This window comes from Somniosus microcephalus, chromosome 11 (assembly GCF_052327205.1).
Source record: "Somniosus microcephalus isolate GS21.2 chromosome 11, FLI_Smic_1.0, whole genome shotgun sequence".
NCBI lineage: Eukaryota > Metazoa > Chordata > Chondrichthyes > Squaliformes > Somniosidae > Somniosus > Somniosus microcephalus.
In genome coordinates, this window is record NC_140997.1 from 148,648,447 (window position 1) to 148,758,541 (window position 110,095).

The 110,095-nt window shown below is 45.8% G+C and overlaps 1 protein-coding gene across 2 annotated transcripts; it reads left to right on the forward strand.

The window, feature by feature from the left end:
- The first annotated feature begins 39,768 nt into the window (after window positions 1-39,768).
- arl8bb (ADP-ribosylation factor-like 8Bb) lies at window positions 39,769-102,515 on the forward strand. Of its 2 annotated transcripts, XM_086001370.1 has the most exons (8): window positions 39,769-40,162; window positions 73,923-74,003; window positions 85,143-85,216; window positions 88,851-88,944; window positions 92,213-92,280; window positions 94,157-94,227; window positions 97,506-97,579; window positions 101,684-102,515. In XM_086001370.1, exons 1-7 carry the CDS (start codon window positions 40,040-40,042, stop codon window positions 97,532-97,534), a joined length of 540 nt encoding a protein of 179 aa, XP_085857496.1. In that variant the 5' UTR covers window positions 39,769-40,039; the 3' UTR covers window positions 97,535-97,579; window positions 101,684-102,515. The 2 variants fall into 2 exon arrangements, with proteins under 2 accessions (XP_085857496.1, XP_085857495.1); XM_086001369.1 differs by lacking the exon at window positions 97,506-97,579 and having other exon boundaries at window positions 39,779-40,162.
- The last annotated feature ends 7,580 nt before the right edge of the window (window positions 102,516-110,095 follow it).

Sequence of the window (110,095 nt, forward strand, 5' to 3'; positions counted from 1 at the left end):
GTCTCGGTCTTTCAGAGGGAGATGGACCACATGGTCGATGACCACCACTTGCAGGCAACCTTCCCCTATCTCGACAACGTCACCATCTGCGGCCACAACCAACAGGACCACGACTCAAACCTCGCGAGGTTTTTGAAAACTGCACAAAAACTCAACCTCACTTACAACGAGGACAAGTGCGTTTTCAACACCACGCGCCTCTGCATACTAGGCAGCGTGGTGGAGAATGGGGAAATCGGACCAGACCCCGACCGATTGCGCCCCCTACGGGAGCTGCCCCTGCCCAACACTCCCAAAGCCCTGAAAAGGTGCCTGGGGTTATTCTCGGATTATGCCCAATGGGTCCCTAACTATTCCGATAAAGCCCGCCCCCTCTTGAAAGCATCCTCTTTCCCGCTCTCTGCTGAGGCCCATGCTGCCTTCAAAAGCATTAAGCAGGATATTGAACGGGCCACGCTACAGGCAGTGGACGAGAACACTCCCTTTCAAGTGGAAAGTGATGCGTCTGACTTTGCCTTGGCGGCCACCCTCAACCAGGCGGGGCGGCCCGTAGCTTTCTTCTCGAGGACCCTCCAGGGGCCCGAGATCAGACACTCCTCTGTGGAAAAGGAGGCCCAAGCCATCGTGGAGGCAGTGCGCCACTGGCGGCACTACCTAGCCGGCAAACGCTTCACCCTACTTACCGACCAGCGGTCGGTAGCGTTTATGTTCAATAATAAACAGAGGGGGAAGATTAAAAATGATAAGATTCTTAGGTGGCGGATCGAGCTCTCCACCTTCGAGTACAACATCATATACCAGCCGGGGGCCCTTAACGAATCCCCTGACGCCCTCTCACGAGGGATGTGTGCCAACGCCACCGGGGATCGGCTACAGACCCTCCACAACGACCTCTGCCACCCAGGGGTCACACGGCTGTTCCACTTCATAAAGTCCCGCAACTTACCCTACTCGATTGAGGAAGTTCGGTCTCTGACCAGGAACTGCCGCACTTGCGCTGAGTGCAAGCCTCGGTTCTACCGCCCTGATAGAGCCCACCTAATCAAAGCTACACGGCCCTTTGAGCGGCTTAGCTTAGATTTCAAGGGCCCCCTCCCGTCCGTCGACCGCAATGTTTACTTCCTGAACATTGTGGACGAATACTCCCGTTTCCCATTCGCCTTCCCCTGCCCAGACATGACCAGCGCCATGGTCATTAAATGCCTCAACAGCCTGTTCTGCCTGTTCGGTATGCCAAGCTATATCCACACGGATAGGGGGGCGTCCTTCATGAGTGAAGAGCTACGCCAGTACATGCTGTCCAAGGGGATTGCCACGAGCCGTACCACCAGCTACAACCCCCGGGGTAACGGTCAGGTGGAGCGAGAGAATGGGACAGTATGGAGGGCAGTCACTCTAACTCTAAGGACCAAGGGCCTCCCTATCTCCCGCTGGCAGGAAGTCCTCCCAGATGTGCTCCGCTCAATACGGTCACTATTGTGTACCGCCACTAATGCCACGCCTCATGAGCTAATGTTTGTGTTTCCCCGGAAATCCACCTCAGGCGTATCGATACCATCATGGCTCTCCACCCCAGGTCCGGTACTTTTGCGGAAGCATGTGAGGGGCCACAAGACGGACCCTCTCGTGGAGCCAGTGCACCTGCTCCACGCCAACCCACAATATGCGTATGTCCGGCATGCCGACGGACGGGAGGACACTGTGTCCATAAAAGACCTCGCCCCAGCCAGTAACAACAGCAACAACAACAATGACTACAACAACAACAGCAACAACGACAACAACCACAACAACTATTACCCACCCACTCCACCCACTATTCTTTCATCACCCCCGGAAGAACACCAGCCAACGGTACCCCCACCACCTACTCCTTCAACAACCCCGGTGGCGCCCCCGGCAGAGACCCAGGAGGTCACCTGGGACACCCAGCCGGCACCCGCGGCACCGCAACCGTTACGTCGGTCACAGAGGACTATCACACCCCCGGACAGACTAAATCTGTAGAAGGGGTGAATGTGATGAAATATGTCATTCATCAGACTCTGTATTTAACTACATATATTGTATTGCCTGCTCCTGTGTTTGTATTGCCTGCTTCTGTGTTTTACCTTGTATTGTATATAGTGCACTGCCCCCTTTCTCCCCATTGGGTGTGTCGGCTCCGCCCATACCTGGCCCTACTTAAGACAAGCCCAGGCTTGTCTTGCAGCAGAACAGCAGAATGCTAGGTGAAGCTAGGTGAAGACACAGGCATCTTTCTTTGCTAATAAAAGCCTTGTTTTATCCAGTTAACTTTGAGCCTTGAAGTTATTGAGGCGCATCACCTCCCTCCCTCCCCTCTCCCTCCCTAGCGCTTCAGGCCCGGACACTGAGCCGAGCCCCAGGACCGGGCCGAGGGGGGGAAAGGCCGATTCCCCAGCTGCAAACGGTGCCGAGCCCCGGGACCAGGCCGAGGGGGGGACAGGCCGAGTCCCCGACCCGCGGCCGCAAACGGAGCCAAGCCCCGGGACCGGGCCGAGGGGGGGAAAGGCCGAGTCCCCAGCCCGCGGGCGCAAACAGAGCCGAGCCCCGGGACCGGGCTGAGGGGGGGAAAGGCCGAGTCCCCGGCCCGCGGGTGCAAATGGAGCAGAGCCCCGGGACCGGGCCGAGGGGGGGAAAGCCCGAGTCCCCGGCCGCAAACGGAGCTGAGCCCCGGGACCGGGCTGAGGGGGGGAAAGCCCGAGTCCCCGGCCGCAAACGGAGCCGAGGACCGGGCCATGGGGGGGAAAGCCCGAGTCCCCAGCTGGGGCCTCCAGCTCCACAAGGTGGGGAGACCTTCCCTGGAAGACAGCTGAGTTCCTTCACACTTGAAATGGATCACTTCATTTCTAACTGTTCCTAAAGATTATTTAAAACTGAATTAATTTGTTCTTTTCCTTAGTTCCCTGTATTAAAGTTCAGGTTTTTAAGCACCCCATAGCTAAGAAGACAACTGCACATCATGATCTGGCATTAAGCCATGTAGAACAGGAAGGTGGCAGCTGTTAAAATGTGAATAAAAGTAAAAGCTGAGGTAAAGATGGCCGAATTAACGGCAGTTTGAAAGATTAGGCCCCGCCCACACACGCCATGAAATGCCCCCCGTGACGCAGCGCACTCCCCCCGTAGGATTGGTCAACCTTCACGTCACTCAATGCTAATGAGCGGATTTCCCCCGTATGATTGGCCAACCGCTAATGAGCGGAATTTTGAAAGTTTTTTGTCTACTGTCCGAACAATTTTTGTCTGACCAAAAAGTAAATACGCCTAGGACACCCTCCTAATCATAACCTTTCTTTTGACATAACATATGTGTAGGTACGTTCTATAACTTTTGAGTGATGCCCGGACATTCCTTACAGATGCCTGAGGGCCAATGATAATTCAATATGCAAATGTTACATTGTAGGAATTAACGAATTCCAACGAATAATGGAGATCGACACAAGAGAACAACTAAACAGGTCTTTACTCAACGGAGATGCCACGAGGACTGCCTGGGCAGCCCCATGGTTTGCGACATGACGTCATCGCGTTTGCCCGCGTTTTCCCGCGCTCTTAAAGGGGCCACGCCCCGTACATGCAAACTCTATATACAAAACACAGTAATGCCTAACACAATGGTACAGGTTTAGGCTGGTGTTAGAACATCGTTAAAGAGAATTATATACAGTTAGCCAGAGTCATTCAGTGGTTCTGCCACAACATTCCCTTTCTTTTAAAAGAAAAATGTTATGCATGACTTTTAAACCTTTCTTCTACATAATGTTCTCGGTATCATAAACATATAAGTAAACTTAGCATTTAACTAGGAATGAAAGCATCTCAACGTTTCAATAACGATGTACAGTATTTTTTAGGGCAGTGATCCGCCTACACCCTTTGACAGTTCACACGTCAAGGATAACTCTAGGCTTGACCTCTCGTCCCGACCTTGTGTGGTATGAAACTGAGCATGCTCCTGAATCGGTCAACAATTCAGGTTCAGGTTCAGGTAAGCATGATGTGTTTTGTGTATTGCTCTGTTCATCACACTCTGTTGAACTGATCTTCTCGTCGGAATGACGGTGTTGTTCCTTGGTGTTCAGGAGGTGCCTGCGATTGCGGCGGTACACCTGTCCTTCTGGGGTGCAGATGTGATACGATCGCTCAGTGTCAGCTGGCTGGATGACGACTGCTGGCTTCCAGTAGTCATGCTCCTGGATTCTGATGGATTCTCCATTGTGCAGCGGCGGCAGTAGTCTAGCTGACCTGTCATAGTATCTCTCTTGGTGTTGTTGTCTCTGTACATGTTTTGTATGCACTTGCTTGCAGCTGACGACCTCTGGCTGCAGCTGCTGGTTGGTGCTTGGAAGGATTGAGTGAAGTCTGCGGCTCATCAACAGCTGTGCTGGTGACTTGAAGTTGTCAACCGGAGTGTTGCGGTACTCAAGGAGACTGATGTACGGGTCTCTTTTGTCCGCTTTGGCTTTGTCCATGAGTGTTTTTGCAATCTGGACAGTTTTTTCAGTAAGGCCATTACTTTGAGGGTAATGTGGGCTTGATGTGACATGTGTGAAATCCCATGCCTTGGCAAACAACTCAAACTCTTTTGATTGGTATTGGGGGCCATTGTCTGAGACTAAAGTCTCTACCATGCCATGCCTGGCAAAGGCTGCCTTTAGCTTGTGGATCACAGCTGCAGATGTGGTGCTGTGAAGCTTGTCCAGTTCAAAAAATCTGCTGTAGTAATCAACAGTCACTATGTAGTCCTCGTTGTTCCATGTGAACAGATCCGTTGCCGCGACCTGCCAGGGCCTGTCTGGGATACGGTGAGGTATCATGGGCTCTTTGACATTTGATGGGCGGAGTTCTAGGCAAATGGAACATTTTCCGACAATGTCCTCAATGTGTTTGCACATTCCGGGCCAAAACATAATGTCACGTGCTCTTTGTTTGCATTTTTCCATGCCCATATGTCCAGCATGAATTTTTGTCAACATCTCTTCTCTGAGACTGGTAGGAATGATGATTTTCTCCCCTTTGAAGATGATTCTGTTGATTTGTGACAGTTCGTCTCTGTGGTTCCAGAATTCAGATATGCTCTGAGGGCATTTCCTCCTTTCCTCAGGCCATTCTTCATGTATGACTTTGCTCAGCAGTGTGAGTTGTGCATCTTTCTCTGTTCCTGCTCGGATCTCCTTCAGTTTTGAGTCACTCACAGGTAAGCTGTTGTACACCATGTGCACCTGCACATCCATGCCTTCACTGAGGCTGCTGTCCTGGTAGCTAAGAGACTTTCTGGAGAGCGTGTCTGCGACAGGAATGTCTTTGCCTGGACGGTGAATGATTGTGAAGTCATACTTCTGTAGCTGAAGGATCATTCTCTGTAGCCTTGGTGGGGCTGTGGCTAGTGGTTTCCTCATGTTTGACTCGAGGGGCTTGTGGTCGGATTCCACAATGACTTGTCGGCCATAGACGTACTGGTGGAAACGCTTACATCCAAACAGAATTGCATATAGCTCTTTCTCGATTTGAGCATAGTTGATTTCACTGTCACAGAATCACAGAATCACAGAAACCCCACAGTGCAGATAGAGGCCATTTCGGCCCATCAAGCCTGCACCGACACATATCCCACCCGATCCCCATAACCCCTACACCAACACATATCCCACCCTATCCCCGTAACCCCACGTATTTAATCCCCCTAACACTAAGGGTCAATTTATCATAGCCAATCAACCTAACCTGCACATCTTTGGACTGTGGGAGGAAACCGGAGCACCCGGAGTAAACCCACGCAAACACAGGGAGAATGTGCAAACTCCACACAGACAGTCGCCCGAGGCCGGATTCGAACCCGGGTCCCTGGCGCTATGAGGCAACAGTGCTAACCACTATGCCACCGTGTCTGTGAGAGATCTGGAAGCGTAGCCAATGGGCTTTCCTTCTTGCAGTAATACTGCGCCTAGTCCATACTTTGACGCGTCCACTTGTAGTCTGAGCTATTTGTTGGGGTCGAAGTAGGCAAGAACTGGTCCTGGTTCTCTGGTGATTAGGTCTTTCATTTTCTGAAATGCTGTGTCATGTTGTTTGTCCCACAGGAACTCGTTGGATTGTTTGAGCAACTGACGCATGGGTGCGTTGATTTCGGAGAGGCTCGGGGCAAACTTGGTTAAGTAGTTAACCATGCCTAGTACTGTCTCTAGCTCTGCGCGGTTCTTCGACAGTTCCATCTTCTTGATGGCGGAGATTTTCTTTGGATCCGGCTTAATGCCATCAGTTGAGAGGCGATGCCCGAAATAACTGATCTCGGTGCATACGATTATGCTTTTCTCGGGGTTGAGCCGGATACCTTTCTCCCGTGGTCTTTGTAGCATCGCACGGAGGTTCCTGTCATGTTCCTCTCTATTCTTGCCATAGATGAGGATGTCATCTATGATTGCGACTACTCCATCGAGGCCTTCATAGGTTTCATCGATCTTCCGCTGGAATTCATCCTGAGCTGAGATAAGACCAAATGGTAAACGCAGAAATCGGTAGCATCCAAATGGTGTGTTGAACGTTGTTAGCTGTAAGATTCGCAAAAGTTGTGCATTTCCCCGAAGGTTATTATCGATAAAAGGGACCCTGTGTGGACATTTCTTTGAAATTAAAAAGGGTGCCCAAAATGGCATCCGTGCCTCGTGGCAGAAAGCCTGCGGGTCTCCAAAATGGATTCTGCAACTCAGGCTGTTTGAGGTAAATCGAAACTAAGGCTGCAGGTTTCCTGTGAACAACACTTTGTGATTTGGGACCCAGACAAACTGTGAATTATGTATTAGGCCGAATCAGAGGCAGATCTGAATTCAATGAGGCCTACCGTTAAAGCCATCAAACAGTCTGCATACATAATCGGAAACAGATTAAACACATCCATCGAGGCTGGGGGCGGAGACTCTCAGCTCGCAGCAGCAGGCTGCGAAAAGTTACCTACCCCCAGCCCAGGTTCGGGAGGGGTCAAGCCTGGGGGATCAGCGGTTCGGGTAAAAGGCCCAGCGGCCAAGAAAGCCCCACCCGCCAAAGCCCCCAGAAAGTCCCCGCGGATGCCCCAGCCGAGAAATTCATGGTCACCAGCCCTCCAGTTCCCAAGGGCTGCCCCTCGAGCCAGGGAGAGGTCCAAGGACAGAGGTCCTCAGCCAGCAGCCTCGGCCTGCGAGGAACCAACCGTGACGGACGGTGCGGTCACGCCGGGGGTAGCGGCGAGCCGCAGTCCGACCAGGGATTAGCCTGGCCGCCCGGAGACGGGCGGCGGATGTATATAGTATAGTTTAAGTTTGAGTTTAAGTTGGTGTAATTATTTAGCTTAAGTTTGGGTGCTTAGCTTAGGTTAAATAAGGTGATGGGTAGTTTGAATAAGAAATCTGCCAAGAATGTATATATTTGGGTCGAGGTCGCGGGACCCGACCATGCCTTACCAAGCCAGAGAATCTCTTTGGGACCTGGCTGCATGTTTTTACATCTTTTTGCAGAAAGATGTTCGGGATGGACTGGATCGTGGTCCTATTCGCCCTGATCGGGATGAGCGAGGAGAGGAGGGTAGACGTCCAAGACTTCCACATCTATGGGTGATCGGGAGACAAGGCGCCCCTGGCGATTGATGGGAGTGGCGAACGGGATGCGGAGGAGACCGCTGTCTACTTCCACGAGGGAAGGTGGCCAGGATGGCTGGGGTCCAATTCGTCTCAGTACTCCAGCCAAACCGGATTCACGTACGGGGAAGCCTCCCTCCTGTGCCCCCGAGTGCGAGTTGTTTCCACGAGGGTCAGCATCACCGTTGGAAAGCGAATATGTTTAACATGCAAAGGACACATTCCACTGGACCGATGGTGGTGGCTCCGTAAGTTGAGCAAGGACATGAGGAACCCCAAAGTCGAATGGGAGCGCCTGGGGAATAACACCCATCGGACAATTACCGGGACTCATGGGGGACTGAGTGTGTGCTGGGACAAGTGGTGGGAACCGGACCAAGGGATTTACATCTGTATGTGGGGGTCAGAGAAGGTCTGCCCCACAGGCATATCCATTATGTTCCACCGGCAGTGGCATGACACCGGGGAGGGGATAAGGTGGAATGCCAGCCTGAAGATGTGTGTGGTCCCATACACCCAGATCCCAGTCAACGCCACTGAACTTGTGCCCCGCCCACGGCGCAGGCAGCGAGGTTATCCAGGGAAGATTGCCCCACCACCACCAAGGGACCAGGGAATGGATTGGTACTAGTCCCCACCGATCAGATGCTGTACCAGGGGGTACACTACGCGGTAGCCTCCGTGATTTTAAATCTCACGGAGGTACATTTACCGGAGCGGTGCCCCAAAGAAACAGAGCAGTTATACCAGGCCCTATTAAAGGACATGTTCAAGAAATTTTACGAGTTCGATTTTGCCCACGTGGACAAGACCGAACTCTACACCACACGCCGGGAATTTTTGGGTAACCCAGGGAGACAAAGAAGGGGAGTATGGAATGATGTTTTTACTGCATTTAATACTGGGTCCTCTGTCATCAACAGCTTGGATGACATAGAGCTGCAGACCAAGATAAACGGTTTAAAAACACGGTTAAAAAGGATATTACTGGATGAGAATAAGGTAGTGGGCTCGGAGTTGCACGAGGACCAGGCCATGACGGTCCATTTAAAAGAGATCATAGCCGAGTTGGAAAAGCACGCAAAGACGGTAAATGCTCTCATAAGGGAGGACAGAAATGCTTCTGACCAAGCTGCGCAGAATGAGGTGTGTGTGTTATACGGGGCGTGGTTACTGGGCGAGGGTCGCAGTAACCTGGAGGATTTAAAACAAGGTTTGGTCCCCTCCTGGATTAGCAACAAGCACCTCGCAGCCCTCCACCCTTATGAGAACACATTGAGCCCGTGCCAACTCCGGCTAGCCTCCGAAGCCTATCCAGTCCCCGTGGATTGTGGGCGGTCCAACCACACAATCATGGGAATAGTAGTTAGGATGCCAGTCCTGGGTAGGACAGCCCAACCCGCCCTGGTATACAGGGTAGAGAACATTGGAGTCATTCAGGGGGGTGCACACATTTGGTTCACAGCGGTCCCGCCTTACGTCATTAAGTGGGAGCACGCTATGACAGGTACTGACCTCTCAGGGTGCCGGAGCCGGGGGTCACACATAATCCTGTGTCCCCAGCACTTGAATGCCTTCTCAAGACCGTAGTGTGGGTTCAGAGCTGCTGATGTGAAGCCTATAAATTGCACCATGGAGGCAATGGCACAAGGCCATGTTCCCCCGCAGGTAGCATATATAGGGGGTGGGACATACTGTGTCACCACCGGCGCATCCCACTACCAGCACGGACAGCACAGCTGGTGCCCGGTTAGTGACAGCAGTTTCTGTTTTAAACCCGAGGCAGAAGTTCGAGTGGCCCAGGAGCGAATTGTCACCATCCCTGAACCCTCCACTGTTCACCTCACTGTGAAGGAGAATTTTACAAACTTGCAGAAGTACGTAGCGCACTTTGGCCACGAAATTCCCCCTCTCCCTGAACATTTGACCAAAATTCTAAAAGCTGTTATAGTTTCACAGAAACATTTTTACACTCTCGAGCAGAAAACAGTAGAGATAGGGACTAAGATATTGGATATTGTGACTCCGCCCTGGTGGAACCTCTTCAATAATATAGAGTCCCTTTGTGGATCAGGCTGGCCTCCCACATTCTCGTGGTTTGCCAGTTAGGAATAGTGCTGTATTTAGTTTGCATCCAGTGTAAGGGAAAAGGTCGGTGGTCAGAATTCCGAAACCAGAGCTTTTGGAAAGAGCATTATGTAAAGGTGGAGGAAGGTGTGCCGGTTTAAGTTTTTCCCTGTATTTCGACTAAAGAATTGTGGTTTCTTTGTGCTTGTTATTTTCAATTCAAGGTTTTTCTTTTGTTGTTTTCTTTTGCGACGCGGTTTAATAAGATATGTGTACCAAGTGGTGCAGGGGTGTAGGACCCCCTCCATGCTTGGATGTGTGTGTAAAGCCTATAATTTTACTCTTTGTATGCTGATGTACACTACATTTTTGCGGAATGGGAAGTGCATGTGTCGTGGGTATATTAGATAAATAATTACAGGTGAAGGCTGTCTATGGAGGGTCAGAAAAATTTTGCTCACTTTGGAAAAATATGATACTTCAAGCAAGTTTTAGTATCACAGGGGGAGTGTAAGATTTGCAAACTTTGTGCATTTCCCCGAAGGTTATTATCGATAAAAGGGACCCTGTGTGGACATTTCTTTGAAATTAAAAAGGGTGCCCAAAATGGCACCCGTGCCTCGTGGCAGAAAGCCTGCGGGTCTCCAAAATGGATTCTGCAACCCAGGCTGTTTGAGGTAAATCGAAACTAAGGTTGCAGGTTTCCTGTGAACAACACTTTGTGATTTGGGACCCAGACAAACTGTGAATTATGTATTAGGCCGAATCAGAGGCAGATCTGAATTCAATGAGCCCTACAGTTAAAGCCATCAAGCAGTCTGCATACATAATCAGAAACAGATTAAACACATCCATCGAGGCTGGACAAGCCCATCAAGGACTTTCAGGACAATACGAGTCCATTATCGGGCCGGTAGAAGCAATTACCGGCCATCTAAAAACCCGTCAGTATAGATTGCTACCATTATTTTAACTAGCCCGCCAAAAATAAAACAAAGAACTAACCTGATTTGGCGGGCAGATAAGGTTTTTCGACAAAGGTATAATTGAAGGCCCCCAGGTAGCAAGTGGGGGTAGTCATTGGACGAAGAAGAAGAAGACTGCTGCTCGACTGCTGTCGGTATCACCGCTCCCCGGTCCTTTGGCCCCTCGCCCTCGTGGCTGCCACCCTTTCCCCCATCCCGTGCTCACCCCCTGGCCTTTGCCCGTGCCCTCTCCAACTCCATCTAGACTCACCCCGACACCGGGTTGGGCGAAAATGGGCAATTCAGGCCAGGCGAAGCGGGACGCGACGAGGGGAGGAGGAGATCACCCGGGAAAGGCCAACTGATGGTAGGCTTCGAATTATCGGGCCTTCAGCCTCAGCCGACCTGCGAGTATCTTCATGCAAACTCAAGCTGTCGGTGAAGAATCATCCCTGCAAAGTAAAGTACCCAAGCAGAGACTGTAACTTTGGGGTACTCGAACCTGGACAATGCCCTTGCAGCACCCGGAGCCCACGTGATGATGGCAGGCTCCAGAGAGCACCAAGAGCGAATCCCGAACCCAACCGCTGTTTTGAGTCTAGCAAACCCTTTTATTGGTGAGCCTGAATTCTGACCCCTCATAGATTAACCTAGTTAGGTATAGGGGGTGGGATAAGGATAAGGGGATTGTTAAGATAGTTGTTTTCCCTCGATGTGCTGTGTGTTCCCCATTCCCTGTATAAGTATAGTATTATTATGACTCTCTTGTAATTTTTGCCTGTAGAAGTGTACACCAATAATTTTCCATAAGATTGTATCAAGTTTTCCTCTTCAATAAAATCTTGGTTTTGTTTGCATCCAACCACCTGTCTACTCGAGTCTTCTCTGTATCGCTGCCTGTATCTAAGTCTGGTGTCTAGAACCCAGGGGGCGAGTGATTCGAACCACTCAAGGAAGGTAGTCAGAGGCAAAGCTGACTGACCCGAACACGCCTGTGCAAAACCCCCTACATAGCTTAGATGACTCTTCCGTGAGCTTGATAGTCCAGTATCCTGATCATGCGTCCATTACACTGAAGTAACGTGTTCCCACTAGCTTGGGTGTGATGTCATCTAGCGTTGGTAGAGGGTAGTGAGGGCGTTTGATAGCCTTGTTCAAATCTCTGGGGTCGAGACAGACTCTGAGCTTGCCTGTACGTGGTTTCTCAACCACTACTAACACGTTGACCCACTCTGTCGGTTCTGTTTCCTGGACGATGATTTCTGTATTCTCCATGCTCTGTAGCTCCTCCTTCAGGTGACTACATAGAGCAAGGGGTATCCTTCTCGGTGGGCAAACCACAGGGGTTGCTGCTGGGTCAAGGTGAATAGTGCATTCACCTGGGAATAGTCCGATTCCTTTGAAAACGTCAGCAAACTCCTCCATGACTGTCTGCTTCTCAACTGGTGCTGTCAATGGTAGCACTAGCTTGACGAGGTCCATGTCTATACATGCCTTTAGACCTAGCACTGGAGGTGCTTGAGTGTCATCAATGTAAAAGTCCAACATCATGTCGCTTTCTTTGTACTTGCATTTCATCACGCATGTGCCTTTTACAATGAGCTGCTCACCCCCATAGCTGGTCAGTCTGCATGAGGTGGGCTGTAGCTCACACTCATCCTTCAAGCTGTGATACTCACTCAGAGGAATTACATTAACCTGAGCTCCAGTGTCTAGTTTAAACTTAAGCTCTGTGCCCTGTTTTCCTATCTCAATATCTGTAAAGGCTTGCTCAGTCTCTGAAATCTGTTTTTTCTGTGACACAGAATCAATAAACAGTTCCTCTGCATTTGGCTCTCTATCTGGCATTTGTCTGTCACTCACTGTGTGTACTGTTATTCCAAAAACAGTCTTGCAAACTTTAGCAAAGTGGTTCCATTTACCACATTTAGCACATTGCCTTCCTTTGGCAGTGGTGTGGAGATGCCGGAGTTGTGCAGGGCAGTGCTCCTTTTCCCCATGCACCTTGTTTCCACAATATCCACAGTTTTTGAAGCATTTTATGCCTGTGTCGCTCATTTTTAGAACTCTCTCTGTTCTTTCTGTTCTGAAACACGCTCTCTGGGCGGTGTTCTTTGGTGTGTGCCTATTAACTGCGTGCACTGTCTGTTCACGCGAGCTGCTCGTAGCGCCGGTTATGGTTTTCAACTGTGCTTGGGCTATCTCGTGCTATCTAGCTATGTCCATAGCTTTGTCCAGCGTTAGCCCGGACCCAACATTCAAAAGTTTCTCTCTCACTTTAGCTGAATGTATTCCAAACACGATGCGGTCTCAGACCATCTCATCTTTATCTGCATATTCACAGTCTTTTACCAGCAGTTTTAACTCAGTCATGAACTGCTCAAACGACTCACTAGCTCCTTGTACTTTTTCCTGAAACTTGTACCTAGCGAATATCGTATTTGTCTTGGGCATCACATATGATTCAAAACAGTCAAAATAACTTTTCAGTACCTTTGCTTCATCTGTGGTGAGAGACCATGTGTTAAAAATGTCTCTCCCTTTTTCTCCGATCCACAGGAGTAGGTAGCTGCACCTTTCTTCCTCCCCTTTGCTTTTCAGTGGACCCGAGAACATCAACTGCACGTGTTGCTTGAACTTGCGCCTTTCTCCAGGTAAGTTCAAAGATTCCCAATCCATTCGAGGCAAGGCAGCTCCAACGATGTCCATTTACAATCCCTATTCTGACACCATGTGTTGTTTTGCACACTTTGTATAAAAGTACTAAATTGCAGGACAACGGAGTATTACAGTTTAACTCTTTTATTAAGCATTAGGCCTGTGATCTTACTCATAGCAGCACCAGTGGTGAAAGCCTGGCATTAGGACCCCTAGCCTGGGTCTTCAAAACAATAGTAGTCCTTACAGATGCCTGCAGGCCAATGACAACTCAGCATGTGATCACATGTGAATATAATAGGTATTCCTTACAGATGCCTGCTGGCCAATGATAATTCAATATGCAAATGTTACAGAGGGGACCATTCGGTCCGACTGCCTGCCTCTCTTCCACAGCTATGTCCGCGCCTGGGTGTCCCTGGAGAGGGAGCACGGGTATGCTTTAGGTCTTCCGCGACCGGTGGGACTGGAGTGTATTGTCAACGTTGGCAACAATATTATGATTTAATTTGATAAGTTCCTTTGTTTTTAATTTATAATTTGGATTTTATTGTTTGTGCCTCTTTAACTAGGGGGCAATTTTTTAAGTTTGATTTTCATTGGGTGACATGTCACCCTCACCGGCCAATCAAAAGAGGAGAACGTAAAAATGTCTAGCTGATACAATCTGGTTGCTATGGTAACATTCCACTGTTGTCAGGCCTGGTTGCACAAACCATTTTATTAACTGATATGACAAATAGTTGCAATTTAAATCTTAAATGAAATAATTCCAGAATACAAGCTTTTTGAGATCTCAAGATCACAGGATAGTTACGGATGAGGAAGGACTTTCGGCCCACCTTGATGAACCCATCCAGAGAGATCCTAACATCGCCCAATTCTTTCTTAAATAGTAACAGGATTTTAACCTGCACTCGTCCATCTGGAAGTGTATTCCACGTGCTGATCACTCTCTGTGTGAAGAAGAATATCCTGATAAGGGCAGGAGGTACATGGCCAAATACTACTTGGGATACACATAACTCGCCAAGGCTTCTTCAGCAGCACCTCCCAAACCCGCGACCTCTACCACCTGGAAGGACAAGGGCAGCAGGCACATGGGAACACCACCACCTCCCAAGTTCCCCTCCAAGTCACCATCCTGACTTGGAAATATATCGCCGTTTCTTCATCATCGCTGGGTCAAAATCCTGGAACTCCCTCCCTAACAGCACTGTGGGAGTACCTTCACCATATGGACTGCAGTGGTTCAAGAAGGCGGCTGACCACCACCTTCTCAAGGGCAACTAGGGAAGGGCAATAAATGCTGGCCTTGCCAGCGATGCCCACATCCCGTGAATGAATAAAAAAATATATAAGATAGTCACTAATAAATCCAACAGGGAATTCAGGAGAAACTTCTGTACCCAGAGAATGGTTAGAATGTGGAACTCGCTGCCACAGGGAGTGATTGAGGTGAATAAATGCATTTAAAGGGAAGCTAGATAAGTGCATGAGGGAGAAAGGATTAGAAGGTTATGCTAATAGGGTTAGACGAAGTAGGGTGGAAAGAGGCTCATGTGGAGCATAAACACTAGCATGGACCAGTTGGGCCGAATGGCCTGTATCTGTGCAGTACATTCTATGCAATACTATGTGATAAAGTATATGAGTAATTTGAGACATGACATGTGGAAGTGCAGCGTGCATAATCCATTGAAGCACCTGGAAGAATAAGTTTCCATTTGAGCACCACTGCTGTTTGCCCCTCCCGCCCACAGTATCTCTGACCTCTTTTGCCTGGTGCTGCACCCCCCGCACCCCCCCCACCCCCACCCCACCCCCCCATGCTCTGTTGCTGTGCTGGAACCCCCTCCCTTGCACACCAGGAAAATGCTTGGTGGACAATGGGTAGTCAGCCCCTTACCAGTTGCTGATGCCCGAAAGTACAGCCTTGACGCTCCGAGCATGTCATGTGAGAGTCGTACACATTTATGCAAATGAGCTGAGCTTGCTTTAATCGGCGCCGCACAAAATTCATCCCTGATCTCCTTCGGGATCCTGGGATATCTGCCATCTGGCCCAGGCGATTTGTTAGTCAATCCCTACCCGCAACTTATCAGCCAGCTCTGCACACTGACTTCAAAAACCTGTAACATAGTAGGTGTACCGCACGCAATGGGGAGTAGGTCAGTATTGTCCTCTTTAGTGAATACTAGATTCCCATTTTAATTGACCAATAAGCAAGGTGTTTAGCTTACAATTCTGTTTGCGGCTTGACCTTTAAACTGTGAAAACGCAGTCTCACTCTCGTCGAACTTATCCGGTTGTGATTACAAAAACACCAGTGGATTTCGCCATGTCAAACTGGTGCCAGGTAAACACTACTGAGTAAAGGCCCAACTTTCAACTATGGCAAGAGTTTAAAGGTCTTGCATGAGTGCTGCGTAGTAGACGTTTTTTTGTAAAGAGCACATTGTAGTCCTTGGAAAGATGCCCAAGGCATATTCTTGGACGAATCACAATGAGGCAGCTGGAACTAGCTAGCCCACAAACTACTCCATATCTGTTTACAATACCACTCGATCGGGGAGCTGACACAGACCTCACTCTAATTCAACACATGCCAGAGTGAAAACTGCAGCAAAATAGACATTTTATAATATATTTTAATTGGGTTTAGTACATACACACAATTAAATCCACTAGAGGGGTTCAAGCGAAATATGGTACATTGGAGATTCCAGGGTTTCAATCTTTTATTGCTATATAAAACACTTGTGAATGACACATTTGTCATTTGGTCCCACCTTGGGCTTTTATTTCAAATTTGGTTCGAGTTCCTATGAGGTAGACTAACAGCGTGGTGTGTTACACTGCAATGTCTTGTTCATCTTCTGAAGTGAAAGAAAGACAGGTCCGGTTTAGACAGCAATCTAGATTTTCTTTAATCACTGTGGTATGAGGATCAAGTTTCCTTTCTACACAGTATCTGTTTGCTAAGAGCTGCAACCCCCATCATTCTTTAAAGACGCCTAGCCTGTGTCAGGTGTGGTAGCACTCTCGCCTAGGCAGTAGGCACCAGGCAAATTTCCTCACAAAGAAAAGGGCGCTATGCCACTCTTATGCTATAGTTACACTGGACTACAATTGGCAGACTTTTAAACAGCAATTCGAACTCTACATTGCAGCCATTGGATTCGGTACGAAGCCAGATGCAAGGAAGATAGCGTTGCTGCTTACGGTTGCAGGCCCACAGGTGATAGAGGTATTTAATACATTTGTATTTAATCCAGTGGAGAACAGAGAAAAATTAGAAGACGTGCTAAAAAAATTTGATGCACATTGCTCTCCCAAAAAGAATGAGACCTATGAAAGATACATCTTCTGTTCTCGGACACAGCAGCAAAATTAGACTTTTGATAGCTTTATAGCTGATCTGAAACTGAAAGCACAGACATGTAATTTCTCTGAGCTCAAAGCATCCATGATTCGTGGCCAGATTGTGTTTGGTATTCATGATAAAAAAGTCAGGGAACGTCTGTTGAGAGAAACCGAACTAAATTTGGAAAATGCGGTGAAAATATGCCAAGCCAGCGAGCTAGCTCGAAATCACGCGAAGACTTTCAGTGAAATCAATAATGATGCGAATGTAATGAGTGATAATGCTGCTGTCGGTGCTGTGTCCTACAAGGGGAAGAAACGTGGGCAGAACAGAAATGAAAAGCAATCGGAGGATGAAAATTTTAATTGTAAACGCTGTGGTTACAAACACCAGTTAAGACAATGCCCAGCGTTTGGAAAAATGTGCACAAAGTGTAATGGAAAGAATCACTTTGCCAAACAATGCTTTTCAAAAGTAAAAACGACGAAAGGGCAACGAGTTAATGTGATTGAGGACACTGATTTAAGTGAGACATTTTTTGTAGGAATGGTGTCATGTGACGATATCAAAAAAGATACAGAAAATGTGCAGCCCTCAGAAATAGACAATGCTGAACATAAAGTTAATGCAGTAAAAGAGGACAAATGGATGATCCCACTGCAGATAAATGGAGCATTAGTTACATTGAAACTGGACACTGGGGCAAAAGCAAACTTAATCAGTATGAGTGACATTAACAATATGAAAGAAAAGCCCAAAATACTGAAAAAGTCAGTACTACTGAAGAGCTATAATGGACAGAAAATAGATAGCTTAGGTGTATGCAGACTTAAAGTGACAGTCAAAGACAAAGTGCATCATCTCATGTTTTCTGTTGTGGCTGAAAGACTTGATTCGATACTAGGTGACAAAGCTTGTGAAGACTTAGAACTGGTCAAGAGAGTCTACCGTATAAACTGTGCCATAAGCAGACCAGATGACTCAGGTGATGAAGCAGAGAGCCCATCAAGGATGAAAAGGCCAAAGGGTATCCATGTCTTCAAAAAGCCTAGTTTCTCCAAGAAGAAAGAAAAAGACTTTAAGGTCAAAGAGAAGCCAAAGGAAGAAAAGCACAAAGAGGAAAAACACAAGGAGAAAAAGTCCAAAGATATAACCGCAGCAGATGTTGTTAAGCAGTGGAAAGAGAAAAAGAAAAAGAAGAAGCCTGCACCAGAGCAGGAAGCAGTTCCGGTGGATACTCCTTCTTCCCTCAGGCCAATCTTTGGTGTTCCATTAGCCGAGGCTGCTGAGAGGACTATGCTGTATGATGGGATCCAGCTGCCAGCAGTTTTTCGAGAGTGCATTGACTACATTGAGAGTTATGGCATGAAGAGTGAAGGAAACACTGAAACCCTCTCCAAGCAAAGATCGCAAGGAGACCTCGATCTATACAAGAGCAGATTGATGACAATGCCGCAACTGCATCTTGTCATTGACCGCCAGAACAATCTCATGAAGACACATCAGACTTACCCGTGTTGAGAAGATCCACACGTGAAGTAAAAGCGCCTGATAGACTTAATCTTTGAGTACAATGTAAAGCTTTGAAAATGTGTTGACTGTTTTGAAAATGTTTATGTTTATAGAGCACTAACAAAAGTGTTACTGATATTATCTTTATTGCTTTCTTGAAAGTTGATTGATATTGATTTTGTTAAACCTCCAAAGAAAGGGGGATGTAGTGATCAATAACATGTCATTCTGTGGTGGACACTAGGTGGAGCAGTAGAGCTGTATATAGCCGTATGTATAAAACTACACTACCCAGCTATATATATATTAAGACTACATTACCCATGAGGCTAGGCTACTGTAGGGGGTTTCTCTTGCTCGTTCTGGTCTCCTACCAGGCTTCGTGCAATAATTACCCTTGAGTGGTTCGACCCACTCTTCCCTACGGTTCTAGACCTTGGACTTAGGTGCAGGGAACTGTAGTGCAGAGAAAAACTCAATAGACCAGGTTGAGTAGCACGAAATGGAGGCTTTTATTATAAAACAGTTTGCAGCATTGTAAAATACATGTCATAAGCACAGATTAAAATAACTACAAGCATGCACATATCTATAAACTTAACTCTAGGAAATGGGGAACACACGGCACATCGTAAAAGGGGAAACACATTACGATTACCCTTAACCCCCTCCCCTAGACCTAAATGAAGTTTCGACTTGAGGAACTCGGGATCATGCTCACCACTTTCAGATTCGCAAAAAGGGGTTCGCAGCCTTTTGGCACAGCTTTCCGTCGTCACGTGGATTTGGAAACTTCTGGCGCAGTTTGTTTTTCTTACGCGATGGAGCAGCAGATACAGTCTTGATGAGCGCTCGTCATGGATGAATCCGTTACCGACGTGATTTTAAGAACTGGATGCCCATGGAAGACTCCACCACCGATGTGATGTTGTAGAATTGCACATGGGAGGTTCCTGGTCGAATGGGATGTTGAGGCACTGGAGTGCTAGGCCCGGAGTGTCCTTTTCTCCGGCCTGGATCGTCGTTTTCCCGAGGGTGTCTTCTCCTTCGGCCTGGGTCGTCGATGATCTCCCGACAAAAGTACCCGGGCCACCCTCGTCGTCTTCCCGTCGTGGCCGGGCCTTGCCTGGCCGAGCTGGCTTCCGAGCCGAAGTCTTCTCGTCGTCTTCCGTTCCGCACCGAAGTTACGAATCGTACTGAAGAAATGAATTGTGAATCGTAGCGGTCGAGGTGAAGCGAAGCGTAATCGTAGTCGTAATCGTCATCGTACTGATGGACTTTTCAAATCCATAGTTATACCCTTTTGGGACAGTCTTATCTCCCGCCAACTCATAGTCCTGTCTTTGTAATACTTTTGGCGGGCAGAAATCTCTGCAGGGGCGCTTTGTCTTGTAACGGGAGCCGGTGATAGCTTAACTGGCCTTCCTGGGCCGATAATGTCTTTTACTTTGTCACCGTAACTCGGTTCGTATATTGATCGGTCTGGAGATTGCCCTTGATGGCTGTCAAACGGTTTTCCTTTGTACAGTAAATGGGTTTAAGTGTTCATTCAATTGTCCGCCCATTTCTTGATGGGCCTCATCCTGTAACCCAAGACTGTCCTGTACTTAGAATCCAATTAATATGTATGCTCAGTTCCCTGAGTTTCGTTTTCCCGATACTGGCTTTCGCGGGCTTACTGTCCTCAATCCACAAGCCTGTCTGGCTTGCAGTAACAGAAATCAAATGGTCCCAGAAACTGATCATGAGGTCCGGCGGCCATTTTGTATGCCCCTTTTATCAAGGTTTTGCTGTACAAGCTTCTTTTGGTCAATAAAACTGTCTTATTAACCCTATTTTCTTGCGTGATTATTGCTGAAAATTTCGAATCTTACAGTCCTCCCTGTGATACTGATAGCTTGCTTAAAGTATCAATAATCCTTGGTGAGCAAATTTTCCCTGATTCCTCACATCCAAACATTCCTGGTAATTAACTATCTATGACCCTCACGACACATGCAGTTCCCATTTCAGAAAATTACCTTGTGTACAGTTGGACAATCATAGGCAGTATCATCTTACACCATAACACATTCATCTTTCAGATGTGAAGGGGCCAATGCCCCTTGCACCACCTGCATACACCTTTTATTAATCAAACAAAACAGAAAACTTATCAATCAGCTATAACACAACCGTATTCACACACTTAAATCATGCAGTGGCTAAAATCAAGAGTGGAGGGACGCTTTAACTTTTAATACTTAGCAGCTTAAACTGGGGTGTCCTCTTCCCCCACTCGTACATAGCGTTCTCTCCATTCTCCTGTGTTCTCATGCCTCTGGAGGCGTTTGCCTCTCTTGCAATGCACGAACAGTAGGAATATTACAATTAAAACCTGACACACTACTAGGATGTGGGATGCTATTCTAATCCAGGCCGGGATCTCTATATTAGTGAACAGGTCCCACCATGGTGGGGTGACTATGTCCAATATGTCTTTTCCTAGCTCTAATGTCTTCTGCTCCAGTGTGTAGAAATGCTTTTGTGAAACTATAACGGCTTTTAAAATCTTGGTGAGGTGTTCGGGGAGAGGGGGAATGACATAACCAAAATGCGCAACGAATCGCTGCAAGTCCGTGAAATTCTCTTTTACAGTTAGGTGAACGGTGGAAGGTGCAGGAATGGGGACAATCCGTTGTTGTGCCACTTGAACTTCAGCCCTGGGTTTGAAACAGAAACTGCTGTCACTGACCGGACACCACTCGTGCTGTCCGTGGCGGTAGTGAGGCGCTGCCGTGGTGACACAGTATGTCCCACCCCCGATATATGCCACCTGCAGGGGCACATGGTCCTTTGCCATTGCCTCCATGGTGCAATTTATCGGCTTCGCGCTAGCGGTTCTGAACCCGCACTGTGGTTTCAAAAAGGCATTCAAGTGCTGGGGACACAGGATGATGTGTGCTCCCCGGCTTCGACACCCCGAGAGGTCGGTGCCTGTCATCGTACGCTCCCATCTGATGACATAAGGTGGGACCACTGCGTAACGAATGTGTGCACCCCCCTGAATGACTCCAATGTTCTCCACCCTGTATACCGGGGCGGGCTTTGCTGCGGGACCCAACACCGGCATCCTTACCACTATTCCCATGATAGTGTGATTTGAGCGTCCGCAGTCCACTGGGACTGGGTACGCCTCTGCAGCTAGTCTGAGCTGGCACGGGCTTAATGCGTTCTCAAAAGGGTGGAGCGCTTGCAAGTGCTTGTTGCTGATCCAGGACGGGACCAAACCTTGTTTTAAATCCTCCAGATTACTGCGGCCCTCGCCCAGTAACCACGCCCCGTATAGCACACAGGCCTCGTTCTGCGCAGCCTGATCGGACGCATTCCGATCCTCCTTAATGAGTGCATTTACCGTTCTAGCGTGTTTCTCCAGCTCAGCAATTATTTCTTTTAAGTGTAGTGTCATGGCCTGGTCCTCATGTAGCTCAGAACCCACTACCTTATTTTCATCAGTCAGTATGTTCCTTAACTGTGTTTTTAAACCATTGATCTGTGTCTGCAGCTCCACGTTGTCTAGAGCATTGACAACAGACGTCCCGGTGTTAAAAGCGGTGAAGATGTCATTTACCGTACCCCTTCTTTGTCTCCCTACCCGATCCAAAACTTCCTGTGGTGTGGTGTATAATTTGGCCTTGTCGATATCGGCAAAGTCAAACTCGTAAAATTGTCTGAACATTCGGGTTAACAGTACCTGGTACAACTGCTCCGTCTCCTTGGGACACCACTCCGGCAATCGTACCTCAGTGAGGTTTAAAATCACTGAGGCCACCGCGTAGTGTACCCCTTGGTACAGCACCTGACCAGTGGGTACCAATACTAAATCGTTCCCGGGTCCCTTTGTGGTGGTGGGGCACCCTTCCTTCTGGGCTAGTGCTACCGGAATCGTGGGCAGGGGTTGCGTGGGCGGGTGATGAGTTCAGTGGCGTTTACCGGAATCGGGGAGAATGGGGCTCTGCACGCCTGAGTTCTGACATCCCACCTCATCCCTTTCCCTTCATCCTGCCACTGCCTCTGGAAAAAGATGGATACGCCCTTGGGACAAACGTGTTTTGAACCCCACATACAGACATATATCCCTTCATCTGGTTCCCACCATTTGTCCCAACACACATGTAATTGTCCGTGAGTCCCCATAATTGTCCGATGGGTATTGTTACCCAGTCGTTCCCACTCGATAGTAGAGTTCTTCATGTCCTTTCCCAGCTTTCGCAACCACCACCATCTACTTAGCGGTACGTTCCCATTACCACCAAACAGATCCTCTTTCCCACAGTAACGCTGACTCTGGGTGCAAGGATCCTCACCCGAGGGCATGATAACGAAGTCTCTTGGTAGGCGAAACCGAAATTGCTGGAGTATTCCGTAGAACTCGTCCCCAGCCATCCTGGCCATCTCCCTTGGTGGAAGTAGGTGGCGGTTTCCTCAACCCCTCGCTTCCCCGTCCCATCCGTCGCGATGGGGGCTGTGTCCCCGGAACATCCGAACACGATGACGTCCTTGGTGCGGCCCCGGTAGGCCAGCCCGCACCCGATCGCCGCGAGTACCACGAGAATCCTCTCCATTGTATCCCTGGTTTCTGTAACCGATAAGATGATGTAGCCAGGCTCCCAATAGGTGCTGGCTTAATTAAACGGACGCTGGGGTCCCCTGACCCCGCTTCCCAACACACACACATACTGGGGAGACTCCGAAAACTACCTTTTAAAACATCCCCATCTTCTTAAACTTTACATACCCTAAACTAACAAATTACCTAGCTTAACTTATCAGTACCTAAACCTATGTACAGCGCCGCCCTACTTCGGGCGGCCTACTTAATTCCTGTGAGGGCTGCAGCGTGCCGCTCCCTGTGGCGGGGCTGCACTGACCTTTGGCTTTGATCCCCCGCAGCCTGTCGCTGCTGAACGGGAACCGTGCCTTTCCTGGGCTGCTCTGGACCGAGGTTGGGGAAGATAAGGAGAATTTGGCCAATGCTTTCTGGGCTGAGGCGTTCGAGTCGACCTACGAGGGGATGCCTTGGGCGAGGCCCCCAGGGCTGACGGACCGGGGGTTGGGACTTTCACCGTCACAGCCTGTGGTTCCACCACAGCTGCCGGCTCCGGCTCCCTTCCTTCTGGCTCCGCCCCCCCGGGGCCGGGATTTGTGGCATCCGACTCCACCTCACCTGTCCCTACAGGTGGTGAGTCTCCGCCCCCAATCCCTACCTCCCCTAAGCTTGAGTCGAGGGCGGGATCTTCGTCCTCTGACTCTTCCTCCTCCGTGATCGGGTCAAGGGCGTGGTCGAGCTGTTCGGGCTCTTTCTCGTCCGAATCCCAAATTAGAGGGGAGACCTCCCACTCTATTGGGATGGCTCCTCCCTTCACACAGGCTACAGTTCCAGCCTGTGTGGTCTGTGACTCTGTCGCAGGCTGAGGATTTTTGTCCTCAGACTTGGCCACTGTTGTTGGCCCTTGTGCACCCGACTTAAACAGCTTACACCGCTTCATGCTAAACCACCTTTTTTGTCGGGACACCTCTACTGTACGAGTGTCGCAGACCGGTGGATTTTCCACCGATTCCGGCTCATCCTCCTGGTCTACTGTTCTCTCGCCAGCACACAGGGTTAGACCCAAGAATTTTACTTCTCGCCGGCCAACCTGCGCCTTCGTAGGGGTTTCCTTAACACTCTCCATCTCCCTCACACTCGTACCCTCTCCCCATAGACAATGATTTCTTAGGTCCACGTGGATCCCGTGGGCTACCAAGAAATCAGACCCCAGGACTCCCGTTCCACCTCCCTCTTCCCACTTCATCAGGATACGCTTCCACGTGGTGCGGAGTGGCCGTAAACGAAGGGAGAGGGGAAGGGAATGTGCGCCAGCCTGTTCTTCGCCCGTGAAGCCCAACAGACGATATGGGACCCCGGTGGACAGGGGCGAGGTGGTGGGGTTATCTGCGTGGATTATGGTGCATGATGCTCCCGTGTCCAACAGATAAGTTTCCTTCACCTCCTCTACCTCCATCTCTACGAGGGGTCATCTCCATGCATCGTAGCGGAGTGGACACAGGTAGACGGGCTGCGCTGACTCTAGTCACTTGGGTACAGTGATCGGAGTTTCGGGAGCGACAAGGCCGGTGGTGACAGCTATTTTCCCCTGCGAGGTCATCAGAGACCGCATTGTCTGTATGATTGACTCAATCGCAGCGGGATCCACAACTGCACCATCTCCTGGTGCTGGGGCAGCGGCTTGGGCTTGGGCTGCGGGAAATCTCCCTTTATTATCCTTCCACGGATTTTTACAGTCTCGGCGCCAATGACCTTCCTTCCCACACCCGTAACAACTGCTCTTGGCTTGGGGAGGGCGATTCCCCTCCTGATGCCATTCCTTTTTAGCAGGAGCTGCAGGCCTCGCCTCATGCACCTTTCCCTTTGGGGAAGGCACATCCCTACTCTTGTTGTTCCTGTAACTTATCGTTAGCTGATCAAGCACTACGTCCTCCGTGGAGCGGGGGTTGGTGGGGTCAAACCATGCTTTGGCCTGCTCCCTCACCGGTGGCAAGCAATTGGCGACCAGGCACCGGAGCCAATGAGCCCTTTGGTCATCATTCAGCCCGTTCCGGTCTGGCCCACCCGGGCAGCTGCGCCGATACACTGGCCACAACCTTCCGGCGAAAACCCGTGGGGGTTCTCCCTCTAGCTGTACCGTCCTTTCCAATCGGAGGAACGGAGTTCTGTCACTCTCCCCTATAATCTCCAGGATCTCGTCCCGTAACTCCTCATACTCCTTGTGCCCTCTCTTGCTCTCGTCAGGGAGACACTGGAGGAGCGAGCTGTCCAGGGAGAACAGCAGCATTTTGGACTGTTCAACCCCGTCGCAGTCATTAACTGCTGCGGTCTGCTCCACGTCCCTAAAATGCATGGAGGGATCTCCTGACTCGGAGAGTTTTGGGATGTGACTGATCATTTCTCTTAGTTGTCGTGCACTATGAGGCATTATGATCTGATTCATAAGGGGTCCGTCCTCGCCAGCATTGGCGCCTGGACTGAGCCTCCGGTGCCGCGTGGGACGCATCGGTGCCGGTCCCGACTCTGCTACCTGGTGTTGCTCTACCTCAAGAACCTCTGTGTCTGACTTTTCCGTTTCCTTCCCCGGAGTCCAAGACTCAGTATAGGCGGGAGGTGCCGAGGGCTCGGGGGTTGGTACCCCAACTGCCTCTTGTGGAATCGGTCTTTTGGATTCCTTGGCTAACAGTAACTGGCTCGCTGGTGGGTTGATGAGACACACCAAGCCGTTTGTCTTTGCTAGGGCCGCTCTCAGGTCCTCTAGCTCCTTGTGGCAAGCGCTATGGTTGGTGTTCTCAGAACTATCCTCCATTGCCATCTTATATGCTGCCCTAGCCCCCAAAATACTTTCCTCCTGTGTCGCTATCTGCTTAGCTAGGCGGAAACACCTGTCTCTCATTCTACCTTCACTGGCCTTGGCCTCAATGACTTGACACTCCAAGTAATCTATCCTGGTCTCATGTCGGTGAGTTACGGATTGGCGTTCCTGATTCAGCGCGTTAAGCGATTGAATCAGTTTTTGGCCTCCCGCAACCTTTTCCTCTACTTCTGTAAGTAGCCCTTTGATCTGGGCTGTCTGTGCTACAACGGCCTGGTCCAAAAGCTGGACTTGTTTCTTGTAGCACATCAGCCAAACCGCCTTTTCTACAGATTTCTTATGCTCTTTGCTTTCTGTCCACTTGATGGCTGCGTCTAGCGGGCGCCTATCCCTTAATAGGTCAGATATCCATTGTTTTGTAAGGTTTACCTTCCCAAAAACATAGTCCACTATTCTCTCATCCATCACATTTCGTTTATTCAGACCTTGATCTAACACACTACATTCCTGCTGCCAAGGTCCTGCCGCGGTCGCCATCTCTGTAGGGGGTTTCTCTTGCTCGTTCTGGTCTCCTACCAGGCTTCGTGCAATAATTACCCTTGAGTGGTTCGACCCACTCTTCCCTACGGTTCTAGACCTTGGACTTAGGTGCAGGGAACTGTAGTGCAGAGAAAAACTCACTGGACCAGGTTGAGTAGCATGAAATGGAGGCTTTTATTATAAAACAGTTTGCAGCATTGTAAAATACATGTCATAAGCGCAGATTAAATAACTACAAGCATGCACATATCTATAAACTTAACTCTATGGAAATGGGGAACACACGGCACATCGTAAAAGGGGAAACACATTACGATTACCCTTAACCCCCTCCCCTAGACCTAAACGAAGTTTTGACTTGAGGAACTTGGGATCATGCTCACCACTTTCAGATTCGCAAAAAGGGGTTCGCAGCCTTTGGCACAGCTTTCCGTCGTCACGTGGATTTGGAAACTTCTGGCGCAGTTTGTTTTTCTTACGCGATGGAGCAGCAGATACAGTCTTGATGAGCGCTCGTCATGGATGAATCCGTTACCGACGTGATTTTAAGAACTGGATGCCCATGGAAGACTCCACCACTGATGTGATGTTGTAGAATTGCACATGGGAGGTTCCTGGTCGAATGGGATGTTGAGGCACTGGAGTGCTAGGCCCGGAGTGTCCTTTTCTCTGGCCTGGATCGTCGTTTTCCTGAGGGTGTCTTCTCCTTCGGCCTGGGTCGTCGATGATCTCCCGACAAAAGTACCCGGGCCACCCTCGTCGTCTTCCCATCGTGGCCGGGCCTTGCCTGGCCGAGCTGGCTTCCGAGCCGAAGTCTTCTCGTCGTCTTCCGTTCCGCACCGAAGTTACGAATCGTACTGAAGAAATGAATTGTGAATCGTAGCGGTCGAGGTGAAGCGAAGCGTAATCGTAGTCGTAATCATCATCGTACTGATGGACTTTTCAAATCCATAGTTATACCCTTTTGGGACAGTCTTATCTCCCGCCAACTCATAGTCCTGTCTTTGTAATACTTTTGGCGGGCAGAAATCTCTGCAGGGGCGCTTTGTCTTGTAACGGGAGCCGGTGATAGCTTAACTGGCCTTCCTGGGCCGATAATGTCTTTTACTTTGTCACCGTAACTCAGTTCGTATATTGATCGGTCTGGAGATTGCCCTTGATGGCTGTCAAACGGTTTTCCTTTGTACAGTAAATGGGTTTAAGTGTTCATTCAATTGTCCGCCCATTTCTTGATGGGCCTCATCCTGTAACCCAAGACTGTCCTGTACTTAGAATCCAATTAATATGTATGCTCAGTTCCCTGAGTTTCGTTTTCCCGATACTGGCTTTCGCGGGCTTACTGTCCTCAATCCACAAGCCTGTCTGGCTTGCAGTAACAGAAATCAAATGGTCCCAGAAACTGATCACGAGGTCCGGCAGCCATTTTGTATGCCCCTTTTATCAAGGTTTTGCTGTACAAGCTTCTTTTGGTCAATAAAACTGTCTTAATAACCCTATTTTCTTGCGTGATTATTGCTGAAAATTTCGAATCTTACACTACCCACAAGGCAGCAGTCAAGATGGAAGCCTCTACAAGATGCTATACAAGTCCACATGTGCTCAATAAAAGTAGCTAGCAAAAGCTAGCTGTGTTCATAATAAGAATGTCTATTTATTAATGAACGTAACAGTAAGATTATTCTTGCAATGTGGACAGTAAGGCAGTAAGGATGCTGAAGGCTGGTGGCCGGACCTGAACACTTGGACAGTAGGGCAAGTCCCTAATAAAATCCTCTATTCTGAAATTTTTAGCTGGATGAGCTCTCCCGCCTGCAAGTGCGATTAGACACAATGGCAGTAACTACCAGTAGAACAGCACTGTAGATATTTTTGTTGACAGATGGAAGTTAGAATATCTTCTAGTCGAGTATCTTTATAACGCATGTACACATTTTATGCCATAAATAAAAGCAGAAGGTGTAAGCAGTGCTGGGCGCTGTTGCTAACAGTGGAGGTTCTGCTGTGCTATGAAGGAGTCGGGTGGCTATGTTCTGAGCAGAGGATGCATTGCTATGCTATGGTACCAGCCATGGAGAGTTGCTTGGTTACAATGCTGGGCTCTGTTGCCAGCAGTGCGGGTGCTGCTGGCCTATGCTGTAGCAGTGGCTGGGTTATGTTGCAATCACTGGGGGTGTAGCTGGGCTGTATTGCAAACAGTGGAAGTGCTACTGGGCTATGTTGCCAGCAGTAGGGGTGTTTCTAGTCTAAGTTGTAAGTCCTGGGAGCGCTGCTGGTCTATGTTGTTGTAAGCAGTAAGGATGTTGCTGAGCTACGATTAGTGCTGCTGGTCTATGTTGCGAGCAGTGGGGGTGCTACTGGTCAATACTTCTAGCAGTGGGAGTGCTGCTGGTCTATGTTGCGAGCAGTGGGGGTGCTACTGGTCAATACTTCTAGCAGTGGGAGTGCTGCTGGTCTATGTTTCGAGCAGTCGGGGTGCTACTGGTCAATTCTTCTAGCAGTGGGAGTGTTGCTGGTTTATGTTGCGAGCAGTAGGGGTGCTACTGGGATGTTTTGGCCCATGATAACAACAACAACAACTACAACATGTATTTATATAGCGCCTTTAACATAGTAAAACATCCCAAGGCGCTTCACAGGAGTATTATAAGACAAAAAAATTGACACCGAGCCACATAAGGAGAAATTAGGGCAGGTGACCAAAAGCTTGGTCAAAGAGGTAGGTTTTAAGGAGCGTCTTAAAGGAGGAAAGTGAGGTAGCGAGGCAGAGAGGTTTAGGCAGGGAATTCCAGAGCTTATGGGCGAGGCAACAGAAGGCACGGCCACCAATGGTTGAGCAATTATAATCAGGGATGCTCAAGAGAGCAGAATCAGAGGAGCGCAGATATCCTGGGGGGTGAGGGGCTGAAGGAGATTAGAGAGATAGGAAGGGGCGAGGCCATGGAGGGATTTGAAAACAAGGATGAGAATTTTGAAATTGAGGCGTTGCTTAACCGGGAGCCAATGTAGGTCAGTGAGCACAGGGGTGATGGGTGAACGGGACTTGGTGCGAGTTAGGACACGGACAGCCGAGTTTTGGATGACCTCAAGTTTACGTAGGGTAGAATGTGGGAGGCCAGCCAGGAGTACGTTGGAATAGTCAAGTCTAGAGGTAACAAAGGCATGGATGAGGGTTTCAGCAGCGGATGAGCTGAGGCAGGAGTGGAGACGGGCGATGTTACGAAGGTGGAAATAGGCGGTCTTAGTTATGCTGCGGATATGTGGTCGGAAGCTCATTTCAGGGTCAAATATGACACTGTAGGAGTCTACGTACTACTAGCAAAAAATACTGAACGCGGAGAGGTTCAACAGAAAAGGTTTAATTGTTGAGGCTGCATGCTGAACACAAAATGGAGTCAGAGACTACACAAAGTACAACTCTCTTTCGTCAGTGCACAGCTTCGACCGCTCCTCCCCTGCTCTGGGCTTAACTATGTTGCAGATCGAGTTTCTTAAAGGTGTGATCCTTCTTAAAGGCATGACGCCTGATTTATAGTCTACGGACCGGAAAGCGGATTGTGTCCGTTCTGTGATCGGTACGCCACACAGCTCCCCCCAGAATCCGCTAGTAGGGAGTGTACGAACCGGCGTGGCGGCTTGATGGCATGGCCGGAATGGCTCTTGGCGGTTGGTGTCGGGAGCGGGGCGGTCGGACGCGTCGGGCCCTTAGGCGGTCTGCCCCGCGGTGGGGGTTGGCCCACTTGAACGGGTTCGTCGGGCTCTAGGTGCGCCAGCTTGAGCCGGTCGACCGACACCTTGTCAGTTCTGCCGCCCACTTCGAGGAGGAAGAACTTGTTCCCCGTCTGGAGTACCTTGTAGGGTCCGTCGTATGGGGGCCGTAGAGGTCCTCGGTGGGCGTCATGGCGCACGAAAACAAATTTGGCCATGTGCAGGCTAGGTGGTACGCGGGTTGCTGGTTCGCCGTGCCGGCCGGTGGGTACCGGAGCGAACTGTTGTGCTCGGCTGGCGAAAGCGCGGCGTTGCTGGTCAGCCGACCAGGGGGTCGTGGCGGTGGGCAGGAACTCTCCGGGTAAGCGCAGCGGCTGGCCGTACACGAGTTCCACCGCCGAGGCTTGCAGGTCTTCCTTGACCGTGAAGCGTAGGCCGAGTAGCACCCACGGGAGGCGGTCGATCCAAGCCTCGTCCTCGAGGCTGGCGCAGAGGGATGCCTTCATGGACCTGTGGAATCGCTCGCACAGTCTGTTGGCTTGGGGGTGGTAAGCCATGGTGCAGTGAACGGCCACCCCGAGGTTTCGGGCGATGGCGGCCCACAGATCAGAGGTGAACTGCGGGCCTCTATGCGACGTCATGTCGGAGGGGACGCCGAACCGAGCGACCCAGGTACCGATGAACGCCCTCGTGATGTCGGCGGTGGTGGTGGACGTCAGTGGAATGGCCTCGGGCCAGCGGGTGGTACGGTCCACGATTGTCAGCAGGTGCGTGTGACCTTGTGATGGCAGCAGGGGGCCGACGAGGTCGATGTGGACGTGGTCGAACCTTCTTTCTGGCACGGTGAACTCCTCGAGTGGGGCTTTGACGTGTTGGTGGATTTTGGCACGCTGGCAAGCTATGCAGGATCTGGACCAGATGCGCACATCTTTGCGCAGGCCGCGCCAGACAAATCGGTTGGCCACCAGTCTAAAGGACGCGCGGGTGCTGGGGTGTGAGAGGCCGTGGACGATGTCGAACACCCGTTTTCGCCAGGACGCCGGGACTATGGGGCGGGGTTGTGCCAAGGAGGTGTCGCATTTGACTGTGACGGCAGACGGGCCGCAGCTGACGTCAGTCAGTCGCAGCCCTGGGAGGGTTGTGGGTGCGGAGAGCAGATCGGGGTCGGTGCGTTGCTCCGCTGCCAGTTGAGCATAGTCCACTGCCAGGTGGGCGCCGTGGACGGCGGGGCGGGATAGGCAGTCGGCCACCACGTTGTCTCGACCGGAGACGTGCCGGATGTCCGTGGTGAATTCGGACACCGCGGCGAGCTGGCGTTGTTCCCTGGCTGACCACGGGTCCGCAGATTTCGCCATCACGAATGTCAGGGGTTTGTAGTCAACAAACGCGGTGAAGGGGCGGCCCTCCAGAAGAAATCTAAAATGGCGGACTGCCAGGTACAGTGCGAGGAGCTTGCAGTCAAAGGCGCTGTATTTGGCCTCCGGGGGGCGCAGTTGGCGGCTGAAAAAGGCCAGCGGTTGCCAGGCCCCGTCGACCCACTGTTCGTACACGGCGCCGACCGCGTGGTCGGAGGCGTCCGTGGTGAGGGCCACCCTGGCGTTGGGCTGTGGGTGAGTGAGCACGGTGATGTCGGCGAGCGCCTTTTTGGTCGAGTCGAAAGCGGTCAACATGTCCGCCGACCACTCGATCGCCATTCTGTCTTCCTTACCCCGGAGGGCTTCGTATAGGGGCCGCATGAGGGAGGCCGCTCCGGGAATGAAGCGGTTGTAAAAGTTGATCATCCCCAAGAACTCCTGGAGGCCTTTGATGGTGGTAGGCCGGGGGAACTGCTGGACGGCTTGCACCTTGGCAGGCAGGGGAATGGCTCCGTCCTGCGTGATGTGGTGGCTGAGGAATTCGATCCTGCTGAGGCCGAATTGGCACTTGGCTGTGCTGATGATGAGCCCGTGCTCACTGAGCCGCTGGAACAGGGTGCGGATGTGCTCGATGTGTTCCTGCTTGGAGGAACTAGTTACCAGGATGTCATCCAGGTAGACAAAGAGGAACCTCAGGACCCGGAGGACCGAGTCCATGAGCTGCTGGAAGGCCTGGGCCGCGTTTTTGAGGCCGAAGGGCATTCGGAGGAACTCGAATAGCCCAAAAGGGGTGATTATGGCCGTCTTGGGAATGTCCGTGGGGTGGACTGGCACCTGATGGTAACCGCGCACCAGGTCGACTTTGGAGAAGACTGAGCGGCCGGCCAGTCTAGCCGAGAAGTCTTGAATGTGCGGTATGGGGTACCGATCCGGCGTGGTGGCGTTGTTTAGGCGCCGGTCGTCCCCGCAGGGGCGCCATCCCCCATCGGGTTTGGTGACGATGTGGAGTGGGGAGTCCCAGGGGCTGTTGGAGTGGCGGATGATGCCGAGCTGTTCCATTGTGGCGAACTCGGCCAGCGCGATCTCCAGATTGGCCGGGTCCAGCCTGCGGGCGTGGGCATACACCGGTGGGCCTGTGGTGGGGATGAAGTGTTCTACCCCGTGCTTAGCAACCTTCGCGGAGAAGGTCGGGTTGGTGAGGGCTGGGAACTCAGCCAGGAGTGCTGAGTAGTCGTCCGTTGAGCGGGCGCGGCACTGCCACGCCATTTCGGCGGGTTGGGGGGGGGCCCTGGCGCCCGGGACAGGTGACATGGTGTTCATGTCCACGAGGCGGCGCCGAGGCCTGTCGACCAACAGGCCGTGGGCGCACAGGAAATCCGCACCGAGGAGCGGGGAGAGCACCTTGGCGGTGATAAACTCCCAGTGGTAGCGGTGGCCTGCGAGGTCGATGGTGACGGTGCGGGTGCCGTACGTCCGGATGTCGGTGCCGTTGGCGGCAGCCAGCGCAGGGCCGCGGCCGCCTCGCTGGATCTCGAGGGCGGACGCGGGGATGATGCTGCGCTGCGCGCCCGTGTCGCATAGGAAACGGCGTCCGGAGGCGCTGTCCGTAACGTACAGCAGCGCGCCTGCTTGCCCCACGGCCATCGAGTAGGCCGGTGTGGGGGCGGTTGGAAACGTGCAGGGATGGCTGCAGCGGCGTGCCCGTGCGCCGAACCGGGTATGGAAGTAGCAGTAGTCCTGGGTCGGAGGGCTTGGGGGACGTGGGGGCCTGGGGGGCCTCGTGGCCGAGCTGTGTGGCCGCGCAATAGAGGGTGGAGCGCGCGCCGACGCTGCGGAGGCCAGGTCGGGGGTGACGGCGTGGTTGGAGCTGGCGGACAGAAACATATCGGCTTCGTCGGCCAGGGCCTCGAGGTCCGTGAGGCTGGACGCCACGATCGCCGGGCGGATGCTGGGAGGTAGTTGGCAGATAAAGAGCGTGCGGAAGAGGGAGCCGGGCGGTTTCTCGTCGGTCAGAGCAAGCATGTGTGAGAGCAAGTCTGACGGCGTGGAGTCACCGAGGCCCGGGAGGTCAAGGAGGTGGCAGTTGCGCACGATTTGGGAGGCTGTGAATTTTTTAATGAGCGCGGCCTTGAGATGTGCGTACTTGCCTTCCTCCGGAGGGTTTTGTAGTGTTGTCCAGACTTTCGTGATTGTGGAGCTGCCCAGGGAGGCGAGGAGGTAGTCGTACATCGTTGCGTCGGCGGTGATGCCGTGGAGTCGGAATTGCGATTCGGCTTGAAGGAACCAGGCGGTGGCCAGGTTCTCCCAGAACTCCGGCAGCTTCACAGAAACTGCGTTTGTGTCAGCCATGGTTACGCTTAGGAGTCGTCCTGAGCATCAGGGTCACCAATGTAGGAGTCTACGTACTCCTAGCAAAAAATACTGAACTCGGAGAGGTTCAACAGAAAAGGTTTAATTGTTGAGGCTGCATGCTGAACACAAAATGGAGTCAGAGACTACACAAAGTACAACTCTCTTTCATCAGTGCACAGCTTCGACCGCTCCTCCCCCGCTCTGGGCTTAACTATGTTGCAGATCGAGTTTCTTAAAGGTGTGATCCTTCTTAAAGGCATGACGCCTGATTTATAGTCTACGGACCGGAAAGTGGATTGTGTCCGTTCTGTGATCGGTACGCCACAACACCAAGGTTGTGAACAGTGTGGTTCAGCCTCAGACAGATGTTAGGGAGAGGGATGGAGTCAGTGACTAGGGAACGGAGTTTGTGGTGGGGACCGAAAACAGTGGCTTCGGGTTCCCAATATTTAATTGGAGAAAATTTCTGCTGATCCAGAGCTGGATGTCGGACAAGCAGTCTGACAATTTAGAGACTGTGGAGGTGTTGGGAGAAGAGGTAGTGAGGTAGAGCTGGGTGTTGTCATTGTACATGTGGAAACTGACGCTGTGTTTTCGGATGATGTCGCCAAGGGACAGCATGTAGATGAGAAATAGGAGGGGGCCAAGGATAGATCCTTAGGGGACACCAGAGGTAACAATGCGGGAGTGGGGAAAGAAGCCATTGCAGGTGATTCTCTGGCTACGATTAGATAGATAAGAATGGAACCAGGTGAGTGCAGTGCCACCCAGCTGGACGATGGTGGAGAGGCGTTGGAGAAGGATGGAGTGGTCAACGTGTCAAAGGCTACATACAAGTCAAGAAGGATGAGGGGGGATGGTTTACCTTTGTCACAGTCACAAAGGATGTCATTTGTGACTTTGATGAGAGCCGTTTCGGTACTGTGGCAGGGCCAGAAACCTGATTGGAGGGATTCAAACATGGAATTGCGGAAAAGATGGGCACGGATTTGGGATGCGACAACACATTCAAGGACTTTGGAGAGGAAAGGGAGGATGGAGATGCGGCGGTAGTTTGTAAGGACGGAGGGTTTTTTGAGGAGAGGGGTGATGACGACAGATTTGAGGGAGAGGGGGACAGTACCTGAGGAGAGAATCATTAACAATATCAGCTAACATGGGAGCCAGAAAAGGAAGTTGGGTGGTCAGCAGTTTGGTGGGAATAGGGTTGAGGGAGCAGGAAGTGGGTGTCATGGATAAGATGAGCGAAGAGAGCCCATGAGGGGAGATCGGAGAGAAACTGGAGAAAGATGTGTTGTGGAGTATGTTAAACCAATGCTCGGCACAAGGTTTCAGATCAATAGTCAAGTTGTCTTTATTGCACCGGTGGAGAAACAGTCTGCTCTGTCTTAGCCAGGCCTTTCCAAATTGGTACAGCAAACACTACATTTTTAAACATTACAACACACGTCAAAATTCATTCCTGCCACCTGATTGGACCTTGGCCCGTGTGCATCTTCACTGATTGGTTGCCTATGCCGCGTTACATTAAAGTACCGCCTTTATTATCGGCCGTTATCCCCCAAGCTTTTGTTGCACCTATGACCTTTGTTTATGCCAGATGGGGTCTCATCAACATTGTACTTCTGACTCATTGTCCTCCTTTCCTGCCTCTCTAGGCCTCTTTCATTGTTTTACTTTCCTGCCAGAACAGAACTTACATCCTCTTAGGTCTCTTATGGTTCCATGTCCAGCTATGTTATCTCCACTGTCAATTCAGCAACTTGGAAAAAAGCTTACTACTGCAAAAGGCCTATTAGATTATTGTCTTTATTATGTTACACCATTCAGTGAAACTGCCAGCGATGTCAGTTTAACTCTTTCCCCACTGCAGATGTGAGTTCAGGGCTAGGGCAGGGGGTAACCTTAGAGGAAGTTTGGCCCGGTGGGCTTGGGAAAGGAAGGGAAGTGGCAGAGGCAGCTGAATGGATGGTCTCAATCTTAGAGACAAAGAAGTCCATGAGCTACTCACACTTGTTGTTGGAGGTGAGGGTGGATGAGACAGGGGAGAGGTTTAAGAAGACGGTTAGCAGTGGAGAATAGAAGCCGGGGAGCAGGCAGGGAAATGGAGCTGAGCCCAAGATCAGATCAGCCATGATTTCATTAAATGGCGGAGCAGGTTTGATGGGCCAAATGGCCTGCTCCTGCTCCTATTTCTTATATGTTCTTATGTTTGCATTCCAGAGTGGTTCTGGAATAGTAAGCAGTTTTGGCAGATGAGAGCAGGACCCGATAATGTTTTATGTGGTCCAGCCAGATCATGGTGGTGAATGGCTAAACCAGTTGTCCGCCATATCCGTTCAAGTCTGCGTCCCTTGGACTTAAGGGAGCGAAGATGAGGGCCGTACAATGGGGAACGGCCAGGGTGAGAGAGCGTAATTGTTTTAATAGGGACTAGGGCATCAAAGGTGGTGGTGAGGGTGTGGTTGTGCAGATCGGTAGCTGCAGAAATGTCATGGTGAATGGCGGGCCAGAGGCTGGACAGTTGGGGTTTCATAAGCGCAGTTATAAGAGAGTTGGGAGAGAGTTTTTTCCAGGGGTGGACACAGAAGGAAGTAAGGTTGGTGGGTTGGTGGGGTGGTGGGGGGTGGAAGGGGGATGTGGATGGAGAGCGATACGAGGAAGTGGTCAGAGATAGCCTTATCTGCGATTGACACGATGAGAGTAGCGAGGCCACGAGAGATGGCAAGGTCGACGGGGTGGCTGTGAATATGGGTTGGGGAGTTTACATGGAGGGAGAGATTAAGAGAGGATAGGAGGCGAGTGAACTCAGAGGAGAGAGAGCATGATGAATTGAGATGGAGGTTGAAATCACCGGGGATGAGAAGTCGTTCGGTGCAGAGGCTGAGGGAGGAAAGCAGTGAAGATATCTCAGTAATAAAATGTTTATGGTACTTGTGTGGGCGGTAGAGAACGAGAATTTTAAATGAGAGGTAAGAGGGGTGGAATAAGGTGAGATGCTCCAAGGAGGAGAAAGTGCCAGAGGAGTCGGGGGAAAGGACCAGGTGTGATTGGGTGATGCTGGTCCATATTGTGACCATTGGGAGTGTTGCTGGTCAATGATGTGAGCAGTGGCAGTATTGCTGGTCTACATTGCCAGCAGTGCGGGTGCTGCTGGTCTATATTACAAGCAGTTTTTCGGATGAGAAAGAAAGACTTGCATTTATATCGCGCCCTTCATAGAAACATAGAAGATAGGAGCAGGAGTAGGCCATTCGGCCCCTCGAGCCTGCTCCGCCGTTCAATGAGATCATGGCTGATCATCCAAATTCAGTATGCCGTCCCTGCCTTCTCCCCATATCCCTTTAGCCTTAAGAAATATATCTAACTCCTTCTTGAATATATTTAATGAATTGGCCTCCACTGCCTTCTGTGGTAGAGAATTCCACAGGCTCACCACTCTCTGGGTGCAGAAATTCCTCCTCATCTCTGTCCTAAATGGCTTACCCCTTATCCTTAGACCCCTGGTTCTGGACTCCCCGGCCATCGGGAACATCCTTCCTGCATCTAGTCTGTCTAGTCCTGTTAGAATTTTATAAGTTTCAATGAGATCCCCTCTCATTCTTCTAAACTCCAGCGAGTATAAGCCCAATCGACCCAATCTCTCCTCATACGTCATCCCTGCCATCCCAGGTATCAGTCTGGTGAATCTTCGCTGCACTCCCTCCATGGCAAGAACATCCTTCCTCAGATAAGGTGGCCAAAACTGCACACAATACTCAAGGTGTGGTCTCACCAAGGCCCTGTATAACTGCAGCAAGACATCCTTGTTCCTGTACTCGAATCCTCTCGCTACGAAGGCCAACATACCATTTGCCTTCTTAACCGCCTGCTGCACCTGCATGCTTACCTTCAGTGACTGGTGCACAAGGACACCCAGGTCTTGTTGCACTTCCCCTTCTCATAATCTATTGCCATTCAGATAATAATCTGCCTTCCTGTTTTTGCCACCAAAGTGGATAACCTCGCATTTATCCACATTATACTGCATCTGCCATGCTTCTGCCCAATCACCCAACCTGTCCAAATCATACTGGAGTTTCTCGGCATCCTCCTCACAGCACACACGCCCACCCAGCTTTGTGTCGTCTGCAAACTTGGAGATATTACATCTAGTTCCCTCGTCCAGATCATTTATATATATTGTGAATAGCTGGGGTCCCAGGATTGATCCCTGTGGTACCCCACTAGTCACTGCCTGCCACTCGGAAAAAGAGCCGTTTTTCCCAAATCTTTGCTTCCTGTCTGCCAACCAGTTCTTTATCCAAGTCAGCACCTTGCCCCCAATCCCATGTGCCTTAAATTTACACGCTAATCTCTTATGCGGGACCTTATCGAAAGTCTTCTGAAAGTCCAAATACACCACATCTACTGGTTCTCCATTATCTATTCTACCAGTTACATCCTCAAAAAATTCCAGTAGATTAGTCAAGCACGATTTATCTTTTGTAAATCCATGTTGACTTTGTCCGATCCTGTCACTGTTTTCCAAGTGCTCTGCTATTACATCTTTTATAATGGACTAGCATTTTCCCCACTACCGATGTCAGGCTTACTGGTCCATAATTCCCCGTTTTCTCTCTACCACCTTTTTTGAATAGTGGGGTAACATTAGCTACCCTCCAATCCATGGGAACTGTTCCAGAGTCTATCGAATTTTGGAAGATGACCAGCAATGCAGCTACTATTTCTAGGGCCACTTCCTTAAGTACCCTAGGATGTAGATTATCAGGCCCTGGGGATTTATCGGCCTTCAATCTCGTCAAGTTCCCTAACACCATTGCCCTACAAATACTGATTTCTTTCAGTTCCTCCCTCTCATTAGACCCTATGTTCCCTGACATCTCTGGGAGGTTATTTGTGTCCTCCTTTGTGAAGGCAGAACCAAAGTATGTATTTAATTGGTCAGCCATTTCTTTGTTCCCCATTATAATTCCCCTGATTCTGACTGCAAGGGACCTATGCTTGACTTCACCAATCTTTTTCTCTTCACATATCTATAAAAGCTTTTACAGTCAGTTTTTATGTTCCCTGAAAGCTTACTCTCATACTCTACTTTCCCCCTCTTAATTAATCCCTTTGTCCTCCTTTGCTGAATCTTAAACTGCTCCCAATCCCCAGGTTTACTGCTTTTTCTGGTCAATTTATATGTCCGCTCCTTGGATCTTATGCTATCCCTAATTTCCCTTGTTAGCCACGGTTGAGTCACCTTTTTAAAAATATTTTTATGCCAAACAAGGATGAACAAATTCTGTAGTTCATCCATGCGGTCTTTGAATGTTTGCCATTGCCTATCCACCGTCAACCCTTTGAGTAACATTCCCCAATCAATCCTACCCAACTCGCGCCTCATACCGTCGTAATTTCCTTTATTTAAATTCAGGACACTAGTCTCTGAGTCAACTACTTCACTCTCCATCTTAATGAAGAATTCTATCATATTATGATTGCTCCACCCCAAGGGGCCTCGCACAAGATTGCTAATGAATCCTTTCTCATTACATAGTACCCAGTCTAAGATGGCCTGATCTCTAGTTGGTTCCTCGACATATTGGTCAAGGAAACCATCCCGTATACACTCCAGGAATTCCTCCTCCACAGTATTGTGACTAATTTGGTTAGCCCAATCTATATGTAGATTAAAGTCACCCATGATAACTGCTGTGCCCTCATTGCACATGTCTCTAATTTCCTGTTTAATGCCATCCCCAACCGCTGCATTAGTTTGGAGGTCTGTATACCACTCCCACTAACGTTTTCTGCCCCTTCATGACCACCGGACGTCTCAAGCGCTCTTATCCGAAAGATGGCACCTCCGACAGTGCAGCACGTTAAATTAAGGCCCCATCTGCTCTCTCAGGCGGATGTAAAAGATCCCGTGGCACTATTTTGAAGAAGAGCAGTGGCGTTATCCCTGGTGTCCTGGCCAAAATTATCCCTCAATCAGCATAACAAAAACAGATGATCTGGTCATTTTCACAGTGCTGTTTATGGGAGCTTGCTGAGTGCAAATTGGCTGCAGCATTTCCCACATTACAACAGTGATTGCACTTCAAAAAGTACTTAATTGACTGTAAAGCGCTTTAGGACGTCCGGTGGTCGTGAAAGGCGCTATATAAATTTATAAGTCTTTCTTCTTTCAGTGGGGCTAATGTTAGTCTGTGTTGCTCGCAGTGCGGGTGCTGTTCTGCTCTCTGGGCACTAGAGAGTGCTGCAGGCAGCGCTCCCCTATTTCTGTTGCGGCGGCTCCTCCAGCGCCCATTCCTCCAGTATCCCGGGATCCTCCAGCGCCCACTCCACTAATATCCCAGGGTTCCCGGCTTCCATCACCTGACCGGCAGGCGCTTCCGGTGCTGTGTGAGCAGCGGCTTCTCCTCGGTCTCCCGGCTTCTCGGCAGTGGCCTTTTCTGCTCCGGCTCTGACTCCCCCAGGTTCACGCAGGATGCTGGCGCTTTTCAACCGGTTGCTGGACTGGATCAAGTCGTTGTTTTGGAAGGAGGAGATGGAGCTGACGCTGGTCGGGCTGCAGTATTCTGGCAAGACCACCTTCGTCAACGTTATCGCGGTGAGTGAGTAGCTCGGCCCGGCAGGGTGGGTCTGGGTCTTGGCCTCCTTCCTGCTTTTCTCCCCTCAGGACAGCACATCCCCTCCTTCTTCTCTCTGTTTCTCTCTTTCTCCCCCCCCCCCCCCCCCCCCCACCCTCCTCCCACCACCCTCCTCCCCCCCCTCTTTCTCTCCCCTTTCCCCCCCCCCTCTTTCTCTCCCCTTTTTTACTTTCCCCCCCCCCCCCCCCACCCCCATGTTCCCCTTTTTACTTCCCCCTGTTGCTGTTGAAGAAACCTTGGTGAGTTGCTGCAGTGCATCTTGTAGATGGTACACACTGCAGCCATGGTATGCCGGTGGTGGAGGGAGTGAATGTTTAAGGTGGTGGATGGGGTGCCAATCAAGTGTTGCTTTGTTCTGGATGGTGTTGAGCTTCTTGTGTTGTTGGAGCTGCATTCATCCAAGTAAGTGGAGAGTATTCCATCACACTCCTTACTTGTGCCTTGCAGCTAGTGGAAAGGCTTTGGGGAGTTGGGTGGTGAACCACTTCCTGCAGAATACCCAGCCTCTGACCTGTTCTAGTAGCTGCATAGTCATCATAGCTATAATGGCACAGAAGGAGGCCATTTGGCCCATTGATTCTGTGTTGGCTCTCTAGAGCAATCCAGTTAGTCCCATTCCTCTGCTGTAGCCCTGCAAGATTCTTTCCCTCAAGTGCCTATCCAGTCTCCCCTTGATAAGAGTGTCTCCGCTTCCACCACTTCTGTCGGCAGTGAGTTGCAGGTCCTCTCCACTCGCTGTGCTTAATAAAAAATTTTAAAAAAAATAAAAAAATTTCCCTCACATATCTCCCCCCCCCCTGTATCTCTTGCCCAAAATCTTAAATCCGTGTCCTCTAGTCCTTGTGCCATCAACTAGTGGGTACATCCTTTCCCTGTCTAGGCTATCCAAACCTGTCGATCACCCCACAACCTCCTTTGCTCTAATGAAAACAACGCCAGCTTCTCCAACCTGTCCTTGTAGCTAAGATTCCCCATCCCCAGAACTATTCTGGTAAATCTCCTCTGCACCCTCTCAAGTGCCTTCCCATCCTTCCTAAAATGTGGTGACCAGAACTGGATGCAGTACAGGTAGACTATCCTTTATCCGAAAACCTCGGGACCAGCCGAGTTTTGGATAAAGGAGAATTTCGGAAGGTGGGTCGGCGGGGGGTCGTGCGCACGACTTACGCTGACGCACTGTTGCCTCACAGCGCCAGGGACCCGGGTTCGAATCCAGCCTCGGGCGACTGTCTGTGTGGAGTTTGCACATTCTCCCCGTGTTTGCGTGGGTTTGCTCCGGTTTCTTCCCACAGTCCAAAGATGTGCGGGTTAGGTTGATTGGCTATGATAAATTGACCCTTAGTGTTAGGGGGATTAAATACGTGGGGTTACGGGGATAGGGTGGGATATGTGTTGGTGTAGGGGTTACGGGGATCGGGTGGGATATGTGTCGGTGCAGGCTCGATGGGCCGAAATGGCCTCTCTGCACTGTGTGGTTTCTGTGATTCTGTGATAACTTCTCTACTTTTGTACTCGATACCTCCCATTTATGAAGCCGCAGATCTCATATGCTTTGCTAACCACTCTCTATGTCCTGCCACCTTCAGGGACCTATGCACATTGACTCCCAGGTCCTTCTGTCCCTGCACACTTAATGGCACAGTTTAAGTGTATATTGCCTCTCTCTGTTCCTTCTGCCAAAATGCATCACCTCACTCTTCTGTATTAAATTCCATCTGCCCATTCTGCTAGCCTTTCGATGTCCTGTTGCAGTTGATTGGTATCCTCTATGTGGCTGGTCCAGTTGAGTTTCTGGTCAATGGTGACCCCCCCCCCCAGAATGTTGTGGGGATTCAGCAATGGTAATGCCATTGAATATCAAGGGGAGTTGGTTAGACTTTCTGTTGTTGATGGTCATTGTCTGGCACTTGTGTGATGTATATGTTAGTTGCAACTTATCAGTCCAAGCTTGACTGTTATCCAGGGCTTGCAGTATGCAGGCATGGACTGCTTCATTATCTGATGAATCATCATTGATCATCCCCACTTCTGACCTTCTGGAGATACGGTCATTGATGAAGCAGCTGAAGATAGTTGGGCCTAGGACATTGCTCTGAGGAACTACTGTTGTGATGTCCTGGGGCTGAGATGATTGGCTTCCAACAACCACTAGGTATGTCTCCAGCCAGTGGAGAGTTTTCCCCCTGATTCCCATTGACTTCAGTTTTACTAGAGCTGCTTGGTGCCACACTCGGTCAAATGCTGCCTTGATGTTGTGGGCAGTCACACTCGTCTTGCCTCTGAAATTCAGCTAGTGTCCATGTTTTGACCCAGGCTGTAATGAGGACTGGAGCTGCGTGGTCTTGAAATTGAGCATCAGTGAGTAGGTTATTGATAAGGGTCAATGACTCTGATCACTTTGATTGAGAGTAGACTGATGGGGTGGTAATTGGCCAGATTGGATTTGTCTTGCTCTTTGTGACAAGACATACCTGGGCAATTTTCCACATTGTCAGATAGATGCCAGTGTGCAGCTGTACTGGAACAGCTTGGCTGGAGGGCATATTTTCTGTTGTCCTTTCCATGTTCCTTGGTTTGTTTCACTTTTCTGATCTCTGCTAGGCCACTCCTTCCCACAGCACCAGATCCTTATCTATCTGACTGCTGCGCCTTGCTTTCTGCTCGCCTCCTTCTCCTGCCTTCGCCTTATTCGGCTCACACCAGGCTCCATACAGCTTCCCACGCATCTCCCCATGTTCCATTTTGCTTCCCTGCCCCCAGATCATGGTGAGTTAGTTGATTTCAACCAGCACAGCAATGTGAGTGTTTGAATTGGCATCTGAATCTCTGGGCTAAGGAAATGGTCCTGTGTTCCTGCTCCTGAATCTAATCCATTGACCCCTTGTGTGAAAAATGTACATGTGGGTATCTGATGACCGGATTGAGCCCAGCTGTGATGCCTTTGACTCTTAATAGCTTACTCACACCTGGCTGGCACACAAAGTAATGCCATTTGGGCACGGTATTACAGGGCTGCTGGCACCAGTGAAACTGTGCACAAGAGGAGGGAAAGGTTGGAAGGAAACCACTACTGTTTTTAAATAAATAAATAAATAAATAAACTAAATTGTCATAACTTACTGGAGCAGATGAGAAAATTCTCTGGATAATTGGGGTTTATAATCCTGAAAATGAACACCACTGTCCCCTAACTCAGTCACCAGTCTTTACTAGAAGTCTAGAAATGAAAATGGTCTTGGATTTTTCCCAGTTTGCTTCCATAATCCACACCTGTGCTGTTGTCCTCCCCCTTTTCTCAATCAACGATAATTGTAAGTAGATTGTCAATTGAACAGTATAAATTGCGAGCGAGTTCACTGGGATGACGAGCCTTATGGGTTACAGAATTGAGGGCACTGAGGTATTCCACTATATCGCAATCTGGATTTGAATTAAACTTTGTTCCTGATAAATTTTCTGTTAAGCAAAGGCGCCCATAATTCTAACTAATTTGATGACCAATTGGGGCAATTGAATTTCCTTGTTGAATGTTATCTTTGGTGTTTACACTGCACAGTCTCCCTGCAACAGTTCATATGTTGGGCAGCATCAGATTGCAGAGGGGGCATGTGCTGTGTGCTACATGATGGGGAAACAGGTGGAAGTTGGGATGTTAATACTGGCCTAATTTTGACCTCCATCCAGGCTATTTACAGCAGATGAATGTAACTCTCCAGCAGTGTAATAGGAAGGTAAACAAACTGCTGTTCGCAAAGCCTAAATACCAAATAGTGCAAAGCAGTTTGTAATACTCAAGTGTGTACACAAACCCCTTGTTTTTCCTGCCCCTCCAAGCCACAGTTCAGATGTGAAGAATGTTAAATCAATCTGCTACTCAATCACCAGATGTTTTTTTACAGTGGGCTGTTTATTGGCTCCCAAACAAGTCTTCTCTACCCTTTCAAATTTGGCAATCCATGTAAAGAGGAAAGGAGATGGGAATGGATGCATGATTTGCATTCCCATCCTCATGGATGTAACTTTTTTGGTTCCTTTTTGTTTCAGCTTATCTAACTAAACCCACATTTCAGTTGGTGATTTTTGCTGACAAACTTCTGAGCCTTGTTTTGAGCAAAATGTGCAGTTTCAATGCGAAGGTTGTAGTTGGGCTTGTTCTCCACCGATGAGGCTTGTAATAACTGCTGGATGGGGAGAGCGTGCTGGTCTCATTCAAATCCTTTTCCTATCTGGGTAGGTGATTTGTGATGCAGAATTAATCTAATGGGAATAATTTTGGTTGAATTTGTGCTTCAGGTTAGAAGTGTTTTCTTTGGCATTTTTGGACCGGATAGATCTTGAGCTTTACCACTTGGGGATTATTTTTAAGGACGCGACTGCTGCCAACGAACCAGAAGTAGACTACGCATGCGTGCTGCCGGTTCATCACGTGAGCGGGTTAGTTAAAACATTTTTTAAATGCTGGGAGGGAGTGGGATGTGAGGGGAAAAATGCCGGGAGAGATCCAGCTGAGAGGAAAAATGCTGGGAGCGATCCAGCTGTGAGGAAAAATGCTCCGGGAAGGGGGCTATGGAAGCTTCTGGTTCCAGATTAATGCGCAATAGGTTTCTGCGCAGCTTCTGGTCGTTGGCAGGAGTTATTCCATTTTTTAAAGGGTTTTGCAAAATATGGCATGGTTTAGCAAACACTTGCTTTAGTCCACAATCTGTCTACAATAGTGAACAATCTGTTTCGGTGATCTAGTACGTTTGCTGGCTCTTTCCCCCGGTACAGTACCTGTTGGTTTTCTCCCCACAGTGTTGACTTAAGTGGGTATTACACAATTAACGATAGCAAAATACTGGAAATCCAAAATAACAGCAGAAAATGCTGGAAAAACTCAGCAGGCCAGGCAACATCTGTGTTGAGAAAATAGTCAACGTTTCAGGTCTTGACAAAGGGTTTGACCTGAAACGTTGACTCTTTTCTCTCCATGGATGTTGCCTGGTCTGCTGAGCTTTTTCCAGCATTTTCTGTTGCACAATTAACCTTTATTGTATTGAAATTAAGCTCTTGGGCATCACTTTCCTTGCCTAGACCCATCAGCTTGCATATCTGAGCTGCAGGTAGGACTCCAAAATCAAATGGTGAGCAGTTGATCCCTTTTGATTTGATGTGATGGGATGAACTGTTGGTTCAGTCTGTTGTATGCTGGGGCATAGCATCAATTTGGTGGCTGCAAATACTAACATCTAGTGGCAAATAACCAGGCAAAAGTCTGTATCTGGGCAAAGTCCTGTGTACATTAGCAGGTTATTCAAGTAGCCATATTGGGTAGCTTGGGTTTATCCACATAACAATGTGCACCCACTTTACATAGAAACATAGAAGATAGGAGCAGGAGTAGGCCATTCGGCCCTTCGAGCCTGCTCCGCCATTCAATGAGATCATGGCTGATCATCCAAATTCAGTACCCGGTCCCTGCTTTCTCCCCATATCCCTTTAGCCTTAAGAAATATATCTAGCTCCTTCTTGAATATATTTAATGAATTGGCCTCCACCGCTCTCTGTGGCAGAGAATTCCACAGGTTCACCACTCTCTGGGTGAAGAAATTCCTCCTCATTTCTGTCCTAAATGGCTTACCCCTTATCCTTTGACTATGACCCCTGGTTCTGGACTCCCCGGCCATCAGAAACATCCTTTCTGCATCTAGTCTGTCCAGACCTGACAGAATTTTATAGGTTTCAATGAGATCCCCTCTCAATCTTCTAAACTCCAGTGAGTATAAGCCCAATTGACACAATCTCTCCTCGTACGTCATTCCTGCCATCCCAGGTATCAGCCTGGTGAATCTTCGCTGCACTCCCTCCGTGGCAAGAACGTCCTCCCTCTGGTAAGGTGACCAAAACTGCACACAATACTCAAGGTGCGGTCTCACCAAGGCCCTGTACAACTGCAGCAAGACATCCTTGTTCTTGTACTCGAACCCTCTTGCTACGAAGGCCAACATACCATTTGCCGCCTTAACTGCCTGCTGCACCTGCATGCTTACCTTCAGTGACTGGTGCACAAGGATGCCCAGGTCTCTTTGCACTTCCCCTTCTCCCAATCTATTGCCATTTAAATAATCTGCCTTCCTGTTTTTGCCACCAAAGTGGATAACCTCACATTTATCCACATTATACTGCATTTGCCATGTTTCTGCCCAATCACCCAACCTGTCCAAATCATACTGGAGTTTCACGACATCCTCCTCACAGCTTACCCTCCACCCAGCTTTGTTGTCTGCAAATTAAGAGATATTACATCCAATTCCCTCATCCAGATCATTAATATATATTGTGAACAGTTGGGGTCCTAGGACCGATCCTTGCGGTACCCCACTAGTCACTGCCTGCCACTTGGAAAATGACCCGTTTATTCCAACTCTTTGCTTTCTGTCTGCCAACCAGTTCTCTATCCAAGTCAATACCTTGCCCCCAATCCCATGTGCCTTAAATTTGCATGCTAATCTCTTATGTGGGACCTTATGGAAAGCCTTCTGACAGTCCAAATACACCCCATCCACTGGTTCTCCCTTATCTATTTTACCAGTTACATCCTCAAAAAATTCCAGTAGATTAGTCGAGCATGATTTACCTTTTGTAAATCCATGTTGACTTTGTCTGATCCTGTCACTGCTTTCCAAGTGCTCTGCTATTACATCTTTTATAATAGACTCTAGCATTTTCCCCACTACTGATGTCAGGCTTACCGGTCTATAATTCCCTGCTTTTTCTCTACCACCTTTTTTGAATAGTGGGGTAACATTAGCTACCCTCCAATCCATGGGTACTGTCCCAGAGTCTATAGAGTTCTGGAAGATGACCAGCAATGCATCTACTCTCTAGGGCCACTTCCTTAAGTACCCTGGGATGTAGATTATCAGGCCCTGGGGATTTATTGGCCTTCAGTCCCATCAATTTTCCTAACAGCATTTCCCTACAGATACTGATTTCTTTCAGTTCCTCCCTCTCATTAGACCCTATGTTCCCCGGCATCTCTGGGAGGTTATTTGTGTCCTCCTTTTTGAAGACAGAACCAAAGTATGTATTTAGTTGGTCTGCCATTTCCTTGTTTCCCATTATAAATTCCCCCGATTCTGACTAAGGGACCTACGCTTGACTTCACCAATCTTTTTCTCTTCACCTATCTATAAAAGCTTTTACATTATGTTCCCTGCTAGCTTACACTCATATTCTATTTTCCCTTTCTTAATTAATCCCTTGTCCTCCTTTGTTGACTCCTAAACTGCTCCCAATCCTCAGGATTATTGCTTTTTCTAGCCAATTTATATGTCCTCTCCTTGGATCTTATGCTATCCCTAATTTCCCTTGTTTTGGAGCTGTGGAGGGGGGGGGGGTGGAGAATCAACTCCATTCATAACACGGAGTGGCCTGCCAACTTGCTAGGCCTCTGCTTGTGATGCTAATGAGATGGTTGCAAGGATACAGATCACTGTTGACTTCCTTTCTGTGGCAGTGCTTTACATAAGAAATAGGAGCAGGAGTAGGTCATTTGGCCCCTCGAGCCTGCTCCACCATTCAATAAGATCATGGCTGATTTTGGGCTCAAAACCACTTCCCTGCCTGCTCCCCATAACCCTTCACTCCCTTAACTTGCAAAATTCTGACTATCTCCACCTTAAATATGTTCCCATGATGTGGAGATGCCGGTGTTGGACTGGGGTGGAGAAATGTAGGAAGTCACACAACGCCAGGTTATAGTCCAACAGCTTCATTTGAAATCACAAGCTTTTGGAGCGCTGCTCTTTCGTCAGGTGAAGAGAAGCATACAAGCACAGCATATATAGTCAGAGAAAACTGCCAGATGATTACAGGCAATCTTTCTAACTGCCCTTTATCACACCTCGGCAGAGAGATAATCACAGCAATCAAAGGTGTGAATGGTGTCCAAACAGGTCAGTCAGGAAAACATTAAACCCCTTGTGACCCCACCTCATTGTTCTTTGATGTAATGTTTTCCTGACTGACCTGTTTGGACACCATTCACGCCTTTGCCCTTTGTCACACCTCGGCAGAGAAATAATCAGTTAGAAAGATTACCTGTAATCATCTGGCAGTTTTCTGACTATATGCTGTGCCTGTATGCTTCTCCTTCACCTGACGAAGGAGCAGCGCTCCGAAAGCTTGTGATTTCACATAAAGCTGTTGGACTATAACCTGGTGTTGTGTGACTTCCTACATTAAATATGTTCAATGACCCAGCCTCCACAGCTCTCTGGGGACGAGAATTTCAAAGATTCACGACCCTCAGAAGAAATTCCTCCTTTTCCATTTTCAATGGGTGCCCCATATTCTGAAATGATGCCCCCTAGTTCTAGATTCCCCCACGAAGGAAAACATCCTCTCTGCATCTACCCTGTCAAGCCCCTCTCTGCATCTACCCTGTCAAGCCCCTCTCTGCATCTACCCTGTCAAGCCCCTCTCTGCATCTACCCTGTCAAGCCCCTCTCTGCATCTACCCTGTCAAGCCCCTCTCTGCATCTACCCTGTCAAGCCCCTCTCTGCATCTACCCTGTCAAGCCCCTCTCTGCATCTACCCTGTCAAGCCCCTCTCTGCATCTACCCTGTCAAGCCCCTCTCTGCATCTACCCTGTCAAGCCCCTCTCTGCATCTACCCTGTCAAGCCCCTCTCTGCATCTACCCTGTCAAGCCCCTCTCTGCATCTACCCTGTCAAGCCCCTCTCTGCATCTACCCTGTCAAGCCCCTCTCTGCATCTACCCTGTCAAGCCCCTCTCTGCATCTACCCTGTCAAGCCCCTCTCTGCATCTACCCTGTCAAGCCCCTCTCTGCATCTACCCTGTCAAGCCCCTCTCTGCATCTACCCTGTCAAGCCCCTCTCTGCATCTACCCTGTCAAGCCCCTCTCTGCATCTACCCTGTCAAGCCCCTCTCTGCATCTACCCTGTCAAGCCCCTCTCTGCATCTACCCTGTCAAGCCCCTCTCTGCATCTTATGTTTCAATAAGATCCCCTCATTCTTCTAAACTTCAATGAGTATAGGCTCAACCTTTCTTAAGACAACCTCTTCATCTCTGCAATCAACCTCGTGAACCTTCTCTGAACTGCCTCCAATGCAAGTACTGGTCAAACTGTCTTGGGTCTGGGTAAAATCAGACTCTTCAGTGTCAATTGCAGCTGTGAACTCATCCTACCTGTGCTGTGCAACAATTTGCATTTATATAGCACCTTTAGTGTAATAGTACATCCCAAGGCACATGCTGTAGCAATAAGGCTTGTAATTATGATTTCAGTTTATAAAGAGTGCATGTTCTATGTAAATTGGGTCATTTGGGATGTCATAGAAACCTACATAGTAATGAGACAAATTGTCACTAGCATCCATTTTTGGAGAATCTGGGTGAGTTTGGAGATGCAGGTGAAATATATAGTTGTGCCTTTCCACTGGTGATTGGAAGGTGACCTCTTGTGGTTTGTTTCCTTGGTGGCTGGTAGCTATAGGACACGTACACTTAAGGATTTACTGCCACTGTTGTATGCTGCATTTGGAATCATGAGTTGAGAAATGGCTTGCTCAATGCAGTTAGCCAGTATTATGAAAAGTTATTTTAGTAATATTGTGATCATCAATATCAAGTGGGTTGAAGAATACAAGTTAATTGTATTTTGATTTTTTTAAGCAACTGACGCAGGCCAGCGCTGAGTTGTAATGGTCACCATCTGTGTTCCCCAGTGACCTCTTTATCTGACTCATTGGTCTAGACGCTGCTAATGTTCTGAGATAGTCAGGGCAGATGGACGGTTGGTGATGTATACACACGTGTCCTGAATAAAGATGTGGATGTAGTTTTTCTTGAAGCTTTAATTTGGAACATTGCTTTTTTTATGTCCCTTGCAGGTAGTTTATTGCAAATCTCAGGAGTAAAATTTTAAGATAATGGCTTTGTAGTAATTTGAGTAAGCTGACTTGTTTCCTCGTTTGATTCCACACAATAGTTTTAATATACAAGTATCTTCATTCTGCTCCAAGTTATCAGGTTGCAGAAACCATTCTGCACTGGCAAATAGTGCAACCACTGGTTGATTCCAGAAGGAAAATTGTTAAGAGTATAAATTTGTTCTGAGGAATGCTAATACTTAGAAATGGAGTGCTTTTTTTTTTTTTTTAAACTGTGTACCTGGTGTGTGCAGTAAGCTCTCCTAGGTTACTTATGGCATTTGTTGGTTGCTGAGTAAACCCCCATCGGCTCTCGGCTGAGAAGAACATCTTCCGGTTCGCTTGAGACTTCTAGTACCAAGTGCCAATAATATCGAGCTGGCTCAGTGGTAGCACTCTTCCTGCTGAGTTAGGTTGTGGTTTCTGACTTTGAGCATATAATCTCAGTTAATACTTGTGATTTTTGAGGAAATTCTGCATTGTTGGTGCTGTCGGTCTGATGAGATGTTGAACCAGGGCCTTATCTGCCTGTGCAGCCGGTCATAAGATTCCATATTACATTTTTTGAAGAGCATGGAGTTCTCCAGGTCAACCTCACTCAACCAACACTTGCTTTTTATGGGGCCTTGATGTGTTCAAATTGGCTGCTCCAACTTGTCCAAAATGCAGCTGGTGTCCTGTCCCGCACTAAGCTCCATTTGTTCATCACCCCTGCCTTTGTGGATGACACTAGCTTCCCGTTGCTCCGCACATCAAATTTAGCGCCCTCCTCTTCCAAACTCTACATGCCCTTCAGAAAAACAATGCAACCTTTCCTCGAGTTGATTTGTATCTCTGACCATTCTGATTCTGGCTGCCAGTGAATCCTTGCCTCCCCATGCGCCACCATGCTTTGCAAAGCTTTTAACCTCCTTTGCCCATCTCCCTCCCAAACCCCTTCTTCCACTTGAATTTTCTCCTTGTTTTGTAAACCATCTCCAAGCTCAACTTTTAGTCCAAACTTTCGATCATGCCTTTTAACCTCTGTCCTGGCTCTGTTGTATTCATCTTACTATTACTCTGTAAACCTCAGTACAAGTTGCTGGTCTTGCAACAAACGGGGCTACAAAGTAGAGTGGCTAATGCTGTCGCTGACTAGACCAAAATGTTCAACCACAGTGGTGTTGCTGGCAGTATAGCTTCGATCTGGGTTCTGCTTGATTGCTGATACGACATACTAGACAGCAGATGATCTGGTCAAGGTTTACTTGCTCCTATCATACACACATTGAAGCTGGAGCCTTCTAGCTGCCTGTGCACTAAACAGTGCCATGGCAAAGCCAGAGAGCCTTTAAAGCAGTACTTGAAGCTTCATTGGTGTAAACAAGCTTCTGCAAAGCTAGATTATAAGAAGTGCTTTGAGGTTTGGAAGATTGGAGAGATAAATGAGTGCCGTTCATCTGCAAAATGTGTACTTTCTAAGATTCTCTGCCTTTGCACCTGCTCTTAAGCTTTTGGTATTTGAGGCTGCAAAATGATCAGCTTACTTAGCCATCTGACTTGGGGTCCTCCAGCCATATCTTTAAATATTTGTTTTCAGCCTCTTAAGTTTAAGCACTTCTAACTGGCCATCTGCCTTATCTTTTACCTCTACTGCCACATGGTCTTTATTCCACTTTAGCTGCCATCAGTTATGATTCTGGTTTTTGCCCCCAGCTGTAAAGGGTAGTTCCTGAAAGCAGGTAATTGTTTTTGAACTGAACCACCACTATAAATGGCAAAGCTTGGCACATGACACAAAAGCACCCTTTTATATTGTAAATATAACACAATGGAGAACACAGGTTGCTCGCCATCCTTTCCTGCCCACTCTGGGCAATAAATAGCTTGCAGACAATTGGGTTCAGGGAAAGAAAATAAGTACACAAAAATTCACTGGTGTACAAATATTTGGAAAATAGTGCAGATCAAATCAATCCACAAGGGCTTAGCATCATAGAATCGTACAGCAGAGAAGGCTGCCATTTGGCCCATTGTACCTATGCCAGCTCTCTGAAAGCTGCTATTAGTCCCACTCTGCTCTTTCCTCATAGCCCTGCAAATTTTTCCTTTAAGTAGAGATCCAATTCCCTTTGGAAAGTTTGCTATTGAATCTGCTCCCATTGCCCTTTAGGGCCGTTTGAAATATCTTCCAGACTCAGAAAAGCAGCTTCTTGTAGATATGGCATGATGTTCGTATGTGGGTGAAGCAACATTTCTGTCCATTGCATGGCGTTCAACCAGCTGTTTAGACTGAATAAAAATGGAATCTAACCAAGCTCAGGATAATGAAGAATGAAAAATGGATACTTAAGGTCTGCCGTGTGTAATCCAGCTGAAAGATCTTTGAACTTCAATGATTCACAGCTCTTTATTCCAAGCCACAGTGATGACTCATCATTTGATGATTTGTGGTTTGCATCTTGTTAATTCTACTGATACCTATTAATGCTTTGACCAAATAAAATTATATTAATATCAAGGACCATTATTGTTGCTTGATTTATTGAGATCAAAAAGGTCTGTTGTCAGACAGCAGCTTAGTAACAAACAGCTTCTATCTTGACTCATTTCTAAAATTGTATATGTACAATCTTTGTGCACTTGTCTGCATCACCTGACTTCCAGTTGTCATATTTTTGTGTGGTAGATTTCTGATTTCCTATGTCCCCATTTATAATGGAAAATGCCAGTGTAAATTCATCACTGCACAATCTGGTCACCAGGTTTCAAAAGTCTTGAGCTTGGAGATTGTTTTTTGCCCAGAACTCTGACTCTGAGCTGAACTTGCATTATGCAGTCTGAGTGCATGTGGTACACCTAATTTCCCAGGATGCACCAGTAGCATCCCGTTAGCTGAACCGATGAGATTTTTCCACTTCTCAGTACCTTGCCTTGAAATATTAAACGACAAATTTCAAAAGGCTATACTGAGGTAAAATTTGTCATATTTCAGACACTTTTAGAATGACTACTAATAACACAGCTGTTTTAGCTTTTGTTTTGTGTTCTATGAACTTAGGAAAGAAAAGGGTATTTGTTCAATTTTTAAAGTAATTTTGAAGCTATCTAATCATCGCCACTTTTTTATTCGTTCATGGGATGTGGGAGTTGCTGGCGAGACCAGCACTTATTGCCCATCCCTAGTTGCTCTTGGGAAGGTGGTGAGCTGCCTTGAACCGCTGCAGTCCGTGTGGTGAAGGTACTCCCGCAGTGCTGTTAGGTAGTGAATTCCCTGATTTTGACCCAGTGACTATGAAGGAACAGCGATATATTTCTAAGTTAGGATGGTGTGACTTGGAGGGAAACTTGGAGCTGGTGGTGTTCCCTGCTTGAAAAGGTGGTTGCTAATCCCTTACACCTGAGAGGTTCTCTTAGCTAATGAGGCAGGGAGAGACAGACATAAATAGAAAGGTAGACAGTAGTTTCTTTCCTACTTCTCAGTTGTGACATTAGGTAATATGTGCTACGTTTTGGTGCTTCTGCAGAGATTTACACTGTCCAAAGGTTTCACTCGCAAAGCATCTGCACACTGCTTAGAATTCCAAATCTTTGAAGGTTGACAAGTTGAGGCTTTTTATTTATAAAAAAAAAAAAAAAAAATGAAATCGTTGGCTTTACTAATAGAGTAGAGTACAAAAGCAACAAAGTTATGATAAGATTTATAAGACACTAGTTAGGCCCCAGCTGGAGTATTGTTGAATTTTGGCCACCACACTTTAGGAAAGATGTTAAGGTCCTGGAGAGGGCGCAGAGGGGATTTGCTAGAATTATACCAAGGATGACGGACTACAGTTATCTGGAGAGGCTGGGCTTCCCCTTGGAGCAGAGGGGTTAAGAGGAGATTTGACAAGTGTTCAAAATCATAAATTGGTTTTGTTGATGCTGTTTTTAGTGGCAGGAGGGTCAGTAACCAAAGAACACAGATTTTAGGTAATTGGCAAAAGACCCAGAAGTGACTGACATTTTTTTAGCACAGCAACTATGATCTGGAATGTGTTGCCTGACGAGATTCAATAATGTTCGAAAGTGAACAGGATTACTATTTTGAAGGGGAAAATTTTGCAGTGCTATGGGGAAAGAGCAGGTGTGTGGGACTAATTGGATAGCTCTTCAGGCATGATGGGCCAAATGGTCTCCTCCTGTATTCTGATTCTAACCTCTATGGAGCTGAAACTCAAGTTGCAAATGCTGGGAAAGAGCAGGTCCGTTAGCAAATGAAGATCTGGTAATATATTGGGTGCAAACCCTTTCAGTTTGTTGTCGATACAGTTTTTGCTGCAAGGCAGCACAATATTATTACGCCAGTTTTGTGGCTGAGGCCCTGATAGACATGGCATGCATTAAATGGGGAACTTTAACTTTTTAACATTAGCAGACTGTCGTCAAATACTGCATGAGTAAAACATAGCTTCCTACTTTAGCATCAGTAGGGCTAAAAGGGAAGTATCTTGTGGCTAATACGGTTATATGATGCTTGCTGTTCCACTTTTGGCTCAACCATGTGTAAGGTGACTGTTTGAAGCCAGTAAGAAAGAAAAATTTGCATTTATATAGCACTTTTCATGACCACTGGACATCCCAAAGCGTTTTTACAGCCACTAAGTTGTTTCCGCATTGGAAGTTTGGTGTGATGGACACTAGCATAAGCCGCAATCAGAAGTTTGCAGTGAGTTGTGCTGATCTTGAGTGGCACAAACATTCAGCTTCCTTTGCAATAGTCTATATTGTGTAGATCTGTGTTTAAAAATGCATGTGTGAGACCCCCAATTCCTGGATTCTTACATGGTGTAGAGGAGCTTCCCACAATATTTGAAGGTGTTTGTGTATGCTGGTGAGTGGAATGCAGTCTTGGAGGAATTATATTTTAAGATTGTGACCATTCAAGTTTTGTTTTTCACAGCTACATCATTGTAAGGTTTATTGCTGTCCTATTGGGGTGAAGTTGTCACAGCTACACTAATGCTCACTTACTACAGGATAATAGTTTCCACTAGTTCAGGGTTTTAGAATAAAGGGCCATAAATACAAGACTAAATGCAAGAGATTTAGAACTGAGGCTAAGCGAAACTGCTTTAGAGTGGAGGCTGTGGCATTCACATCCAGGGTTAGTGGTTGAGGCAGAAACGAGGTCAATAGTCAAGATGAGATTTGACTGGTGGATGAAGGGATATGGGAATAGGGTGGGTAGATGAGGGATACTTGCTTGTGGAAGTAAAAGCTGACATGGACTGATTGGGCCTAATGGCCTGTTTGTGTAGTAACTTCTAGGTAGATGAGCTTTGGTTTGAGCACAAGTTAGTGTCTGTGCTTGAGATAACATTATTCTCTTAACCTGGGCTTGTTAGGCAATATAATTGAGTTTATATGAATAATTAAGTACATCATGGGTCTTAATTTTGTCCCTGGCCTTGGAGAAATTGCACCTTTTTTTAGTTCCAGCCACTGACATCGGCAGGATTTTTTTTTTGGGGTGGGGGGGATGTTTGGATATGAGCTTTCCTGGCCCAACAAAACTACTTCAAAAGGCCTGTTAGATCAAATAGGAATTTCAGAATAAGAGTCAAATAGAAACATTATTACTTCCATTAATCTACCATTTCAAATAAAGCACATGACAGAAAAAAGTCTTGTCGGACTAAAGCACAAAATCCACACACCGGTTATGTCACTAGTCTATCAGTAACTTTGCTACTACTCACTGCAGTATCCCGGCGAACATTTAGTAGCGCAAGCCCAGTTAATGGGTTTTCACTGTTTGAGTTGCTGAACTTCCTTTTGTGTTTTGGCATGTTCTTTCAAAAGCAGGAGTGTCAAGTTTAGAAATTTCAGAGGGTGGGGAGGCAATATTCCCTTTAATTTCTTTTTGGGTGCGCGGCCCATTTTTCCTACTTAAAAGCCGGTGACCTGCAAGTGTGTTGTGTGGCCGCGCTGAAGGGAGTATTGATGGGAGGTGGTGTTTGGACACCCCTGGTTCCAGCAACTCTTGCTTAACTCAGTTTCAGCTACACACAAACTAATTTGGATGAGAGAGTCTCGCGTTTGAGGCAGGAGAAGCAGTGTAAAGCTTTGCATGTGTTCTGAGTTTTTGGATCGGTACAGAATGTTGCTGCACTAACTTGTGTTCCTGGCATAAACGCAGGTTATTTGCAGTCTCCATAATTGGGGTTTTCTAAGTCCGAAATATCCAACGTGGGGCTAAATGCGGCCCCTGAACTCTGCCAATCCAGTCCTCGTAACCCAGACCGCTCCACCCTATCTGCACTTGTTTTATTTTTGCTTTTGTCCTATTTCAATTTTGTGGGCCTAAATTTGGAAAGGGCTGTTTTTGTTTTCGTGCTGTTGCCACTTGAAAAAATCCTAAATCAGAATATCAAGTATCCGAAACTTCAGATACATGAAAATTAATGGGAGCATAGGTTTAAGTTGTACATGTGGGCCCTGGAGACTTGATGATCGTGACGTGACCCACCAAGACAAAAGCATGGATGCTCCTTTTTCTAAGTGATTTATTGGTTACTTGTTTGGCATGCTTCAAAACTTCTCTGCATTTAGAAGACAGTACCAAAATTCTCTAGGAGGTATTAAAGGTTTTGTAATAAACTCTGCCTCAAATTAAATTATGAATTTTTACTGTGTTTTTGTTTCTGGTGCCAACCTGGTTGTTGGAAGATGCTAATCCCTCACCTTATATACAAGTTTTTACTGTGGTGTTGGCATGTAAAAAAAACTTCCATCATGTTGAGCACCAAGGATTACCTACACTTTTAGATTAATACCCTTTTCATGTAGCTGGATAAAGTATAACACATTGAGCTACAGAAAGGAAAAGCTCGCATTTATTTAGTGCCTTTCATGACCTCAGGATGTCCCAAAGTGCTTTTTAAACATTGATGTAGGAAATGCAGCAGCCAATTTGGGCACAGCAATGAGATAATGACCAGATAATCTAATTTAATAATGTTGGTTGCGGGATAAATGTTGTCCAGGACACGGGAGAACTACCATGTGATCTATTACGTCCACCTGAGAGCGTAGGGGGCCTTGGTTTAATGTCTCATCCCTTAGTAATGCACTGAAGTATCTGGAGGACAGTGACTGGCCACCGGTGAGGAGAATGGTGTGCTTTGATTTGTTCTTTCTACTCTCGCTGCTCTTTACCCCCCTCCGCCCCAGGAGCCTAGTGTGTAAGTGGAGCGTAAGCTCGGAGTCACTCCTGGCCACTTAGTCTCTGGGGTCTGGTTACAGATGCAGGGCTGAAGATTGCTTTCCTCCCTGATTGGAGATTGAATTGTTTGTATTGAAGAAAACAAATAATATAGAAAGCATTTATCCTGAGAGCTTTAATAAAATCACAATGTGTAGTCAGAGTTAATGAAATTTGCAGAGGACAAAGAATAGTTTATTCTTCCAGACTAGTTTGATTTGCAGTCTCCAACTGGATAGCAGATTTAATCAGAGAATGATACAACACAGAAGGAGGACATTCAGCCCATCGTGCCTGTGCCCATTCTTTGAAAGAACTATTCAATTAGTCTGCTCCCCTGCTCTTTCCAAATAGCCCAGCAAATGTTTTCCTCTAAGCATTTAATCAATTCCTTATTGAAGTTATTACTTAATCTGCTTCCACCATCCTTTCAGGCAAACCATTCCAGATCATAATTTGCGTGTAATTTTTTTCCCCCCCTTGTGTTGCCTCTGATTCTTTTGCCAATTAGCTAAAAATCTGTGTCCTCTGGTTACCAACCCTTCTGCCAGTGGAAACAGTTTCTCCTTATTTACCCTATCAAAACCCTTCAAGATTTTGAACACCTCTATTAAATCTCCCCTTAACATTCTGTGCTCTATGCAGAACAACCGTGGTTTCTCTAGTCTTATCTATGCAACTGAAGTCTTTCATCCCTGGTACCATTCCAGAAAATATTCTCTACCCTTTTTAAGACTGTCAAACTTCCTAAAGTGTGGTGCCCAGAATTGACCACAATACTCCAGCTGATGCCTAACCAGTGTTTTGTAAAAGTTTAGCATAACTTCCTTGCTTTTGGGGTCAAGGAATCCCATTTTTAAAAATCCCCAGGAAATGTAACTTATTGTACTGAGGAATAAATGGGTAAAATTAAATGTCAACAGTAGAAATGCTATCCTGTAGCTCAATGTGTTGCATATTGACCAACTGAAAATAGTATAGCTGTGCTGAAAGGGTGGTCAATTCTTGGGATTCAACATTTTTCTATTAAATATTTAGCTGGTTATTCAGTCCATTAACTTCCTTTCTGTGATTGGAATATCTGTTTCTTGTTTCCTCTCTGATGCGCTATCAATTACTCATAAAAGACTGAGAGTTAGAAGAGTAACTAAAGGCTTTTATTAACAACAGAATGGAGGTCTGCCTCGAGTGGTCGACCGGTCCAGGATACAAAGGCTGGGGAGCAGTCACCTTTATACTAGGACCTGTGGGAGGAGTCAGCCGAGGCATGTCCAGGCATGTACACAGTGGAATACAAACAGGAATACAAACAGTGGTTTACCACACTCTCCGACCCACTAAAATATTTATTCAGCTTTCAGTTCTGGCGAAGGGTTATACCCAAAACATTAACCTGTCTTTTCCCTGTATGGATGCTGGCTGGCCTTTGAGCATTTTTTTTTTTTTTTTTTTTAGTATTCATTCCTCTCCTAGTTTTATGGCAAGACTGTAAAGTTCACGTGTTCCTTTTTTAGCAGGCAGATGTAACAGCAGTAATCACTAAATTTCAGGACAGTTGTAACTAGTTTACTTGTAGTGCAGACTAATGTTTACGAATTGCAGAATTGAAATTGAGTTTGATTTGTTGAGGTGCTCCAAAGTAATCTTTATCAATTACTTTTGGTCTTTTTTTGTAAGGTAGCAATGATTCCTAAATTAATGCACAAACTCCTTCTGACTAGTCTGTAGCCACAGTATTAGTCACAAGATCCACTACTCCGTTCCAGTTACACCAAAATCAGCTGATGGTCATGTGCTTCTTACGATTTTATGCCATTCTATGACCAGCATATTTTCTGCTCAAAATCTACCTCTTTAACCATGTATGACTTGTACACCATTTTTAGGGAATAGCTTTTTTACCATAATAGACATTTAAAAGTCTACAGAAAAATGCAGTGTTAAATTAGTCACTTCCAAAGGCAAAGCTACCTTTGGGCATTTCCATTTCATTAAAACAAGTCCGGAGTGTGATGGAATACTCTCCACTTGCCTGGATGAGTGCAGCTCCAACAACACAAGAAGCTCGATGCCATCCAGGACAAAGCAGCTCGCTTGATTCACACCCCATCCACCACCTTAAACATTCACTCCCTCCACCACCGGCGTACCGTGGCTGCAGTGTGTACCATCTACAAGATGCACTGCAGCAACTCGCCAAGGCTTCTTCAGCAGCGCCTCCCAAACCTGTGACCTCTTCCACCTAGAAGAACAAGGGCAGCAGGCGCATGGAAACACCACCTCTGAGTTCCCCTCCAAGTCTCACACCATCCCAACTTAGAAATATATTGCTGGGTCAAAATCCTGGAACTCCCTCCCTAACAGCATGGGAGTACCTTCACCACATGGACTGCAGGTGGTTCAAGAAGGCAGCTCACCACCACCTTCTCGAGGGCAATTAAGGATGGGCAATAAATTCTGGCCTTACCAGTGACTCCCACCTGCCATCTAGGAATAAAAAAAAATTCTCCCAAGTGTAAATCTATTTTGGCTTACCCTTTCTGTTCTAATAAAATTTTTATTCAGTATCTTGGTCTCTGTTGCTGTGAACTGAAGGCACCCAGCTTAACCATTTCCTCCAAAGCAGATGCACTGTACAGTGCCTGTAAATTAGAACACCACAGTGCTTTGCAGAGGCAGCTAATTAACATCAAGCTGTAATAGGAGAAAAATTAAGCGATGACCCAAAGCATGATTAAGTAGGTGGTTTAAATGAGGGGCAGTAGCTAGGAAGCTTATGTCTGTGTGCTGGGTTGGCGTAGTTGGAATAGGGAATGGGTCACATTGTTTTGATTTTAACCAGATCAGCTGCTGTGCTCAGTGAAAATCCGATTAAAGCAGGGAATGATGGCAGAGATAAGCCCAGAGTTGGGTGGTGGCATTTCAGGACCTTGGAGATCAAAGGGAGATTGGCGAAGTGGTGAGGATGGAGGGCTGAAGGATGTTTTTTTTGAAGAGATGATTACTGCAATCTTGACTAGGAGGATGGAGCCTGAAGAAAAGGGACCCTTGTGCCGAGCATTATGCTGAGGAAAGGTGGTTATTTGGTAAAGAACTGAAGTTGGCAAGGGACCAAAGGGGAGGTGGGAGAGAAACCAAAGAGTATCGGGTGGTTAGGGTTGGGTTGTGGAGAGGCTGGGGGTTAATGAGCTTGTGTGGAAGGAGATGCTGGCAGTGTGGATGGTTTTGATTATTGAGTTAAACAATCATGAGTTCCTCATTGATGAGGTGTGGAAGGGGAACAGAGGAAAGGAGTTGGTTTGTTGAGTTGTCCGTAACCTGGATTAGTAGAAGGAGGCATGGTATTGCTTAATGTTCAGTCAGAAATAGTGGTGACCGAGGACACCGATCCTGCACCAGGTGCACTCAAACCTGCAGCTGCCAGATTAAGGGCATGGAGATGGGAATTACATACGGCATTGTGAAGGAACAAATTGCAAGATACAGAAATGGCATGCCTTAAAGGGGGTGGAAAAAGTCATTGGGATACTACTTTGTACTCGTGCTCCAATTATGCCTAATTAAAATGTTAATTGAAGTAGCATTTTAATTTTTAAACTGACAAATTTACTGGTCCTGGAAAAACTGGCAAAACAGTTTGAGACTATTTCTACAATTTGATAATTGCCATTCATAGTTAAACAAAAGTTGTAATTTTTATTGCTGGTAGTTGCATCATGCAGTGCTTCTATGTTGAAATGTTCAATTGAGCCAACTTTAAATTAAACCTAATCTTTCACTGATTCCAATTAACTTGCTATTGTAAGCTTTTCAAAATGGTAATTTTGCTTGGTTATGAAGAACACAAGGTCAGAATTGCTGATGGTGACAGAACTGTCCTTCAGGGAGATTTGATCAAGTGCTGCTAATAGGCAAGAAACCAGGAGAAGGTGGGATAAAAAACTTTCATGTAATACCTCTGACACTAGCCAAGATCAGGGAATTACTGCTTGGGGAATTGAACATGTTAGACCATTCCCAAGCATAGTATGTTGGCACTTGAAAGGCCTTTTAGTTTGTCCAGTTCAGGCCATTACATTTTAGATTGACTGGTTATAAAGCAAGTTTGTTTCTCCATTGCTTTGGCATAAGACCTTGCACTCTATATATACTTCATTGTTTGAGGAGAGGGTAAGAGAAATACAGCCATGAACTGGGAAACTGCCAGTCGCAGTGAATCTAATGAGTGGCTGTTTCTAGCTCTGTAGATTTCATAATGGGGTGGGACAATTTGTACAATAAATTGATGGGCTTGGGTCCTGGTATAACCAATATGGCTGGGGGTGTTTCCCACCTTACTGATTTGGATATGATGGATCAATTGCCATGTCATGTCGGCCAGTTTCTAATTTTCTGTTGAGCTTTGTGTACCTGTATATTGTAGCATGATTTCAGTGAACAGAAATGGATATCCAGTGAGGAGTTGTGGATTACTTTTTACCAAAAATGCATATGCTGTAACTGAGTGCAGATTGGTTTTATACTGTGAATAGTTGGATAAAATACTGGCTTATAATGATCTAATCTACGTGTAGTGTATGTTGCAATAAACTGTTGAGTTTTTGTTTCCTGTTATAATGGCCTGTAATTTCCGATGAGGTTTCCTGCGTGCGGATGCCTCCTGTGGAGGGGGGAGGGGAAAAGAGAATCTGCAAACTTAGCTGAGGGCTCCTGAGGTCCGGACACTTCCGCTCCTGGGTGCCTCGTCGATGTGCCGGGCCCACATATCCCAGGGGTGCAGGCGGTTCACAAGCGTCCCTGGGATCGCGTGGGCCAGGCCAGCCAATAGGAGACTGGAATCTCCCTTCATACACTTGACAGATAGACCTGTCAAATATAGGAATGGAGATCACCCCAAAAACACCAAATACATTTTTTAAAAACCATCACATTTTAAAATGTGTTAAAATGACATTAAATTAAATATATTAAACAAATTTATTTTGAGTTTTTTACAGGGCTAAATTGTTTTTCAACTCATGTTGGTAAAAACAGGCCAACAAGTTAAATCTTGAGCATTTCATTTACATTGAGTATATCCACAAGCTGAAGTAATAGATTTCCAGGATTTTCCATCAAGCTTATTTAAGGACCGTTCCATTGTTTTGAGAAGACTTGGGATGACTGCTTCCTTCTGTATTCAAGCTGAGTGTTGGTTGCTATTGCATGGAATGTCATCTTGGAAAGGCAAAACTGGAAATAAATACTAGCCTTTATCAACACTTTTGCAAATAGTACAAGGCATTTAACTGTTCAGAAGTTATAACTTTGCAGTATATAATCTTGAGTCAAGCTTCAGGCATGTGACTTGAAGTGCTGGTGAGCTGTAGTTTTTTAATAGAGTATTATAAAGTGCTGTTAGTTTCATTGAAAATCCCCACAGACTGACTGCTCAAGTTTTTATCAATCTTGGTTGGTTGTTGAACAGGCTATTGTTGCATTTTGCTTATACAGGGAAATACTTGTCATATTGTATTTAAAGCATTTTGCCCTTTTGCCAAGTTTTTCTTTTAAAAAGCTGTTGGGCCCAAATTAAGTGTTCTCTATTTTTAAAAGGGGTATGACCATATTTTTGTACACGTGTAGTCAATTCCCTTTTTTAAAATCTACTTGCCTTTTCAATTATAGTTGTTGTGATGGACAAAATTCATCCTAGATACAATAGTACAACAGCTTTGCTCCTCCTGAAAATAGGAAGTGACTGAGCCCTCTGGATGAGTGCTCAGGACTGACGATGCTCACTTTGCCTTTGCGGGGTCAGAATAATTGCATTTTATATAGATGGTGGCAAAAATTACTTCAGGATTTATGATTTATTCAGCGTTGCATCTCATCACCGAAATAGTGCATGCCATCTAGAGAAGTGCAAAAATGCTGTTGATACTAGACTAGAATGGGTGCAATTTTTCAGTGGGAGATAGCTTGCTGAATGAGCTGGACTAGAGATAAGGGTGCTTGGTTTTTGAGTGTGCTGTTCAGAAACATCTACAGTTAAGCCAGACATCAAAAGTGTGGTTTTCAAAACCAGCCAGTGTTTGTGTCACTAATACGTTGATGTTGAGGCATCAGTTACTGAAGTTGAGTTTTCACCATCAGCGGAACTTGAGCTATGATTCTCCTCCTGCCAAAGCTGGTTTTAGATTTGGCAAAGGCTACCAACAAAGCCACCAGAGAAATTTGAAATTGAGTTACTGGGAAATGTCATTTGGTTTTCAGGTTTTCTAGAAGATTGAACTTGGGACGTTTCCAGACTTGCTTCACAAATAGACAATTGTCGACTCCTTTTTAAACCAGGGTAGTGCTATCTGTGCAAATTTAAAACCAGTAAATTCTCTGCCTCATTTCTCTTTTTTTAAAGCCCACATCTCTCAACCCAACTTTTTCACCCTGCTTTTGGTCACTGCTGCTGAATTTTCTCCAACTGTTCCTTTAGCTATTTTTTTCTTGCCCCTCTAAATCGATCTGTCTGTCTGTCCTCCGGTGTGCGTCTGTCCGGCTATGCACTCGAAAGTTAGAGCGTACCTACGCGTGCGTTACCTCCAAAGAAAGCTTATGGTTCCGGGACGGTCGTAAGCGTATTTACTTTTCGCTCGGATGAAAATTGTTCGCGCCTTATGCAAAAAACCTTCAAAATTAAACTCATTATCTGCTAATTAGCATTGATTGACGTCAAGGTTCGACCAATCCTGTGCTGTCACGATTGACCAATTCTACAGTTCAGTCGTCTGATGGTTGGCCAATCGCTGTGTCTGTGGGCGGGACTAATCGTTTTCATCGTGGGGATCTGGCAGCCATTGCCTCAAGCTAAAAACCCCATTTACTTCCAGCTCAAAATCTGCTCATCCAGCTTCGAAAAAGTTAGTATCTCTTATAAAACGTTTTTGGTAAATCTTGTTATTTTTAAAAGTACTTTCACTTTCATCTTTGAAGATTTTAAAAGGTAGAAATGTTGCCTGGCAGCAGATTCAGAGGGGGACACAGACAAGCCTGGGACTGGATTTAAAATGTTGCCCGGCAGCAGATTCACACAGAGACAGAGACACAGGCCCCAAAGCCTAGGACTCTATTTAAACCGTTCGGCCCAAAACAGCCTCTTAAAGGGGCAACAGCCCCAACTGGTAAGTTATACAAATAAGTAAGTTAAGTACATACAGTCAAGTAAGTTATACATACATAAGTAAGTTAAGTTAAAGGGAATTATGTATCTCAATGTAAAGGACAACCAATGGGACCGCCACAACATGCTCTTTTTGAAGAGGTTAGCTAGTGATGACTTGGGCTCTTTCTGAATTTTGACAAGTATATTAAATGTATAATGCACTGGCCTTTCCTAATTGAATGGTATAGTTAGCCAACATTCCCAAAGGATTGAGTACTTCCACTTTTGCTACAGAACTTGTTCCAGTACACTGTAAACGGAACAGTAGCATAGTGATTGTTACTGGACTAGTAATCCAGAGGCCTAGGCTAACTATCTGGAGAAGGGAGTTCAAATCCCACCATGACAACTGGGGAATTCAAATTCAGTTAATTAAATAAATCTGGAATAAAAAGCTAGTATCAGTAATGGTAACCATGAAACTATCGGATTGTCGTAAAAACCCATCTAGTTTGCTAATGTCCTTTTTTAGGGAAGGAAATCTGCTGTCCTTGCCTGGTCTGGCCTATATGTCTCTCCAGACCCACAGCACTGTGGTTGACTCTTAACTGCCCTCTGAAATGGCCTAGCAAGCCACTCAGTTGTAACACTGACGAAAAACAGTAAAGAATATAACCGGATGGACCACCCAGCATTGATCTAGGCACCACTTTGGACATGACACACACCCAGCCCAGTTGACCTGGGGACTTGTGCCAAAATTGGGAGCGCTGTCCCAGACTTGTCAAACATAGTCATACTCACCGAATCACACCTTTCAGCTAATGTCCCAGGCTCCTCCATCCCCATCCCTGGGTGTGTCCTGTTCTGAGGTGGCGGCACATTGGTGTACAGTTAGGAGAGAGTGACCCTGGAAGTTCTCAACATTATCTCCGTACCCCCATGGCTTCAGGTCAAGCATGGGAAAGGAAACCTTGTGCTGATTACCTACCGCCTTCCCTCAGCTGCTGAATCAGTACTCCATGTTGAACACCACTTGGAGAAGCACTGAGGGTAGCAAGGGCACAGCATGCACTCTGGGTGGGGGACTTCAGAGTGGCTCGATAGCACCACTACTGACCGAGCTGGCAGAGTCCTGAAGGACATAGCTGCAAGACTGGGTCTTTGACAGGTGGTGAGCACACCAACACATGGGGGGGGAAACCTACTTGACCTTGTCCTAACCAATCTACCTGTCACATGCATCTGTCCATGACTGCATTGGTAGCAGTGATCACAGCGCAGTCCTTGTGGAGATGAAGTCCTGTCTTCACACTAAGGACACCCTCCATATTGTGGGGCACTGCCATTGTGCAAAATGGGAGAAGGCCGAGGGTGATGGTCGAAGGTTGTTTTTGTGACTGGAAGCCTGTGTCCAGTGGGGTACCGCAGGGATCGGTGCTGGGTGCCTTGCTGTTTGTGGTCTACATTAATGATTTGGATGTGAATGTAAAAGGTATGATCAGTAAGTTTGCAGATGACACAAATTGGTGGGGTGGTAAATAGCGAGGAGGGTGGCCTCAGTCTGCAGGACGATATAGATGGGTTGGTCAGTGGCTAATGGAATTTAACCCTGAAAAGTGTGAGGTGATGCATTTTGGAGGGACTAACAAGGCAAGGGAATACACAATGAATGGTAAGACCCTAGGAAAGACAGGATCAGAGGGACCTTGGTGTGCATGTACATAGATCCCTGAAGGCAGCAGAACAGGTGGATAAGGTGGTTTAAAAAGGCATATGGGATACTTGCCTTCATTAGCCGAGGCATAGAATATAAGATCAGGGAGGTTATGATGGCGCTGTACAAAATGCAGGTTAGGCCACAGCTGGCATACTGTGTGCAGTTCTGGTCGCCACACTATAGGAAGGATGTGATTGCTTTGGAGAGGGTGCAGAGGAGATTCACCAGGATGTTACCTGGGCTGGAGTGCTTCAGCTATGAAGAGAGACTGGACAGGCTGGGGTTGTTTTCCTTGGAGCAGAGAAGGCTGAGGGGGGACCTGATTGAGGTGTACAAAATTGAGGGGCATAGATAGGGTAGATAGAAAGGAACTTTTTCCCCTTAGTGGGGTCAATAACAAGGGGGCATAGATTCAAGGTAAGGGGCAGGAGGTTGAGGGGATTTGAGGAAGAACTTTTTCACCCAGAGGGTGGTTGGAATCTGGACCTCACTGCCTGAAAGGGTGGCAGAGGCAGGAACCCTCAACATTCAAGAAGCATTTGGATGAGCACTTGAAATGCCATAGCATACAAGGCTACGGACCAAATGCTGGAAAATGGGATTAGATTAGACAGGGCTTGATGGCCGGTGCGGACGCGATGGGCCGAAGGGCCACTTTCTGTGCTGTAACTCTGACTAGATCTAGCAGTTCACAACTGGGCATCTGAGGCACTAGGCCATCAGCAGCAGAATTGTTTTCCACCACTATCTACAACCTCATGGCCTGGCATATCCCTGTCTACCATTACCATCAAGCCAGGGGACCAACCTTGGTTCAATGAGTGCAGAAGATGCCAGGAGCAGCACCGGGCATATCTAAAAATGAGGTCAACCTGGGGAAGCTGCAACACAGGATTACATGCATGCTATATATAGACTGAGCTAAGTGATTCCACAATCTATGGATCAGATCCAAGCTCTGCAGTCCTGCCACATCAGTTGTGAATAGTAGTGGACAATTAAACAACTAACAGGAGGAGGCACCATGACTATCTCCATCCTCAATGATGGTGGAGCCCAGCACGTGAGTGCAAAAGACAAAGCTGAAGCATTTGTAACCATCTTCAGCCAATTTGATTCACTCCACGTGATATCAAGAAATGGCTGAGTGCATTGGATACAGCAAAGGCTATGGGCCCTGACAACATCCTGGCTGTCCTGTTGAAGACTTGTTTCAGAACTAGCTGCACCTCTAGCCAAGCTGTTCCAGTACACCTACAAAACTGGCATCTACCCGACAATGGCAAACTGTCCAGGTATGTCCTGTCCACAAAAAGCAGGACGAATCCAATCCGGCCAATTACCACCCCATCAATCATCAGCAAAGTGATGGAAAGTGTCATTGACTGCTATCAGGCGGCACGTAATCACCAGAGTGACTGCCCTTGACATCAAGGCAGCATTTGACAGAGTGTGGCATCAAGGAGCCCTAGTAAAATTGAAGTCAACGGGAATCGGCGGGCGAAAGTCTCCTGGCTGGAGTGATGCCTAGCCCAAAGGAAGGTGGTTGTTGGTCAATCATCTCAGCCCCAGGGCATTGCTGCAGGAGTTCCTCAAGGCAGGGTCCTGGGCCCAACCATCTTCAGCTGCTTCATCAATGACCGTCCCTCCATCATAAGGTCAGAGTAGGGAGGTATTGCTTCAGTTGTACAAGGTATTGGTGAGACCGCACCTGGAATACTGCGTACAGTTTTGGTGTCCATACTGAAGAAAGGACATACTTGCTCTCGAGTCAGTACAAAGAAGGTTCACTCGGTTAATCCCGGGGATGGACATATGAGGAGAGGTTGAGTAGATTGGGACTCTACTCATTGGAGTTCAGAAGAATGAGAGGCGATCTTATTGAAACATATAAGATTGTGAAGGGGTTGGATCGGGTGGATGCGGGGAGGATGTTCCCGATGATGGGTGAAACTAGAACTAGGGGGCATAGTCTTAGAATAAGGGGCTGCTCTTTCAAAACTGAGATGAGGAGGAACTACTTCACTCAGAGGGTGGTAGGTCCATGGAATATGCTGCCCCAAAAAGCTGTAGAAGCTACATCATTACATAAATTTAAAACAGAAATCGACAGTTTCCTAGAAGTAAAGGGAATTAAGGGTTACGGGGAGCAGGCAGGAATTTGGACATGAGTCTAGGTTCGGATCGGTCATGGCCCTGTGGGTAGCCTGATCCTGCTCCTATTTCGTGTGTCTAATTCTGTTCGATTCAGGAGATGGTTCTGTGATAGTGGATTGGCGGTTAGGATCAGATCAGCCATGATCTTATTGAATGGCGGAGCAGGCTCGAGGGGCCGATTGGCCTACTCCTGCTCCTATTTTCTTATGGGGATGTTTGCTGATTGCAGGTCACCTGTCCTAATATTGCTCTGGCTTGATTTGGTTTGTTATTTGCTCCTGTGAAGTGCCTTGGGACATTTTACTATGCTGAAGGTGCTATATAAACAAGTTGTTCAGCTCAACAAGCTGTTGTATTTGAGACTTGCTTAAATTTGAAGCTATTAATATGATGTTTACTATTTTAGTGGTCAGTCAAGATTTTTTTATTCATTGATGGGATGTGGGCATCGCTGGCTAGGCCTGCATTTAGTGCCCATCCCTAATTGCCCTTGAGAAGATGGTGGTGAGCCGCCTTCTTGAACCGCTGCAGTCCATATGGTGTAGGTACACCCACAATGCTGTTAGGAAGGGAGTTCCAGGATTTTGGCCCAGCGACAGTGAAGGAACGGCAATACAGGTCCAAGTCAGGATGGTGTGTGGCTTGGAGGGGAACTTGTAGGTGGTGATGTTCCCATGCGTCTACTGCCCTTGTCCTTCTAAGTGGTAAAGGTCACTGGTTTGAAAGGTGCTGTTGAAGGAGCTTTGGCGAGTTGCTGCAGTGCATCTTGTAGATGGTACACACTGCAGCCACAGTGCGCCGGTGGTGGATGGAGTGCCAATCAAGCGGGTTGCTTTATCCTGAATGGTGTCGAGCTTCTTGAGTGTTGTTGGAGCTGCACTCATCCAGGCAAGTGGAGAGTATTCCATCACACTCCTGACTTGTGCCTTGTAGATGGTGGAAAGGCTTTGGGTGGAAAGGCTTTGGGGAGTCAGGAGGTGAGACATTCGCTGCAGAATTCCCAGCCTCTGGCCTGCTCTTGTAGTCACAGTATTTATATGGCTGGTCCAGTTCAGTTTCTGATCAATGGTAACCCCCAGGATGTTGATAGTGGGGGATTCAGTGATGGTAATGCCATTGAATGTCATGGGGAGATGGTTAGAGTCTCGCTTGTTGGAGATGGTCATTGCCTGGCACTTGTGTGGTGCAAATGTTACTTGCCACTTGTCAGCACAAGTCTGAATGTTGTCCAGGTCTTGCTGCATATGGACACGGACTGCGTCAGTATCTGACGAGTCTCGAATGGTGCTGAACAGTGTGCAATCATCAGCGAACATCCCCAATTCTGACCTTATGATGGAGGGAAGGTCATTGATGAAACAGCTGAAGATGGTTGGGCCTAGGACACTGCCCTGAGGAACTCCTGCAGTGATGTCATGTGATTGAGATGAATGACCTCCAACAACCACAGCCAACTTCCTTTTGTGCTAGGTATGATTCCAACCAATGGAGAGTTTCCCCCTTGATTCCCAATTACTTCAGTTTTGCTAGGGCTCCTTGATGCCACACTTGATCAAATGCTGCCTTGATGTCAAGGGCAGTCACTCTCACCTCACCTCGAGTTCAGCTCTTGTCCATGTTTGGACCAAGGCTGTAATGAGGTCAGGAGCTGAGTGGCCCTGGCAGAACCCAAACTGGGCGTCAGTTAGCAGGTTATTGCCGAGTAAGTGCCGCTTGATAGTACTGTTGACACCTTCCATCACTGATGATTGAGAGTAGACTGGGACAGTAATTGGCCGGGACGGATTTGTCCTGCTTTTTGTAGACGGGACGTACTTGGGCAATTTTCCACATTGCCGGGTAGATGCCAGTGTTGTAGCTGTACTGGAACAGCTTGGCTAGGGGCGCAGCTAGTTCTGGAGCACAAGTCTTCAGTACTATTGCCAGAATGTTATCAGGGCCCATAGCCTTTGCAGTATCCAGTGTCTTCAGCTGTTTCTTGACATCACATGGAGTGAATTGAATGGGCTGAAGACTGGCATGTGAGATGCTGGGGACCTCGGGAGGAGGCTGAGATGGATCATCCACTCGGCACTTCTGGCTGAAGATAGTTGCAAATGCTTCAGCCTTGTCTTTTTTGCACTTGCGTACTGGACTCCACCATCATTGAGGATGGGGATATTTTTGGAGCCTCCTCCTGTTAACTGTTTAATTGTACACCACTCACAACTGGATGTGACAGGACTGCAGAGCTTTGATTTGATCTGATGGTTGTGAGATCGCTTAGCTCTGTCTATCGCATGTTGCTTCTGTTTGGCATGCAAGTAGTCCTGTGTTGTAGCCTCACCAGGTTGACACCCCATTTTTCGGTATGCTTGGTGCTGTTCTCTGCATGCTCTCCTGCACTCTTAAACCAGGGTTGATCTCCCAGCTTGATGGTAATGGTAGAGTGAGGGATATGCCAGGCCATGAGGTTACAGATTGTGGTTGAATACAATTCTGCTGCTGATGGCCCACAGCGCCTCATGGATGCCCAGTTTTGAGTTGCCAGATCTGTTCGAAATCTGTCCCAGTTAGCATGGTGGTAGTGCCACACAACATGGTGGAGGGTATCCTCAACATGAAGACGGGACTACGTCTCCACAAGGACTGTGGTGGTCACTTCCACCAATGCTGTCATGGACAGATGCATCTGCAACAGGTAGATTGGTGAGGATGAGATCAAGTAGGTTTTTCCCTCTTGTTGGTTCCCTCACCACCTGTTGCAGACCCAGTCTGGCAGCTATATCCTTTAGGGCTCGGTCAGTTGTGGTGCTACTGAGCCACTCTTGGTGATGGACATTGAAGTCCCCCACCCAGAGGACATTTTGTGCCCTTGCTACTCAGTGCTTCTTCCAATTGGTGTTCAACATGGAGTACTGATTCATCAGCTGAGGGTGGGCGGTAGGTGGTAATTAGCAGGAGGTTTCCTTGCCCATGTTTGACTTGATGCCATGAGACCTCATGGGGTCCTGAGTCAATGTTGAGGGCTACTACCGCCTGACTGTATACCACAGTGCTGCCACCTCTGGTGGGTCTGTCCTGCCCGTGGGACAGGACATACCCAGTGATGGTGGTGTCTGGGACATTGGTTGTAAGGTATGATTCGGTAATTATGACTTGGTTGTAAGGTATGATTCGGTAATTATGACTGTCAGGCTGTTGCTTGACTAGTCTGTGGGACAGCTCTCCCAATTTTGGCACAAGCCCCCAGATGTTGGTAAGGAGGACTTTGCAGGGTCGACAGAGCTGGGTTTGCCGTTGTCATTTCCGGTGCTGAGGTCAATGCCAGGTGGTCCGTCTGGTTTTATTCTTATTGTTTTTCGTAGTGGTTGTTTACAACTGAGTGGCTTGCTAGGCCATTTCAGAGGGCATTAAGAGTCAACCACATTGCTGTGGGTCTGGAGTCACATGTAGGCCAGACCAGGTAAGGACGGCAGATTTCCTTCCCTAAAAGACATTAGTGAACCAGATGGGTTTGTGTGGAAACACATCCCCATGCTTAAGATTCTCCAAACAAAGCTCAGAAATCCGTGCTGCTTGCCTGATTTGACGTGCAAACCTTGCACTGTAGGGACGTATCCCACTTGCACAAGTCCAGAGAGCTAGATTGATATGGAAATTGCAAGGGTGCCATTGGAACTGCGCTAGCTTAAACTATGCAATTATCAGCCCAGGAAAGCTGCTTGCTCTGTGTTCAGTCATGACCACCCTACCCTATAAGGCATTGGCTTGCAGGGTTATCTAAAGCTAAATGTGAAGAATTCCTCACTAAGCCCCTCCACTTCTCCAACCCCTGCCCCTCCTTTTAAAGCCCTCCTTAAAACCCACCTCTTCGACCAAGCTTTTGATCATCCATCTGAAGCGCAGTGGGATATTTTTCTATGTTTAGGGCACTATATAAATGTAAGTGGTTGAATTGCAGAAGATAGTGATAGGTCTATCCTTCCATATCCCATTAGTGAGTTAGACTAGCTGGTCAGTCAGTAAGCATATGTGCCCTGGCGTACTGCAGCCATGCCTGACTTTGATCAAATCTTCCTTCACTAGACATATCTTGTGGAACCATTGTGACTCTGCTTACCTTTGCAGCCCTCTGTTCTGTAGGGTGATGGGTATCAGTTGGTCATTAGGAATCTAATGAGCATGGGTTTGACTCCCGATTTATGAGGACAAAGTCCACTCACGGGCATGGTGAATATTATAATTCACCATAAAGTATATGACTACATTGTCACTATCTTCCTGACAGCAAGAACACACAAAATCCCATTAAATGGCAGCTACATCAGTTGCAGGCACCTAGCTTTAATAGCACCTGCAACCAACATTCCCTTTAATCTGTGCCGCCGCGCAGTGCTCCAGGGGACCCGCACAGCCGACTTTGCGATGTAAACACCTCACATGTGCAGTATTTTGAATGGCCCGCCCAGCCCCTTAAAGGGGTCGAGCAGTGCCAAAAACGAGAACATTGCCTGCAACCCAACCACAGTAGGTGTTACGATTTTCTGAACTTCACCAGTGTTGTGTTTTGAGATCTGACCATTTTGCCAAGTAAAGATCTCTGATTTTTATATTTAAAAATATTACCTTTAAGTTAAACCTAGCTCATAATGGAATAAAATTCCCACAGCAGCTAGAAAACTTGGGAGAGGGGAAATGTGTATTAAAACTAGACTGACTAATTTGTGCAACGCGGTTTCTCAAATGGCTTGACGCATTGAAGGTTTAATCTTTCCAGTGAGCCGTGCAGGCTCATTGCGTCAGGATGGTGCTATTCATTTGAGAACATTGATATTTTTGGCCTTGTGGATACATGCCATTTTGGATTTGCACTCCTTGAGTGAGCTACTGCAGTAATGACTAGGTTGTCCTCTGCTAGCAAGAACCGTGAAGCCATCTGCCCTGGAGGAAATTACAGGCTTAAATGGCCGGTCTTGAGGTTGCCAAAAATATGATGGCATTAAGCATATCTCCTAATGAAGTGTCAGCCTTGACTCACTTGCAGCACTTTCGCCTGTCGGAAGGTTCGGTGTTCAACCTGACTCTGGAGACTTTGAGCACATAATCTGGGCTGATACCTCCGTGCAGCACCAAAGGGAGTGCTACACTGTCTGAGGTGCTGTCTTTCGAATGAGGCGTTAAACCAAGGCTGTCTGCCTACATAAGGTGGACTTAAGATCCCATGTAGTATTTGAAGAGCAGGGCTGTTCTCTGGGTGTCCTGGCCCAAACCTTTCCCTCAACTAACCTCAAACCGATTATCTGGTTGTTTATTTCAATGCTGCCTGTGGGACCTTGCTGTGTGCAAATTTGCTTCATTTCCCTACATTACAACATTGACTACAATTCAAAAGTACTTCATGGCTGTGGAAGACTTTGCGACATCCCGAGGATGTGAAAGCTCTTTCTAATAATTATTCTGAAGTAGGAGGTATAGAAGGTCAGACATGTCTTGTCATTGAATTGTTTTACTTTTAGGATGATCAATCTGCAATGGATTTTAATTATTTCCTTTCCTTTCCAGTGTGGTCAGTTCAATGAAGATATGATTCCAACTGTTGGCTTCAATATGAGAAAGGTCACCAAAGGCAACGTAACAATAAAGGTATGCAGTAATGTACAGTCATGCGGTGTTCCTTTTAATCTTTGGGTTATCAGCACTTTATTCTTGGGACAATAATTTGCGATCTGTTCAACACTGCTGTCTGCCTACACAACTCGCTGTAGTCCTAAAAGAATTAATTGTTTGAAGTGCTTTGAATCAAGGCAACATGAGTGCTATATAAATTTAATTATCAGGTTATGATGCAAACTGATTTTTAAGCTTAATGCACTATTGTGACTCAATAGTTGGTAATATTGGGCTGATTCTGCACATTTATAGTCCTGTACATAGTGAGATAATGAGGTTAATTCAATAGCATTTCTTCTTTAGATTCTTGATAGTGTACTCAAAATAAAATACTTCAATTTTACACTGGCATACAACTCCAAACGGATAAAAGTAGATTGCGATTTGCTACTGATCCAAGTCTCTCTGCTATCTAGGTTTTTGGAAGAGGGGAAGCACTTTCTGCCTGTTTGAATGTGGTGGGAACCTTGGTATTGACATGATGTTTGCAATCAGGTGCCAGTCTCAATTAGTTAGGGTCAAATGTTTTGTTTAAAGATAATTTATATTTTCTTGGATGTTAGAAATAATCTTACAATACAGACAGCCTGGTATCTGTGCCAGAAACCTGTTTCATGGAGTACTTCTGCCACCCATTTTTCCCTGTGTGTAACACTTTTATTAATCTGCCATTGCTGCTCCCAGTTAATATTTTTGTCCAACTCATTTTTCACTTCCTGGGTTGCCATCTTTGATTCAACTGCCCCGCCTGGTTTGGTGGTATCTGCAAATTTGACCAATTTTTGTTTAGCTTCTGTATCCATGTTAATGTAAATAACAAAGTAGTGGTTACAACACTGATCATTGGGCCACTTCATTCAGTTTTCCCTTTCCCTTACCCTGACAGGACACACATTTGAAGTGGAAAAATATTAGTTGATGTGTTTTGGGAGGAAGAATAAAGAGGGGAACACAGAATGCTGGAAAACGCCCAGCAGGTCAGGTTGCATCTATGGCGAAACAGTCAATGTTTCAGGCCAATGATGTTGCATTGTAAAACTTCAAAAGAAGTAGAAGACGGAGGCTCAAATGCAAATTTTTAAAACTGAGCAGGTTGATGAAGCTTTTTTTACAAATTAGGGCATCAAATGCAAGAGGTAATGCTAACACTATAAAATCATTGGTTGTGCTACATTTGAATATTGTGCCCAGTTTTGGCACCCTATTTTAGGAGGAATGTTGAGGACATGGAAATGATTCAGAAGAGATTTGCAAAGATGACACTAGGATGTGAAATTTGTTTCTCCTAACTAGAGAAGCTGCAGATCTCTTCGCTAGAACAGAAGGTTGTGTAGATCAGAGAGGTGTTCAAAACTGAGGTAAACGGGGCAGTCATTTCTGCTGGTTGCTGAGTCATTAACTAGAGGGCATAAACTAACTTGTCACCAACAGAACAAAGGGAGTGGTTGGCATTTGTTATTTAGAAGGTTGTGACGTGGAAATCCTTGGTTGAACAGCGATTTAAGTGCAGAGTCCATGTACAGAAATCATCAAAAGCTAATGAACAGGTACAAAAAATAAAGACTACTTAAATGTTGGCCTTTATCTGAAGGAGGCTGGCATATCTGAAGGGAGCTGGAATGCAAAGGGGTGGAAGTTATCTTAGATATGCAGAGCTCTGGTTAGACCCCATCTGGAGTACTGCATTTGATTCTAGGCACTGCACCTCAAATATATTGGCCATATTGGGGTGCAGTGCAGATTCACCAGAATACTGGGGCTAAAAGGGTTAAATTACAAGGGCAGGTTGCATGGACTGGGCTTGTATTCCCTTGAATAGAGAAGATTAAGGGTTTGATAGGGTAGGTAGGGAGAAACTTTTTTTAGTGGGAGTCCAGAACAAGTGGGCAGAACCTTAAAGTAGTGATAGGCCATTCAGGGCTGATGTCATAAAGCACTTTGAAAAGGGTAGTAGAAATCTGGAACGCTCGCCCAAAATGCTGTAGAGAACGTGGATAGTGCCTTTTATGATCTCAGGATGTCCCAGTGATTTACAGCTGATGAAAAACTTTTTAAAGTACAGTCACTGTTGGCATGTATGCAAGGTCAACTGAATATTTCAAAACTGAGATTGATAGATTTTTGTTCAGCAAGGATGTTGTGATGTGGAACCAAGGTGGGTAGATGGAGTTAAGATACAAATCAATTGTGATCTAATTGAATGGTGGAACAGGCTTGAGGGGCTGAATGGCTTACTCCTGTTCTGATCTTCCTATGTTCCATAACCTACAATGGTGGAAGCAGAATCCATAAACTTTAAAAAGGAAATGAATATTTGAAGGGTTTAGGGAAAGGGCAGAGGAATGGGCCTTTCAGTAAATTCTGCGACTCCACTAATTTTCCCCCCCAAGCATTTCCAGTATTAAACTTTAATCCATCACTTGTAGTATAGGAAACTGTTATCCAGAGGCTAAATGTCCAGCAAGCTCGAGCCACCGGCAAAAATCAGGAGCTGTTTTGTTAGGTTTTTTCTTTTCTTAGGTTTTTCTCTTCGTTGCTTTTTTCTCAACAGTCAAGCTCTGCAAGGTCTCGCTGAAGCTGTTGCTAAGCTAGAGACGCTTGCAAGGTACGGCCGACTGTTTAGAAGCTGTAGCTAAGCAACAGGGTTTGTTGCCAGATACGGAGCTCAAAATCTCCGTATGTTTCAACATTGGCGCTGGTTTGTCTGGCAGTTTTGATGGGACGGCAACAGTTCGGTCCCGTCTGTGCCGGATAGCACAAAGTTTCCTGTAGCTATTTGTGCAGAACTTTTGCTTTTTGGAAGTCAAAGTAACCCATTTAATAGGGTTTCCCACAGTCCACTTGGGATGTCGGTTCCTCAAGTTTATGCAGGATTTTCCCTTCTGAATTGATGTAGGCTGGTGTTTGCCAGGAGGTTTTCAAACAAGCAATTAATTTTACTACTGATTTCATTATTTTGCTTGGGAATGATGCGAGACTCATGAGTCCTGCCACACTATTTTTGGAAAGAGGCTTCCAGTTTACTGGGATCTGCCCAGCATTTGACTCCTTCAAAATGTAAACCCCTCAGAAATCTAATTCCTGGTATCTTAGCATTTGCAAGTAAGTATCCTATCTGCAGCCTGGATTAACAATTATTCCTCTCTAAGGATAGATGGGAGAAAGTGGGGAGAGCATTTAAAGCTGGTCACTTGTTCCTGTCAAATGTGCTTCGTTTTGGCAATTGCCAGTCTCTGCACATTGAAATTTTGAATTGAACTATGGATTAATTTAGCACTCCACCAGCCTCCACATTAAATGGATCATCTTCCACCATGATGCCACCACCAAACACATCTTTCCCTTTCAGCACTCCGAAGCGACACTTCCCTCCAATACACCCTGGTCCACTCTTCAATCATCCCCAACACCCGCTCCCTTCCCATAAGTGCAGGAGATGCAACACCTGCCCTTTCACCACCTCCCTTCACACTGTCCAGGGCCCCAAACACTCCTTCCAGGTGAAACAGTGATTTACTTGTGTAAAGTCTGTGGGTTGTGCAGTTAATAAATACAGACTTCAGAAGTAACAAACAAACAGATCTTTACTATTCGAAGGTCCGGGCGAATCTGCCCCAGAAATCCTGCTACAACACTTATATACTGGTGTGGTCACTATCGGTATTACAGTATACAGAAGCCAAACAAATAGTGCCACACCTAAAGTAGTTCCCTTAAAGGTGAACGGTTACATTCAATAGTTCCCTTAAAGGTAGACGGGTACATACACTACAATCCTCCCTTTTTAGCTTATTACTTAGAGTCCCCGTTAAACATACATATCTTCAACTTCCTATAAAACAAATTACAGCTATAATCTCGGTGGAGTCAATGTCATATAAAACAATTTACAAATATAATCTCGGTGGAAACAGTTCACAGGTTCCGTCTCTGCAGGAACAGTTCATAGATTCAGTCTCTGATCTTGACTCGTTCCGAACAACACTTCTTTGGGGTAGCCGGTTCACCTGGCTAGCGTGACTCCTCCATAGCCTTTTTCTTGACGTTGCAGCTTGAACTTTCGTCCTGTTGAACCAGCGGTGCGGACTTTGACAACCAACTGGCTGTCTTGACATTTTCCAGTTTTTCAACTAATTTAGCTCCTTTCGTAATGTCCTGCCTGGAATGGTAGAAGTGCTAATATTTTAGACAATTATCTTCTTCTTTTTCTTTTCTGCCTTTTTGAAACTCTCGGAGCTCCTTTCTCAGCTGCCAGCTGTAGCGCCACCAACTCTATGTTCCTTAGACCTTAAGTGCTTCATCCTGATTTCAGCACCTTGGGAGTTTTCATCACAAGCTGGGCAGACCACATCCTCGTAATATTCAGTGTCACTCAACAGGTCATGGTAATATTCGGGTTCGTCCTGAGTTAGGCCAGCGAGAGAGCCTTCTTCCTCCTCACCCGTCTGGAAGTTAGCTGACGGTGGTTCCTTCCCTAGACATCTTTCTTGAAAAGACTTCTTCATGCATTCATATTCATCCTGCTCTTCCTGGGTTGTCTGCCATTCCTTCACTACTGACCTCATTTGTGAGTTCAATACCTTCCCTTCCACCGAGGATTGCGGTATCAGGCTATTTAATCCTTCTACTGAAGCAGCTGTTTCAACATTCTTCTGTTCACATTGATGTGATTCAACGAACTCTTCATAGAGTAAACTGTAACACAAAATCTGTGTTGCCACCTCAGTTATTTCCGTAACTTTTGGGAGCTCCGAATTCCTTCCCTTTGCAGATTGAAGCTCGTGTTCCCATTGTGGAGTCTTGTCTCTCAGCATGTGAAGGAGTTGGCTGACCGTTAACTCTTCCACGGGGACTCTGTGGATCAGAGTCTTCACCATTTCATCCACCTTACCCTCCAATGCTTTCACCTTCCTTTCCTCTTGTACTTTGGTTTCAAGCGCTCGAAGTTGTGCCTTGATGCTCCCAAGCTCATGTTCAGAGCCCATTCTTAGTCTCTGTTTCTTACAATTTCCTTCCCTTCCACTGAGAGGATTCCCAGTTGACTCTGCTCTTCAAGTCGTTGAACCTCGGTCATTGCCGCCTCATATTTGTCTTGGGTTTCCTTCAATATTTTTGAGTTCTTGGACATCTTGTCTTTCATGTTCTGCCATGTCTTTCACCTCTAAATTCTCATCTATGGATGGAACTTCTACCGATGAGTCTGTCTTGGCCTTGAGCTCATCAAGAATTTCCTGCAGCCTTTGGACTTCTTGCTCATGTTCAACCTTTAGTTGTTCATATGCTTCTACTGAAACTAGCTTTTCGGAGGTTGCCGAGTTAATCCCCTCCAGAATTGTAGCCTGGGCCTGTTCATACTGTTCTTTCAACTTCTCACACTCTGCTTGTAAGGAGTCGTAGAGAAGAACTGGAATAAAATCCCGGCTTCCTGAAGATTCCTCTTCATTTGCTTCTTTCGCAATTTCCTGTTGGGGTTCAGCCAAGGCTGCTATGCTATCTGCCTCTTGAAGTCTCACTGCCATCAAATCTTCTTTATTCTTGCAGTCTATCTCAGTCATTTTCCGTTTACTCTCATTTAACTGAGTGATAAGCTCCTCTTGCAACATGGCCAAATTATTCACATCAGGTAAAGAAGCGTTTCTCTTTTCCATGTCCAAGATTTTTTTCTGCACACTGCGATTCAGCTTCTCTTAACCTTGCCTGCACTAGCTCCGCCTCCAATTGCAGAACAAAATCCTCAGTGTAGCATGGTTTGCCTTTATGCTGTATCTCTAGATCATGCAAATATTCTAACTCCTGAACATCATAAGGGAGGTGTGATCGGTAATTGGTCACGATGGCTCTATGGTCGCTCTCTGCTTGAGCCAGCAGGTTCTGTTGTCTTTCCAGACTCTCCCATTCGGTGGCATAGAACTTTTTCATTGTTTTCATCTCTTGTACGAGACGGTAACTTAATTGTTCGAATTGTTGTCGTACTTTGAAATAACGTTGAGTTCGAGCTCGGTGTTCCTCCGTAATGCATATGTCTGTGACTTGAACAGACTCAGAATTCTCTGTCTTTATGCACGCCATCGTTTTTCCAACCTTAGTCAGTGAGTTCATGTTAACCTTGTTTTTCATACGTGGGCTGGACTTATCATCTTCCGGCTCAGAGTCTGAGCTGCTTGTCTGCACCGAGTCCTCACTCGTCATTGCTTGTAGGTAGTGCCATTCCATGTCTATTTTCTTGATCCACTCCCGTCCTAGAAGTGGTGGTCCTCCCTCATGTAGTACATACAAGTTCATTCTTGGGTGTTCTTTACCCCTATCTCTCACCTTGACTCTTATTTTTCCCATGGGGTATACTTTATGCCCTGTGTATGTCTGCAATACAAACTTGGTATATCTTAAGGGTATGTGTGAGAATAGCCGGTGGTAATCCCCTCGATTTTATGGCTGATCCAGTGTCCAACTCCATTTTCACTTGGACTCCAGCTATTTTTAGCATGACCCAGATAGTTTGTAGGTCAGCTTCCTTACTCACATGCTGGATACTCAGACTACCCAGCTCCTGGCCGTTTGGATCTGAGTCTGGATTCTGTTCGTCTGAACTCTGCTCAGCCCCCTTGTATACCTTGTTGTACTTTTCTTGTGATGGCTTCCTTTGGTTGTTGGCCTTCTTCCCTGACCGGCATACCTTAGCGATGTGACCCAGTTTGCTACATTCTTGGTTCTTAAACCAGCATTGATTCTGGTCGTGTGTTGTCTTCCCACAACGATAGCATTTTGTTGTACTCGAGGTAATTTGGTCCACCCCTAGCGCCGCCGCCTTTAGTTGCATTTCCGCCGTTCCTTTCGCAGCGGCTTCGTGTGATGCGGCTATAAGGACAGCCCTGTCAAGTGTAAGGTCGTCCTCTTCGAGTAGGCGCTTTTGCGTCCCTTCCTTGGACAATCCGCCTACGAACTTGTCTCGCAGTGCCTCTGTCAGATTCCCTCCGAACTGGCAGTATTTCGCTAGCCTACGCAGTTCGACCAAGTATTCTGCGTTGTTTTCGTCTTTCCGTTGCGTTCTTGCATAGAATTTGAATCGTTCAGCCAACATCAACGGTGTGGGGTTCAAGTGGTCCTTCAGAACAACCACAATCTCTTCGAAAGACTGATCCGCCGGTTTAGCTGGTGCTAGTAAATCCTTCAAGAGCCCGTATGTCTTTGCGCCCATCGAGTTTAACAATGTTATCGCCTTGTCGTCTTCCTCTATTTTGTTGGCTTCACAATAGATCTCGATGCGTACCACGTACGTGGCCCAGTCTTCTATCTCAGAATTAAAATCATTTAATATTCCCTCGCTTAGGCATCTTTCTTCCCTTGGGAGCAGCACCAGTATTTCTTTAAGTATTCTTATTTATTTGTTTGTTTCTAAGATGGCGGGTTTCCCGCTCTTTCCTTCTCTCCCCGCCCACTTCAATGGCGGTATGTCAATCAAGATGGCTGTTTTCCCGCGAAAATGGCGGTTTCCCGCTCTTCCTTTCTTGCCCCGCCCACTTCAATGGCGGTTTCCCGCTTCTGGCGTCTTCTCCGCCTAATGGCGGCTTCCCGCGTTTCTTCCCGGTGGAAGGGGTACGCTTCCCCCACAGCGGACAGGTTCAGCCGCTGGCTGGCTACTGCACAGCTCCCCTTACTCGGCTATGTCTTTTCCTCCCGCCCGCACGGCTCTACCGGCGCTGGGTACACCCCGTTAACGGAGGACAGTTCAGCCGCTGGACTGGCTCTCGCGCAGTCTCTCCGTACCCGGCTCTGTCGCTCTGTCACCCGCACGTTCGGTGCTACCGGCCCTGGGTACCCCGTTGGTGGAGAACAGCTCAGCCGCTGGACTGGCTCCTCGCAGTCTCTCTCCGCACCCGGCTCTCACCCGCACGGTTCCCGTTCGCCTCCCCAGCCCTCTCGCAGACCGGTGTTTCCCTCCCCGGCTGCGGCTGGGTTTCTCTTCCCGCGCCTACTCGCAGGCTCAGCGCTTCGTGGCTGCGGTCGCTGCCCGGAGTTTTCCCCCCGATCGCGGTCCGGCTGTCACCCGACGCCGTTGGACCCGACTTTTGGCTGGCACCGCTCCCCCTCGACCGAGGTCGAGTGCTCTGCCCTTATCCTCCGGATACTTCTACACCTTCCCCTACTCAGTCTCTTCGGCCGCCTTGTTTCTTGCTGGTCGGCTCACTCCGCACCGTGGCAGAAGGGTAGTCAGTGCCTGTTGCTGATACAGCTTTTGTTGTTGGTCTTCCTGCTTTCTGTTGTTGCAGCCTCGTGTTTTCTTTTGGTAGCACGACGAGGGCGGTTGTCTCTCTGACGCTCTTCGTTGCTTTTGGTAGTCTTGCTGCAGGGTACGATCGGACTCGTCGCCGTTGTGCAGTTAATAAATACAGACTTCAGAAGTAACAAACAAACAGATCTTTACTATTCGAAGGTCCGGGCGAATCTGCCCCAGAAATCCTGCTACAACACTTATATACTGGTGTGGTCACTATCGGTATTACAGTATACAGAAGCCAAACAAATAGTGCCACACCTAAAGTAGTTCCCTTAAAGGTGAACGGTTACATTCAATAGTTCCCTTAAAGGTAGACGGGTACATACACTACAACTTGTACTGTACTTTCAATTTAATATACTGTGTTCACTGCTCAACGATGTGGTCTCCTCTACATTGGGGAGACCAAACACAGATCGGATAATTGCTTTGCTGAACATCTGTTCCATCCGCAAGCGTGACCCTGTCATTTGTCATTTTTTTTCCCTCTGTTCCACACCCACTCTGACCTCTGTCCTCGGCCTCTTACACTTTAATGAAGCTCAACAGAACCTTGAACAGCACCTCATTTTCGATTGAGTGCTTGCCACCTTCCAGACTCGGCATTGAATTTCAGATCATAACCACTGCTCCCAATTTTTGGACAGCAGTTTCTGGTAATGGTTCTGCTGTTGCCGTTGCCAGCTCCTCCTAGACCCATCTTTTGTTTCTTGGCCCATTACCACTCCCGTTTGCCTTGCACAACCATTCCTTGTCATTTGATCACTTCTGCCTTTCACCTGTCACAGAACTACCCTTTTGTTCTTTCCTCTGCACCACCCCCCCCCCCCCCCCCCCCCCCCCCTTTCCCTGCCTCTACTTGTTTAAAACCTATTACATCAGTAACATTTTCTAGTCCTGGTGAAAGGTTACTGACCTGAAACAATGACTTTTAAAATATTAATTCATGGGATGTGCACGTTGCTTGCAAAGCCAGCATTTATTGCTCATCCCTAATTGCCCTTGAGAAGGTGGTGAACTGCTGCAGTCCGTGTGGTGAAGGTACTCCCACAGTGCTGTTACGAAGGGAGTTCCAGGATTTTGACCCAGCAACGATGAAGGAACGGTGATATATTTCCAAGTCAAGATGGTGTGTAACTTGGCGGCGTTGGTGTTCCCATGCCCCTGCTGCCCTTGTCCTTCTAGGTGGAAGAGGTCACTGGTATGGGAGGTGCTGCCGAAGAAGCCTTGGCGAGTTGCTGCAGTGCATCTTGTAGATGGTACACACTGCAGTCACGGTACGCCGGTGGTGGAGGGAGTGAATGTTTAAAGTGGTGGATGGGGTGTCCTGGATGGTGTTGAGCTTCTTGAGTGTTGTTGGAGCTGCACTCATCCAGGCAAGTGGAGAGTATTCCATCTCACTCCTGACTTGTGCCTTTTTTAGGTGGTGAAAGGCTTTGGGGAGTCAGGAGGTGAGTCACGTGCTGCAGAATACCCAGCCCCCTGACCTCATGTGGCCACAGTATTTGTGGCTGGTCCAGTTAAGTTTCTGGTCAATGGTGACCCCCAGGGTGTTGATGGTGGGGGATTAGATGACAGAATGCCATTGAATGTCATGGGGAGGTGCTTAGACTGTCTCTCTCTTGTTAGAGATGGTCATTGCCTGGCACTTGTTGTGACGCTAATGTTACTTGCCACTTATCAGCCCGAGCCTTGATGTTGTTCAGGTCTTGCTGCAAGTGGGCACGGACTGCTTCATTATCTGAGGAATTGTGAATGCAGTGTTCAGTTCCAATCATCAACGAACATCCCCACTTCTGTGACCTCTCAATGCAGGTGCTGCCTGAGTATTTCCAGCACTTGCTGTTTTTATGACTAATTTAGCACAAAGTCACTTAAAGCAAAGGTTACTGTAAACCCCTTTTATTTATAAAAAAAAAAAAAAAAAAAAAAATCTTGTATACACAAATTTTGCAAGAAGAATGTAACTTGCCCATAAACCTGGCTCTTGTTCCACCCGCCTTCCCCTGTTGATTTGCTGAAGGTCCTGGGCTCCAGTCGTGTACTCTCCCTGGCCAGTGACTTGGTAAAGTTTGTGCTAAATTTGCTGAGCAAGCCTGGGATTTCAATTCCCACGAGTCATTGATTTTCTTGAGCAGAGGAACTTCCAGGATCAGCCCAGTGCTCGTTCTCCCTCCCTGCCCACTCCATGCTTGCACAGGAATCTGTCTGCTGGAGTTTCTGCTTGCTTCTTGACTCTTCCTTTCCCCCCCCCCCCCCCCTCTAGTGACTTGGGCTACAATTCCCTGGGAGGTCACCTGATGAGTCAGTGGTCTGCTCCCTCCCATTCTGTCCAAGTTTCCATCTGTAGTCTCATGTCTCCATGCTGCAGGAAGAAGGCAAGGCAGGGTGGCAGCAAGCAGAGGGGTAAAGCAAGAGTGAGGAAGGGATGAGGAAAGTGAAGAAATAGGAAGAGACTAGAGGAGGAGGAGGTGTGTAGGAAAAGTAGTAAATATAGTAGTGGGTCTCCAATAAACAAGCACTGAGCTCTTTAGCAGTGCTGTGGCCCAGGGAATGAGCAGGAAAAGAGGGACCCTCTTCACAGGTGTAAAACTGGGGTGGGGGGGACTCTTTGTGATTTTTTTATTATGACACATGCACAAATTGAAGTTGGGAGAGAAACCACGTGAGGCAGGGTGTTTCTGACTGTACTAGGAGTGAAGCATGGCTCCTGTCTGGGCTTGGTAAATCCCACATTATAAAGAGGACTGAGCACTGCCACGAGGGTATATTAAATTGCAGTTCATGGAAATTTTCACGTTGCTATCTATAATTGCTGTTTTCTCTTTTTAATAAAGATCTGGGATATTGGTGGACAGCCAAGGTTTCGAAGTATGTGGGAACGTTATTGCAGAGGGGTCAATGCTGTTGTGTAAGTATATCTTGCAGTTGTGCCTTGTCATTGCTGTAAGGAACAGTTGCATAAATATTCTGAATTGTGATGGAACATTCACTGACTTCCTATCGGGAAACTGGTGCACGGTATTGAGCATGCTGGCTTTTAAATGTAGGAGGTTGTTTCCTCAAATCCCTCATCGCTCTCGCTTTCCCCACCACAGTGAAATATAGGCACTGTTCACAGTCCCCTGTGTACCAGTGGTCTGCTGGCTGTAGTTAAATGTGATCTTGCTCAGTAATCACATGATGCCCTTTCAGCAGGAGCCCTGACCTTTTCTTGTGTACCACAGAGCGCTTGATATTCCTGACACTTGCGTTGCTTTCATCACTGTTCACAGGAAGTCGGTGACTTGAAACGTTCGCTCTGTTTGCCTCTCCACAGGTGTTGCCTGGCCTGAGTATTTCCAGCATTTTTCTGCTTTTATTTAACATACATAATTGGGTTTAAATCTAGTCTGACTGCAATAAACTAGTCTTCCTTTTTGTCTGCTGCAAAGGCCCAAGAGAAATAAGTTTGGGCAATCTCAACTCAGTTCGGCTCTTGGTGAAGAATCCAGAGCACAAGTTTCCCATAATTTATAAAATTGGCAGTGTCTTGTGCACAGGGTTGGCTGATGTGAGGAATGAAATTGAAATTGAAACTTAACCATGTTTAGGGAAAAGGCAGAGTTTGATTCATGAGCAATTATTAAACAACTTATTTAGAGCTTTAGAGGACTAATTATTTGGTCCTAAATCCTCCATTGGGCTGACCTAGAGTTTGAAAGATCAAGCTGTGCCTTGGTTCTCAGTTTACATGGCTTTTGGCAACACGTGGTCTTCACACTCTGGATATACTTAAGAAATAGGAGCAGGAGTCGGCCATTTGGTCCCTTGAGCCAGCTCCGCCGTTCAATAAGATCATGGCTGATCTGATCTTGGCCTCAACTCTACGTTCCTGCCCACTCCCCATAACCCTTGATTCCCCTGTAGCTCAAAAATCGGTCTATCTCCACCTTGAATATATTCAATGACTCTGCCTCCACAGCTCTCGGGTAGAGAATTCCAAAGATTCACGACCCTCAGAAGAAATTCCTCCTCAAATTGGCAATCCCTTATCCTGAAACTATGCCCCCCTAGTTCTAGATTCCCCCCACGAAGGGAAACATCCTCTGCATCTACCCTGTCAAGCCCCCTCAGAATCTTATGTTTCAATAAGATCACCTCTCATTCTTCTAAACTCTAATGAGTATAGGCCCAACCTTTCTTCATAAGACAACCTCTTCATCTCAGGAGTCAACCTGGTGAACCTTCTCTGAACTGCCTCCAATGCAAGTATATCCCTCCTTTAAATAAGGAGACCAAAACTGCATGTACTCCAGGTGTTGTCTCACCAGCGCCCTGTACAGTTGTAGCAAGACTTCCCTACTTTTATTCTCCATCCCCCTTGCAATAAGGGCCAACATTCCATTTGCCGCCTTAATTGCTTGTTGTACCTGCATGTTAACTGTTTCATGTACGAGGACTCCCAGATCCCTCTGTACCGCAGCATTTTGTAGTCTGTCTCCATTTAAATTTTGATTTTTTTTAATTCTTCCTACCAAAGTGGATAACCTCATTTTTCCCACATTATACTCCATCTGTCACATTTTTGCCCACTCACTTAACCTATCTATATCCCTTTGCAGACTCTGTCTTCCTTGCAACTTGCTTTTCCACCTATCTTTGTATCATCGGCAAATTTGGCTACATTACACTCTGGTCCCTTCATCCAAGTCATTAATATAGATTGTAAATAGTTGAGGCCCCAGCACTGATCCCTGCGGCACCCCACTAGTTAGTTTGCCAACCTGAAAATGACTCGCTTATCCCGACTCTTTTCTGTTAGTTAGCCAATCCTCTATCCATGCTAATATTACCCCCCCCCAATCCCGTGAGCTTTTATCTTGTGCAGTAACCTTTTATTGGGACTCTATCTTTCTCTCCAATTGGGGAAATGTAGTGGTGCAATTTGCTCAACTAGTGAACAGGACTTGTGAAGATGTTGACCCCGCCCACCTCGACTAACTTTATTGTATCACAAATAAGACGGTGTTCTCTGAAGGGGTAGAATGCCACTCAAATGGAAAACTAGAGCGCAAACTTTCTTGCACTTTACCCAAACCTATACTGAAATGATTGAATATCATTTGCCAACTATCTGCACCACAGTATACTTTGTAAATAAATTCTTACTACCTATTTAAAATTGTGATTTTAGTATAAATGGAATACTCGATGAAAAGGTGGTGGGCTTATTTTCTCCTCCAGTTTATTCCCCATTGTCTCTTGTACTCTTTCTGAAATCAGTGACTCATGTTAAGGTATGAGTTAGAGTGCCAATGGCCTTCCATTATTTTGGCCAAGTGACTGATGTAGTGAACTTGGACAGTGACTGGCTGAGATTGGCTCACAGCACAGATCAGGGATTGAATTGGAGGCTTTGGTGACATGGGTTCACTGCCAGCAATGCAGCAGATTTACTTTGTCATGGGGTCCATAACCATAGTCAAATATTTATATTCCTTTCGATTTGTTTTTAAAATAGCTTTATTACCAACAACGTGCATTTATATAGCACCTTTAACATAGTAAAACGTCCCAAGGTGCTTCACAGGAACATTATCAAACATGGAGTGGAAGAACACATGCCAGTTAGTTCCTATTTGTTCAGGCTGTGGGAGAGAACTGAAGCTTTAAGGTACTTCCCCATGTTAAAGGGATTGGTTCTTCAATTCTGCATTTGTGCCCAGCAGTACTGCTGATGCAAGCACTTGATTTCAACAGCATGATAAATTCAAGCGGTGCTACTACTACTGAAGGGGCTGAGATTAATTGGAGAAGTGGTTTTCAAGGACTGTTTTCTGGCTGAACAAGCCACCACATTCACATAGTCTGGGAAGTTTTTTTACTTGCTGTCCTAAACCAGTGTTGAAATTGCTGGCTAACCGCAGGTGTGGCTTTGGAGACACCAGCTAAGCCACATGCACCAATTTTAGAACGTGCCTTACATACACTTGCAGTATACAGAGGTGCACTTCACGTGTGTATATTTGCATCACCGACATCTAGCACCATTCAGTAACCAAGGATGTAAAGCCTTTGACTATCAAATCAGTTGCACTCTGCTTTTTGTCTCAACATTTTACTAACAAACTCTCGTACACGGTATGTGCTGAGTATTGAGATCACATGCCCAACAACTATTATCATATTTTAATTTTCTAATCCGAAATGCAGTTAGCCACATGAGGCTAGTAACTACTGTATTGGTTGAAACTCTCCTAAACTGGCTGACTGCAGCCACAACCACAGCTTTAAAACTGCACATGGTTTCAAAACTGCCCTGCAGCCTAGGTAATGTGGTTTCCACAGCAGCAGGATCCTCCGACAATATTGTAGAACTGCTTCCCAAAGCAACTTTGTAATCTGAATACATCAGCACTCCCATGGACCTCCTAGTGTCAGGTTGCAGAGTTATAGAAACAGGAAAATGGGTTGTGCCATTGAACCATGTGTGACTTAACCAAAATATAGTGATTACATTGGTGTAGCATAAATGCTCAGATTTCACTGTCTTTCCCTTAAAGTTACATGGTAGATGCTGCAGACCGTGATAAAATAGAGGCATCTAGAAACGAGCTTCACAATCTGTTAGATAAACCACAGCTGCAAGGAATCCCTGTGAGTACTTATTATTACTACATTAAAGTATGATTCACATTCTATGCTTGATTTCTGTAGTTTGCACTTTTTTTAAGCTTTGCTTATTAGATTTTCTATTAATGTAAATTTGTAGCCTGGGAGGAAAGTACAATACTATAATTTAAAATATACATAAGTATACTTTGACATGCCAAAACTGCTTATAGCAACTTAAATACATGAGACTGCAGCGGTTTGAGAAGGTGGCTCACCACCACCTTGAGGGCAATTAGGGATGGGCAATAAATGCTGACCTCGCCAGTGACGTCCAGATCCCCCCAAAAAAACTCAGCAGGTTCTGGTTTGGTCAGATATGAGGAAGATGCTGACATTGGAATGAACTTCTCTAGCCTCGCATTTAATTTTAAATGGTTGCAGTACACCTTGGGTACAGCAGAGGGTGCCATGTCTCAGGTTTTTAATGAGTGATTTCTGTTTCCTGTTTGAGTGTTCAACATTTAAACAATACTGCAGTGGCTGAAATTTCTTTTTTTTTATTCGGACACTGCTTAGGGGACTCTTAATTTTACTGATTTCCATGGGGGAGGGGGCGGGGGGCCCCCCCATGATCTTATAAAATTGCTTGATTTTTTTTTTGTGAGCATGGGCCCATTCCACTTCTGTTCAATACCAGTGATCTGGTATGTCTGTTACTGCAGTTACTTTTGTTTGTGCAAATCAGTTGTCTCAATTCAGGCTCCAGAGTTTCACATTTGATGCCAGAGCAAGGTGTGAGTAACTGACTTCAACTTCACAGCAGCCACTGGCCCACTTGGGGAGATTGTGCCCCCTCCCAAGGGCCACTGTTCATGCTCCAGTAAAGCAGACAGTTTGCATTTATGTAGTGCCTTTAACATTCTTAATGTCTCAAAACAAAGTCAGTTTCAAATGGAGCAAGTCCCTATTCAGCCATTTGGTGCAGGAAGAAAGTATTTGGAGGATCCTGGGATGAGGGGGTTGTCCTAGGAGGCGAGGTTGAGTACATTGGACCTATACACTCGTTTAGAGAGGCGATTTCATTTGAAATGTAATATTTTGAGGGGGATTGATAGATGCTGAGAGCTTCTTTCCCCTAGCTGGAGAGTCTAGAACTGGGGGGTGTATTCTCAAGGTAAGGGGTCAGTCTTTTAAGACTGATGAGGAATTTCTTCACTCAGGGTTGTGAATCTTTGGAATTCTCTACCCCAAGCAACTGGATGCTGAGTATATTCAAGGCTGAGCTAGATTGATATTTGGACTCATGGGGATAGTGTGTGAAGGTAGTCGAGGTCGAAGATTAGCCATGATCTTGAATGGGGGAGCAGGCTCAAGGGGCTGCATGGCCACCTCCTGCTCCTAATTCTTGTGTTCTTTATCGGACACCTTTTACTTCAGGATTTCTCAAGGCACTTCACAGCTAGTGACATACTTTTTGAAATGTAAATCACTGTTACGTGGGCAAATGCAGGAGCCAGTTTGCACGCAGTGAGGTCCCACAGACAGAAATGACCAGTTTCTTTGTTTTGGTGTTGTCTGGTACATGTGGCAAAGTTTGTAAAAGGCACTAAAGCATCCTCCTTCCAACACTAACACTAATACTGTACTTGTGCCAACACGGGTAGATATCACTAGCGCTTATCACTGGCTGAGACTGCTAGTCCAGTTCTTTGCAAGGCAAAGCTTGTGGAACCTTGAATGCTGCAGTAGAAGGTGCTCCTACAAGTTCTTTCCTTTATACCAAATGATGACACCTGGCTGTGTAGGGACTTGCTCCAAAGAGATGATTATGTTGATAAACAGCAATTAGAGACTGAACTGTAAATTTGTTTGGATTCTGGTCACATTATTTTGCAACTTTAATTCCTATATTGCCGCCAAGGGTTTGCGAGGATATCTAACCGTAACATTCAGCCCATAATTAACTGATTTATCTGCATCCTCCGCAAGCTTGTGCTAGATTAATTTGAACCCGAGGCTTCTCGAGACAAACTGAAGAAATCCTTGCTAAGTTAGCAAGGCCGCAAGTGAACGTTGTGCGTCCTTCAGTGATGGACGTGTCACTTTTAAATTGTGTAATCTGCTGATTTGTGGGATAAGCAATGCTAATTTTTAACTCTTTCAAGGTCAGGAAGCTAAGTGGTTTTTCTGGAATGCCTAAATTTCTAAATGGTTTTTTCTTGTGCATTCGAGACACTGGGTGACTGGGTTCCCAAGTGTCCTGCCAATGCCACTCTAATGCCTTGTTATAAAACCTCCATGTTCAGCTATCAAACTCTGCTGGCCTGTATGCATGCAGAGGTTTGTGCATTTCCCTGGCAGTGTACAGCAGGCATTGCTTTGTGCTGGTGGGAGTGCTTTCTCCTGAGGATATCCTGGCAGGCATCCTAACCTGAACTCTGAAAATGTGCTACTGACTGGTGAATGGATGGTGATGTTTGTAATTGTGGACTGGGACCTGGTCTTGTGCATTGTTGGTGTCGGTCCAGCTTTTAAAGCACGTAATTCAATTGTGCTTCACTGCAAACTCCTATTGATTTAGCACCTTGCTCGCGGGTCACAAGGGTAAGTTGATGTGGGAAGTAGAAATGTCACACGGGTTTGTTTGGGGTATTCAGACATGTATAAGGCATTGTTCAGAAGGCACTGACCGCAGTGCAGGATATGGACACTAGGTGAACCATTTGCTATGGAGAGATGTGCTAAATAGGCCAAAGTAATTGGGCAGCCACTTTCTGAGTGATTCCACACTTTAATGCAGCCTTTGTTCCTGAATCATGTCAAATATACTGATGAAATCCTGATGCAAGTATGGTATCTAATAACACTGAACAGATGTGGCTGCCGTTAGCTGGGGAAAACCCACAGTACAGCTGCTGTTCACATAAATGTAAGCAAATGTTGAGTATTAACACTTGATGCACAAGTACTTTGAGTTCATGCCCAATGTTTACATTTTGTCTAATAAAAGAAACAAAACATCTTTGCACATTTATAAAGTAAGCAGTCTTACTCCTTATCCTCTGTACAATTGAGGTTTACGGTTTTCTAAAAGGGTGGAAGAAAGATAAGTGGCCTACTGTCCCTTAAGAAATGTGTCCTTGTGCAGGCAATTTAGTTAGGTGATCTTCCACTTGTATGAGAGACCTCCCTAATTCTGAACACATTGGTTCTCAACGTGCTTGTGCTCCTTCAATGAAAGCTACTTTCAAGATGAGAGGAGCATGTATCCTCTTGCTCACAATCTATCGGTTGTGATTTATCTTTTCAGGTCCTAGTTCTTGGAAATAAGAGAGATCTTCCAAATGCTCTGGATGAAAAACAGCTCATTGAAAAAATGTAAGTCATTGTTCTAGATAACTGCACACTTTTTCCTCTTTTTTTAGATTAGTTCTTGCCAGTGTTGGAAAGAATTTGTGTGGCAGTATTAATGGTATTGGGAAATAATGAAATATTGAACTTCAACATTTGCTTTGTTTGAATATACTTTACTATTCCATTTTTTGGCATATCTGATAAATGCTTCCAAGAGTATAAACTCCTAGTGTCTCAATTACACCAGTACTCTCATTAGGGTCATGAACAGCCACTTGTGTTTTATATAGTGCCTTTAAAGGGTGGGGAATAAAGCTCTAAATTGGAGTTGCATACTCCACCATGGGATACTTCCAAATGTTGCTTGTTTCCAAATTGCATAAATTTCAATAGATGGTCTGTTTCAATCTCTGGGCCTTGTCTAATGCTTGAGAACTGATCCTGGAAGAAAAGGCAATGCTACTAGGAGACCAGAGCCAAGTTTGCATTTGACAATCTAGTGTGTGAGATCACAGTATTGGATCACAACACCTCAAATCCTGAACACTTACCATGCCAACTCAAAGGGTTGAGGACAAATTGTCAGGGCTGGCTCAAGATATGACCACTGATGTAGAACTAGCCTTGGCGGAGAAGCACATCTCTTGGGAATCTGGGTTTTTGGGGTTATAAGGGACCTTTTTGAGTGTTTTATTTAAAGATGTGGGTTAACACATTCCCTGCTTTGTATCTGGTGTTAATCGGCTACAACTTTTGGCTGAAGTACATTAACTGAAATCCTGGTCACCTTTTTGAGTGGTCACTACAGAGTATTCATTTCCTTAATCTTTATTCCATGTTGTATTTCGCTTTGGTTATTGGGGAGCTATGGTAAAGTGTGTTTCCTCTTAAACGGATCCTATGAAAAGATGTCAACTCAACACTGGTCATTGAGATCTTGCTACCTGGATTGCGACACTGATTTTGTAGCCAACTACAGGGGATTTGAACCCAATAGAAATGAGGCATGGATAGACTCATTGTAACCCTGTTTTTGTGGGAGTGGCACCATTGACACTTGGTCTAACACAATGCCATGGAATATTCTCACTCCCACAGCTTGACACCAATTTTCATGGAGAGTGCATCCCTTACCATATTTTTGTTTTCTCTGCTGAGCTGGCATAGCCTCAGTTAACCTTGAATGCAGAAAATTGCTTTCTGGATATAAATGCATCAAACCAGCTTGGTGAAGGCTAAAATAGCTAATCCAATTATTGTAAAAAATATTGGGGAAATGCTATACAGCACAAGATTTACAATCGATATATCTATTGGCTGATTAATCATTCTCCCAGCGCCTTCTAGTAAACACTTGCAGTGACCTTGTCTTGACTGAATATGTAGGCCATTCTAGTGGTGTTGCTGAGTATGTTCCCAAGCATCCCACGAATCTTAAGCCAATCACCTGAGATTCTTATTTTGTACCTCTAATTCCTTTGAAGATTGTGTGATTGATTGTAAAGGAACAATAACACATTCTTGAATTCATGTTTTGGAATGCTAAAGATTAATGTACATTTGAGCCACTTTCATGCATATCAGTCAAGCATTACTGACGATCCATTTTTTTAAAAACAGTATACAGCTGTTGGAAGGTTACTAGTTTAATTTTGTTCAAGACTGTTATCTTTCACTGAGCATTCATTTCCTTAATCTTTACCACATGTTGCATTTTGCTTTGGTTATGGGGAGCTAAAGTGAATTTTTACAGTATGGAAGTAGCTGACTAAAATATTTTGGTGCTGCTGTTTTGTTCCATCCTTTTGATCATAAATTAGACAGACTTCACACATGCAGAAGGTTTGTAATTTTTCCCTAAATGAATTTGATTTTGTACTTTAATTGCTTTTTGCTGCAGGAATTTGGCTGCTATCCAGGATCGAGAAATCTGCTGCTATTCAATTTCGTGCAAAGAAAAGGATAACATAGGTAGGTAAAGATTCTACAAGTTCCCCTTCATCAATTAAGTTTGACTCTCAATTTGGAAATGTCACTCTAATTTAAGAAGGGAAGGAGGGAGAAACTACGACACTACAGACCTGTCAGTTGTGGGGACGTTAACTGTAATGTTACCGGGTGCAAAGCGACTGACCACTTGAACAAGTAATAGCTGAACAGAGTCGTTATGGATTTGTGAAGGGTAGGTCATGTCTGAGTAATCTAGTTGAATCCAAACTAGCGGGGTCTTGTTTAAATATACAGATCAGGCGTGATGCCATTAGGACCTAATCTATTTTAGTTGGAAGCCTGAGCGGGGGAGCAGTGATGGCTTCGCCATCAGGCCAAACCTGTCGTGGGCCAGAAGAGGCCCAGGCAGGTAAGTTTGTTTTACTTTTAGGGTGTCTTTGTGGGCTGGGGGGCAGCAGGAAGGCTTCTCCAGGCTCAAGGGAAGCTTGGTCCTCCCTGATGATCACACCCCCGCCTGAATACCCGACGGCCGGGGTCTGATCCTGCGGGTCCCTGGCTGGCTTCCTGCCACCCGAATATCCGCTCCCAAGTGCTGGCCAGGCAGTGGGTCAGGAGTCAGAAAATTTATGGAAATGATGCCTGGTCGTTCAGATCAGGATTTTATATTCATATAAAATATCAATCTTTAGATTTAATAGACTCTTCATATCTGAGATCCTAATAGAAACTACAAAACCACAACAACTGGCCTGACCTGTAGTGCGTGCATTAGCTATTAAAAGTAATAGATGAATAATCACTCTATAGACATAAGAATAGGAGTGGCCATTCAACCAGATCAGGGCTAATCTGTCCTTGAGCATTTACCCATCTTTTTTCCATATCCCTTGATGCCCTTGCTGAACAAAAATGTCTTGATTCCAGTCTTGAAAATTTCAATTGACCCCCAACATCTGCAGTCTTTTGAGGGAGAGTTCCAGATTTCCACTACACTTTGTGGAAAAGTGCTTCCTGATTTCACTCTTAAATAGTCTGGCTTTAATTTTTGTGACTGTCTCGTGACGCACCAAAATTGGTGCTGATTAAGCCATATTCTGTCTCTCTTCAAAGTTGGGACTCTTGGCAACCTTCTCCAGCTCAAATCACTAAACTGCTGTGTTCAACTTCAGAGCAAAACGATTAAAGCATCTGACCAGTGCAAACCTTGGCACTGCTGCTGTATTGACAAGCTTTGATGGTCACGGGTCGCTTGGTACCATTCCAAGTGGAGTTGGCGGACGGCTGTTGCTAATGATTTAGATAACCTGGGTTGGCTTCAGTCAGTGAATACCAGCGCTTCTGTAGTCGTAGGGAAAAGTTAAACGGCCCCTCTTCAAATCTGCGTTGGCCCAGATTTTGCCGTCAGCGGAGAATGAAAGGCGTGCACCATTACGCTTTCCCACAGACCACCTGTAGGCTTTTGCACTGACTTGGTTATTGTCAAAACAGCACGGCACCTTCTACAGGGGATCTGGTACCTGTTTGAAGAGGGCAAGCAACAGTGTCTCCTTAACCAATCAGATTGAGTAATCCTTACTGGTGAGTGAGATGTGGTAAGTACAGCAACTTCACGCTCACCATTATTCTTAACACAAAATCTGGGCCACTGTTTCCTTCAGGTGAAAATTGTTTCATGTGGTAGGAATTGCACAGGTTTCTAAATTCCTATTAAACTTCAGTCAGTAATCTGATTAAAGGTGGGCACACAAATTGCCCATTATACTATGTGTATTAATGTGTCGTAAGTGGTATTTGTGAGAGGCTTTTATGTTAAGCAAATGGGTGAGATTTTTGGAGACTCTTCTGTGGAGCAGACCAATACCATAGGGGTTGGTATGAGCAGCTCGCATTTATTTTCTGCACACGGTGGGTCAGAACCCTGCAGGGAGTAGAGATACTAGGCAGAGCCCTGCAAGTAGGTTGCCTGTGTGCTTTCTTGATTGAGGTGGCGCATAATGTAGGGGGGAAAAAAAATCCTGAAGGAAAAGTTGAGAAAATGGAGAATGTCTGCATGACTGACTATGAAACCTATTTACTCCTGTGAATTCTATTTTTTGTTTAAGATGAAGTTTGAAAATGAGTCAATGGTCTCTAATTTTAAGGGAAAAAGAAGCCATTACATGACTCTTTGCTAACCCATACCTCTTTACAAGTGTTATTAAATGTCAGTTTATATATGTTAAACTTAGTCCTACTCCTTGTATTACTTTGAAAAGGTGGATAAGTCCTACTTGCTTTAAATAAAGACTGAAAATGCTGGAAGCACAAGGCTAGAGTATGACTTGTTTTGGATATCAAAACCAGGGGCCCAAGATACTAAGGAGGAGTTCAGTGTATCTAGACCAGCAATGGAAACAAAACATACAGGATAAGATCTGATGAAAGTAGAATCAGTTTGGGTGGAGCTAAAACAGCAAGGGGCTGAAAACATTGGCGGGAGTTGTTTATACGCCCCCAACAATAATAATGTAGGGCAGTGTATAAATCAGGAAAGTCGAGGCATATGTAACGAGGGTAATTGTGATCATGGGGGACTTTAATCTACATAGACTGGGCAAACCAAATTTGCAGTAATAGTGTGGAAGATGAATTAATGGAATGTATGCAAGATAGTTTACTGATCAGTATGTTGAGGAACCAACTAGAGAACAGGCTATTTTAGATCTAGTATTGTGCAATGAGAAAGGGTTGGAGTAACCTTGTAGTAAAGGGGCTTTGAGGGAAGAGTGACCATAATATGATAGAATTTTATATTGAGTTTGAAAGTGATTCAGTTAAATCCAAAACTAGTCTTAAATCTAAACAAAGCAAACTATAGGTATGAGGGGCGAGTTGGCTATGGTAGATTGGGGAAACTACATTAAAAGGTATGATGGTAGACAAGCAATGGCTAGCATTTAAAGAATTAATACATAATTTACAACAAATACACATTCTGGCACGCACCCGACAGGAAATGTGGTCCAACCGTGGCTAATGAGAAGTTAAAGATGGTATTGGATCAAAGGAAGAGGCTTATAATGTTGCCAAAAAGAGTAGTAAGCCTGAGGATTGGGAGGATTTTAGAATTCAGCAAAGGAGGACCAAGAAATTGATAAAGGGAAAATAGTGAGACATACAGACTCAAAGCTTCTATAGGTATGTAAAAGAAAAGATTAGAGAAAGTAAATGTGGGTCCCTTACAGGCTGAGACAGGAGAAGTTATAATGGGGGAATAAGGAAATGGCAGAGAAATTAAACAAATACTTTGTCTCCTTCAGAAGACAGACACAAAACTTCCCAGAAATAGTGGCGAACCAAGGCTCTAGCAAGAATGAGGAACTGAAAGAAATTGGTATTTATAAAAAAAAAAAAAAAAGTACTGGAGAAATTAACTGGACTGGAAGCTGAAATCCCCTGGACCTGATGGTCTACATCCTAGGGTTTTGCAAGAGTTGGTTATAGAGATAGTGGATGCATTGGTTGTCATTTTCCAAAATTCTGTAGATTCTGGAACAGTTCCTGTGGATTGCAAGGTAGCACATGTAACCCCACTATTAAGAGGGAGAAAACTGAACTACAGACCAGTTAGCTGACATCAGTAGTAGGGAAAATGCTAGAATCTATTAAGAACGTGACAACAGGGCACTTGGAAAGTAATAATAGGATTGGGCAGAGTCAACACGGATTTATGAAAAAGTGTTTGACGATGAGTTTTTTGAGGTGGTGACTCTCAGAATAGATAAGGGGGAACCAGTGGATGTGGTGTATTTGGATTTTCAGAAGGCATTTGATAAGGTGCCTCAAGAAGTTATTGAATAAAATTAGGGCTCATGGGATTGGGGGTAATATACTAGCATGGATTGAGGATTGGTAAACTGTAGGAATAAACAGGTCATTTTTGGGTTGGCAGGCTGTAACTAGTGGGGTACTGCAAGGATTGGTGCTTGGGCCTCAGCTATTCACAATCTATCAATGATTTGGATGAGGGGACCAAATGTAATATATCCAAGTTTGCTGCTGATACAAAGCTGGGTGGGAATGTAAGTTGTGAGGAGGCTTCAAGGGGATATAGATAGGCTAAGTGAGTGGGCAAGAACATGGCAAATGGAAGATAATGTGGAGAAATGTGAAGTTATCCACTTTGGTAGGAAAAATAAAGCAGAGTTTTTAAATGGTGAGAGATTGGGCAATGTTGATTTTGAGGGACCTGGGTGTCCTTTTACACAAATCACAAAGTTAACATATAGGTACAGCAAGCAAGTAGGAAAGCAAATGGTATGTTGGCCTTTATTACAAGAGGATTTGAGTATTAGAGTAAAGACATCTTGCTGCAATTATATAGGGCCCTGGTGATACTGCACCTGGTGTATTGTGTACAGTTTTGGTCTCCTTACCTAAGGAAGGATATACTTGCCATAGAGTGAGTGCAACGAAGGGTCACCAGAATGATTCCTGGATTGGGTGGATTGTCCCATGAGGAGAGATTGAGTAGACTAGGCCTATATTCTCTGGTGTTTAGAAGAATAAGTAGTGATCTCATTGAAACATACAAAATTGACCAGGTAGATGCAGGGAGGATGTTTCCCCTAGCTGGGGAGTCTCAAACCAGGGGTCACAGTCTCGGGATAAGGGGTTGGCCATTTAGGACTGATGAGGAGAAATTTCTTCAGAGGGTGGTGAATCTTTGGAATTCTCTACCCCAGAGGGCTGTGGAGGCTCAGTTATTGAGTATATTCAAGACTGAGATCGATATTTTTGAATATTAAGGGAATCCAGGGATATGGGGAATAGTGCAGGAAAGTGGAGATGAGGTGGAAGATCAGCCATGATCTTGAAGGGCCAAATGGCCGCCGACTCCTATTTCTTGTTATGGTATGGAGATCCGAGTATTCTAAGAGAAATGATTGTGAAGAGATTATATTGTTCATGGTGATTTTGTGTAAATATCAGAAAGTAGCACCATACATGGTTAGATTAAGGCCAGGATAAAGAATAGTGGGAATTTTTAAATTCTCATCCTTGTTTTCAAATCCCTCCATGGCCTTGTACCTGCCTATCTCTGATCTCCTCCAGCCCCACAACCCTTCAATATCTGCCCTCCTCTAATTCTGGCCTCCTTGAGCATCCCTGATATTAATCGCTCCACCATTGGTGGCTGTGCCTTCAGCTGCCCTAAGCTCTAGAATTCCCCCCCCCCCCCCCCCCCCCCAAAAAAAGAAAACCCTGCTTCTCTACCTCAAGACATTTCTTAAAACCTACCTCTTTGACCAAGCTATTGGTCATCTGCCCTAATATCTCATGTGGCTTGTGTCAACTTTTGTTTGTTAACGCTCCTGTGAAGCACTAGGGATGTTTTACTACATTACAAGTGCGATATAAATACAAGTTGAATGGGAATGACTGACTTAAGAAGTTTGGTGGTTCAGCATATTGATGCAAATGATGTGAGGGGGGTACAATTTGAGTTTTGGGTGTGCTAAAGTTTATGGAGCATAGGGGATGGGAATCCAGACACTGCAATATTGGAATAGTTGACTCTGGAGGCAACAAGGGAATGGATGAGAGTTTCAGCAGATCTGGATGCTTTGCTGTGACTGATCTTGACTTTTTGGAGAAGACTTGAACGGGCAGCCCAAGTGATCTCTCTTCTATACCCATAATTGGAAGTAATTCTGTGGCATATTGTCCTACAAGAAGAGTTTTAGTTTTCGGAGACTTGATGTCCTTTGTGGAACCTGCTTTGTACTGCAAGACTGAAGTGCTGGGAGAAAGCTGTGCATTAGAACTTTAGTTTTGCAATAAATTTGTTTTTATACCCTTAATTTTAGGCACTGCTGTAATTGCATGTGTTTTTGGAGGAGGAATGAAGTTCAGGCCTCCTTTTACTATTTGTTTCCATCTTCAAATAGGAAGTATGGAAACGTGCACAAATAGTGTATAATGTCGTATGGAAAAAATCAATGTGAACAAGTTGGCAGCACAATTGGTTCTAATCATTATTGTACAGAGATGCTTGGGTGTCTTGTTTAGAAGGTCAAAGGGGGAGGTCAGTGTTCAGTGTGTTTAATGTAACTGCTTCAGAGATACCTTGAAGATAATGTCCTGACTCACCAACAGTGGTGGAGGGGAGAAAGGAATGTCCAGGATTTGAGTGGATGGTTAACTTGGGCAGTTATCAGGAGGAATTGTGCAACGTGTTCCATCTTTGAGAACTCCATCACCAAGCTTGCAGATAGTGCTCCCCTAAAGTTATAATCTTTAAAGATGTCTTTTTAGATTGATCTGAATGAAGCATGCTGCATTCTAAAGTTCAATTTATACCTGGTTAAATTTTGGGATTAGAGATTTATTTTTTACAATTCTGGCTATAAATTGTAATTTGATATTGTACAGAACTAAAGGTTGGTCATCAACAGCAAAAGTTAAGTTTTTTTTTAAACCATTCATGGGATTTGGGTGTTGCTGGCAAGGCCAGAATTTATTGCCCTTAACTGTGACCTTGCTCAGCTATTTCAGAGGGCAGTTAAGAGTCAACCACATTGCTGTGGGTTAACTTGCTAGATTGTTGCATATTTGAAAATGCTGCTATTTTCCAAACAAAGCCATGAATGGTGGAAATCTGAAATGAAAACAAAATGCAAGGTAAATGGATTAGTGTCCTGAAGAAATTAGTTCCTGTTTTGAGTGGGATTCATCAGAATGGGCATGGCTGGACAGGAGCCCTTTTTACTGGATGACCTGAAACAGGCCCAGGATTTCAGTTAAAGTACAACCGACAGATACCTTGATTTTTTTTTTGTTTGGATTGAGGACTTCTGTATGATCAGTTTTTGTCATGGTATATAAATTGTATTGGAGCAGGGTGGGGCAAGCTTCCTATCATTGTCAATGGACTGAATTGGACTCTGCATGCTGAGTGATTTACATATTTTCTCTGGCTAGGAAAAAACAAAGTTTGTGGTTAAACTGTTTTTCGAGCCAATGTTGTTGGTCTGCTATTGCAGTAGAAAATACTATATTTGATGCAAATTTGAATATAAAACACAGACCATTACCAGATGCACTTAGAAACCTGACTAGACCAACCTGAACCTGAAGCTCTTTCCAAAGTTGCTGCAGGTTAATTGTGGAATTCTGTTGTGTGTGTATATGTGAGAATGTTGAAACAATGTTGCATTCCCCGTAATTAGTGTTTAACATCAATGGCTGTGCCAGCATCTGATTTATTTGCTTTCTATTTGAAATCAAATCGACTTGACTTGAGATTTTTGCGCACTCCCTTCCTGGTCTGCAGGTGAGAATCGGACCGTCTGAGATAGTTGCAGACTTGGTTATCAAAATAAAATGTCAAGTTTTAACCATCCTTGATGTTGACTGCCGTCTATCTAAGCGCATTACCAAAAGAAGCTGGACATTTTCACAAATCATTAACTTGCATTTTTATTTTATTTTTTAGATATCACCCTGCAGTGGCTTATTCAGCACTCAAAATCCAGAAGAAGCTGAAATTTAATGGTGCAAACCCATGTGTGATTGGCCACAGTCCTTTCTCCACTCATATTTTACTTCATTCTTCATGGGATAACAAGCAGAAATACACTATTCTGAATATATTGAAATACTTCAAGTCCCTCATGATGCATACCGCTGAAAAGTATGTTCTCATTGTGAGACAAACTTGCTTTACAAATGCCATTATATAAAAATCATGATTGAGACAAATGTTGAAGTCAGTGATATAAAAGCACAAGGAAGAGCCAATGAAAATAATCATGCTTATTTCTCAGCCTCAAATGTGTTTGGAGTCTGCAGTATCACAAGTAATGTTTTATAGCTTTTAATGATCTCACACCATTAATGTCCTTACAAATGGGGTTATGGAGCATGTTGCATTGCACCCCATACTTGTGTTGGTGCTGTAGATATTTCAATGTCACTAGAATTTTTTAAATGTTCACTGTCAATACAGTATTTAATTTAGCCATGAGCTTTTTGCATACAAATAAAATATGTACGTTGTAGTTGGGGGACCATCACTTAAGTTTATTTATCATGCTTTACCTGAAATGTATGCGTTGGGTGTGCTGGTTGAATACACTGCTTCAACATTAGAGTCTTGACACTATTGGGCAACATGTGACCTTTCTGTAAACATGTGCATGCAAAACTTCCAATTACAAGATTTGTAAATAATATATGTGGAATTGGTTTACTTTTTCTATTTAGTTGACTTGTGAATAATTGTGCTCTTTCCTCTCTTCTGTTGAAATAAATGGAGTTAACGAGGACATATTGTCATGTTGTATTTGTCACCATTCAGATTTCAGCTGCATGCAAAGTTCAGTTTTCTGTTCATGGGGCAATCTTGAGAGATAGCAAACACATCTGATTCAGAAGTTGCCTGCTGTATAATTTAGCCCTATTTTGATTTAGGCTCTTTTTTAGTTGTGTTGCCTCAGGCCAGTGGGACTAACATGAACAGAACGATTAAGAGTATTCAAGAGTTTGACATGTTTTACAAACTAGCATGATGTAAATACTACAAATTTAGTTTTCAGACACTAGAGGGACCTTGCCCTTTTCTTCCTGCTTTAAGTACTTAATGCTGTTGCAAATTGCTGAATTAAAATATACAGTGATGACCAGTATAGCTATTATACCAATGCATTTTTAGCAATTGACAAAACACATGGGCCTGGAGTTTCTGCTAGGGGTGCAATCAGGAAAATGCGCTAGGAATTGTGCCGGTTTTGCTGAGGTGAAGATATGCCCAAATAGCAGCTCGAATGTAAAATCAAAACCAATCAAGCACATTATTGTAATCAATTATTGATTGGAACATGGCCAAGGGGCCTCAAGATTACTGAATTAAACTAATTTAAACTGAGAATTTGTTTAAATAATTGCTGCAGCTGAAGACCCAGGCCAATCGGTGGTTTCAACTGGCTGGTTACGGGTCTTGTGTACAGAGGGCAGATCAGTTGACTGAATTTGAACTCATTTAAACTGAATTTAATGTAATTGTAGCATTAGTGAGAAACAGACGTGAGGCTTCAATAGAGTGCTGGTCACTACAGCTGCAAGTCATTAAGAATAGATTAATGTGACCGCTGGTACCTGTGCACTTGAAATTGAGGGTGCTATGTGATGAACACCCCTGAACAGTTGCAATTGGCAGAGATTTGCCATGCTAACCTGGGAGTGTGGCCAGTTTTGTGGGTGAGGATTGCTATGCGCGAATTGACTTTTGAACCAGCTTAGATCACGGAAACTCCAGTGTAAAGTGTTATGGGTGCAACTCGCTTGCGTTTTAAATTCCCTGATCATTTGCGCTATTTCAGTTGATTCTGCCCAGATAGTGCTGATGTCAGAGTGGAAACTCCATGCCACAGTTCCTGTGAAGTTGAGTTTGACACCTTGCCCCAACAGAGAAACTAAGGTGTCACAAGGATTTTAATGGGCATGAGTGTGAGCTTGTAAATTTTATTTTATCCACTTGAACTGTGGGGGGGGGGGGGGAGAAAGAGAGAGAGAGAGAGAGGAAACCGGCATTTTCTCCTTCCAAACTAGGGTTGTGTCTGGGGAAGAGCATTTTGAGCTCTTAGTAGGGTGAAGTGGTTATATTAATCAGTAGTGGTCGAACCGGATTTGTGGCATTGAACTAAAAGCATTGCACAACGTTGAAGTGTATTGCTAGTGATTTAAAAAAAAAATATATATAGCATGTTATGAGCCTGGGGGCAACACTGAAAAGTATCTTGAGCTGCTCCATAAACTGGTAATGAACCTCGTAGTGGAACAGAGTGGAGTCTGGTCGTGAATCCCAGTTACGACAAGGAACACATGGTTTATTTTTTGAAGTTGGTGCAGGGTGTTGAACATTGAAATAATCTAAATGAAGCTGCTGTATCTGTTTAACAAAGCGTCTTCAATATGAAGGCTGCATTTGAAGCTGTCAATATTTTGTTCTGAGCAATAGAGGAGAAAGTTGATCTGTTTGGTAAATTGTATTTCTTTGCTAAACTTTGCAGCATAAAATTCACATTTTCACCCTCAGGGAGCCTATTCCATAGATAGACCACTCAATCACTGAAATATTGTTTCTGCAGATTAATTTTGATGGTCATGTAGATCATGACTAATATTTCACCTTGTCCAGAACAGTAAAACCAGAGGATGTGGCCTGTGCTGCTTTTTTTTATTCATTCGCTGGCAAGGCTAGAATTTATTGCCCATCCCTAATTGCCCTTGAGTGGCTTGCTAGGGCATTGCAGAGAGCAGTTATGAGTCAACCTCATTGCTGTGGGTCTGGAGTCATAGGCCAGACCAAGTAAGGACGGCAAATTTCCTTCCCTAAAGGACATTAGTGAACCAGATGGGTTTTTACGACAATCCGGTAGTTTCATGGTCACCATTACTGATACTAGCTTTTTATTCCTGATTTATTTAATTAACTGAATTAAACTCAGCTGCTGTGGTTGGATTTGAACTCTTGTCACCGGATTAGTAGTCCAGGCCAGTAACATTGCCACTGCTACCGTTCCCTTGAAGGGGTTAAATTTAAAACTAATCTGCTGAAACAATATTTCAGTGAGCAAGCGGTCAATCTATGGAACAGGCTCCCGAGGGAGACGGTGGAAGCAGTTAGTATTGATTCATTCAAATGCAAATTAGATATTTATTTCAGAAAATTACATTTGGGATACAGTGAGTAATATGCTTCCCAAAGCTCTCCACCACTAGGGTTTTCCTTGTCATTTCTGGGTCTGTTGCAGACTAATTGATAGAGATTGATTGCCACGATTTGTCAACAACTCCGTTATCATTTTAACATGTGACTACCAGGGCAGTAGAAGGCAAACTAGGTGGACCTTGGTCTTTTCTCGTCTAGCAATTCCTATGTTCCAGCTTGTTTCAAAATGAGGGTTAATCTTTTGCCTGTACAAAAATAATCTGCAAATGCTGGCAATCTTGCATAAAAGCAAATTGCTGGAAATACACAGCTGGTCAGAGAAGACTCTGTTCTGACTAAAACATTTTAGAATGGTGTACTCAATGCCATGTCTTTTCATTGATGCTCACTGCCCTATGTATTTCTAGAAATTTTGTTCTTGATGTCATGCTTGTTGCAAAACAACAGTTTTTCAGCAATAAAATATCCAGTTTATGCTTATTTAACATTTTAAAGTTTAGTTTTGCTCCAGTTTTATTTTGTTTTGCCTGCGTGTTACAATAAACAGCTGAATACTAAAGCTTCATTTTGTGGAGGGTAACAAGAAACCTTTTTTATAAATAGCTGAGTTTCAAACAATCTTGATGCTTTTATTGCAGCCCTTATTGTGTAACAGAGTATATGCAACAAGAATTACAAGCAGTTTTTTTACAGATTGCAATATAGTAATTGTAATTTGAGTGGTGTTATACTGTTCAACATATGCAATGATTTTTATTGCTACTTTTTGGGGAGGAGCGGGGGCTGAGTTGCTGGATTCGATGGCTTGAAACAGCCCTGATCTTTGGAATGTGACTTCAAATCCATACAAAGGACAAGTTTTCCCCCTTGCTATCTAAATTCAAATTAAACTGGACCGTCTCAATCCAGCGAAGTGCAAAATGTCTCCTTGGCACAGTAAGCAACAGCGTGACTAATCTGAAAATTTGTGTTGGGAATGTTGGATATTTCCTAAAATTGAAGTTGAGGCATGTGTTGGAACTCTTAATCCATGCTAACTGGGGACAGAATGTACTTGATGCAGTTACTGGGTACAGAGAGGAATAAGTTTCATTTCCTAAAGGCTGTTCCTGTATAAAATTCACCCAACTTGGATGATTTCACAATTGTTTCATTAATCAAGAGAATAAATACAGTTGCAATGTGAAGATTTACTGCTGTGTACATTAAAAATTGACATATTTCCCTCATATTATTGAATTTGAGATTTAAAACCATTTTGTCTTGTGGAATGTTTCCTATTCATTCTTGCCCAAAAGTTCCAAGTAATTGATCTAATCATTTCGGCCTGATGCAAATCAATAAAACAATGGTTTCTTCCGTTTTAAAAATGGAGAACTATGGCAGTGAACTAAAAATATAGGTTTTTCTATCTTGCATTGACTAGCTCTTGAAATGCTCATGTATACAAAAGTCTGAACTCATGAGAAATTGACTAGTACTGATCTCTATTTAAAATTATAAACTCTTTGGAGGAGTGCATATTGCATTACAAAGGAACACTTTCGCCAACTGTTTTGTTGGAGAAAAGATTGAGGAAAGACATGATCGGATGAGGCATAACTGTTAGGTGTTTAATATTTGACTGAGTGTTGCATAGTATTACAGCACAAAAACAGGCCATTTGGCTCATCCAGTCCATGCCAGCTTTTCTGTTCCACTTCAGTCTCCACCTGTCTCTCCTCATCTAACACTATCAGCATAACTCCCTATTCCCTTCTCCCTTGTATGCTTACCTGAGTATTAAACTAGAGGACAGCTTTAAAGTTAGTGAGAAATTGGAAGCTGATCTTTTTCCTTACTTTGAACATGTTTGAGTCCTGCAGCAAAAGTAGCTAATGGTATTTAAAGAACTGGAGGTACCTTTAGAATCAGATTGGGTCTACTTGCACCATGCCTAGTGAGAACAGCTGAGACTGGATGAATATTGCTGGAGTTCTGCTTAGAGTATTTATATGAACTTATCCACCGGAGATAAAACATGGAGGGTCTGTGCTGGAGTAGGAGTGGGCTTCATGGATCTTGTTTTGTGCTTTTTGTATATATTATGCTTTGTAATCAGATATTTCCTAGAATTGGGACTATATGGCTAATAGGGCAACCATTGGGAGATAATTCAATCCTAAAACTAATGCAGTCTAAAGAAAAAGGAATGAGTGTGCCCTGTTCCTGGGCCGAGGGACAGGGTCACTGGCAAGGCTTGGAAGCTAAGCAGAGCCAGGCCTGGTTAGTACCTGGAGGGGTGACCATCAGGGAAGACCAGGTGCAGAAGGTCACGGAAGGAGCCCCGAGGAGGGGCGGTTGGTGAGAAGGTCACGGAAGGAGGAGCGGCTGGTGAGCAGGCCCGGGCGTTGGGCTGAAGATTGTCGGACAGGAGGAATGGTGGAAATGGAATGGCGGCGCGCACCGACGCAGCGGATTTGCTTCTCCCAGTCATGGGAGCTTGCAAGATCACATTTCGTTGTTCATGTACTTGTGCAATGACAAAGTTGAATTATTAAACTTTTGTTGACTAGGAGTAACAATTAATCTCCACGTCAAAACTGAAGTAGGCCTGAAATAATTAATTCCTACCAATCTGACAAACTTGAGGGCTGAGGCTTATTTTGCATCAATAGTGATTGCTGTGACAGCATCACGGGATTGATCTTGCTCTTCTAAGCATAGTGGTGAAGAGAGTTTGGCCGATGCAGATTAAAGTCAGTCAGAGAACTTTGGGCTAAATTATCTCTCCTTTGTTCTAATTCTTTTGTATTAAGTTTACATTGTACATAACCAGTGAAACCCTTTCACCATTGCTTCAAAGGCCAAAATGAATAGAATAACACAGTAAGGATGCTAATATGGATATTTGCACAAACATTTCTGGTGCTATTACAAACCTCACTTTTTGGAAAACTCCATTTTCACTTCTAGCTACAAAGGATTGTCCCATGTTATGAATGTTGGCAAATAGTCATAGAATCAGACAGCACAGACGGTGGCCATTTGGCCCATTGTCTCTTGGCGGCTGTTAGAAAGAGATATAAAATTAGTTCTATTCCCCTACTTTTTGCCCATAGCCCTGAAAATTGCTTCTTTTCAAGTATCTATTCAATTGCCTTTTGAAAGTTAATGTTGAATCTGCATTCGCCACCTTTTCAGGTATTTAAAAAAGGTGGTAGAGAGAAAATGGAATTCTAGACTGGTAAGCCTGACATCAGTCGTGAGGAAAATGCTGGAGTCCATTATAAAAGATGTAATAGCAGAGCACTACGAAAACAGTGACTGGATCGGACAAAGTCGACATGGATTTACAAAAGGTAAATCATGCTTGACTAATCTACTGGAATTTTTTGAGGATGTAACTGGTAGAATAGATAAGGGAGAACCAGTGGATGTGGTGTATTTGGACTTTCAGAAGGCTTTCAATAAGGTCCTGCATAAGAGATTGGCGTGCAAAGTGAAGGCACATGGGATTGGGAGTAAGGTACTGACGTGGATAGAGAACTGGTTGGCAGACAGGAAGCAATGAGTTGGAATAAACGGGTCTTTTTCCGAGTGGCGGGCAGTGACTTGTGGGGTACCGCAGGGATCGGTGCTAGGACCCCAGCTATTCACAATATATATTAATGATCTGGATGAGGGAACTAGATGTAATATCTCCAAGTTTGCAGCTAACACAAAGCTGGGTGGGCGTGTGTGCTGTGAGGAGGATGCCGAGAAACTCCAGTATGATTTGGACAGGTTGAGTGGTATGGCAGATGCAGTATAATGTGGATAAGTGCGAGGTTATCCACTTTGGTGGCAAAAACAGGAAGACATTATCTGAATGGCAATAGATTGGGAAAAGGGGAAGTGCAACGAGACCTGGGTGTCCTTGTGCACCAGTCGCTGAAGGTAAGCATGCAGGTGCAGCAGGCGGTTAAGAAGGCAAATGGTATGTTGGCCTTCATAGCGAGAGGATTTGAGTACAGGAGCAAGGATATCTTGCTGCCGTTGTACAGAGCCTTGGTGAGACCATACCTTGAGTATTGTGTGCAGTTTTGGTTACCTTATCTGAGGAAGGATGTTCTTGCCATGGAGGCAGTGCAGACTGCTACCTGAGGTGGCAGGAATGACGTATGAAGAGAGATTGAGTCAATTAGGCTAGCGTTTAGAAGAATGGGAGGGGATCTCATTGTCCAGTCCGTTAGAATTTTATAAGTTTCAGACTTAGTGATCTGCGTTGTTATGGTTGGGGTTGTCCACGGGGTGGTACTGTAGCCAATGCTGCTGCTAAGGTCAGGGGTTTTGCTTCCTGTTAAGGTCAGCAAAGGTGGAATGTAAAAGGCTGCAGGCCTGCATGTGTTTCCCAGTTATTAATAAAGTACTTGTGTTAATTCTAAGATATCGTCTCTTCGAGTCCTTATTCCACTTTATGGATTTATCACATTTGGTGATGAGGTTAAAAAAAAAAGGGCCCTGAATAAAGAAGAAAAATCTGCCGGGATGTTTAAACAACAAAATCACGAGCTACAGCTAGCTACCAGTTGGAAGAGAGCATAGCTGCCACGGTAGGAACGGTTTCCGCTTTTGATATTCAAGCACAAACCTGGGAGGAATACTGTGAAGTGTTGGGTTATTTTTTCGAAGCAAATGAAATAAATGATGCCGGAAAAAGGAAAGCCATTCTGATTAGTTCAGTGGGAAGCCAAACCTACAGTTTGATGAAGAATCTGCTCAGTCCTGAAAAGCCTGGAGGCAAATCGTTTGTTGAATTAGTGGCCTCGTTAAAAGAACATTTCAACCCTAAGCCTAGTGAGATTGTACAGCGGTTCAAGTTTAATTCAAAGAACAGAAAAGAGGAAGAGAGTGTAATGGACTATGTAGCGGTGTTGTGTAAATTAGCACAAGATTGCAATTATGGGAACAACCTGAAGGAAATGCTGAGAGATAGGCTAGTTTGCGGAATAATGGACGACCGAATTCAGCGCAGATTATTATCTGAGACTGGGCTTACTTATGAAAAAGCATTGGAACTTGCTCAAGCCATAGAGACAGCGAACCGAGATGTAAAAGAAATACAGGGTTCAGACACGGCTAATGCTAAGCAAGTTGCAGGTCACGTCGTGCACAAGTTAAACATGTGTCAGAAACCACAACGTGAGCATGGGA

What these genes read in the sequence shown, in the direction of transcription:
- arl8bb (XM_086001369.1), top strand. Translation starts at nt 40,040, where the DNA reads ATGCTGGCGCTTTTCAACCGGTTGCTGGACTGGATCAAGTCGTTGTTT. An exon ending in AAGGCAACGTAACAATAAAG is followed by an intron (nt 74,004 to 85,142) that starts GTATGCAGTAAT and finishes TTTTTAATAAAG; the next exon opens with ATCTGGGATATTGGTGGACA. An exon ending in AGAGGGGTCAATGCTGTTGT is followed by an intron (nt 85,217 to 88,850) that starts GTAAGTATATCT and finishes TTTCCCTTAAAG; the next exon opens with TTACATGGTAGATGCTGCAG.